The sequence below is a fragment of the Lepidochelys olivacea genome (assembly GCF_965140295.1).
Source record: "Lepidochelys olivacea isolate rLepOli2 genome assembly, chromosome: 2".
Taxonomy (NCBI): domain Eukaryota; kingdom Metazoa; phylum Chordata; order Testudines; family Cheloniidae; genus Lepidochelys; species Lepidochelys olivacea.
Window position 1 is genome coordinate 58,702,990 of NC_140412.1, and position 144,179 is coordinate 58,847,168.

The 144,179-nt window shown below is 41.5% G+C and overlaps 1 protein-coding gene across 1 annotated transcript; it reads left to right on the forward strand.

Moving 5' to 3' along the window:
- Positions 1–1,895: 1,895 nt before the first annotated feature.
- Positions 1,896–64,150, forward strand: TRPA1 (transient receptor potential cation channel subfamily A member 1; the record flags this gene model as incomplete). Its single annotated transcript, XM_084621736.1, has 27 exons — positions 1,896–2,012; positions 3,783–3,945; positions 4,428–4,603; positions 9,445–9,552; positions 10,829–10,937; positions 12,459–12,604; positions 14,025–14,161; positions 16,358–16,406; positions 26,010–26,109; positions 27,233–27,333; positions 29,283–29,452; positions 29,540–29,704; positions 33,705–33,819; positions 35,267–35,433; positions 39,922–40,015; positions 40,394–40,453; positions 46,254–46,352; positions 47,444–47,514; positions 48,113–48,260; positions 50,481–50,570; positions 50,791–50,960; positions 54,223–54,352; positions 55,501–55,683; positions 56,992–57,060; positions 60,752–60,862; positions 61,471–61,568; positions 63,013–64,150. The coding sequence occupies 27 exons, from the start codon at positions 1,896–1,898 to the stop codon at positions 63,209–63,211; spliced, it is 3,345 nt and encodes a 1,114-aa protein (XP_084477862.1). The 3' UTR covers positions 63,212–64,150.
- Positions 64,151–144,179: the final 80,029 nt, after the last annotated feature.

Genomic DNA, 144,179 nt, shown 5'->3' on the forward strand with positions numbered 1-144,179 from the left:
GTATTTTAAAATGCTTTGTAGTGCTTTTTTAATTCCCTCCCTCTCCTGAACTCTCTCCAACTCCCTGGTTAAATAAATTGCAAAAAAATAATATTAATGCAATGTAAATGTTGAGAAATCAAGCATACAAAACTCAGAAAATTAATAAATTAAAGTTAAAGCAACATTAAGTCAGCCACATTCAACAAATTAATAATTTCTATTTTTTATTTTTCAGAAATGTATACCATAATATATAGGATTATAGTTCATGATATTAAGTGTATATAGAATTATAACTATTTATACAGTGCTGCAGATATGCATGTATAGCATAAAAATGCAAGACTAAATTCTGACCCCAGCTAACAATTTTGAAGTCAGTTTAATCAGCTGCCTATCATGGGGCTAGTTGACCCTATCATACCCTCCTTCACAGCCTTCAGTATAGGCAGCATGTTGAGGTGTGGACAGGGATGAGCCACAACCTCTGGCCAATCCCCAGCTTCTGGAATGACCCAGGGGGATCAGAGGAAGCAAAATGTAAAACAGACCAGCCCAAAGGCTACCTTCTATTTCTGGGAGCCTAGTAGAGCCAGGATTGCCCCCCTTCCCACAGAGTGCCCAGGGCTCAGCATTGCCAGCAGTGCACTATGGCAAAGACAACATTGTTGTAGAATTTTTCTGATTTGAGGATTTGATTCTTCAGCAGTTAGGTTGCAACAATGCATTAAGTTTTTGCATTTTTTTTCATTTCAGTTAACTGCACTGGAGTTTTTTCATTTAATATTATACTTAGTGCATGACCCAAAGCTCTATAAATACCTCATACTTGTTGACATGCTGGAAATCCTAAAGCACTCAAGAAATGAATTTATTAGTTAACACCCTAATTAATTTACAACTGTGTAACCATACTGACATCACTATGGTTATATTTTTGTAACGGGCGCCCCACAAAACACTTAAAGATTTGATTTGATTTGATTTAAAGATTATGAACATTTTCATAATTTCATTCTGAGTGATCATAATAATACACAATTTTACTGGGGCTAAAATTGGGATTTCAAGATGGGGCTGTTCAGGTCCCTCAGTGTCAGTAGGGAAATCTTGCTTGACCTGAAGGAAATATCAGAATTTGACATTTCAAACGTTTTCAAAGCTTTTGCTGGCGATCTGAGTAAATATGGGTTTTCCTTGTTCTTTTGACTCAGAGCTTGTCCAGTTATTTGATCAACAAGAACACCAGGGCAATTTTCAAGGTTTCATGCTAAAATAAGCTGTTCCACCTTACATGAGGCTGGGAGAGCCTTTATCCAGACCTGAAGGAGAGCCCTGTGTGGCTCAAAAGCTTGCCTCTCTCACCAACAGAAGTTGGTCCCATGTACCTCACCCACCTGGCCCCTCTAGGACTGGCAGCTGTGAATCTCCCTCTCACAGGCCCCTGGGAGGGCGCAAAATTCACCCCCTTCCCTCCCTCCCTCACCGAACGCTCTCCTCGCCCCCTCAGCACAGTGCTTCGCTCCTGGCCGGCAGGGGAAAGACCCCGGGCTCAGCCTCCCTGGCGCAGCTCGGGAAAGGGTTCCCTGAGTCGTGCCGGCCGGGGTTGCCGGCTGGTGGAAAGGCGGCGGGCAAGGGTTGGTCTCCTTGGCCAGGCGGGGAGACGTTTCCTGAGTGCCCCCAGCGCTTCGCGTCCCTAGAGCCTCTTCCCGCTGCGGGTCCCCCAGCCTCGTCGGGCTCCCGGCGGGGGCCGCCCGTGGGGGAGCTGAGGTGCGCGGCATGAGGCGTGTCCCTAGCCGGCCGCGCTCCGCGCCCTGCCGCCGGCGCCTCCCCCCCCCCCCCCCCGCCGGCGCGGGACTCACTCGCTGCTCTCGCTCCCTTCCAGGTGGCCGGGGCGGGCGGCGGACAGAGCCATGAAGCGCGCCCTGCTGAGGATGTTCCCGCCGCGGGACAAGGCGGCGTGCGGCTCCTACGAGGGGGTCGTGTGCGAGGCCGATGCCGCCTCCCTCGCCTCGCAGGACGTCTTTAAGGTCGGTGCGGCGAGAAGCGGGGCAGACGGGCTGGCGAACGGGGCAAGGACGGGGCTGGGCAGGCGCTGAGGGCGCGGGGAAGGTTCTGCCGGGGGGGGGGAGGGAGAGGTGTCTAAGGGGGGAAGATGGGGGGCTGAGTTGTCTAAGGTGTGGGGGAGGGGATGGGAGAGGCTGGAGGCAGCAGAGGGCGTGGGGCGGGAGGAGGCTTGGAAGGGTCAATGTCAGCAACCCTCTGTTTCCCCCTACACCCACTAACGCCCCGCGCCCCCACACACTGTATTTCCACGGATAACAGTCCAAATGCACAGCCCGGGGGGGGGGGGGAGGAAAGGAAAATGCCGCTTGAGAACTTGCCTGCAGTGATGGTGAGCCCTGTTGGTCCTCAGATGTTCGCTACTGTGATATTGGGTATCCCTAGATTATTATTAGCTAGTATGACATGAAGAAGAGCTGTGTGTGGCTTGAAGGCTTGTCTCTCTCACCCACAGAGTTTGGCCCGATACAAGACGTTGCCTCACCCACCTTGTGTCCCTTGAGAACTTACCAGAGTTTGATCTAAGGTTACTTGGTATATTTGGGGGTGGGATATTGACAATTTAGATGTTAATGGTGCGAAAGCTTTAACGTTTTGAATCTCAGTGTTTATTCTCATTAAGTAATGATTGTCTGACCCCTTCTATTGTCTGACATGCATCTGCATAATTTCCTGCAGCTGTGAACATTTTAATGGATTTTTTTTCTCCAAAGCAGTCCAGAATCCTGAGGGCACAAGCCCCCTCTCCTTGAACTGTGACTTGGAGGTGCAGCCCCGAATCATTCTCAATCTCAGTGTAAAGTTCTGTTCAGGGAAAGGGTCAAGATTGTTTATTTTCCTTCATCGTTAACCTCTTCCCCTCCTGGACACAGGGGAACAGAATAGAGGCTGGTGGGTGGGAAGATCTTTGACTTTATGCAGAAGGGAAAACAGTTGAGTCTAGATTACTTACATTTTTGTTAATTTCTTTTTGCTGCTTGTCTTGAGTTTGATTTTGCACTCATTGAAGTCAATGGGAGTTTTGCCATTGACTTCAGTGGAGCAGGATTTGATTCCTTCAGCATGGAGTTGTGCAGTTGGTGAGCTATGGAGGTTTCTGGTTATACCAACTGCAAAGAGCACATACTCATTTCAGTATTTGAATACAGCTATTTACATGCATTATCAGGCTGTAAGACAGGAGCAATAATATGAAAAATATACGCAATTCATGTGGTACTTTCTGATTCTTATTCTTTGCCATTCTTTTTAGCAAAAGGGAAAATTAGAAGAAGTTGGAGTAAGGATGTTGAATTACACTTATACTTTTAAATATTGTATTTCATGTTTGGATTGGTGTGAAAGTGTCTGTTTTTTAATTTTCTGTTGCCAGCTGGTTTATATATTTGGTTGATCCATTTAGTTTGTCTTTGATATATTGAAAGCTCAAATCAATTATAAGATTTTATATGATAAATCAATGAAAAAGTTGAACATTTTCAGAAATAACTGCTTTTACTTTTAGAAACTAATTGAATGGTAAGGCCAGGAACAAATCACACATTTATATGTCACATAATGAAAAATGTGTGCAAGGTCCTAAGTAAAAGTAATGTAGTCCAACTGCTTTTGAAACTGATAGGCAAACAAGACAGAGAGAAATTTTATTCTGATCTACTTTTTAGCATATGGTGTTACTAAAGTCTTGTTTAGTGGAAAAAAATAAAGCAATTTACAATATTTGCACCCAAAATTAGGTGATTTCAGATGGAAGTGCTTGCAGATTGCGGAGTTTAATTAAGAAAAATCGTTCTGGGCTTAGCAAATTGGATGAACTGAAGGCCACTCCATTGCATCATGCTGCAGGAGGAGGTCACATAGAATTAATGGAGATGATTTTAGATGATTCTTCCAATGAAGGTAATACTTGATTAAATTATCTTCTGTATCATTAAATAAAAATAGTTTAAATAAAAGCATCCATTACTTCAATGGTGTAGATTGGTGTTCGGACTTATTACTGCCATCTTCACAGAGGAATCACGATTTTCTTAACATTGTTTTGGTATCTTTGTTACATGTTCATCCTTGCTCTCCTCTGTTGTTGTATGATGACATTTTTAATGTAATATTACCTCTCAATCATAACATTGTGGATTCAGCATAGGACATAATTAATTAATTGTAATTCATTTATAATGTAACTGGCACCTTAGTAATAGCAGCAAGAGTCTTTCACAGTTGATGATTTATTTAAACAAACCTACAAACAAACCCAGTGACAGAGAACCTCTACTGAAAATATATTTCACAGGAAAATCAGTTGTCTATTAACTGCATCAGAACATTTGCCAGCTACATGTTTATTGTAGTATACTTTGTTTTTTTACCTTTTGACCTAGCGCTAAATGTGATGGACTCCTCTGGAAACACCCCATTGCACTGGGCCACAAAAAAAAACCAGGTTGAAAGTGTTAAATTACTTCTCAGCAGAGGCGCTAACCCAAACATTCTAAACTCCAGTATGATGGCACCTCTTCATCTAGCTGTGCAGTGCCTTCACAATGAAATAGTTAAGGTAAGATTATAGTCCAAGTAAATATACATGCATAAAGGGCTCAAGAGCCCCCTGGGCACACAATTTCACTAGTTGTATGCAAAATTCCAAGTGTACAAATTCACACACAAGAAGCTTATACCCACTGAAAATATAGCCCTGTAAGTTCTTCAGATGGCAGGTACTCACAAAAGAGATAAACTACTCAAAAGTTGCTAAGCAAAAGTGACTTACCAACAAAGTTATCCATTAAGATTTGTTCTGACCATGGCTTTTAGTAAGAAAACTTGGTTTTTAGTAAAACATTTTATAACCACGTTGAAAACAATTTCAATACAAATATTGATAAAGCTGAAATTAAGCAAATTAAGCAAATGGGACTGTTCCAAATCCTGAGAAACAGAAACAACTTTCAGAGTAGTAGCCGTGTTAGTCTGTATCCGCAAAAAGAAAAGGGGTGCCACAAGTACTCCTTAGAGACTAACAAATTTATTTGCGCGTAAGCTTTCGTAGCTTATGCTCAGATAAATTTGTTAGTCTCTAAGGTGCCACAAGTACTCCTTTTCTTTTTGCGGATACAGGCTAACACGGCTGCTATTCTGAAACCTGTCATTATGCAAGGCACTGAATTTAGCCGTATGGAGTGGAAATCTATCAACTTCATGAAAAAACTCGTACAGATACAGATAGACATCATCTTCCTTTCTAAATGCAAACAGATGGACATCATACCAAAAGGGCTGAAGGTAAAAAATCCATTACAATCTACATACCACACAGACTATGCTGACAGATTGTGCCACACACTCCCAAAGAAACTGCAGAACCACCTGATCAGCATCCAATATAGCAAACAGGGAAAGATTAAGAATGAGCTCTCAAAACTGGATACTCTCATAAAAAACCAACCCTCCACACAAACTTCCTTGTGGCTGGACTTTACAAAAACTAGACAAGCCATTTACAACACACACTTTGCTTCTCTACAAAAGAAAAAGGACACTAAACTATCTAAACTACTACATGCCACAAGGGGCCACAACAGTGGTTCCTTTAACCCACCCAGCAATATTGTTAATCTATCCAGCTATACTCTTAGGAAAGATTCTTCTGCTGGGCTATCTTGGGGTCTCTCGTTCTGCCCCTCCACTCCCACGAACATGATACAGTTCTGTGGTGACCTAGAATCCTATTTTCGATGTCTCTGACTCAAGGAATATTTCCAACACACCTCTGAACAGCATACTAACCCACAGAGATCTTCCTACCAACACTACAAAAAGAAGGATTCTGGGTGGACTCCTCTTGAAGGTCGAAACAACAGACTGGACTTGTACATAGAGTGCTTCTGCCGACGTGCATGGGCTGAAATTGTGGAAAACAACATCGCTTGCCTCATAACCTCAGCCGTGCAGAACACAATGCCATCCATAGCCTCAGAAACAATTCTGACATCATAATCAAAAAGGCTGACAAAGGAGGTGCTGTTGTCATCATGAATAGGTCGGAATATGAACAAGAGGCTGCTAGGTAGCTCTCCAACACCACATTCTACAAGCCATTTCCCTCTGATCCCACTGAGGGTTACCAAAAGAAACTACACCATCTGCTCAAGAAACTCCCTGAAAAAGCACAAGAACAAATCTGCACAGACACACCCCTAGAACCCTGAGCAGGGGTATTCTATCTGCTACCCAAAATCCATAAACCTGGAAATCCTGGACGCCCCATCATCTCAGGCATTTGCACCCTGACAGCAGGATTGTCTGGCTATGTAGACTCCCTTCTCAGGCCCTACTCTACCAGCACTCCTAGCTATCTTTGAGACACCACTGACTTCCTGAGGAAACTACACCATCCTGATCTTCCTGAAAACACCTTCCTGGCCACTATGGATGTAGAAGCCCTCTACACCAACATTCCACACAAAGATGGACTACAAGCCGTCAGGAACAGTATCCCCAATAATGTCACGGCAAACCTGGTGGCTGAACTTTGTGACTTTGTCCTCACCCATAACTATTGCACATTTGGGGACAATGTATACCTTCAAATCAGTGGCACTGCTATGGGTACCTGCATGGCCCCACGGTATGCCAACATTTTTATGGCTGACTTAGAACAACGCTTCCTCAGCTCTCGTCCCCTAATGCCCCTACTCTCCTTGTGCTACATTGATGATATCATCATCATCTGGACCCATGGAAAAGAAGCCCTTGAGGAATTCCACCATGATTTCAACAATTTCCATCCCACCATCAACCTCAGCTTGGACCAGTCCACACAAGAGATCCACTTCCTGGACACTACAGTGCTAATAAGCGATGGTCACATAAACACCACCCTATACTGGAAACCTACTGACCGCTATACTTACCTACATGCCTCCAGCTTTCATCCGGACCACATCAAACGATCCATTGTCTACAGCCAAGCTCTACGATACAACCGCATTTGCTCCAACCCCTCAGACAGAGACAAACGCCTACAAGATCTCTATCAAGCGTTCTTACAACTTACAACAACAGTACCCACCTGCTGAAGTGAAGAAACATATTGACAGAGCCAGAAGAGTTCCCAGAAGTCACCTACTACAGGACAGGCCCAACAAAGAAAATAACAGAACGCCACTAGCCATCACTTTCAGCCCCCAACTAAAACCACTCCAGCGCATCATCAAGGCTCTACAACCTATCCTTAAGGATGACCCATCATTCTCACAGATCTTGGGAGAAGGCCAGTCCTTGCTTACAGAAAGCCCCCCAACCTGAAGCAATTACCAGCAATCACACACCACACAACAAAACCACTAACCCAGGAACCTGTCCTTGCAACAAAGCCCATTGCCAACTGTTTCCACATATCTATTCAGGGGACACCATCATAGGGCCTAATCACATCAGCCACACTATCAGAGGTTTCAGAGTAACAGCCGTGTTAGTCTGTATTTGCAAAAAGAAAAGGAGTACTTGTGGCACCTTAGAGACTAACCAATTTATTAGAGGCTCATTCACCTGCACATCTACCAATGTGATATGTGCCAGCAATGCCCCTCTGCCATGTACATTGGTCAAACTGGACAGTCTCTACGTAAAAGAATAAATGGACACAAATCAGACGTCAAGAATTAGAACATTCAAAAACCAGTTGGAGAACACTTCAGTCTCTCTGGTCACTCGATTACAGACCTAAAAGTCGCAATTCTTCAACAAAAAAACTTCAAAAACAGACTCCAATGAGAGACTGCTGATTTGGAATTAATTTGCAAACTGGACACCATTACATTAGGCTTGAATAAAGACTGGGAGTGGATGTGTCATTACACAAAGTAAAGCTATTCCCCCCCCTACTGTTCCTCACAAGTTCTTGTCAACTGCTGGAAATGGCCCACCTTGATTATCACTACTAAAGGGTTTTTTTATTCTCTCCTGCTGGTAATAGCTCACCATTCCTGATCACTCTTGTTACAGTGTGTATGGAAACACCCATTGTTTCATGTTCTCGGTGTATATAAAATCTCTCCACTGTATTTTCCACTGCATGCATCCAATGAAGTGAGCTGTAGCTCATGAAAGCTTACACTCAAATAAATTTGTTAGTCTCTAAGAAGCCACAAGTACTCCTTTTCTTTTTGCAGAAACAACTTTGAAATTTTTAGCAAAACTATTTCCCCATTTGTTGACGAGGCATATGTTGTGTAAGTAGAATTCTGGAAGTTACTAGCTCATGCATTTGTTATAACATCACCAGAAAAGAACTTTTCTAAATTGCATCCAAACTCTTCTGATAGTTTTCTCAAACACAAAAAGGAAGAAAACACCACTGTGGTCCATAATGTAACTAAAGTTCTGTAAGATGTCAGAGATTCCCCTAAACAGCTGCCAAAACCTCCAGCTTCCTCCTCACAATTTTGCACATATGCATTGTCTGTTAAAAATAAATGTGGAACACGGAATTTGAAAATTAAATTCTGGATATGGGCCTAAATTCACCTTCAAGACTCTGCACAAGTCTGCTCATGCTTACATATATGCTCTCATGTCTTCCCCCGCACTTTCCTCTATTTAACCTAACTCTCCCTTTGTTTCCCTTTCCAAAAGCTAGTTAATATGCCAAATTCTCCAGTGCCGACAAGGCATATGGGAGCTATTTGAAAGGGAAATAAAGTAAAGTTTATTTAGCAAGAGAAAACACAGAGAAATATAGATAATATCTAGAGACATTTAATTTTTCTCAGATCTCCCAGAATCCATTGCTTCTTAGACCTGTTCTGGTAACTTTGTTAGATATCCAGACAGCAGTAGAAATTCAGTGGTATATAGTTCAGTGCCAGTGTAAACACAGGGCAAAACTGAATCAGAACTTGGCCCAAAATAGTATCGCTAGTGTGTAGTCACTTTACTGTTGGTGCTTACAGCAGTATTGTCCCACTAGTTCAATTACTAGTGACTCTCTACTGTAAACATAAGCTTTCTTTCCCTGGCCTACTCTCACCTGTATCTTCTTGCACTGTGGTACATATATCTGGAACTCCTTTCCTCTCCTTCTATTACTCTGCATGCTGTTGGTGCGCCTCAAACAGAACACTAATAATAAGAAATGATGCATGATAAGCAATTAAATTAGTTCAAAATTTTAAAGGTTCTCTTTTGTGATTATTCGCCACGATGGGCAAGAATGGTGTCCCTATCCTCTGTTTGCCAGAAGCTGGGAATGGGTGATGGGGTGGATCATTTGATGATTACCTATTCTGTTCATTCCCTCTGAAGCACCTGGTTTTGGCCACTGTTGGAAGACAGGATAATGGGCTAGATGGACCATTGGTCTGACCCAGTATGGCCGTTCTTATGTTTACTTTCTAGGTGTTGGTCCAACACAGCAGTACAGATGTTAATCTGGAAGGAGAAACTGGCAACACACCTATAATAGTAGCATGTTACAAAGAAAATCCTGAGGCACTGACGCTTCTGGTACGTAGAATGATTTGATTTCCCCTAATGTTCTTCTGCTTATCTTAATACAATGTGTTGTCTGTTTTTCTACTTTGTATAGCTCTGCTTAACCAAAGAAGTGTAAGCATAAATTAAAGCCCCAGTACGGCAAGTTGCATGAGCCTGAGTGGAGCCCTGTTCACTTCAATGGCCTCTTATAATACTGCAAATAAGTGTGTCACATCCTAGTGCTCTCATATAGTTCCATTAGATGTAAGGGTGCATCTATTTGCAAAATTGGTGTCTTAAGCTAGAAAAAAGACATTTTAACATCTTGCATGAGGTATATTTTTTTTTATTTTTTCTGAAATGCAGTGTGTTTTATCTGCCAGCATATGCCTGTCTTTCCTTGGGAATCTTTTAAATCTCTTTGTACCTACAGCAGCACTATGAAAAAATGTGTTAACAAGATTCTTGAGTGCATTATGTTAAAACAATGCCCATTCCTGAGAAAAATAGCTTGTCCTGGCCAAGCTGGAAGAAAGAGAAGAGGCAATGGATGTAGTTTAATTAGGCTGCAACTTTATTCACTTAAAATATCTGGGAATACCCACCAATAAATCATACAGTGTGGGTCATCATTATTTCCTTAATTGTTTTCTCCTATTTGGGAGAACTTCTGTGTGCCCTCCCCCTTCCCAACTTGGTCCCAGTCTGTCGCTGGGACCCCAGCAACATTGAATGATGGTTATGGGGGACTGGAAAAAGGGGATTAGGGGTTGTCTCCCCACTGTACCAGACGTTAGGAGTCCCAGCCCCATTTTCCCAGCTTCCTTGGGGGTGTCTTCCTCTAAATCCCTTTCCAAATCGAGTTTATCAGGGAACTGTATTCCCTCTGTACCTTGTGCCTACACTGGACAGCTGCTACACCTACTATCTACTAAGTTTCCCCACTGGGTCTCCAGTCTGCTGTGAGAAAGGTGAAAAAACTCACTCCACTTTGGTCCAGTATATTTAAAAAACCCCAGGAAACCCCAAATGAAATGTGATTTTGGAAATGTGAATTTTAGAAAACCATTGGGTAAACTTCAAGCATGCTCCTTGAGGAATTATACTTCACTGTTTATTGGATTTATATATATATAAGTCTAGCCTGCTATTCTATTTTTTTTTCAAATGAATCATGTATTTTAAAGATCATCAAAACATAGAATAGACACAGACATTACAAGTGAGAAAGTACATCTATGATAACGTGTTATTTGGTCATAATTTGCAGCATGCCATTTAACTATATGTGAACGCTATTTTTCAGCTTGAAAATGGAGGAAAGTTATGTAAATCAAACAAAACTGGATGTATGCCTGTCCATGCAGCTGCCTTTTCAGGTGCAAAAGCATGCATGGAAATTATTTTAAAAAAAGGTAAATAAATGTTCCAAATCTCTTTTGTTTCATCCTTATTAGTTATAGGTACTGTAAATGAGTAGCCTCCTCCCAGCTGCGCTCTCGTGGCCTCAAGGCAGCCCTTCAGTTGGCCCCTCGCCTCATTTTCCCTTCTGAGTCCCCAGTATCTCCATGGAGGCTTATCTTCTAATCCACACACAGTTCATTAGTAAAACGTAGTGCAAATAGTCCACAGTAAAAGTTCCAAAACATAGTCCATATCATGCCAGTACAAGTAGTCCTTAAAAAGCACATTATCCTTTTGGCCACTGACATAACACCAACCACATTCTGGCATCTTCCGCTGTACCTGGACTCTTTGTCAGTCCTCTGTTCCTCAGCTATGACAGCTACTCCAGGCCTTCCTTTTGGGGGGCAACCCCGCTCTCCTCATGGGAACTCCCAAAGCCTCTCTTCTGGGAGTATCCTCCTTTTGTTCTTTCTCTGGATCCAGCTCTCCAGCAAGGAGACATCAGCTGGTAAGCCCCTCTGCTGCTCCCCCTTCCTTCAGCCTTTTCTGGCTGTTGGCTCTGGCTTAGAGCCAGGAGGAATCCCTCTCTCTGCTGCTGCTGCTCCTCCTCCTCCTATTATTACTACCTTTAGCCCTCTCCATCCTTGGCTTTCTGACTTGAGGATGCCAGCCAGCCAGCAAACCCTTCTTGCTGCTCTCCTGCCTTCAGACTTCTCCCAGGGACTGTCTTCTCTCTATGGCAGCTTTCTCTCTCCCTTCTCCTGTCTGACTCACCCTGCTCTGACATTTAACTGACCTTTTATAGGCCCCCAGGTGCTGCCCCATCCTCTTAATTGGCCCAACTGGGAGCACCTAGACTGGGACAGGAGAACTGAACCCAGTTTCATTTAATGGGCCACCTATCCTGTTACAGGTATGTCTATAGTTGAGCTGGGAGGCTTGTGTAGATGTACATCCATGAGTTCTGCTTGTGCTAGTGCCTAAAAAAGAATGTGTCCATGGTGGCACAGGCGGTGGCTCAGGCTAGCCACCTGAGTACGTACCCAGGGGTCAGGTGGGATTATACTTGCGGCAGCTAGCCCAAGTGGCCGCCTGTCCTGCTGAGACACACTGCCATTTTTAGACACTAGCTTGAGCAGAGCTAATGCGGGTAAGTCTTAAGTGGGCTGGGAATCACATCTCCCAATTCAAATATAGACATACCTGTAGTGACACTTAGTGCGTATTTAGTACTTTGCTTCTCAAAGGGCTATGCAAAGGTTTTGATCCTGCAAACATTTACACACTATAACTCTCTACAAGTTCAATGAGCATGCTCCAATGAGTAAAGTTACAGATATGGCTAAGTGCGTGTACAACGAGGGCCATAACTCATATGCTCAGTGCATTCACAGAACTCCATGAGTGTTAACAGGAGTTACATGTTGGTATTAAGGGGGAAAATATATCCCTATATTTGTTTGTTTTTTAAATCTTGATTTCTTGTGTTATCTTTATTTAATATGTTTGCATTTTATTTTCTTTCTCAGGTGAAGAATTAGGTCATTCTACTGAAAGTCACATCAATTTTACCAATAATGGAAAGTGCAGTCCTCTCCATCTGGCAGTTCAGAGTGGAGACTTGGAAATGATTAAAATGTGCATCGAATTTGGAGCACAGATTGATCTGAAGCAGGTAATATAATATAATACAATGCATAATCCCCTTCGTTTTCAGTTTTAACTAATTTTGTCGAAAAAATCACAGGTTTTACAGAAAGTAATGTTCATTTTTTTCCGATTTTACCCTATTTTTGTATTATTCAAATATATAAAGATAACTTGTTTTATTAGGAAAATACAATGTCTTGCATGAGATATATGTATTACAATAAAACATCAGTCTGTGTGTATATGAAAAGCTGCCTGTTGAAGTCAGGCTATGTTTTAGTCTAGAAGATACGCACAATAAACAAACAGGCAAGCATGCAAGCTCTGAAGTGCGTGCGCATCTGAACCTACTGATGAATCTCACACCCATTGCGTGCAGGTTTCAAGCTGTTAGCAGATAACAGTTTAAAGATTTGACATCCTAAAATGGGAAGATAATGAAAATCTGTATCAGAATAAGTTTCAGAACATAAGGAAGTATTTGAAAGTTTTAAAAAAACAAAAACAGGAGAAAAGGATTAAATTGAGTGTATGCACTGCAAATGATGTGGCCCAATTATTTAATGTAAACATTTATAGGCTAATAGTTCTAAGTCTACAAGAGTAAACTGTTTATTCAAATGAAAAGTTTTATTTGGGGCTTAGAGATATATTGTTTTCTTAAACTCAGAGGTGGCATTGTGTTTTGAGTTCTGTTTTTAGTTCTGCAGCAAACCACATTGAATTCCATTAATCAAAGCATTAATCTACTGAATACTTTTTTCCCATCCTTTAGTCCACTGAAATAAACCTCAATATTTACCCATGTAATCTACGTTTCTTCCACCGATATGGCATCATGAAAAAGACTATTTCAATTCAATGAGACTTTCTGATCATTAAAAGTTATACATGTGTAGCCAAAAGGAAAAACACAGGACCACTCAGACATCTATCAAGGGTGGATATGATTCACCCAGTCAAACAGATCACATATAAATAAGGGCTAACAAGCAAACAATTACTGTTTATAAAATGAAGAAATTGGAAAATGTACCTCAGGAAATAAATCAAATATAATAATTAACATGACAAAAATGACTACCTATAGATGATTTCCTCTGCTTTAGCATCCAACCTTCAAAGCTACTCACTGTGGCCATTATTATTCTAGCTACAAAGGACAGCTTGGACTTTTTCACAGTCCATCTATGTCATTCAGTTCAAGGGGCTGCTGTTCAATGACTAAGAGTATCTGGTAGACCTTAAAAATTATCTAATTAACACTGCATTATTCCTAGACTTCTGTGGCCTAATATGTAAGAGTCCAAGTGTACGAACTGAAGTGTGGTCTCCTGCATGGCAATTCATATCACTGAAGTCAGGCTACGACTCATCTTTTAAGCAGATAGAATTGATTGAAAAATCATTTGATTTTAAATTGTGCCGTATAATCCTGTTTGCAGAATGAAAAATGCACAGCTCTTCATTTTGCTGCCACCCAAGGAGCAACTGAGATTGTTAAATTAATGATGTCATCCTATTCTGGTGATGAATCTATTATTGATGCAGTAGATGGGAATAAGGAAACACTGCTTCACAGGTAAGAGAATCCTCTAACATTATATTCATAATCCCTGTTTCAGTTCCAACAATATCCAACAGTATAACTTCAACTGATGAGAGAAAACAGGGGATGAGCATCCACATCTGGAGGGGTTTCTCACTGATATGGGGATTCAGTAGGTAGGTGATCTCACAAGGATACACTGTAATTGGTTGATTGGTCAAGCTACTGGATGCCTGGTGTCCTGTGCCTAGGGTCAAGACCAGAGAGAGATCGAGATTCTGGCATCTCAAATGGTACATTCAGCAATGTACACTGCCTCTTTGAACTGGAAAACTACTCTAGTGTAGGGTCAGTGGGCAGACAAGCTGAAAGAAATTGCAGTACTGGAAAAGGGATACTCATGGGAAGATAGAAGACGACATTTTGGAACTATCAAAAGCCTTTTGAGGCACCAGGCCAAATAAATGCTAAACTTGGTTTACCAGGATTCAGTGGACCTTCCCAAACAAATGAATGAACAAGGAATGTTAAAAACGCACTGGAGTCTATTTCACTGTTCTGTAACAAAGCCATTTAGTGCCTGATTTTCAGAAAAATCACGGTGCAACTGCACATCCATGCACAGTTTCTATGCCTGCTTATGCAAATCACGCATTTGTAAATGGCCATTTTTACATGTAATGGCATCTCAGCCCGGAGTAAATTAAAGCAGCAGCAGTAGCAAGATCAGGATTTTGCTGTTGAAGAAAGGCAGGAAAATAGAAAAGCAGGCATTCTGCACAACAGCAGATGATTTTTGTCACCACCCAATGAATTTTGGCTGAGGAATGTGCCACCAGGCATCACAAGAAGAGTTCATTGTTAACAGGATTCCTCAGAAGACTCCATAAGGTAGGTAGGAGCTCTAATCTGTTAAGGGCAGCAAGCGTGTGTGGGATGAGACCCAGTTAGAGTCCTGGGTTAAGGCTTCAGTTTGAATATTTTACAAAGCCTATGTCCTGTCATCTTGGAGTTTCTTTTGTCCATATGCTAAATATTTGATCTTCCTGGCAGGAGATATCTCCTGTATATAGAGTAGCAGCCGTGTTAGTCTGTATCCGCAAAAAGAACAGGAGTACTTTTGGCACCTTAAAGACTAACAAATTTTTTAGAGCATAAGCTTTCGTGGGCTACAGCCCACTTTATCGGATGCATAGAATGGAACATATAGTAAGAAGATATATACACACACATACATAGAAGGTGGAAGTTGCCATACAAACTGTAAGAGGCTAATTAATTAAGATGAACTATTATCAGCAGGAGAAAAAAACGTTTGTAGTAATAATCAAGATGGCCCATTTAGACATCAGGAATCATAACATTCAAAAACTGGTAGGAGAACACTTCAACCTCTCTGGCCACTCAGTAAAAGACTTAAGGGTGGCAATTTTGCAACAGAAAAGCTTCAAAAACAGACTCCAATGAGAAACTGCTGAGCTTGAATTAATATGCAATACCATTAACTTGGGTTTGAATAGAGACTGGGAGTGGCTGGGTCATTACACATATTGAATTTATTTCCCCATGTTAAGTATCCTCACACCTTGTCAACTGTCTAAATGGACCATCTTGATTATCACTACAAAAGTTCACCCTGAGGTATGTTTTAATTCATTCTCTAGTTTTGGTATGGAATTGATTACCATGGTCAGAATATTCCCTGAGCAGGGTCAATGCAATTGCAGGGCCTGATCTGGCATTCTGTACACATCCAAAGCTTCCAGTAGGGTCAGTGGGAGTTCTGGGTGCCATATCCCATTGAAATCATTTGGAGTTTCAGGTGTACACAGAATAAGTTGAGCTCCTGGTGCATAATACTTTGTATCAACATTTTGTGGTATTATAAAAAGTACTAATTTCTGGCTGTATTGCAGTCAATAGGAGTTTTACCATTGACTTTACGGGGGAGGCCAGGATTTCACTCAATGAGTTTTTAGCATATCTGTATAATTGAACATGGTTAAAAATCCAAGGCCCACAATACAGGGAGTCCACAAGGTCCACAATAATTTATTCTATGAGCTTATTATAGAGGAAGCATTTTTGGTCTCTCTCTTTCTCTCTTGTTTATATAAAGAAAATCATTTGAAAGCACTGAAAGAAGGCAGCAGATGTAGAAAAGCATTGGGCTTTACTTTTAAAGTTCATTGATCTTTCTAAAATAACTATATGTTTTTCCCCCCACAGGACTGCATTATTTGATCACTATGAACTGGCAGAGTATTTAATTTCAATGGTAAATATTTAATCAAGGAATATATTAACAAAGATTGTTGCTAGCTACTAATGCAGGTTGTGTAGAAACATCTATTAAAGACTTTTACTTAAAAAATAATTTCCTGTTTAGCAAGTACAGGAAATTACAAAGAGGGATGTTTCTTCAGGAACAGGTTTTTTTGTTTAAATATATTTCATAATACACAGCTGCAAATTACAGTACTGCTGTAGTTATGATTCCACTGTAGCGTTCTGTAGGGGTTCATAATGATGCTGCAAAACTGATTCTGTATTTGTATTTGAGTTATTCAGACAGAGTTTTAACATGCAGAAGTGTTTGTAGAATATGCCAGAATGATTCAGTTGGCCTCACTTTTAAAGTAATTAACAAGGAAAGGAAATAAAACTTAAATATACATTTAATTTAATTCATTTGCTTTTTTCAGAAGTGAAATCTCACACCCACCGTGTGTGTGTGTGTGTGTGTGTGTGTGTGTGTATGTGACAGGCATCACACAGATATTTCTAGGTGGGGAAAAGGGTTCATGTGTGGTCCAGCAATATCTTGTACACACACACACACGAGATTTATTGGGTTTGTTCATGGAATAATTGGGAAAGAAAAAGGGGAAACATAGTTGAGGCTGCTGCTGGCTAGAATGTGGGTGCACATTGACACCGATGTAGATTATAAGATTTTTATATTCACTGTATGCTCTACTATATTACTATATCCTCTGTGTTAGTACAGTGCTGAGCAAATTGTCAGGAGTCAGTAGAGCTATGCCAATTTATACTAGCTGAAGATTTTGCCCTTAATGTTGTGTCAATAGACAGTAAATGTTAGAAATGTTTTAGTCCATACAAGTAGTTGTCCTTGTCTTAGGAACTTTAGTAAAAGTGAGCTATGGAACCAGTTCTTTTTTTTTTTTTTTTAAATATCAGCAAATGCTGACACTTGGCATTAGAATATTTAAACTTATCCTTGAGTAGTAACAGGCACATATATGTTTTCACCTGTGAAGGGTAGGTACTAGTTTGTGAATGTGGAAGTCCATGTGCACAAACAATTAGAGCCTAAAGGATGAAAATCCAGTATTTAACACTGTATTTGTTAAGAATGAACTTGCATTCCTTTCTGATGTTCTCTAGAATGTTTTTGTTGCATTCCTGAGGTCTGGCTGAGCTATGCTCAACGTAGGATCCATGCTGGAAAGTGAAGGTGACTATCATGTTCCTGTACCCAATATGGACTGGTCTCAAAACTGGCTTATACACACCAGATGTGTTCATCATTAGATCTGTTAATGCTCTGCCAGTCTGGCTGAGGTTCATTGAAATAAGATATTTTACATAAAGTGCCACCTATGTCTGAACAGTATAATACAGTTTAGCTTTTGCATTCCATTACATCTCCCCCTTTAAGTTCTACATTCTTACCATTTACAGTATTTATACCAGGGGTTCTCAAACTGGGGCTTGGGACCCCTCAGGGGGTCACGAGGTTATTACATAGGGGATCGCGAGCTGTCAGCCTCCAGACCAAAATCATATTTCATTTGGAATGACTTAAATTCTGCTGCAATGAATTGCAATCCATTGTACATCACTAATTGTTCTGGAATACCAAAGTAAGCAAAAGTGCTCTTCAGTTTCTCGATAATACTGCAACGTGTTAGGTCTTTCAAGTACATTATTTCTATATGCCTGAAAAAATAGTCCACAATGACCAGGTAATGATATCCTCTGAATTTGCATAAATCTGCCATAGCCTCTTCCAAGGTCTTTCTGGTACAGGGTGTTTGTATACTGTGGTTCAGCATTATCTCTTTTGTGCTCAATCTCTGCCCCAAAGTCTGATATCATCAGCTTCCTCCATATTTTTCACTAGGCCCATCATGGGTGCTGAGAAGGTTGTTGGTCTTAGATCCCCTAATCACATACACTCTGAATGCAAAGCTTTTGCGTTTGTAAGTTGTTTCTTGATGAATTGGCCTGTGCATTTCAGAGTATCTCCAGGGCTAGTCAGAGCTGTGTCAGGTGTCTTCAGCTCTGGGAGGGGTTGAAGGTGATTGTAAGTGCTGTCTGAGGTGACTGAGACATCAGCTTCTGAGTCAATTTTAAAGTCAATAGTCATGCCATGAATATTCAGTTTCACTGTCCAGGTATGTTCTATGTCATTGTAAGTGATAGGTCCCCAAAACAAAGGCTCTTGATTGTTTGTAATCTGAGTTAACTCCCAGCTGTAAAATGTCCATATTTCATGCTTATTACAACCTGTGCCTCTAACTGGACATTCATCATCTCTTGGGATATGACTTTTTCCACACCTCGTGCATGTAGGCTGGAATGTGTCCCTCTCTTCTTGCATCGGGGTTTTATGATCGTGATTTTTAAGACTCAAGTGTCTGCAGTTGCTAAGCTAGTTTCAGGTTTTTAAGTTTGTCAAGTTTCTCTAGGTTTTCCTGTTTCACCACTATTTTGCTATTTGAATAGCTATGGCTAGAATGAAATCTATCTTCAGTTATAGCTGCTGTGAAAGGTTTTTAACTGTTAGCCCAATAACCAATGTGTCTCTGATATATTTATGTTTTGCATTCCCCAAATCAGTTTTCAGCCAAATATGTAGAGCTCTATATGTAGAGCTCTTATAAAACATTCAACCTTTTTCCTTGGTTCGGAGTTCTCTGGTAAAAACATGCTCTTTCATAAACAACGTTTCTCTGAGGTATGAAGTATTCATCAAACATAGCCAAAACCCTTTCATAGTCATATTTGTGACTGTCTTCAGTAATTTTAAAGGATTGAAAGATATGATCTGCTTGCTTCCCCATAGCATAAATTAAAGATGATACCTGTATATCTTCAGTTTCTTTGTGCAGCTTGGTAGCAATGCAAAATTTTTCACAATATTTTTCCAGTCTGTCCATTCTGAAGGTTTATCCAAACTGAAGTTCTCTGGAGCATTGACAACTGGCATGTTGATGAGATCCTGCAACCTTTGTTGCTGTGTTCCATCTGTCTGCAACCTTTATAGCTGTTTTCTTTCTGTTTCTGTTCTTATCTTACTCCTGACACCATGTAATGTTTCTGTATCTGGTATCGACAGGGCTCAGAGTTTGCTTATACACACCAGATATGTTCATCATAAGATCCTTCAGTGGTCTTCCAGGTATGGCTGAGGGTCATTTACATAAGGTATTTATACACTCATCGCTGGTTAGTGGATGAACAGTATAATACAGTTTAGCATTCTATTACAGTGACTATGTGCTGTCTTTGCGCTTCTTGCTCCCTGATGCAGTTTGGAGCTTAATTAAGACCATCTCAGGATGCCTGTAATTTGCAGTGTCTTCTAATAACCCCCAAAGTACCACCTAAGATCAACAAAACACTGCACATTTCAGCTGTTACCTCTGTTTCCTCTCTCTTTGCATACTTCTGTGGCATCTTCTACACTGGATATGAGCAGGGTTAAATGGGAAAGGGTGGTATAGAGCTGATTGTGTCAGTCAGAGATTTCACTGCTCTATGGGACTCATGAGCTCCCAGTTTAGTGCAGCTTTCCTGCCACAACATGGCTAAGGATCCTGCCCATTGTCTCCATAGTAAAAAGAGAGAAATATTGACTTTGGGTTTGATTATCACTTGTATCCTTTAATAATCCGCATCTCATTTAAGGCATGTTAGCTTGTATAAACGTTTATCTTATTGTAAGTGCTTTTTCTACTTGGAAATAAAAATGGCAGCTGTCAAAACATTCTTAACAGGTATAAAGTTATACGTTGTGTTTTAGACAATGAGAGCCTGTTCATCCCCACAAAAGCAGAATTCGCCTGTAGCATTATACACCCACTTTGTACTCGTGCCCAATGTGAATGACTGCACAAGATGCAAAGCAGTGGAGAATCAAGCCCTGCAGCTAAAAATTGAACTAATGGTTTGTTTTGTCATCCTCATGTAGGCCCTGATTCAGCATAACACTTATGCATATGCTTAAGTCCCACTCAAGTTAAAGCATCTGCTTAAGTTATTTCTTGAACAGAAATTGATATGCCTTAGGGTTTTGCTAAATCAGGGCCTTAAGAAGCAAAACAAATTAAGCTTGAAAAAGAAAATCTAGGTCATTATTTTAAATGTTTTGAACTTTATGTATCTAACTTTAAAAAGGGTATTTGCAAATTGTGGTCAATTGTGTATCCAATACTTGTGCAATTATATTCACAACTATGGTATTTGCATATGCACATAGACAGTTCTTTGTCTCTACTGTATTGGAAAGCATCTGATTTGTGCACACAAATGATGTAATTGCATACACATATTAGGCATTCAGTTGTGTGTGAGTAATTTAAAAAAATCAGAACAGCAAAGTCAAAATGTTCACAAATGTGCTTTAGAATTGGTTGTATCATTTTCCATTAGGACTTCAGGCTATCATGATTTAGAATTCTGTTTGTATACTGGACAAGTTAGCTTTGAGATCTCTTTACATGCTCAAGACCTCCTGAGTTAAGGATGTCTCTCTTAAGGACTGCCTCAGTTAAGGCATCTTGAGTTAAGAACATTTTAATTAAAGTTTCTCTCCCTGAAGTGATTTTATATCACTAAGGGGCTTCTTTATTAGCCCTTTATTCTTTTTTTCATCTTCTTTTCTTTCATATTTTCGTTGTCACCCTTTTCAATTAAAAAAAACTATATTAAATGCAGGAATAACATTAAAGTAATGTTAAGGAGAACTAAATTACACAAAAGTCAGAAAATTCAAGGTTTGTAGAGCACTGATAACTTGAGCATGTTATAAATATACATTATCTTCTATTCCTGATGTCCTTGTTAAATATATATTTTAATATACTGCTCTTAATCTTGTTAAATACATTAAAACATATATGATGTACAATATTGTTGAATTCATGTTCCTGAGAGGTCAACAATAGTAATGTCTGGAGTAAAGGTAACCACTCAGAATGTTTATGTAAATGGCTACTCATGACTCGCTGCAGCTGTGTCATGTGAAACTATATTTAATCTCTGATTGACAATCGGATAGGAAAATCTCTGTTTGATTGGCTTATCAGAAATGAACACTTTTTTTCAGTTGCCCTCTTAAGTTATTGAATGAATAGTAACTGAAAGGCAGGGGGCAGGGAATTATTTGTTATCCTTAAGAAATTCATGGCCTTGCTGGATAACTTCCTGGTGTTTCTGGTCGTTATGTATATAACAATCAACTTACCACTTTTCTATGAACAACAAGATTTATTATTCCTCAAGTTAAATATTGATTCAGGCTTTGGTTAATAATTCTCTTGTGATTTAGGGCCTGATCCAAAGATAGTTGAAATTAATGGAAAGACTCCCATTCACTTCAATTGACTTTAGATCAGACTTGCATTAGATGTTAGATTAGTTCATCTCTCAACTCTAGAAACATCCACATCACAAAATCCACCATCGAAGCTGCCATGTATTGGCCCTTTACTTGCACTCCCTGGCAGTCTGAGCAGAGAAGACAATGATTTAATGGGCATAGAGATCAAACTACATTAATTTCTGGATGTGATTCCTCCAGGACAGGTGTAAAATGCAGTGGTATGGTGGTTCGGAAGAGGCTTGCACAGTTGCTGCCTATTATGTGGATAGGTAGGGAACCTTATTAATCAGGGCTGTAATTTTGGTACTTCTCCAGACCACTAAGTCTATTATTTTCAAACTTGGGTCCATTAAAATAGGCACCTAACTCCAGGGCTGACCCTAGACCAAATGGCGCCCCAGGTGAAGAGTCTCTTTGGTGCCCCCCCATTTGTTAAACTTTTGAATACCTTATTTTTATGGCATTTCTAGCCCATTTCATAACTTTGATGCACAATTTGCATGTATGATTTATCCATGTCATATAAGTTGATAAATTTGCACACTAGGATCTGTAAATCTGTATGCCACATGTACACAAATCAAAAAGATTTTCTCTAAGCTTATAGAAACTTTTTAATTTTAAGAATAACTGAAATGTACTAACATCAAGATATTGAACTGTGTACCAACATTGGGTGGACCAGTATTCAATAGTATTACAGTAGGTGACAGTCTTAGAACGTTAATCCTACTCCTTGAGTTCAAAAGGTTACTTTTCTCACCTTTGCCCTCATGGACTGAAGCACAGCATCAGAGAGATCCAAATACTAGCCAATGCCACTTTCAAATGATAAAATAGCAAGTGATGTCAGTTTCACATCAGCTGTCATCAATCGAAGATATGTTTTAATGAGCCCAAACATCAAAAAACTGCGCTCACTGCTCGCAGCTATGACCAGCAGCATGAGCAGAATCCACACATTAGAAAAAGTGTCCTTCAGCTCTGCTTCAGAAATGAATTGGAGAACTTGGAGTGGAGAGTGTGTCTCATGTCGCAAAATGTGACAAATATTGTCCAATTCACCATAGAGGGTTTTATCATTGACTTCCGAATATTCCCCACATGTCAGTGTCTGGTGAAGGTCTGTACAGTTGTTCAAGAGTGGTTTCCTGTCCACTGATAGCTTACTAAGGTCATACAAAAAAACCCAGGTCTTTTCATGGTGTTTCATTTATCCACACTTTTCTTTGATGGACAATGTCAATGACTGAGCAAAAAAAAACACTCTTGAATTTTTATTCCGAGCTTCCCATCACCTCATCTCTGCCCTCAGAACCAAACTGTCTCTTCTTCGGATGAATACAAGTTTCCGTGAAGACAGGCTCAAATCCTAAGTTTTCTGCCATTTCTTTGACAGCAGTGATGGCATCCTCAAATTCATTGTCTCTGTAGGCCACAATGAAATCAAGGCAGCTTCTCATCAAAGTAGTCGCGGTCACGATGTCCATCAAGTGAGTTTGTAACGCCTTGCTTACAACGTTTACTTGGAACAGGATATCTTGCCAAACCACAACTGAGACCAGAACTTTGAAGTTAGTGATCTGGTTTGCCAGGGCTTTGAGCCTCGTATTGCATTCCAGCCTTGGCTTTACTTGACTGTGCCACTGCCATCAGCGCATCAGTCATTTGGTACTTCACTGGCCTCACGCTGTCAATGTGGCTCTCCCAGCAAGTGTCCCTTAGTGGCTTTGGGGTCTGATTTGTAACACTGTCCATGAGGATCTTCCACCTGATAGTTCATGCTGAAAATAGGACGTGTATTATTTGCAGTACTCCGAAGAGAGATACTGAATCTGAAGAAGATGATGCTACATCTGACACCACCAGGTTGAGGAAATGGTAGCCACAAGTCATGAAGAAAGCTCTTGGATTCAGTGCAAAGATCCTTGCCTCAGCACCACTGTTTCTTCCCTTCATGTTCATGCTGTTGTCCTAGCCTTGGCCATGGCAGTCCTAAAGCTTTATTTTATTCTCCTTCAAAACTTTCATAAATAGTTCTGTTAGGCCTTTTCAAGTAGAGTCGTCCACAGACTGGAAAATAGATAGTGTTCCTTTACTTGGATACAGCCATCCTTGTCATCAACAAATTTTACTGTAAATGACATCTTTTCACTGTGACTAATATCAGGAGTGCAGTCTATTATTACGGCATAGTACTTTGCTTTGCTGAGTCGCATAAATATGTTGTCAAACACCTTCCTTGCCATAAGGTCAATCGATTCATTTTGAATTGTTTTACTACAGGAATGGGTCATAGCTTCTTTACGAACTACTCAATGTAGGTATTCATGCGTGACAGTGTCATATTTCCCAAGGAGCTCTACCAAACCGAGGAAATTACAGTTATGTTTAGTGAACAATTTATCCAACGAGCCCGGGAGAGACAAATTATTCTTTGCAAGGAAGAGGGCAGTTGAGATCAGACACTTGAACACATTCCTCCAATAATGAGTTTCTACATTATTAACATACTGGTTTTCTGCATCTACTCATTTATTCAGCTTGAGCCTGGACTTAACCTCCATCCATTTGGAGTAGGCTGTAAAATGGCTGGGTGACTTTTCATGTTGCTTCAGAGCATCAGCTGAGTTATGTCAGTAATTTTAGCTGGAAAGTGCAAGCAATGATTTGACATTCTTGTCAAATATTTTGCAACAAAACTGGAGCACTTTCTCAGTTGATTTTGAATAAGCTAGCCATTGTCAATTCAGTTTCTCACCATTCTCGAGCACTCTTTCGCAAGGTGACTTTGAGAAATGTCACTTCCGCTCATTTACTAGAAGCGTCATATCTTCAGTTTTGCCTGGCCCGTTCAAAATTTTACGATCAATATCAGCAGAGTTTAGGATCGCTGGCCATAAAGCAGGATCTGATGTATCGATTTGCAGTGTGCAATTTTTCTCACTACTGTTTCTGTAGTCATGTGAGGTTGATTCTTCTTTATATTTTCTCTTCTTTTCATGTAAACCAGATTTTTCTTTGTTATTACTCTCCTTTTCATGTGAGCCACATTCTTCTTTATCATCACTCTCCTTTAGCTTGTCAGGAAAACTGGACGATTCTCCATAACTTTCCTCACATTTCCATTACTTATCTTCATGTAAATCTGCTAATTCCTTATTAATATGACTTCCATCATTTATACTTCACTCTTCAATTTCTTCTGCACTGGGACGATTGCTTCTACCTAAAAACCAGTCTATATTGTTCTGTTTCAGATATTTTCCTATCAAATTTGCCCCTTGCTGCAAACTAGATTGCAATTGAGCTTTTTGCTTCCTATACTGAGCTCCTGAAGGCTTCTTCAGGGGCATCTTTTATTTTCTACGGGGGGAAAAGAGACAGTATTAGGGAGAGCAAAATTCTATGTTCCACAGTCTTAGAAAGTCATCAAACATTACGTGTTAAGCATGTCAGAAGAGGTAACAGTATTTCTTTTATGTTATTGCGTAGGGGTTTGGTAGATATCTATCATCATTAAATATGTCCTTTATTAATTGCTACTTACACTCTTCAAATCTTAAAACACAAGTACACTTTCACAGTTACACAATAAAGCAAGGTTCACATTATTGCGGCTGGACATTCACTTCACTTCACGCTTATATCTCACTAACTGACTGATTGGCGACGCCCTGCCCCTTATGTACCACGAGGGCATGGCTGACAACATTCTAGGAGGTTCAAGGAAAATATAGTTCTCAGAAAGTCTGGAAGGTTCCACAAGATTCTACAACGGTCCAGAACTTTCTAGGATGTTAATGAAAAATGAATCCAGATACAGAATACCTGAAACATTTTACTTCAAACATTCTATTTTCCCTTTTGTCACTAACAACAAAAACAGCACTCCAAGCTTGGCATCCCCCAAGCCCAGCAACCTAGCTGGTCACCTGCCCCTAAATCCGGCCTTGCCTAACTCCACACAAAGGACCTGATATTCCCCAGCTCAGCGCCTCTTAAAATCAAGATGCTGTTATTTAGATGACTAAATATGGATTTAGATACCTAACCTTAGCCACTCGAGTTTGAAAACTTTGACCTAAATTCATTTAAATTAAGAAGGAATTTGTTTATTGAACTTACATAATTTAAAGCATGTGAAAGTGTCTAACCATGCCTGTAATTCTGCTCAGTTTACAATTTATTGCTAAACAGAATTTGTTCATGAATCCATGATAAACCTGGGTTTTTTCATTGCAGGGAGCAAATATTGATAGTGTTGACATTGAGGGTCGGTCACCACTTCTGCTGGCTACTTCCTGTGCATCATGGAAAATTGTGAATTTACTACTCTCAAAAGGTACAAAGGAACAAACAAGTATTACATGGGGGTTGGGGGGGCGGGTTCTGAGAAGGGTCCATACAAGTTAAGATTCTTTCCCAAGGGACTCCTCTTCAAGCCCCCTACCTAGATAGCAGGCACAAGTGAACACATGAACTGCTCCATGCTAGCACCCTCTACAGTGCTAAATCCTCAGAAAGGGAAAGGAGGAGGCAGGGCCATGTCCCTGCCCCTCCACATCAACCTACAGAGTGTGTGGGCTGTGGAAGGAAAGCACATGCTGCACCCTCCTAAGGGTTGGTGTGCACTCCCCCTGCACTCTCCACAAGCTCAAGGCAGCTCTGCACTACTGACTACACAGAGAGGGAACAGAATTATTGAACATGAAGATACCACTTTGACATGGTCAAGTTTCTGACCATTAATGGATTTTAAGTATTAAACCTAAACTGCAGTAAGTGGTCACAGTGTAGTGTCACCTGAAACTTTACTAACTACTGCACCGTTAATGAAGGTTCATCTTTAATTGTCAGTTGCCACATTTTTAAGAGTAAGCTACTGTAAATATTCTTATGAGTATTTCTCTCATTAGTATTTATAACATTAATTTTTATTAACAACAATTCTTTTTTTTTAAATAGAAAGCTTATAGTAAAACTATTATGGACTTTAGAAAGACACTCTCTTGCTTCCAATAAGCAAGACACTCCATTTCCGTGTTGCCCAGCTATTATTATGTTATAATAGATTATTCATATAACAGCACGGAAGTAAACTGATATTAAAACATAGATTTCCAGTTGAAACAATATGACTATGGCAGCAGTACACTATGAACCTGATATATTTAGAGGTGTTGATCATGCAGCCTCCATTCACACCAGCAGTTGTGGAGGCTCAACGTTTCCAAATATTAGACTCCTATAAATCTGAGTGCTGCAGTGGAACAAATGAAATTCATACGTTACTGGAAATTGAAAGCTTAGAGTCAGTCGAAGTCTTGGTGTGATATTTGTTGTTGTATTGGCTGAAATAATTGTATTTTTAATTTCATTTTAGCGTGTGTATTTTAATCAAACATGGCTAGTTATCAGAGGCCAGTAGTTTTGAATTGCTAGTATTTATCTCCATATTTATTTAGGAGCAAATATCTCTCTAAAAGATCAGCTTGGTCGGAATTTCTTGCACTTGACAGTACTGCAGCCTGGAGGATTACAACATCTGGATGAGAAATTTCTGCAGGTACAGTGAGGATCTATTTGTATCTTTGGTGAATTCAATATCTTTGTCCAACAGTTTAAGGATTCTCTTTTCTTCCAGAACATTTATGGAAATTCATTTTATTTGTAAACTCACCTCACTGTCCCCACAGGTTAATTTAAATAGATACAAATATAAAAATAAACATGACCAAGCCAATAATACGGATCTCTCTGGCAGGCAAAGGAATAAAGTTATTTGCTGCCAGGGGATTGAATGGCTCAGGAGATTAGCAATATATTATAGAACCTTTTCTCCTACTTTGCCCATTAAGAGGCACTCAAACCTTGGGATATGCTGCAGCAAATTCTTAAGGAAGTCTCCATTGCCTGGATTTCAGTAAATCCCCAGCCATATTTTAAAACAGGAGTATCAAACATAATTCTGCATTTGGCCTGTTTGATGTATTTATATGGGCCACATGAAATATTCAGATTCTCTGGAATCTAAGCTTTCATTTAAAGAAAATATAGTAAGTTTCTAGCCCTCATAGCTGCAGAGATAACTTTTCAGATGTGAGCCGAGTATAACTGCTGCAGTTATATCTGCCTGAATGTGCAGACAGCTTGAAACCATGAGTCAGAGGTGTGAACTCCCCATATTAATCTGATTGGAGAATCAACTTTAAAGAACAATGATGATACTTGCATGTCACATTGTCAACTTTTAAAATTATTTAATCACTGATTATTTCAGTGGATGGAATGGGGTTAGGAGCTGGGAGTGAAGTACACTGGACTGGGAATTGGAAGTTGCCGCAGGAAGGGAAATGCAGAGAAAAGAGGAAACTCACAAAATTAGAGGAGGGAAAGAGAAAGGACGGGAAGGAAGAGAAACACAAAGCAGAAATCAAAGGAGGACTTGTGGCACCTTAGAGACTAACCAATTTATTTGAGCATGAGCTTTCGTGAGCTACAGCTCTGATGAAGTGAGCTGTAGCTCACGAAAGCTCATGCTCAAATAAATTGGTTAGTCTCTAAGGTGCCACAAGTACTCCTTTTCTTTTTGCGAATACAGACTAACATGGCTGTTACTCTGAAACAAAGCAGAAATTGTGATGCCTCAAGGGAAGCATATTCCCTCACTGAGTAGTGAATGTGACAATGAGGCATTGAATAAATAACTAAATGTTTCATTACTACCTAAAGGCTCTATTCTCCTATTGCTCTCTGTGCAAACCTACTGACATCAGTGGGCATTCCACTGTATACTGTGGGGAATACATACTCCTAAATTTATACCCCAGCCCATGGAACACAATTAAACAGAATTTATTCCTCTGAATAAGTTTGACACGTCTTCTGTAAAGGTCTTCACTTCCATTTGAATTCCCCGGAGGACGGTGTTGGCAAATGCTGTCTCCCACCTCCTGAGATTGAATCTCCGCTGTAGTGCAGCTGCTCCCACTTGCACAGGAGTTCAGTTTCTGCCTCTCTGTATTACTGTGGGCAAATTTAGCCTCAGGTAATTTATGACCAAATTTTTTCACCTGCTGATGGCTTTGCAGGTGTCCACACTGCAAAATTACCAACATCCTCACTGGCCTCCTTCTTAATGGCCCCACAGAGAGACCAAATATTCAGGAGGCATGTAGGCTGACATGCCTTCATTTTCCTCCCTAATGTGGTTGAGGTGCATGGTGTGGCAGTGTAAGAGAATCTTGTACTTCCTGTATGTACCTGTTCTGTGGATAAATACAGAGCTTGAGGGCCCAATACTGCAAGTTGCTGAGTTCTTCTTGTGAAGTGTGAATTCACTGAAAACCATCAATCAGCATACATATTTTTAAAACGCTCTCTTGTTTTTGTTGTTTTAATTTTACCTTTCTTAAAGTTCCATAAAGATTTTTTTTAAATGTAGCTTCAGAAAATTACTGCTAACTAACTAGTAACATTGGTAATATGTATACAACCATTTCCATTTGTCAACAGATGAAACATATTAAAGATTTTGTAGTGGAAGAAGATGACGAGGGGTGCACTCCACTACATTATGCATGCAGACAAGGAGTGCCCTTCTCTGTAAATAGCTTGCTCGACTTGAATGTTTCTGTCTATTCTAAAAGTAGAGACAAGAAGTCTCCATTGCATTTTGCAGCCAGGTAAGTGATGCAGTCTACACAATGTATCAATGCCATTTTATCCATCCAGATTTTCTCAGTATTAACTTGTACGTTAATCTTTTAAAGCTATGGGCGCATCAACACCTGTCAGCGACTTCTCAGAGACATGAATGACACAAGGCTTTTGAATGAAGGTGATAAGAAGGGAATGACTCCCCTTCACTTGGCAGCCCAAAATGGTCATGAAAAGGTTGTCCAATTTCTACTGAAGAAGGGTGCCCTCTTCCTGTGGTAAGTGTATGGGTTTTCTTTCTTTAAAATAATTAGAGTTACTGAGCTACTTTATTACTTACATTTTGTATTCATCTCTAAAGTTGTGCTGGATTGTCCACACAAGTTTGCATTAAAGCTAAGGTATGAATTATCACATGTACATTAACATGTATATTACACTTTTGTTTAAGTCATTAAGAATATTCTACAATGAACCTGATTCAGGGGGCTTTTCATATAATGCGTTATTAGTCCGGGACAATTCACTAACACATAGGATGTCACAATATTAACATGAAATAATTTTAATAGAAATAAAATTGTGTGCATTTAATGTTTGTCAGTTGCCTTAAATGTACAATTCAACAGTACTACAGTGTTGTAGGCAGCATCAGCTGTTAAGTGTTAGTACCACATGACCTTGAGCGGATCACTGCGGACTACATGGCTCTGGGAAGAAGGATAAAGGAGTTTGAGGCACAAGTGGTGTTCTCGTCCATCCTCCCCGTGGAAGGAAAAGGCCTGGGTAGGGACTGTCGAATTGTGGAAGTCAATGAATGGCTACGCAGGTGGTGTCGGAGAGAAGGCTTTAGATTCTTTGACCATGGGATGGTGTTCCATGAAGGAGGAGTGCTGGGCAGAGACGGGCTCCACCTTACGAAGAGAGGGAAGAGCATCTTTGCGAGCAGGCTGGCTAACCTAGTGAGGAGGGCTTTAAACTAGGTTCACCGGGGGAAGGAGACCAAAGCCCTGAGGTAAGTGGGAAAGTGGGATACCGGAAGGAAGCACAGGCAGGAATGTCTGTGAGGGGAGGGCTCCTGCCTCATACTGAGAATGAGGGGCGATCAGCAGGTTATCTCAAGTGCTTATATACGAATGCACAAAGCCTTGGAAACAAGCAGGGAGAACTGGAGGTCCTGGTGATGTCAAGGAATTATGACATGATTGGAATAACAGAGACTTGGTGGGATAACTCACATGACTGGAGTACTGTCATGGATGGTTATAAACTGTTCAGGAAGGACAGGCAGGGCAGAAAAGGTGGGGGAGTAGCACTGTATGTAAGGGAGCAGTATGACTGCTCAGAGCTCCGGTATGAAACTGCAGAAAAACCTGAGTGTCTCTGGATTAAGTTTAGAAGTGTGAGTAACAAGAGTGATGTAGTGGTGGGAGTCTGCTATAGACCACCGGACCAGGGGAATGAGGTGGATGAGGCTTTCTTCCAGCAGCTTGCGGAAGCTACTAGATCACATGCCCTGGTTCTCATGGGTGACTTTAATTTTCCTGATATCTGCTGGGAGAGCAATACAGGGGTGTATAGACAATCCAGGAAGTTTTTGGAAAGCGTAGGGGACAATTTCCTGGTGCAAGTGCTAGAGGAGCCAGCTAGGGGGGGAGCTTTTCTTGACCTGCTGTTCACAAACCGGGAAGAATTAGTAGGGGAAGCAAAGGTGGATGGGAATCTGGGAGGCAGTGACCATGAGTTGGTTGAGTTCAGGATCCTGACACAGAGAAGAAAGGTAAGCAGCAGGATACGGACCCTGGACTTCAGAAAAGCAGACTTCGACTCCGTCAGGGAACGGATGGGTAGGATCCCCTGGGGGGCTAACATGAAGGGGAAAGGAGTCCAGGAGAGCTGGCTGTATTTCAAGGAATCCCTGTTGAGGTTACAGGGACAAACTATCCCGATGTGTCGAAAGAATAGTAAATATGGCAGGCGACCAGCTTGGCTTAACAGTGAAATCCTAGCGGATCTTAAACATAAAAAAGAAGCTTACAAGAAGTGGAAGGTTGGACATATGACCAGGGAAGAGTATAAAAATATTGCTCGGGCATGTAGGAATGAAATCAGGAGGGCCAAATCGCACCTGGAGCTGCAGCTAGCGAGAGATGTCAAGAGTAACAAGAAGGGTTTCTTCAGGTATGTTGGCAACAAGAAGAAAGCCAAGGAAAGTGTGGGCCCCTTAATGAATGAGGGAGGCAACCTAGTGACAGAGGATGTGGGAAAAGCTAATGTACTCAATGGTTTTTTTGCCTCTGTCTTCACTAACAAGGTCAGCTCCCAGACTGCTGCGCTGGGCATCACAACATGGGGAATAGATGGCCAGCCCTCTGTGGAGAAAGAGGTGGTTAGGGACTATTTAGAAAAGCTGGACGTGCACAAGTCCATGGGGCTGGACGAGTTGCATCCGTGAGTGCTAAAGGAACTGGCGGCTGTGATTGCAGAGCCATTGGCCATTCTCTTTGAAAACTCGTGGCGAATGGGGGAAGTCCCGGATGACTGGAAAAAGGCTAATGTAGTGCCAATCTTTAAAAAAGGGAAGAAGGAGGATCCTGGGAACTACAGGCCAGTCAGCCTCACTTCAGTCCCCGGAAAAGTCATGGAGCAGGTCCTCAAAGAATCAATCCTGAAGCACTTAGAGGAGAGGAAAGTGATCAGGAACAGTCAGCATGGATTCACCAAGGGAAGGTCATGCCTGACTAATCTAATCGCCTTCTATGATGAGACTACTGGTTCTGTGGATGAAGGGAAAGCAGTGGATGTATTGTTTCTTGACTTTAGCAAAGCTTTTGACACGGTCTCCCACAGTATTCTTGTCAGCAAGTTAAGGAAGTACAGTCTGGATGAATGCACTATAAGGTGGGTAGAAAGTTGGCTAGATTGTCGGGCTCAACGGGTAGTGATCAATGGCTCCATGTCTAGCTGGCAGCCGGTGTCCAGCGGAGTGCCCCAGGGGTCGGTCCTGGGGCCGGTTTTGTTCAATATCTTCATAAATGATCTGGAGGATGGTGTGGATTGCACTCTCAGCAAATTTGCGGATGATACTAAACTGGGAGGAGTGGTAGATACGCTGGAGGGCAGGGATAGGATACAGAGGGACCTAGACAAATTAGAGGATTGGGCCAAAAGAAATCTGATGAGGTTCAATAAGGATAAGTGCAGGGTCCTGCACTTAGGACGGAAGAACCCAATGCACCGCTACAGACTAGGGACCGAAAGGCTAGGCAGCAGTTCTGTGGAAAAGGACCTAGGGGTTATAGTGGACGAGAAACTGGATATGAGTCAGCAGTGTGCCCTTGTTGCCAAGAAGGCCAATGGCATTTTGGGATGTATAAGTAGGGGCATAGCGAGCAGATCGAGGGACGTGATTGTCCCCCTCTATTCGACATTGGTGAGGCCTCATCTGGAGTACTGTGTCCAGTTTTGGGCCCCACACTACAAGAAGGATGTGGATAAATTGGAAAGAATCCAGCGAAGGGCAACAAAAATGATTAGGGGTCTGGAACACATGACTTATGAGGAGAGGCTGAGGGAACTGGGATTGTTTAGTCTGCAGAAGAGAAGAATGAGGGGGGATTTGATAGCTGCTTTCAACTACCTGAGAGGTGGTTCCAGAGAGGATGGTTCTAGACTATTCCCAGTGGTAGAAGAGGACAGGACAAGGAGTAATGGTCTCAAGTTGCAGTGGGGGAGGTTTAGGTTGGATATTAGGAAAAACTTTTTCACTAGGAGGCTGATGAAACACTGGAATGCATTGCCTAGGGAGGTGGTGGAATCTCCTTCCTTAGAAGTTTTTAAGGTCAGGCTTGACAAAGCCCTGGCTGGGATGATTTAAATGGGGATTGGTCCTGCTTTTGAGCAGGGGGTTGGACTAGATGACCTCCTGAGGTCCCTTCCAACCCTGATATTCTATGTTTCTATGATTCTATACCAGGGTCTTGTAAGTTTTTCACTCATTTCAGAGGCGAATCCCGTGAAACAGGCAGGATCCCACAAGATCACATATCTGCCTTTGAGACCCAATTACTTCTACACAGTTGAGATTATCCTTACATGGTTGAGTGTAATGCTAGTAGGAGACTATTGTACTTTACTCAGCAAAAAGACATTGACATTGATGGAGAACAACAGTGGGGAAACTATTGTGAGGGAGGGGAGAATCAGGCCCATGAGCTCAAGGTTGTAGGTTATACTTGTAAAAATATGTGAATAACATCATATCTGCTGTTTCAAAAGTGATTATAAAGGCTGGACAGCCCTGCACCATGCTGCCTTCGGAGGATACACTCGCACAATGCAGATAATTTTGGATACTAATGTAAAATCTACAGACAGAGTGGATGAAGAAGGGGTATGTATATGTATAATTTTTGTTTGTTTCCACTCTATTGTCTCATTGCAATCAAACAGGTAATCCCTATTAGCAAACTTGTTTCACTGTTGAAGGTTATGAGAGACTGTGTTTATGATAATATATTTCTTTTGCCAGTTATAAAACCCTAACTGTTTTGTTCTTGTTAACATATACTGTTTAGGTTTATTTATAATTAGTGAAATGCCCATCCAAGTTCTAGGAGCTGTACACAACAGAAAACCAACATCATTAACACAAAACATAAAGTACAAAGCACTTTAGACTCTACTAACTATGCCACATGACCCACATAACAATATAGCAGAATATAATAACATAATAAGCTCACGATATGAACAGCTCATAACAATGAAAGGAAACCCACCATAAATAATGACTCACCAACAAACCTCTTCAAACCGCTCAGTCTACTCCCCCTAGCAAAGCCTAGTAGCTACGCTTACAGCTTGCTCTGAAGTTTGTCAAAACTAAGATCTTTTGGCCAGGAGAGGAATCTAGTTCCAGAGCTGAAGACCTCTTATAGAAAATGATGCATTAACAGCCCCTTTTCAGAAACCAGGGGATGTTCAGCTCCAGCAACTGTTGTTTTACCAAAATGGGAGAGAGACAATCTTTTAGGTAGTCAGGGCTCAAAGCATTTAGGACCTGCTAGATTAAAAACAGCACTTCAGATTCCACTAGAAGCTAATCAGAAGCCATTGTGTAGTCCCTTATTTGTACATTGCTCAGAGAAGACTGGATGGTTTGATATTTGGGGAGATTCACAAAAGTGCCAAAGATATCTAGAAGCACGTCTCTTCCTGCCCACTAACTTGCAATGGGACTTGTGCTTCTAAGGCCTTTTAGTGCTTTGAAAGTCACAACTGTTTACCTTGGTTTTGTGCAAGTCACTGAGGGCAAAATCCTCCTTCCAGAGAGTTGCTTGCAAATAATTCCCTGCAGACATATGTGTAGTACCATACTGGTGGAAACTAATTTCGGATTCTTCTCTTTCTGACCCTAAATATAGATTCTGTGGATCTGTTGACACAGGACAGTTTTATTTTTAACATCTTGCTTTTATTAATTGCAAAACTATGAGATATTAATAATTAGTATCCCTTGTATACGCTTTGCCCTTTCCTATGTGCAGTTTGTTTTCTCTGTAATGGTTCAGGCATATACAAGTAAGCACTTGGAACAAAAGTCTCTTTTTTTTTTTATACCACCACTGAAGTGATTTGGATGGTCAATACTTAGTCCTGCCATTAGTGCAAGGGACTGGACTAGATGACCTCTCAAGGTCTCTTCCAGTCCTGTGGCTCTATGAATTGAGAGCAGAATCTTGCCCTTGAGGAGTGGAAGGGGAGGGGGAAAGGGTTGTACATTTCTTTTAAGCATAGTGATTCCTAATAATGTTTTGGTATGTTGTCTTTCTGAAAAGAACACAGCTCTTCATCTTGCTGCAAAAGAAGGACACGCGAAAGCAGTGAGACTGCTTCTTGATGATGGTGCCAAAATAATCTTGAACAAAGCATCAGCCTCTTTTTTCCATGAAGCGATACACAAGAGGCATAAAGATGTAGTGTCTGCTGTCATTCTGAATAAAAGGTGAGCTGCCTATACAACACTTTTTAATAGTTTCAGGTGTTTAGTGTCCATTGTCTTCTCCTTCTTCGCTGGCAGTTAAAGTACTGAGCATGTAATATACTATGGTTGATCAGATACGTATTTTCCGTATTCAAAAGATTAATATTGATATAATATGTATAATGAGAATCGGGAAGAAATGGTAAATAAATAATAACTAGCTATAGGAAGGAAATCCTCTCCATGTCAGGGCAATTCTTCAAGAACCACAAGAAACATGGCAAGAAACCAAGAGAATGAGTAGTTCTTGCCCTACAATATGATACTGTAATGGTACAAGGATGCAGGTTTTTTATCAAAGCCTGAGCACAAGTCACATAATTCCAGGGATTTAATTTAAAATTGCTGTGTAAAACTGTTGCAAATGTTTAAGTACATGAGGAAGACTCAAGGAAGAAAAGGCTGTTGCAGAGAAGCTAAATGAATTCTTTGCATTGATCTTCACTGCAGAGGATGTGAGGGAGAATCCCACACCTAAGCCATTCTTTTTTGGTGACAAATCTGAGGAACTATCCCAGACTGAGGTGTCATTAGAAAAGGATTTGGAACAAATTGATAAATTAAACAGTGACAAGTCACCAGCACCCAAGAGTTCTGAAGGAACTCAGAAATGAACTTGCAGAACTACTAATTGTGGTATGTAATTTATCACTTAAATCAGCCTCTGTATCAGATGACTGGTGGATAACTAATGTAATGTTGATTTTTAGGAAAAATACTCCAGAGACAAGCCTGGCAATTACAGGCCAATAAACCTAATCTCAGTACCAGGCAAATTGGTTGAAATTATAGTGAAGAACAGAATTATCAGACTCATAGATGAAAAAGGTTTGTTGGGAAAGAGTCAACATGGCTTTTCTAAAGGGAAATCATCTCTCACCAATCTATTAGAATTCTTTGAGAGAGTCAACAAACGTGGACAAGAGTGATTCGGTGGATATAGTGTACTTGGACTTTCAGAAAGCCTTTGGCAAGGTCCCTCACCAAAGGCTCTTACACAAAAAAGACAACTAAGGGGGGATATGATAGATGTCTAGAAAATCATGAATGGTGTGGAGAAAGAGAATAAGGAAGTGTAATTTTCCCCCTTCACATAACATGCAAACTATTGGTCACCCAATGAAATTAATAGGCAATAGGTTTAAAACAAACATAAGGACGTACTTCTTCACAAAATGCACAGTCAACCTGTGGAACAATTTGCCAGGGGATGTTGTGAAGGCCAAAGGTATAACTGGGTTCAAAACAGAATTAGATAAGTTCATGGAGGACAGAACCATCAGTGGCTATTGTCCAAGATGGGCAGGGACACAACCCCATGCTCTGGGTATCCCTAAACCTCTGACTGCCAGAAGCTGGGACTGGACAACAAGGGATGGATCAATAGATAAGTTCCTTGTTCTTTTCATTCTGTCCGTATTTGGCATTGGCCACTGTCAGACAACAGGATACTGGGCTAGATGGACTATTGGTTTGACCCAGTATGGCCATTCAAGAATTGCCTCATGTGGGTTCCAGGACTAGCTGCTCCAAGAAGCAGTCATTTAAGGTGTCAGAAAACTTTATTTCTGCATCCCGTCCTGAGGTGACAGGTACCCAGTCAATATGGGGATAGTTGAAATCCCCCATTATTATTGAGTTTTTTATTTTTAGAGCCTCTCTAACCTCCCTGAACATTTCACAGTCACTATCACCATCCTGGTTAGATGGTCTGTAATATATCCCTACTGCTATAGTCTTATTATTAGAGCATGGAATTACTATCTATAGAGATTCTATGGTACAGTTTGGTTCATTTTAAGATTTTTACTTCATTTGATTCTATGCTTTTTTCACATATAGTGCCACTCCTCCACCAGCACAACCTGTTCTGTCCTTGATATATTTTGTGTCCTGGTATTACTGAGTGCCATTGATTATCCTCATGCCACCAAGTCTCTGTGATGCCTGTTATATCAATGTCATCATTTAATACGAGGCACTCTAGTTCACCCGTCTTATTATTTAGACTTCTAGCATTTGTGTATAAGCACTTTTCACTTTTTAGCTGTCTGACATTACATGATATAGTTGAATAGCACTTGTGGCACCTTAGAGACTAACCAATTTATTTGAGCATAAGCTTTCGTGAGCTACAGCTCACTTCATTGGTTGCATCACGAAAGCTTATGCTCAAATAAATTGGTTAGTCTCTAAGGTGCCACAAGTGCTCCTTTTCTTTTTGCGAATACAGACTAACATGGCTGCTACTCTGAAACTTGAATAGCACTTTTTCATTTGACTGTTTCTCATCAGATTCTACCTGTATTTTATCATCTTCCATCCTCTCCTCCTTACTAGAACATAGAGAATCTCCATTAATAGATTGCACCAGGAAAGCAAATCACCATGCGGTTCTCCCAGTCATTGCAAACCTAGCTATCTATGTTTCTAATGATCGAATGCCCCATAACTATTACCTGTCTCTTCCTAATAACTGGAGTTCCTACCCCTGGAGAGGTATCGTCATTATGAGAGGATACCACGACATCATCTGGAAGGAGGGTCCCAGCTATGGGATCATTTCCCTCTGCTCCATTTGGATGTTCTCCTTCCCTGAGACTTTCATTCTCCTCAACAGCTCAGAGGCTGTCAGACCAGGGGTGGGACTGTTCTGCTGTGTCCTGGAAAGTCTCATCTATGTACCTCTTTGTCTCCCTTAGCTCCTACAGTTCAGCCATTCTGGTCTACACAGTCTCTGAGGGCCAGGAGCTCCTTGCACCGAATGCACACATATGCCACCTGCCCATAGAGCAGGTAATCATACATGCTGCACTGGATACAATACACTGCATAGCCCCCACTCTGTTGCTGGACTTGTGCCTGCATTCTTTTTTTACTCCTGCAGCTCGTTCCTTTATTGATGTTTTGTTTTTATCAGGCGGTTGTTTTGGCTTTAAGTTTAAAGAATGTTAAGTGTATCTAGTCCCCCCTCCCACTCCCTCTCTAAACTCCCTTGCAAAACTCCCATTAGCCACTAGCTCCTCTGGTTGTTTAGGAGCAGGCTTTTTAAAGCCCTAGTCTTCCTGAGTAGCTCCGCCCCTTCGTTAAGGGTTGATGGGCTAGGCTCAGCAAACGGTCCCCAAAATAAACAGACCACATAGTAAATTTCAGTAAAGCAGCAAGCATACCACAAACACAAACACACACAATACAGACAATAGTCTTACCCCAAGGGTCATGTAAACGCTCCTCCTTTATCCAGAGAACTCCCTCACAAAAGTCCCCTGTTAACTTGCTCCAATACTGCATGCAGATGCGGTTGTCCCATCTCAGAAAAGATATATTGGAATTGGAAAAGGTTCAGAAAAGGTTCAAAAATGATTAGGGGTTTGGAATGGCTTCCATATGAGGAGAGATTAATAAGTCTGCGACTTTTCAGCTTGGAAAAGAGACAACTAAGGGGGGGGGATCTGATTGAGGTCTATAAAATCATGACTGGTGTGGAGAAAGTAAATAAGGAAGTGTTATTTACTCCTTCTCATAACACAAGAACTAGGGGGCACCAAATAAAATTAATAGGCAGCAGGTTTAAAACAAACAAAAGGAAGTATTTTTCAGACAACGCACAGTCAACCTGTGCAACTCCTTGTCAGAGAATGTTGAGAAGGACAAGATTATAACAGGGTTCAAAAGACAACTAGGTAAGTTCATGGAGGATAGGTCCATCAGTGGCTATTAGCCAGGATGGGCAGGAATGGTGTCCCTAGCCTCTGTTTGCCAGAAGCTGGGAATGGGCAACAGGGAATAGATCACTTGATGATTACCTGCTCTGTTCATTCCCTCTGGGGCACCTGGCATTGGCCACTGTCGGAAGACAGAATCCTGGGCTAGAAGGACCTTTGGTCTCACGCAGTGTGTCTGTTGTTATCTTCTTCTGTTCATTCTTATGCTCTTATGAGAGTTTTGTTGAAGTTTAGATGGGCTGTGTTCTATATGCCATCAGTTTGCTGAGTCTGATGGGCCCATTTCAGGACCGATGGAAATGTAACCATGAGTGACCACCAATCATGCTAAGAGGAGCAGGATGACACCCAGTATTTTTTTATTACCTTCAGAATTTTGTGAGCCCAAGATACAGACTTCAGTATCAGTGTAGGGCTCATAATGAGTCCAAGCTTTTAAGAAGAGCTCAGTATATCCTGTGATTTGCAAAACATCACTGCTTATCTGAAAACCAGATTAAACATTGGCCTCAACTGCTGATTTTCACTTCGTGGCATATAAATTTGTTATACATTGCAATCTGTAGAATAATTTCTGAAATAATAGCTCATCCGGTCTAAAAATGATTAGATTTCAAAATAACATAATCCATTTTTTCTTTCATTATAAAGTTGATGTTTAACTTCATATCCTTTGCTGAGAAGCATAGAATTCATTCTCCACTATTTCAACTTATTGTTGCAGATGGGAAGAAGCTGTGACAACATTTTCTCACTCTTCTACTGCCAATAAGTGTCCTTTGTTGGAAATGGTTGAATATGTACCTGAATCGTTAAAGGTAAGATTGTTTAGACTACACATTAAGAATTTACTTCATTCTAAAAATTCTGTGAAATTTTCAAGTAAATCTGCAAGTGTGAGTATTTATAAAGACTTGGCACATGCAAGTGCAAATTGTCATACATCCATGTAAACAAGGTAAAATTTCTCGTTTGTTAACATATATGCACAAGTATAAGTTGTGCCCATCTCTGTGTATGCTGTAAATGTGGATTGAATCATTATTTTTGTTAGAAGGGCTGCTGTATTGTTGAAGACCATGGAAACTTTTTTTTCTAAAGTATGGAAGTCTTCCTTTTTTCTGAAGAGTCCTAATTTTCAGCAATCATCATAATTAATTTATGCAAATTAATTGTTTTTCTTTCTACCCTGAAAGTTGGTTTTGGACAACTGTATGATTGAGTCTTCAGAGGAAAAGACAAGTCAAGACTTCTGTGTAAGTGGAAGAAAAAAAGTAATTAAAACTAGTACCTTTTAATTATTAAAACTCTTATTACAGTAAGATATGTCATAATGTACCTGCAATATATTAGTAGTGATAAATCATTTGTTAGAAATTTGGATCGTAGTAAATTGAGTGAACTTGGCACTTTTTGAACTTTGGCAAATCATCAATGTAGTTTATATCTGCTTAAACTTGCTTACTCTGTAAAGTTTAATCCCTTTTTAACATGTTTTAGATAGTTTATATCTGGATCATTGTCCAACTGAAATTCACCAAAGGTAAGCTGAGTAAACTCGTGGGTCTGTGCTCCCAGTGTGTGATTAGCAATAATCCCTTTAGTTTAGAATAAATCATTTAAATCACCTCATCAGTTGGTAGCATGAATTTACCTGGTCATGCAGTTCAGCAGTACCAACTGCCTCTAATTGTCCAGCTATACCAGATGAAGGACAGGAGACACTGGATATGGTTTAATTAGACTGCAACTGTCTGGGAGTACCTGGCAGATAACAGTGTACAGTGCAGGTAAATCCATGATCATTTCACTATCTACCCAGGGGGCTTCCATTAGCCCTACCCCTTTTCCATCCTGGTTCCCAGCCAGTCCACTGCTGGGTCCTTACCATCCCCCCACCCTCGAATTAGGGTTAAGGTCCTGGCCTTGGTCCAGGTGAGAGAGGGTTTTCCTCACCTGACTTACTCTATATACTTTCCCCTTCCTTCTGGGTCTGGTCACCTGGAGGGATGATTCAGTGTCCCCACATTGAGCTGCTCTTCGGCTGCACCAGCATTAGTGCTTCTCTGCCTCTTAAAGAGGTATACTCCTTCCCCCAGCAAGCCAGACAACAGCCCCCCCATCTTAAGATGCAGTGCAGTCATTATCAGTCCCTTTTTCATTGCAGTCTGTAATGGTGTTCCTTTTACTACCTGCTTTTGCATAGGTCAGCTGAGACAGACTTTACAGAAACACTACCACACCATAAATTGTTCCTTCATCTATTGTAAATACAAGATGGGAGGACCCACTTTGGCTTCAAAGGAGTAGGTGTTAAAAAATCCTTTCCCAGGAGAACTCAACTGAAAATGAGTGTCCTACAAAGCTCAAGTTAAGGCTACACTGTGGTGATCTTTTGCTACCACAGATACCTTGGGTGCTTTTGATGTCTTTTTCAAACTCCTTGAGAACTCTGATCTTTCAAGTCCTCAGTGTCTTTCTTAGTACTCCAGTATCTAAGCTACAGCCAGACATGTTGACTAGCCTGGTGAATACTTGTTATCACTTGACTTCACCTCTGTCAATCTGTGTACATGTATCAACTGGTGAAAACAGTTTCCCAGTACTTTGCCCTACCAAACTGATTCAGTGTCCTCCAATTAAACTTAATGGAAAATTTTCCATTGACTTCAAGAATTGCAGGGTTAGACCTTAGATTGTTTTGGTGCTAAAATCATGAAGTGTGTATTTAACATCCCTGTTCTCTAACCTTTGAACCTGTCATCACACAATTTCATAATATTCAGTACAGTCAGCATCCTTGACTCCAGCAACTTCAGCGCAAGTTGTGTTGATGTCATACTTAAAGTGTTGATGCATGTTCCTCCCCAGATGGTTCAGTAACATGAGCCAAACTGGGATAAGAAGAAAAAGAAAGAGGATTAATGAAATCAGAATTGCCATTTAAAGGCAATAGAAGAATATCCTTAAAATCTACACATCTGTCTGGAGACAAGGGGAGGAGACAGCTCCACACTTCGCTTGTGGAGGAGAGCACTGCTAAAGCCATTCTACTTAATCAGGAACCCACAAAAGGCTACAGTATTGATATTATGTAGTTCCTTGAACTGAAGGCCCTTTCAAATCTGATACTATAGTCATCTATTGAGTATATGGGCCAGTTGGTGAAATATGTATACAAAAGATGCTGTCAACTTTGTATATTGACAAGGGAAGAAATATCTTGTACCAAGAGATGTCCCTGATATGCCCTTTTCACCTTCTGCATGAGATTAGAACATAAGAATATAATAGCTGCCATACCGAGACAGACTGTGATCCATTTGCTTAGTAGTTGTCAAAGCTTCACTGGGAGTGGACAGAATAGAGTGATTATGGAGTGATTCACCCAGTCTTCTTTCAGAGGTTTAGAGTTGCCCCAAGCATGGGGTTGCATTCCTAACCATCTTGACTAATAGCCATTGATGGACCTATCCTCCATGAACTCATCCAGTTCTTTTTTGAATATAGTATACTTTTGGCCATCACAGCATCCCATGGAAACGAGTTCCACAGGTTAGTTGTGCACTGTGTGAAAAAAATACTTCCTCTTGTTTGTATTAAGCCTGAGGTTTATTAAATTCATTTGGTGACTCCTCATTTTTATATTGGATAATGGGTGAATAACACTTCTCTATTCACTTTTTCCACACCATTCATGATTTTATAGACCTCTATCAGATCCCCCTTAGTCATCTCTCTCCTTTTTTTAAGCTGAATAGCCCTAATTTTTTTAGTCTCTCCTTGTATGGAATGTGTTCCATACCCTTGATCATTTTTTTTATAGTAGTTGAGATTGAAATGGACACATTCACAATTGGCTTAGCAGTTCAGTGGATGTATATAATTGTGTCTGTGTATATATAATCGTGTATATAATTTTGTGTGTGTGTGTGTGTGTGTACACCCACCCACACACACACACACACAAAATGATATATACACGTACAGATACATCACATACACATAACGTAAATATATGCTTCCAGGTATGTTGTCTTATTTTCCTCTTTGTCCTGCAAACTGTTTTGAAGGTCAGTTGCTGTGATTTTCATGTTTAGAAATTGTTATAACTATAATTTAAACTTTAGCAATTTATAGGTCTTCAACTTTGCTAAGATACCTCTTAAAATTAATCTGGAATCAAAGGTTATAAATTTTCCAGAATATATGCTAATTTCTTAACCAGGAGAACAGGCGAAATGTTCATTTTTTGAGTCAAACACAGACCTGGTTTAAGTGGTGCAGCTGTCTTCAGTGTTCATAGAGTTGCATATAGATTCCAAGGCCTGAAGGGATCATTTTGATCTTTGGGGGGGAGGGATAGCTCAGTGGTTTGAGCATTGGCCTGCTAAACCCAGGGTTGTGAGTTCAATCCTTGAGGGGGCCATTTAAGGATTTGGGGCAAAAATTGGGGATTGGCCCTGCTTTGAGCAGGGGGTTGGACTAGATGACCTCCTGAGGTCCCTTCCAACCCTGATATTCTATGATTCTATGATCTAGTATGATGTCCTGTATAACACAGGCCACAGAACTTCCCCAAAAGAATTCCTAGAGCAGATCTTTTAAAAGAATATTCTGTCTTGATTTTAAAATTGTCAGTGATGGAAAATCCATCATGACCCTTGGTAAATTGTTCCCATGGTTAATTACTCTCACTGTTAAAAATTACACCATATTTCCAATCTGAATTTGTCTAGCTGCTACTTCCAGTCATTGGATCATGTTAAACCTTTCTCTGCTAGATTGATGAGTCCATTATCAAATATTTGTTCCCCATGACTTATAGACTAAGCAAGTCACCCCCTTAAACTTCTCTTTTGAGGTCAATAGATTGAGCTTTTTGAGTCTTGCTATAAGGCATGTTTTCTAATCGTCTAATTATTCTGTGACTCTTCCTGAAACCTCTCCAATTTTTTAACATCTTTCTTGAATTGTGGGCACCACAACTGGACACAGTATTCCAGCAGCAGTCACACCAGTGCCAAATACAAAGATAAAATAACCTCTCGACTATTACTTGAGATCCCCCTGTTTATGCATCCTAGGATTACATTAGTTCTTTTGGCCACAGAAAGCTTATGTTCAGCTGATTATCCACCATGACCCCCAAATCTTTTTCAGAATCACTGTTTCCTAAGATAGACCCCTCCATCCTATAAGCATGGCTTCCATTCTTTGTTCTGATACATATACATTTCCATTTAGCCATATTAAAACGTATAGTGTTTGCTTGCACTCCTTTTACCAAGGTACCCAGATCACTCTGAATCAGTGACCTCTCCTCTTCATTATGTACCACTCCCTCAATTTTTGTTTCATCGACATACTGTCTCAGTGATGATTTTATGTTTTCTTCCACATCATTGATAAAAAAATGGTTAATAGCATAGGGCCAAGAACTGATCCCTCCAGAACACCACTAGAAAAACACCCGCTCTGTGATGATTCCCCATTTACAATTACATTTTGAGATATAGCAGTTAGTCAGTTTTTAATCCATTCAATGTGTGCCATATTAATTTTATATCATTCTAGTTTTTAATCAGCATGCCATATGATACCAAGTGCAACGCCTTAGAGAAGGCTAAGGTAAATAGATTACGTCAACAATATTACCTTTATCAACCAAACCTGTAATCTCATCAAAAAATATATCAAGTTAGTTTGATAGGATCTATTTTCCATAAACTCATGTTGATATACATTAATTACTATACCGTCCTTTAATTCTTTATTACTTGAGTCCCTTATCAACCACTCAGTTATCTTGCTTGGGATTGATGTAAGGCCTATAATTAACAGAGTAATCCTGTTTATCCTTTCTAAATATTGGCACAACAACATTAGCTTTCTTCCAGTCTTCAGGAACTTTTCCAGAGCTCCAAGACTGTTTGAAAATCAGTATTGATGGTCCAGCGAGCTCCTCAGCAAACTCTTTTAAAAGTCTTGGATGCAAGTTATCTGGACCCGCTGATTTTAAAATTTATAACCTTAATAGCTGCTGTTTAACATCCTTCAGAGATACTAATGGAATGGAAGGAGTGTTATCACCATATTATGAGACTATATCATCTGTTTTTTTCCCCAAAGACAGAACAGAAATGTTTATTGAACACTTCTGCCTTTTCTCTGTTGTTGATAATTCTACCATTTCCATCTTGTAATGGACCAATGCAATTGTCAGGATTCTTTTTGTTCCTACTATATTTTAAAAAACTCTGCAGGCCATAGCTTTCTTCTTACGTCCTTGGCTTCCCATATCAATTTTCTACATTAATAACTTCTGATTTATATTAATAACTATCAACTTCCCCTTTCTTCCATTTGTTAGACATTAATTTTTATAAATGCCTTCACATCCCCTGTAAACGAGGTTGTTTTTTTAACCAGGATGTGCTTATTCCAAACCTGAAAATGGCTTCTGAATATAAATTGGCACATCTTATTATCACTTCCAAAATCTAAAAGAACAGACAGTCACCTTACAGATATCCAAGGAAGCAGGACATATTTTTAAGTCTTTGTTGCTTTTACAATTGTGCTAATTTTGGATTTATATTAAAACATCTCATGTAGATTTTCATTGGATTGTGTCCACAACATTAAGAGATCATTTGGAAAATTAATATAATACTATCAGGTTTCTTTCTTATATTACCTATATAACGTTTACCTTGTAGTCAATGCTAAAATAAAATAAAAATCTAGAACAATTATTTAAAATTATAATATTTTAGGGGAAATACTCTTTAAGAGTATTTTAAGATCCCATTTATTTTACTGATAGTGATGAAAATCCATAATAATCATAGCTGGTCGTATAGATTGCATAGTTTTACTGAGTGATTGATAAGTACAAAGTGTCCATGTTGATAGATATTCTGCCACAACCGTCATATTTTTTCTGAAGAAAATTTAATTTATTTTTTGTTTTGTTTGCTTTGATGTACCAAGACTGAACTGCTACATCAATATTGTCATAAACACACACTAATATGTGTATTTACTGTACAGATCGAATATAACTTCAGGTATCTCCAGTGTCCACTAATACTTAACAAAAAAGTAAAGGCAGATGAAGAAATTGTCTATGAACCACTTACCACTCTAAATGTAAGTTCTGTTTTTTAACTATCAAAATATTGTACATTGGTATTGTTGGAGCTAAAGGTACGGTTTTTTTCATTGTAAACCCTCTTTTCCAGGGGTTGTAACTCAGCAGTTTTAAAGCACATTGGGCTGAAACTTGAGCATTAATTTGCCAGTGGAAGTTCTTATAGTTTATATAATAAATATTTTAATCAGTTATTAGGTATAGATAGACGTTATGAACTTAAAAAGAAAAGGAGGACTTGTGGCACCTTAGAGACTAACAAATTTATCTGAGCATAAGCTTTTGTGAGCTACAGTTCACTTCATCTGATGCATTCAGTGGAAAATACAGTGGGGAGATTTATATACACAGAGAACTTGAAACAATGGTTGTTACCATACACACTGTAACAAGAGTGATCAGGTAAGGTGAGCTATTACCAGCAAGAGAGCGGGGGGGAAAATACCTTTTGTAGTGATAATCAAGGTGGGCCTGCACTTCAGATACTTTGAAAGGGTACAGTGTGTGTGGATGTACATGTATCTAAGCAAACTCATCCTTCATCACTTGTGACCACATCCTGAAATGTAAACAGAATTGCAGAAAAAGCATTTTTAAGGGAGGGATTTGGCCAGGGTACAAGTGGCCATGATGTATTCACCATTTCCTTTCTTCACATGCAGATTGCAAAATGTTTTATTGATCTAAAACAAATACCAATGTTCTCACACAACATTAGCCTCAAAGAATATTCTGTTCTTTCCAATTCAGTCATAATAAAATTAGATAAATAAGATCACTTCAAATGTACTGTACCTTTCAGTAGGCTAGAATTCATGTAAAGTACAGTGGGATCCTGATCTAACTGGGACCTGGGCCAAATGGGATAATAAAACATCTGGATAAACCGGAGAATGGACAGTGGGACTCCCCACTGTCAGCCCCGGGCAGTCGGTGGTTTGGCTGATATGGAGAGCCAGATAATTGAGGCTCAGATAAAGGGGGTTCTAGTGTACTGAAATAGGTAATCTAAACAATTGGTTTGTAACTGGATCACTCAACTGAATTGGATATACTGTATGTTTGATACATTTGCTTACACATTTTGTAGGCTATGGTACGTCATAATCGCATGGAGCTTCTCAATCATCCTGTATGTAAAGAATATTTGCTCATGAAGTGGTATGTATCTGTTAATTGGACCGCCAAAACAGATATTAGAGTAAACTGTATTTTTTAATCTCTTAATCAGATTTTCAATAAAATGGAATATACAAAGAAACCCATTGCTATAAAAACGTTTATATGTCCTATGGAAAAGATTTGTTACAAAGAAAGATAATTTTAACTGTAGAATTTAAGTCAGTTTCACTCCCATCCAGTCACCCTGATAAGAATATTTAAATATCTCAACCATTAGCAGATAAAATAAAAAGGTTGCTTGAATGTTAGCAAAGATTCTTGCAGATTCTTTTGAACTTACAAGAGGCAGAAACTCACCCCCATCTATATTGGCACAAGTTTTATTTTCTGTTCCATTACAGAAAATCTGGTGTAACTTCATTAACTTCAAAGGAAACAAGAGCAGAGTTGGGCCCAGAGACCCTAAAGTCAGCCATTAAGCCTTTGTTCACCTTGAACTCCTGGGGCAAGGCCAGTCACTAAGAGTATTTATACACTTGTAATTGCATGGTTGCAACCTTAAAGTGCATTTCCCCATGATCACAAAAGGACAATTGGAAATACAATCTCACAAATATAACTTTTTTTCATCTTCCAGGATGGCCTATGGGTTCCGAGCACATATTATGAACCTCAGTGTGTATTCTCTTGGTCTCATTCCTCTGACTCTTCTGATCACCCGCATACGACCAGGAATATCTTCCAATGCAACAGAATCCCATCAAACAGGACCATTAGAGTATGAGGTACTATTTTTAATTAGTTACAATTTATAATTTTAAAACAGGGATGAACAAAAGGGATTAAGCTGCTTTTTAGTATGAAGTGTCTGAAAAAAATACACTTTCTGTCTTTTTCTTAAAAATAAAAAGCAGCAAAATGGGTAATGTCCAAAGTTGCAAGTTTGAAATCTGGCATGGATAGTGCTTTTGAATATTCCAGTGAACATTGGGTTTTACTTGGCCATGTTTTGTGTCTTTGACGTTCAGAGGCCACACAAGCACAGTACATTTTGCACTAAGCTCAAAAAAGTATGCAGCTAAGAAGGGTTGTACTGTGCATGACTAACTCTGCTGTAGCTATAGTGAAAAATGTAGCGTAGGAATACTGCTAAGCCATTGCCTCAGCCTGTGTTCATCTTGTAAGGGGTTAAAGAAAGGCTCCTGCACATATTTCAAGGATTTTCAAGATTCTTTTTCAGGATTCTTCCCACAACCCCCAGGCACTTTTAAATTGTAAAAGTGTTGAAGAAGGGCTGCTGTGCGACAATATTTATGATATCCTACTTGGGAAATAGAATACTATTACATATAAAAGACTTAATCAAAATACATACACACAAGTAAAGGTTGTGTACGCAGCCGTAACTTTGTCATCTGCTTAACCCGGTATCCTCAATATTCTGTTGATATAGATAGGAATTCATTATTTATACAGCACCATGAGTCAGCATTGTACTTTACACACAAATAAAAAGAAATAAGCTAATGGGCAGAGGAAATTAGAGAGAAAGATAGATGTTGATATCCTGTGGTGAGATAAGAACCTGAAAACTAAAAAATAGTGTTGAAGTTTACAATAGCAATATCACACATATGCAACTTTAATGTTTGGTGTGGTGGTGGTGGTATTGATTCTTTTTCCTTTCAGGTTTCCAAGAACACTCAAACAATGATTTTAAAATACTGCATGTTTGTTGTCTTTTGTGATATCATGATGTTCAAAATGAATATTAAGGTGAATATAAATCAACGAATGGAACAGAGAAAAGGGGAAAGGAAATCTAAATGATATTGCAATATCTCCTCCCCACAAAAACCCCAAAATATTGAAAATAATGTTAATTTCAGTGTGTCAGTTATATACACATGGTTAATATAATTATAAATGATTAAATGTGCCTCGGGCCTAGGAGGAAAATCCACAACACACGGTGTACTGGCGAGATCAGTGACAAAAACATCCAGAAACAAGACATACAGTAACTCTGCGTGTGACTTTGCAGTCAAGGCTTATGCATCTTGTGGAAATTGCTGGAATATGTGGCCAAGTTTTGCCCTCGCCTTGCCTTGCTTAAAACCATGCAGTAACTCTGAAGTCAAGATATGACCAGGTGTGAGCCAAGTACTTGAGGGAGCACAGTGTATGTGAGGCAGAGCTTGACCTATGGTGTAGATTTAAAACTAATTTGTTCATTTCAGATAATGGTTGACACCATTGATGGTTGACAGATAATGGTTGACAGATAATGGTTAATGGCAAGGAGGTGAGAGCAGCTCTGCTGCTGGCATGTGAATGTGTCTGAGAAAAGATATGACTAAGACATAGTCTGAATTTATTTAGTGAGTATGAAATTCACCAGTGGTGTGGGGGTCAGTATGAGGAATTCCATGTCACTAATGTCTTCCATAGTGGCTGCATTGGGAGACATCAAGGGAGAGTAGCCAGTTAAGGGTGCCTGCACACCCTTTAAGTACCATGGAAAGGATCCCTTTGCTAGGCATGAATACTGTAGGCCAGCATGGAAGATCATAATGGTGCAGAGATGATGGGCCACAGGTTCAGTGATTACACACATCCAGTGCAACACCCTGTGCAAGTGGTATAGATGGGAAGTGGTTACCATTTCAGCTCATAGGCTTGAATAGCCACTCTAGGGAGGCTGCACAGCAGTCCTGGTCGAAGACTCTGAGTTGTAAGGCTGAATTTCACCTCTGCAACCCCTCCAGTATAGAGCCTCATTATCAGTATAGAGCCTCATTGTCTGAACTCAATGCAGGTGGAGTGGATTTCACCATAAATGTTAATAGAACATTTTTATTACTATTTTTAATGATATTCTCCTGGAAAATTTTGTCCTGTGAATTGTCAGACTTGTCAATGCAACATGAGTGTCCTAATTAGAATTTCAGCCAAAGTTTCTATTATATTTACCATTTTGTTGTCCTTTCTGGTTTCTGTTACAGGATTCATACTTCATAAGAGTATGTATGTGTTTAGTTTTTACCATGAGTTTATTTGGAATCTGCAAAGAGATATTTCAGCTCTTTCAACAGGTATATGTATATAATTTATCATACTCTATTTGTCTTAATAATTTTGTTTGATATTAAAAACACTGCTAGATTTTTCTTTTATTATAAGTGAAATGCTAACTTAGGGTTGTCCTCAAGATACACTAAAACTTAAGAGGACAGAAAAATATTATATAATTTATTATTTTTAATGGTTTCATACTTGTCAGTATGCTAATTTTTTCTCTCTTTCAAATCCTAGAAATTGAAGTACCTGTTGGATTACTCTAATCTATTAGACTGGATAATTTATACCTCAAGCATCATTTTTGTGTCTTCCTTATTTATTAATATCCCAGCTCACCTGCAGTGGGAATGTGGAGCAATTTCTGTATATTTATCTTGGATGAACTTCTTGCTTTATCTTCAAAGGTAAAATTTAGGTCCTGATTCTCCAAACACTTAGAATACAAACATTTAATTCATTAGGAATAATTTCATGGGTAAAATTATAACACATGCATGGATTAGGCCTTTGCTCTGTTTCTGTTTTCCCTAAGGAATTTTGAATTGTGATTCATTGTTTTTCATAATGAAAACTTCAAAGCACATAACACCAATTGAAGAAATAATAGATAATGTGACTAGCACTCTCCATGTCACTTTGTAAGAAAACAAAGGATCTTTAGTTTTTTTAGTGGCCTAAATACAAAATAGTTAAAATGTTATCTTGTATATCCTTTCAGCTTCAGAAAACAGGATTTTTTTTTTGCTATCATTTGAAAAATCTTAAAAAGAAAAAAGGTCTGAAGAGAAAGATTAGTTACGCCTAATAAAAGGAAATGTTTCTTGTTTTGCGTTATATCCAGAAGAAAGCAGCCTCCACTAGCCTAAGAAAGCCTGCCCTTTAGTTTTTACCTATGGAGACTGCCCCGCAACTGAGGAAAAGGTGGTTTTTTTTCTTTGTTTTTTACTCCAGAGCAGCTTTGTAGTATCATTTCATCGATTAAATAAAAAAACAAAAAATTTTCCACCCTCGTATTTGAACAAGGAGCTGGGATGGGAAAGATTTTTCCATGGCTGACTGATAGTCCTATCAGGTACTAATATGGTCCTCATTACCATAGTCAGGGCCAGCTCTACAGTTTTTGCCGCCCCAAGCAGTGAAAAAAACTGCCGCCGCGGATGGCAAAAGGAAGAAGCTGCTACCGATTTGCCGCCGCGGCCGGCAAAGGGGAGAGGCTGCTGCGGGTGGAACAGAGAGGCTGCCGCCGAATTGCTGCCGTGGATGAAGGAACTGCCGCCCCTTTCTAACTGCCGCCCCAAGCACCTGCTTGGAACGCTGGTGCCTGGAGCCGGCCCTGACCGTAGCGTCAGGACACCTCATAATTGGTAGTGTACTTACCCTCACAACATCCCTGTGAGCTATGGAAGTAGTTACATCTATTTAACTAATTGGGAACCCAAGACACGGAGCTATTAAGGGTATGTCTACTCTGCTTTATAAACCCGGGTCTGTGGGACATTGGCTTGTGGACTTGGTGTTTCCAAGCCTGTGTTTGAACAGTCACACTGCATTGTAAACCTGGGTTTACAATTGCTCAACCTGGGTCTCTCAGCTGTGCTAACATGGCCATACTGATCCGCGCAAATCTTCTGACTCAGGTCTACAGCTTGAGCTCTGTCCACACTGCAAAATGACAGGGCTTGGGGACCTGCGTCACAGGGGCACTTGTGCTCTGACCCATGTCCCCCCAGCAAGATCTCAGCGCCAGGCTCCTAGGTGCTTGCTGACCCAAGTCAGATTGATTTGTTGATGGATGGAAGGGGAGCTTGGGCTCAAATCTCAGTCAGAGCCTGGGTTTGGTGTGCAGTGTATCCCCTTAGGGTACCTCTAGACTTTGAGCTGATGGTATAAATTTGAGCTTGAGAAGATGTACCTGCGTTAGCACTGATCAAGTTAGCATGTTAAAAATACAATATGACTGCAGTGGTGGAAAGGAGTAGCAGCCCTAAGCACATAACCCATGTACTCAGGGTAGCTAGCCCTCCCATTGCTGCAGCTACACTCTATTTTTAGCATGGTAGCCCAATAAGAGCTAATGTAGCTACATTGCCTCCAACTGGAACTGATACCTTTAGTTTGCAGTGTAGACATACTCTAAGGGTCTTTTACACTACAGCTGCTGCAGCAACACAACTATGGCACTGCAGCACCATAGTGTAGATGCTTCCTACATTAATAGAAGATTTTTTTCCCCATTCATGTAGTTTAGTCCATCTCTTTGAGAGGCAGTAGCTAGGTAGACAGAAGAATTCTTCTGTCAACTTACCCGCAGCTACACAGGGATTAACTCTATCTAACTATCTTGCACAGCTTACAAATTTTTTCACAGCACTGAGCAACATGGTAAAGCAGGGACTTGAACCAGGGTCTCCTAAGTCTAAGGCTGATACCCTAACTACTCGACCATCCTTCTTTGTCCTGGTGAAATGTTTCCTCTTCCCAAAGCACTTTTAGTTCTGTATGCCAGCAGAAACTTTTAGGTACCATATACATTGGTTTTCTAACCTAGTAGGCCTGACTCTTTTCTCAATTACATCATTTTACGCTGGTATGACTCCTTTGCCTTCAGTGGAGTTACTCCTGATATACACAATGTAAAACTCCTGATATACACAATGTAAAACAGAAAAAGATTAGCTCCTCTATTCCTAAAACTGCTCCTCTGAACTAACGCATAATATATCATTGGAGAAATGCTAAAGTTGGGATTTTTCCATCTGCTATGGCCCTTTTATGCTGCTGCGGCATGTCAAAGAGCTGTGAAAGCCCTAAATGTGGCTGGGGGAGGGAATGTGGGAATTCACCCAGTACAAGCTTTCTATAAGGCATCTCTAGTGCCCTGTGAGAACCCCACTGTAATCCCTGGTGTTGGGGCAGCTTTGGGGGTGAGTAGAGAGTGGGAGGGGAATATCACAGGCAGGAGGCGGTGGTGACTTGAGACATAGTGCTGCAGGGATTGTGGGTAGCACTTCTGTGCATAGGCCAGCTTGAAACAACTGTTACATAGGCAGCCCTCTGTAGCACAAAATCAGGAGGCTACAAAGGTGTCTTAAAGCTGTGGTAGCTTGCCTCTTGACCTCAACTGTGAGCTTTTTGCTGCAGCTTTTAGAGGTATAGCACATTTTATCCCTCGTTGCGAAAGAAGGAAGATCTTATAAATTGGAGAGTTGGCTTATCTCATGGTACCAGCTCTCTTTGTTTCTAGTGGCTAAGTCACATTAAAAGACTGCTATAATAGATGGACTGGTTTTCTAATATTACTTTTACATGTAATCAGTTGCTGTACATGGTACAGGGGGGTTAGGCATTTTTAGGTGGAAGAGGAGGTGGGATCATGAATGGGAGAGAAGCCAGCCATGAGACAATCATCTTTCAATTAAAATGTGATGCACCATATTAAAAAATCTGAGAACCCCTATTCTAAACTTGTAACAAACTGGACTTTTTCCACTTTTGTGTGCATGAAATTAGAAAAATGTACTGACCATTTAAAAATCTTTCCTAGAAGCAAAATGACAACCAGGCAGCTTGCATTAGGGTTGTGCTCTGCTTTACAGATATGGCAGGAAAAGTAACCTGTTATAGTATTTGATGGTGGTTAATTTTTACCTACAAACATTTTCTTAGATTTGAAAACTATGGAATCTACATTGTAATGTTCTGGGAAATTCTGAGGACTTTGATTCGGATTGCTGTTGTGTTCTTTTTCCTGATATTGGCCTTTGGACTCAGCTTCTTTGTCCTTCTGTGTTCACAGGTTAGATTAATGGCATAGTTATTTGTTGTCATTGTTAATAATCCTGTTTGTATGTTTCCTATATTCAGATATTTGATAGATACAATTGATGAGGTACTTTAATAGTCTAAAATTAGGACAATTTATAATGTAGTGAAAAATAATTTCTATCTTTGAAAAAATAACATATCTATAATAATTCAGAAACCAATCCAAAAGGTGCTACTGTTGTTTTTCCCTATAAAAGAAAATATAGAAGGATAGATTGCCCCATAAGAACCCCAGAGTTGTTGGAGCTCTTCTTGCATAGATCTTCCCCAAGATTTAAAAAAAAAATTGGACAAGAAGTTCTCTGGACCATTGGTGTTAATTTTTAATAAATGTTGGAATGCTGGGGAAGTTCCAGAGGACTGGAAGGGTACTAACAGGGTGTCAGTATTTAAAAAAGGAAAAAACCTAGATAACCTAGGTTACTGTATCTAGATAATTGTACCTTGACATTGATCTTAGGTAAAATAATGGAAAGGCTGACACTTGACTCTGTCAATTAAGAATTGAAGAATGGCAACATGATCAATACCAGTCAACAAGGTTGTATGGAAAATACTATAGGTCTTGTTAAATGAACTTGGAATCATTTTTGTATGAGATTATGTTTGGTTGATAAAGGGGTATGTGTTGATATAATATACTTAGACTTCTGTAAAGTATTTGACTTAGTGCCCTGTGCATCAGAGAAATTGTCAAATTCAACTGTCAGAAGCCCTTTTACAGTAGCGCAGATGGGAACCCAATTTGTCCCTACATGAACATTGTAAATAAAAATAGAATAGGAGAGAATATCCTGATTCTGTGTCCCCTCATTTCTCTCCAGTCAGAAGTTAATCCACTTCAGAAATGCATCACTCCAGTTTGAATCACTCGGTATGGTATTTAGGACAATAGTTTTTGCAAGGCTGAACAGTCAATGGGGTTGCACCAGTTTACACCAGCAGAAGATCTGGTCCACTCTATCTTGTATTTGTAAATTTTATGGATCTATGTGCAAGTTTTAAATACACCACAACCAATATTCATGAATTGAGAATCTGGAAGAAAAAAAAAAGAGGGGACATTACAGATTTTAAAAATGTACCTGTTTACATTGCCTGCCTTATTTCTTTTTTCAGCAACATTACAAGACTCCGCTCCTTTCTGTAATGCAGACATTTGCTATGATGCTGGGAGATATTAATTATCATGAAGCTTTCCTTGATCCGCTGCTAAGTGATAATTTGCCCTATCCATTCCTGAGTTATACAGTTCTCATTGTCTTCACCTTGCTTATTCCAATTCTTCTTATGAACTTGCTGGTAAGTATTTCACATAGTAAAATATGGAGATTTGGGAACATAACTGTTTATACACATCATTATTGGATAGGATAATTTGTGTATATGCACGCTGATTTGCAGAAACCTTTGTTCATTAGTTAGCAACGTGACTTTTTTTTTTAAATAAGACATTGAGGTGTTCCCTTTTGCCTTTTTCTGGTTCTCTTTTCTCCATTCTTCCTTCATTTTACTACCTAAAACAAGTGTTTTTCTGTCATTGTTGCAGAACAAGTTTAAGTATTTATGTATTTAGAGCCAGATTGTGATGGCCCTTGTGCAACTGCAAAGTATAAGGTGGGCATGCAAGAATCCAGACCCTTATGTTGCCCTCCCTCAATATTAACCCCTATGCTCCATGGAGTCCAGAGATTACTGGTTCCTCCCCCTCCCTTAGGAAGCAATGAACCCAAAAAGGGACAGGGAAGGAAGCAAGATCATGGCCCCACACCAGCTGACAGAGCAAGGGTGGCACATCATGGAGAGCAACCTTGTACCAGCCTAATGGCTGGAGCAGTTTGTGTCCCCTACCCATGTCCATGGAGAAGCCATAGCAGAGACTGTGACTGTCTGAGGCATAATTTCTCCAGTGCTTCTCCTGAACTGATGTGGCTTAACAGTGCCGCCATCCAGGACATAAAAGCCAATATCTAGACCTAACTGTCGTAATTTACAGGTTGATGTTCTTGGAGCCATATTTAAACAAATTGCTTAAGTAAATCTCAGTGGGTTGTATTAAATAAATGAACCACTTATCCCCTTGGAAGTATTGTTGAACACTAAATGGTAGGACTGATGTAAATAAAAAGGATCAGCAAACTGGAACTGTAGCAAAGAGAGCGAGAGAGAGAAAATATTTTATGCATCATCTTTGCCTATGCCCCGTTAAACAACATGTTTGAGAAGAAATGATACAAAGATTTTTATTTTACAGGATGTTGGCCTGATCCTGCTTCAGTTGAAGTCAATGAAAGCAATAAAGGGCCTTAAAGAAGCTGTATTAGTTTTTGAACAGTTCTTAGAAGTAGTTAAAAAGAGCATCAGGTCTGCCAAATATAATTTGCTAAGAAAATGAAAATATAATTAAACAAACAATTAACTTTCTTGATTATGGATTTTAGGCATGCACAAATCTTCTGTGTTTAGTGGGTAATGTTCTGCTGATACAATATGATTTAGCAAAAGGCTTTTCAGATCATAATACCAGTGAGGAATATAATTTAAACCACGCAATGTAAAAAATCAGGTAATTAAAAATACTTGTTTGATTCTATGTTGTTGTATTTTTAGATTGGTTTGGCTGTTGGAGACATTGCTGAGGTGCAAAAATATGCTGCACTGAAAAGGATTGCAATGCAGGTTCGTAGTGTATGTTAGGTTTTAGGGTGTAAGTAGAAGATATAATTGCTTAAACATCACTTTGAAAGAACTGGTTTATTTAGCATTAATATTATTGGTCTCTAGTGTCGTTTTAAATATAATTTTTATCACTATGGTAAACTTGTATTCAAATATCTTTGTAAGCTAGGTAGGTTGACAAGTGCATTCCATCCTAAATCCCAGCTTTTGGTCATTTGTATAACTATACAAAAATTCCTTATAGTATGAAATTTTTCATGCTTTTAGCTAAAAATAAATTGTTAAAGTAAGTTTGAACAGTCAATTCAGCCAATTTTAGTTATGTGAGCATAAAAGCCAAAAATAGTATGTGTAATTTTGGGGATTTATTGCTTTCCCTTTGAAGGGAGAATCTATTTAGCCTAAAAATGATGAAGATTCATGAAAATGTGAAGGATACCAGATCCACTGCAACATATTAGAGGCTCACTCAGTTGGGCAGAGGCTATGTATTGAAACGTGTTATATGGTAGCCAATGACAGTAATTAAGGAACTTAATTCAAAGGTATTTAGGTGCCTAAAGATGCAGATGGTGGGGTTTTCAAAAGTATATGAGCACCCAACTCATTTATGCACTTCTGGAAACCTGATTAGGAACCTATCTGCATTTATGGTGCCCCAAATCCTTTAAAAATCTAGGCCTTGGGGCTTGCTTACTGGAGTAAGGCAGCTTAGGTGACATGACTTTGTAATGTTTTCACTTAAGAAATCTGCAGGTGTGCTGCTTGGAGTTCTATACACACATTTATTTAGAACTCAGCCCACCTACCTGTAGGTTGTATGACCACTAGACTTCCATGAGTGGAAACGTGAAGAATATGCAATTGTCAAATAAGAAATAAAGGTTACTTATCATTAATTATAGTTCTTAGAATGTATTGCTTCTGCATCCTCACACTACCTTGGAGTTCTACTTCTCTGGGGCTCCAAAGTTTGGTGGAAGGAACCGAGGTGATTGGGAGAATACAGCTGTTTTGTAGTTCCAGCTTTGAACGTTCAGGAACTCAATGTCAAGAGGGGGTGCGTATGTGGCCCTGGTTTGCACTGCTTTCTAGAACGTTCCCAGAGCTTCACAATGCTGCAGCATATATCCCAGAAGTGTGCAGAGGCAATACACTCAAAGAACTACACTTACTGGTGAGTAACCTTTCTCTTTTGATGCTCACAAAACTCACAATTAGCTGAACTGACTATGTTCAAACTTCTTTTAAAAATTTGCTTTTAGCTTACAGAATGAGAAATTTCATCTCAAAAGGAATTTCTTTTGCTAGAGATACAAATGACTGAAAGCAGGGGTTTGAGATGGACTACAGAGGCAATTCTTGAAGAAGAAATGCATGTTTTGCACTTATTTAGTTATTGGTTGGTGTGATGGAGTGTGCACCCCACACCAGCTCTGATAGGGATAATGAAGGTCTAAAAGGCCAATTAGTTCACTTTGCATCACCTGAAAAAAGGAGGGCTGAGGTTAATTGAGAGTGAAGCCCAGATGGGGAACGGCAGGGCCAGCACTATAAAACCACGAGGCTGAAAGCAGAAGAGGGCTGCAGGGGAAGGAGTCTGCAGTTGCTTCCTGGGAGGAAATCGGCCTCCAGGAACAAAGAGGAAGTCCAGTGGGAGAGCAAGCCCTGGGATCCTGTACTGGATTAAGGAGTCTGGTAAAAGGCCAGGAGGGGTGAAGTAGCCACAGGAGTTGAGTAGGCTCCAGTGGTAAACCCAGAACCAGGAAAGAGAAGATAAGGAGTAACCTGACTCCAGAGAGAGCGAGACCACAGATGAGAAACTGAAGGATGGGGCATCAGACTGGTTGAATGCTATTCCCCAGGCATGGTCACTAGGAGTCATCCAGTGATGTAGAGCACAGGTGGCTATCAGAAAACTCAAATATCTGTGTTTTGAAACTTCAAATGACCTATGTGATCTTTTCCATGTTTGACAAATACATGAAATACTAATGCTATGAATAATGGAAATGAGCTGATCTAGTATTTCATGTTTAAAGAAATAAGTATACATGTTCAGTATTTCCTTAACAGTTTCAATGGATGGAGGGTGTAGTAGAGTCCTCAAAGGGCCAGAACCCAGTTTGCAATCTCTCACCTCCCAGCAGCAAGGACTTTCCATCCAGTTCTTAACTCTTGTATGTGGCTTATCCTTGCCTCAGCATTTTCAACATCCTTAGTCTCTCATTACTTGGGGGAGTGGGGGAATGAGATTTATGCCCCTCCTGCAACAAGAGCAGTTGGCAGCGGATCCTTGGCCCTACCACTCCACCAGGCTCAGACCTCTGGCCCTATAAAATGTGGGACAATTTGGAGTGCCTAGAGCTTGCCTCCCTAAGTCACTTCCTACCATCCGTCTCCCCCAAAGTCTCCAAGTTAAATATAAGATAGCAAAAGAAAAGACAACTTCAGCCCCAGCTCAGCAGGTAGTCCTCTTCCTCACAGTGAGGCTTCTTTAGTGCCCTTGTTCAGGAGCCCTCAGGGTAGGTCTGTCTTCTCGCCAGCCTCTTCCCTTCTGAGCCGAGTGGCTCCCATTTAAGCTTCCTCTCAAGCTGGAGCATGTGCTGCAGGCAGGCTACCTGGGTCCAGTATTGTCCGTTAACCCCTGTGGGCACAAGATGGAGTTTGTACACCCCATCACAGAAGGATTCATCACTCAGCAGCAGCAGTGTAAAAAGGCCAGTGGAGCCCTAAATCAAGCCAGGGGAGAATTCCTACTGGAACCGGTTTTACACAAGGCAGCTTAGGCTACCCTACAGCGGCCCTACCGTAGACCCATGCCCCCTGCATGTCAGGGCATCATAATACCCACTCCGACTGCTGAATTGTCTCAGATCCTACCACGCTGACAAGAATCCAACCATCACCCTATTGCAGAATCTCTCCTAATTTCTCCTATTATTACTAATCCTATTAATAGTCCTGCAAACCCAACCTCTTCAAGTGATGGAAATCCTCTCTGATCTAACCTTCTGACAACTGCACAATCCTCCCCAAGTCCCACTGAAACCCTCAATACCAGTCTCTCTATCTCAGCTGCTTACATAGCCCTCATCAGCAGAGTATCTGAGAGCCTCATAATTATTGATGTATTTACTCTTACAATACTGCTGAAAAGCAAGGAATTACTAGTATTCCTATTCTGCTGATGGAGAGCGGAGGCACAGAGACAGTAAGTGACTGGCCAAGGTGACACATTATATCTATGGTAGAGCAGGACATTCAAGTCTCTGAAGTCTGCATCCAGAGCCTTAAGCAAAAAGCCACCCATCCTGAGCTCTGAGGCTGAGCTTTACAAACCATGCTGGACTCCAGATGTTTCCCAGCCCACCCAGCATCCACTAAACAAGTGTCTCCAGTGACTTTTTGTGTTCTTTCTCTATAAATATTTTACATTTGCATTATCTTGCTATGACTAACACATGACTTTTCCTCTTTTTGGCCATAACAACCAGACTTACATATTATACATTGGATGAAGGTCTACATTTCAAAACAATGAAGCAAATGGTTTTTTTTAACCTATTACCAGAATGTAGGACATTGGTGAGATGAAGGGCATTTACATCATCTGAATCATGTATTTTGATCTAAAGAGAATTGTGTTATGCTATGTTAATTACTACTCTAAATGCAAAAATATGTTTAGGTCAATCTTCACACAAATTTAGAGAAGAAGCTGCCATATTGGTTCCTAAGTCGGGTGGACCAGGAATCAATCACTGTGTATCCTAATAGGCCAAGATACTGTGGATTTATGGTAAGTTGATGTATCCTAGAGTAAAATGCTGACACACACTTGGGGTTCTGTTTTTCACGGACTGAAGTCAATAGGAATGTTGTCATTAATTTTTCAGTGTGCAGGAGTGGGACCAGAAGATACAATGTTGCCCTCATTAAAGTTAATGGCAAAATCTTCCATTGACATCACTGGGCACAGGATTAGGCCTCAAACTATCCACAACAAAAATAACATAACTTTGAAGAAACAAGTTGTGATTAAGCATCTATAGTTGGTCATGAGTTTTCAAGGAAGTATAACCATGTGAGAAGCTTGGCAGAGAAAGTCAAAGAAATATGAGATAAACTAATATAGTACAAACAAGGGTAATAGTTTAATGACCTGCAGCACAGAATATTTTTTTCCAGACTTTGAGGGAACATGTTATTGTGCTGACAAAGTGAATCTAGCTGTTTTCAAGCCAAATACATTTTCTAAACCAAAGTTATAAGGGTGCTAAAATATAGCTTTATGATAGAAGCTGCAACCTTCACTCTAGGGAGGAGAAATTGCTGCATTTATCTCCCTAGGGTTTTGTGCGTCACTGTTATGTCTGAATTGTAATGTCTAAACAATTTCTTGTTTAGAGCGTGTTCAATTATTGCTTTGGTTTTGAAGACTCTGTCACAGATGCTCAGAGTGCTGACACAACTTTAGAACTGGAAATTTTGAAGCAGAAATACAGGTATTTAATTTTTTTGTTTTATTTCTGCACTAATAAGCAGAATCAGCATTGCGAATATATTTTCAGTTAATGCCAGTGTCATAGCACTTAGTGTTGTACTCATAAAGTGAAATTAAATCTATCTAAGGTACTCAGATGGCCCTCATCACATAATATCTGAATATTTCACAATATTTAATGTATTAGATGCACAACAGCCTTGTGAGGTAGTGAAGTCTTATTGTCCTCATTTAACAGATGAAGAACTATGGCACAGAGACACTAAGCTCCAGATTTTTAAATATATTTAGGTGTTGCTGCATTCAGCGTTGTAACCCATAACTGATTTAGGAGCCTAAATCTTATTAAAAAAATTTGGGCCTAAATGACTTGCCAAAGGTCACACCGCACATCTGTGACAGGGCAGGGACTTGAACACAGGTCTTCCATGTTCTAGGCCAGTGATAGATCTCAGTGGTTCAGGAGCCAAATTAGCGATCAACATTGCCCAAAAGAGCCACAGAAGTGTGAATTTATTGTTTCATTTACCATATACTTGGTCAGTCATTTTGCTGTATGTATGTGTGAGTTTGTATGTTTATGTATGTGTGTGTGTGTGTATATATATATAATTCTCACAGCAGAATGACTAACCAAGTATTCTACAATTGATTAATAACGTAGTAAAAGGATCCTGATTGGTTAATAATTAAATCTGAGTGTTTTAATATCATGTGCTGCAAAGAGCCAGAGGCAACGCCTTAAGGAGCCCCTTGCAATTCCCGAGCCTCAGTCTGAGTATCATTGTTCTACCACTGGACCACCACTGGAGTTTTCAAAACACTCATTCAATAACTCATGGTAGACAGTTTCTGGGGATGGTTTCCATTTTTGTAATTAATTTCTTTTGTAAAAGATAACAAAAAGATGTACATGTCAAATTGCATTCTATAGGACTAATACTAAATCCTCAGAAATGTCAGTAGTCCCTTTGGGCCAGATTTAGTTAGGCAGGTGCCAAAGCACTTTTGAAAATCCTCTGGACACCAATCTGCCTCTTTAGGCACCTAAATACTTTTAAAAATCTGGCCCTTTTTACATCATTGGGACTATACAAATGAGTAACTATTGTGGATAGAAAGGGTTTTGCAGGATCATGCCCTGCAAGTGATAATTCTACTTCAGGATGGGACAGACCCCTGCTCTTATATTTAAAATGTATAGTTATATATCACTTTTCTTAAGGACCATGCAGCTCATTTTCCAACCCAGTATTCCTGAAATGGGGGAAGCACCATGGCATGAGATATTAAATATACTCTAGGGAACTTTTTTTTTTCTTGGCAGAGGTGTGAACTTGATGATCTAATAGGTTTTTTGCATCTTTAATGTTCATGATTCTATGAAATCTGCTGTAAAACTAGATTTTAAAATTTTCTCTATGTATATACTTATTTTGTTTTAGGCTTAAGGATATGTCAACGCTCTTGGAAAAACAGCATGAGCTCATTAAATTGATCATACAAAAAATGGAGATAGTATCAGAGGCTGAGGATGAAGACAGTAATGATTTATTTCAGCATAAGTTTAGGAAACAGCAGTTAGAACGCATGAACAGTAAATGGGATACTGTGTTAAAAGCTGTAAAATCAAAATGTCCCTAGCTCTAGCACAGCTGAAAATGACAACTCTTTCTGAACATGACTGTCACATCATATATTATCTGTAAAATTGCTTTACTTTAGGGTCTCCTCTCCTCTAGTGCCCATGTGTAATGTTAATGGTACTCACATCATGTACACAAGTATAGAACAGGTTCCTAATTAGGGTTTACAAGAAATACAGTAAACCTCTTAGCTCTGTATTTACTGACCTGTTCTGCTGTTATGAACATCTTTTTTTCATGGATTCAAAGTATATTAATTCCTATAATAACCTGACTTTGGGGGGAAAATGAGGAAGGGAATCACTTTATGTCAAAAATCATTTAATATAAAACAAGAAGCTGAGCCAGACTGATTTCATTGGGAGTTTTGACTGAGTAAGGACTGCAGGATCAGGCCCTGAAAGGTACAAAATAAATGTAAGATTGTGAAGCTGTTGTGCAACTGAAAGGCCAGATTCTGCCATCAGATAAGTACATCCTAAAATACAAATAGCACAATGCAGAATTTAGTTCTGTCAGTCACTTTGAACTATTGTCCTTTATACGTAGTATGTTTAAGTTTCAGTGTAGACAAACCTGGCATGGTGCTTTCCAGCACAGGTGAACAGACACACACTACTGCTGCTCCAGCTAGTGTGCTAGAAATAGCAGTGTGGCCGTGGCACCATGAGTGGTGGTTCAGGATAGCCAACCGAGTCCAAACCTGCCCAACCCACTGGGTACATATCCAAAGCCTCTCAGAGCTACCATGTATGTGTTTACCTGTGCTGGGAAGCATGGTCCCAGCTGCATTGTAGACATACCTTTACTCTGGGTTCTACCATAAGAACTCATCTTTTAGCTTAATCTGCACTTTGGGTCTTGTTATTTACTTACAGAATATAAAATGCATATGTGCAATAAAATAATATACATGTATGTATGCCATAAACATTAATTAAACTGCACTGTTGAAATGCTGCAATGTATTTTCGGTTTCAGAAATGGTAACAATAAACTGCTTATGTCTGTATTTGGTTGTCACCATTAGTGCTCTGCCTTTGTGTTCAGACATATTTTACTTTTAGCTTTTGCACATCATTTTACTCATTCTCTAAAGAATACCTTATTATTCAGGTAATGGTAAATTAAGTACTGAGAATGATGTCATACTATGTAGAACCTCACTAATCTACACAAAAGGCGGGGACCCTCAGTGCAAGTTAATGGCATTTGTGCTTTAAAACTGCCTAGAGTGAGGTAGCATATATAACACCGCACTATGATTTCAGTGAGGATATCACCTCACTCAACATCTCTAACCCAAAACTGGCTATAGTCCAGAGCTGGAGCTAGTTAGTATCTGCTCATCTTCATACTCCCTGACACTGCTGCTGAATGAGAGCAGGGAAAGAAACAGGCTCTCTCTGTTCTCACAGCTATTCTGCTGGGACTACCAAAGGTGAAGTGCAGTCAGCTGCTGGAGCTGGGACTACCAAAGGTGAAGTGCAGTCAGCTGCTGGATTGCTGAAGATTCCTGGATTCCTATGGGAGAACAGGAAGGCTCAGGAAGGCCACTGTGCCTCTGCCCTTCAATGCAACTCTTACTGAGCCATTGCTGCCTCTTGGGTTCTGTGGCCTGAATGCAGCCACAGGTGCAAGTAGATACAGCTTCTATTGATCGCTTTTTTTGAAGATGAAGGACATTTCCCAGCTTTGCCCCTCCCCTTTTCCTCCCGCTTTCAAGTTCAAGTGGTGACCATTCTCCTAAGAGCTGCTTCTGTAAAGATGTCCAGGAATCTCTTCTGAGATTGCTCATCAGGTGGCTCTTCACTCCCAGAGTGACACCTCACAGACAAACTGTGGCAGCAGTGGGTCAGATTTTGAAACTAGGGTAAAGTCAGGCACCTTAGTTCATATTTAGGCATCAAAATAAGGGCTTTCAAAGGTTCCAAATGCATGCAGCTTCCACTGACTAAACAGAGCTATTACTTTAAAATAGAGCTAGTCCGAGCCAGGAGCCTGTAAGTCCTGGAAGCTCTGGGAGATCCAGCTCTAATCAAGTCTCTGCTCCCTGCTATGAAGCCAAGAAGTCCTCAGATGGGCATCCAGGGTCTGGGGCTCCAGGGAAGTCCTGCCATATGGCCTGACTGAGTTGCTGAGCATCTGCAGTTCCTACTGTCAGTGAAATATGGGGGTGCTCGGTACCTCTGGAAATCAGGCCACTTTTTTAAAACTATGAAGTTAAGTATCTAACTTCAGCCCCACATGTATGAAAATGTTGGCCTAAGCCAGTGGTTTTCAACCTGTGGCCTGCAGACCCCTCTGGGTCCACAGTCTGTCTAAGGGGCGCGCAAAAGGTGATCGTGAAAATAAAGTTTCAGATCCCAGAAAAGGCATTCCATTTTCTGATCCATCAAAAGTGTGCAAATACCCCCACCTACAGGTCAAAAGTCAGAAGTGGTGTCAGTACTATAGAAGCCCACAGTTTAATGCCCTTTCTCATGCTGTGTCAAGTGCCAGGCTGAGCACATGCTACCTTTATAGTTGAATTCTGTTCAGTCAGTTTTCAGTCTAAAACTTCTATGGTAGGGATCCTCAGGCCACAGGTTGAATTTCCAAAGGGGTCCACACCTCCATTCGAAATATTTTAGGGGTCTGTAAATGAAAAACCACTACATCTATAAAAATCAGAGGACAGTCATTTGCTGTTTTTGGCAGTCTCTCAGATTAACACTAGATGGCAGTGAATGACAATATTTCCGAATGCAGTGTAGTTATAGTTGTTTTGATCCCAGGATATTAGAGAGACAAGGTGTGTGCGGTAATATCTTTTATTGGACCAACTTCTGTTGGTGAGTGAGACAAGCTTTCGAGCCACATGAAGCTATGAAGAAGAGCTCTGCATGGCTCAAAAGTGTGTCTCTCTCACCAATAGAAGTTGGTCCAACAAAAGGTATTCCCTCACCCACCTTGTCTCTCTAATATTTCTTAAGTTTTGATCTTTAGAATATTCTTTTAAGGGAAGCAACACAGTTACTTCAGAACAGAAGCAATCACCATCTGGAGTTTTACAGCCTGATTCTGTAAACCTTTCGTGTGCAGAATTCAGAGGAGTTGGCACATGGGGCTTTCAGCGGGGGGCTCTTAAGGTTTTAACTTTTAATTTGAAATGTTTCGTTTTCATTCTTTTATGTTCTTGCCTCTTGTACTCACTTAGCAGCTGTCATTATGGTTGAAAGTATAGATAACCTTATCCCTCCCTCCCATACACACATCCAAGGCTAACCCCAAAGCCACTCTGAGGATTGGCTGGCAGAGAAGACCATTTGACTGCTGTTGTTAGCAACTTCCCCGATCTCCAAGTGGTTTAATTTTATTTTATTTACTGTGACCTAGACATAGCAGGTTCACAGCCAGATGAAATTTATAGCCACAGCTCTTCCACAAATGAGGGTGACAACACAGCTTGGAAATCCAGGGCGGTCCTAAATCCCACCATTCGCTCCAGAATCCCAAGCCAATGTGCATCAGGGTGCCGAGAAAAGTAGTAATTTGGGGAGGAGATAAACACTTTTATGACATTTAAAAACAGTTTGAGAAGGCAAACATGATATATAATGAATACACTCATTTTACACATATACATGCTTACTTGTAAATCATTATTTAAATTGTTTCGTACTATTTTTGGAAGCCTGACTAGTGAAAATTATCAAATGTATGTTGTTTACCTGGGCACCTTACACACAGATCTGTATTTAAACAAGTATTAAGATCCAGTGATGCCAATGAGCCAATAATCCTTGGAGGATGTTTTTTTTTGCTGGTGGTAACTGCCAGGGCCTCAGCATGTGGTGGCAAAAAAAAAAAAAAGCAATTTCAGTTCTAAGGAAAAAAGAGCCAATACTGATTGGAGGTGTCAGGAAAAGTTGTGTGGCCAGGGCATCTGGGGAGCCTGCTGATTCAGTAGTGCACCAGTCAACCTCCTGCCAGGGGAGCTCCTTTGGACCCCTGATAGGAGTAAGAGCTGGCCACATCTGGTAGAAAACCTGTGGAGGTCAATGGCAGAAACCCTAATCGCCGTCCACCTGAGTTGTACGCAGTTCTGCTGGCAGAGACTGGTGTAATTCCTGGTGAATTTGGGAGATGGTAGGGCTGTGACACTCCCTTCCTCCACAGAGACTGGAGCCCTTATTTAGCAGTGGAATAGATTGAGACTATTTTAGGCCCAGAGAGCCCAGTAAACAAAGAATTTCCTGCTTCAGCTCACCTACTTGGTGATTCCATTATAAAGTGCCATCTTACACTAATGGCACTAATTACAAGTTTCAGAGTAACAGCCGTGTTAGTCTGTATTCGCAAAAAGAAAAGGAGTACTTGTGGCACCTTAGAGACTAACCAATTTATTAGAGCATAAGCTTTCGTGAGCTACAGCTCACTTCATAACATGCATATCGTGGAAACTGCAGCAGACTTTATATATACAGAGAGAATATGAACCAATACCTCCTCCCACCCCACTGTCCTGCTGGTAATAGCTTATCTAAAGTGATCATCAGGTGGGCCATTTCCAGCACAAATCCAGGTTTTCTCACCCTCCACCCCCCCACACAAATTCACTCTCCTGCTGGTGATAGCCCATCCAAAGTGACAACTCTTTACACAATGTGCATGACAATCAAGTTGGGCTATTTCCTGCACGAATCCAGGTTTTCTCACATCCCCCCCACCCCCATACACACACAAACTCACTCTCCTGCTGGTAATAGCTCATCCAAACTGACCACTCTTCAAGTTTAAATCCAAGTTAAACCAGAACGTCTGGGGGGGGGGGGGGGGGAGGTAGGAAAAAACAAGAGGAAACAGGCTACCCTGCATAATGACTTAGCCACTCCAAGTCTCTGTTTAAGCCTAAATTAATAGTATCCAATTTGCAAATGAATTCCAATTCAGCAGTTGCTGGCACCATACAATGCCCCTCTGCCATGTACATTGGTCAAACTGGACAGTCTCTACGTAAAAGAATAAATGGACACAAATCAGATGTCAAGAATTATAACATTCATAAACCAGTCAGAGAACACTTCAATCTCTCTGGTCACGCAATCACAGACATGAAGGTCGCTATCTTAAAACAAAAAAACTTCAAATCCAGACTCCAGCGAGAAACCTGGATTTGTGCAGGAAATAGCCCAACTTGATTGTCATGCACATTGTGTAAAGAGTTGTCACTTTGGATGGGCTATCACCAGCAGGAGAGTGAATTTGTGTGGGGGGTGGAGGGTGAGAAAACCTGGATTTGTGCTGGAAATGGCCCACCTGATGATCACTTTAGATAAGCTATTACCAGCAGGACAGTGGGGTGGGAGGAGGTATTGGTTCATATTCTCTCTGTATATATAAAGTCTGCTGCAGTTTCCACGATATGCATGTGATGAAGTGAGCTGTAGCTCACGAAAGCTTATGCTCTAATAAATTGGTTAGTCTCTAAGGTGCCACAAGTACTCCTTTTCTTTTTACTAATTACAAGCTGTACTGTAAGCAAATCACAGAGATTTTGCCTTCCTGTTTGAAAAGAAACATTCTGCATCATGCTCTCCCTAATCTCATGTATAATGCCATTTATTTTAATACATCCTTCATATACAGCATCACAAAACACTTCCCAGCAACACATAGAATGGAGAGGAAGAGTGCGTCTTACAGCACTGGGTCCAGTGCCCAGCAGAGTGCAGCAAGGGAAAAATAGATACAGCAGGGAGAAAGGTCAGAGAAGAGGCAGCTGAATGGTATAAGCAGGTAAGGATTGAAGAACCTCTTCTTTCAGGCTACTTATCTTGAAAGGAGGATGGAAAGATGCTTTCATGAAGAAATGCCAGTCATACCATACAGGGTTTTAACATGCAAATGAGAATCAGGGACCAAGTTCAAACTAATGGAGTGAGCTGTTAAGCAGGTAGCTGAATGTAGCCTCAAAGAGGCATGGCAAAGCAAGTTCATAGAGAGTTTCCAAAAGCAGGAGAGTAATTTTGATCTGCATTCTGAAATGGATAAGAAGCCAGTCATGGTGATGAAGGATGAGGGGAGAATCTTGACTTCTAAGTCAGAGAGTTGCCTGGTTGTAGCATTTGGGATCCCCTGTAGTGTAGAGAATAGGGATTCAGGAAGTCCAAAGAAGAAGTTGTTATACTAACTGAATCAGGAAATGATTAAGGTGTGTACTAAGGAGTTCAGTAGAGGTAGATTCAAGACAAGGTTTCAGAGTAACAGCCGTGTTAGTCTGTATTCGCAAAAAGAAAAGGAGTACTTGTGTCACCTTAGAGACTAACCAATTTATTTGAGCATAAGCTTTTGTGAGCTACAGCTCACTTGACAAGGGTGAATTCTGGTCATGTAAACAAGGGGGCACAGAGAAGATATGAGAAGGAGGTATTAGAGATAAGGAGATATGGGAAGTGAAATAGATTCATGGTCAAGTTTGAGCTGTAGCTCACGAAAGCTTATGCTCAAATAAATTGGTTAGTCTCCAAGGTGCCACAAGTACTCCTTTTCTTTTTGCGAATACAGACTAACATGACTGTTACTCTGAAGTCTGATCCCAGGAGTTTGGGAAGCAAAGTTGAAATCTGGGATAGGGAGCATGATTTGGGGAGATGAAATTGTATTGATGTACCCAAAAGGAGGATTGCATTCTCTAAAGCAGTCAGCAGTAGGAAGTTATGGTTTAGACAAGTTCTGAAACTCAAAGCAGGTAGGTATGTGGGCAGAAATGGGATGGAGAGTGAAGGAGGAGAGAGAGACAAAACAGCATTAAAGTTGTGCAGCGTTGTCCATGCCATTCCAGAACAATGAATTCAGCAACTCTCAAAATTCTGAAAACCAGGAAACACAGAGCAGAAGTACATGCCACCATTGCAACAGAACCTTAACTCTGTCCCTCAGATCTGGCAATAGCCACTGGGAACGGTTCAATAAGAGATGTGTGTGCCGCAACACGTAGACGTGAGGAAATTCTAAGAGAATGTGCCATTATTTGTGCTGTGTTCCACAGATTTGAATTCCAGCATTTTATCAGCATGCATTCCAGCTACACTCCCTGTGTTAGTTGTATTGAGTGGTGGGGGATTAGTTGGCGTGGGGTGGCATAATTCTTCCTGTGATATGAGGAGAGGTTCATTTGTACTTCAAAGGATCATGTGAGCCTCATTTTAATGCTGGGTTCTATAGACCAGTGGTTCTCAAAGCCAGTCCGCTGCTTGTTCAGGGAAAGCCCCTGGCGGGCCGGACCGGTTTGTTTACCTGTCGCGTCCACAGGTTCAGCCGATCGCGGCTCCCACTGGTTGCGGTTCGCTGCTCCAGGCCAATGGGGGCTGCGGGAAGGGCAGCCAGCATGTCCCTTGGCCCACGCTGCTTCCCGCAGCCCCCATTGGTCTGGAGCGGCGAACCACGGCCAGTGGGAGCTGCGATAGGCCGAATCTGCGGACATGGCAGGAAAACAAACCGGTCTGGCCCGCCAGGGGCTTTACCTGAATAAGCAGTGGACCGGCTTTAAGAACCACCGCTATAAACTGTGTCAGTAGTGGTGCACCCAGGTGGTCTTGTCCTATGGGTTGTGAGCAGTATTTGGATACTCTGGGGCATTGTGAGTCGTGGAAATGTCTTGGAATCTTTAGGGCCAGGGTGAAAGGTTGTGTGATATCCGCTCAAGGCACCTAGAACTGTGCGCCATCCTCCAGTCATTTGTAAGAGAGGCTGATTTAAGTGATAGGCTACATACCATAGTTAGTAGTTCTGCAATTTCATATTTTAGTTCTTTCGGAACTCTTGGGTGAATACCATCTGGTCCTGGGGATTTATTACTGTTTAATGTATTAGTTTGTTCCAAAACTTCTTCTATCAACATCTCACTCTGGGATAGTTTCTCAGATTTGTCAGCTGAAAAGAATGTCTCAGATGTGGGAATCTCCCTCATGATCCTCTGCAGTGAAGACTAATGTAAAGAATTCATGTAGCTTCTTTGAAACTGCCCCCCAACTTGAGCTCTAAACTATCTTCTCTACAGCTCATTAGCTTAATGGCTTTGTTTACCTTCTATATAAATGTCCTTTCATCGTCCTCTGCCAGTAATCAGGCTGGTCAGACATGTAGATACACATTCTTTTGTCTAGGGCAGGCTGGGTGTATGCCCTGCCTCCTCAACCCATTTTAAGAACATATTTCCAGCACACATCTATAATCCTTTGTACTCAACTCGAACATATGTCACACAATGATTTTTGGGACCAGCATGTCACCAATTTACCTATGATACCTCACATGACACCTTCTTGATACATATTATGATGACAGCATGTTGGGGGTAATGAGTGCATCAGGCCTGATATGCATTACAGTACAATGAGGGCCCTCTGCCAGGTGGCACTGAGGGGCACCCAGGTGACAGGGTGGTAACATTTAGCAAGTCTGGGTGGATTGTGCGGAATGGGCTCAATGTTTGAACATAAGTAGGTGTAAGTAGCTCCCATTTGCTACACCCAGGTTTTGCCTTAGCAAAGAGAATATGTTAGACTGTGTCCAACAGTGCTCGTGGGCTCCGTTCTCACAGTGTTCACTAGTAGCTGTGAGGGTGGAGTGCTACTTTGTACATTATTAGTGTGTCGGGGCATCTCCCAAAGAGGGCAGAGTTAAGGTTACATTGCAGGGGTAATGTGTACTTTAATTCTTTACTTCCTGGTTTTGAGAAGATTAAGTTTATGTTACCTTAACTCTTCATCTCATGGTTTTTAGAGGTTTGAGTGTAGCTAATTCAATGTTCTGAAAGGGCATGAGGTACTGCTGGGAAACTAACTGTGTTAATGAAGCTTTGGGGCATTTAATTTCTAGCTCTCCCCATCCACTGCTTCTGCCTCCTTGGTGATGATTTCCCCGGCTGCATGTTAGTCCCTTCACTTCCCCTTCATCTTCTCCTCACGTCCCCTCTATCTGCCTGTCCAACCTGGTTCTCCTTCTTCAGCCCCCTTCCCCATGGAGCAGCACAGGCCTCGGAGGTTGAAGAGCTGGGGAGAGGATGCAAGAGCAGCACAGGGGCTAGCATGGAAACAGTGGAGACATTTACTGAAGAGAGAGACAGACTTCTGGGTGGGGGGACATGGGTGTGCGGTGTCTGGGGGAAAGAGATTACCCACAACATACCCCACTGCATAATTCTGATGCTCTCTCTCTCTCTCACACACACACACACAGAGTTCCTACTTGCCACTCCATCCTCCACACTCTTGCCAGCTTGGGGAAGAGGGAAAGTGGTGGACTGTGAGGAGTGCAAGTACCAGCTGGAGGCAGGAAGAGGCAGGAGACTGGAGATGCGGAGTCCCTGCCCCAATCTATATGGGAAGGGGCTCTGCACATCCATCTGTAGCACTGGAGGCTCAGAGACATCTGAAATAGCCCATTCATCTCAATGAGAAGTTGGCAGCTGAATGAAGCCTGAAACAATAGCTCTGAGAAGTGTCAACTGCTTCATTCATTTTAGTGGGTACCTCCTCCCCCTCTCATGGTGTCAGGGCTTGTGGGTCTGTGCCGTGTATCAAGTATGCCTGATCTCTGCTTCTTACCCCAACCTCAGCACTATGTTCTTGGTGCATGCTCCAAGCGTGCCTGTTCTCAGCTCCCAGCTGAGATTTCAATGCTGTGTACTGTGCCATGCAGCAAACATGTCCATTTCTTGCTTCTCACCCTGGTCTCTGCATTATAGCTCTGTGCCATGAACCGAGCAAGCCTGTTCTCAACTCCCCACCTCCTCTCAGCACTGTGTGCCTGTGCTGTCCACTGAACAAGACTTTTCCAGTTCCCCATCACTGTGGGGGCATGTTTTAGACAAAAATGGGGAGGATCTGGGGAGATCTGAAGTCCCCCCTGACATCTCCCATTCAATAGTTCTGACCCACCTCCTTTCCTTTCCACACTCCCCTGCACTTCTCTGACTTTCCTCTTCCTCCTAGAAGGAACTACATCAGGGGGAAGGGTGAGTCTTGAGCCCCTTCTCACTGTTGGACGCTATGTAGGGAAGACGAGGGGCTCTGATACCCCCCCAGATCTTGGTTCACACTGTGGAATACGGAGAGGGTCTTATTGACCCTCTGACCTCCACCCCTCACAAGGCAGAGCCTTCCAGATCCTTGCTCACATGGGAGGACAGAGAGCAGGAATCAGAGCCTTGAAGCTGGAAAGCGAGCAAACAATGAGCAATTGGATGATGAGCAGCAAGAGAAAATGAATGAAGGAGAGAAGGCCAAGAAAACCCTTGAAGCATTGTAAACTGGAAAGCAGGAAGAAATGGTGTGATGACTCGATAAGCAATTTCAAATGAATGGTTAGAAAGGAAAGGATTCAAAGTTGGAGAAGAAACTACTTCATATTCAACCAGGATAGAATAAATAATAAATATAATAATAATTAATTAATAAAGCAGCACTGGCCCTGTATGTTGTCCTAGAAGCAAGATATCATAGGCTCATGGACTTTAAGGGAAGAAGGGACTATCATGATAATCTAGTCTGACCTCCTGCACATTGCAGGCCACAGAACCTCACCCACCCCTTCCTGTAATAGGCCCATAACCTCTGACTGAGTTACTAAAGTCCTCAAATTATTATTTAAAAACTTCACATTACAGAGAATCCACCATTTACTCAAGTTCAAGCCAGCCAATGATCCATGCCCCATGCTGCAGAAGAAGACAACCCCCTCCCACAGCTATATATATATCTACAGCTATATGATTAGATATATTAATAATACCTTGGACAAATGCTTGGATGCAGTGAGATCTAATCAGTTTAAAATCTCCATATTTGCTATAGTAACCCAGTTTCATCCACAGATCCAGATGATCACATGAGAGTAATATTTCAGAGATGGAAAAGGGATACATACAGGGAGGGGACAGGGACATATAAAAGGATAAAAACTTATGTTTGAGAAAGCTGCCTCTTCAGTTCACCTCCTTCTGACCTATTTCACTACCAGTTTAAATATGTAACACACACCAGAAGATTACACAAATAACTGACCAAAGTACTTACTTGGAAGCTTCCTCTTCTAAAAAAATAGTTTAATGAGAAAGCTATTCCATATTTGTATAAAGCACTATGTAAGATGGATCTGGCAAGGAAAAATAAGATGAAGACACAATGGACTGATTATCTGGCAGTAGAATGGGATGATTCCACCAGAGAAAACTTTTGTCATAGTCAAAAACATTGTTGCTAATCCTCCACATGGGCTCATATCTTATTCTTCACGACTCTTACGTTATCATTATATGTGTAAGGTTCATGAGGGCATCTTATTGCACATGATCTGAGTTTGCTTGCTTAATTTTGTTTTTGGCAAGCATCTCTCTACTTGTCTAGTATGAATATGAGAAATCCTGGTCCCTTTAAACTCAATTGCAACACTTCCATTGACTTGAATAGAGCCAGGATTTCACCCCATGATTCCAGGTTTTCTATTCTAATTTTTCACTTGTTTCATGATATTACAATGAACACAATACAAACATTTCACCATACTTTTTGTTCCGTGGTTAACACAACCATGAACATGTGAAAACAATCTTGTTATTTTATGGAGTTCTTTATTAATATGGTCAAGTAGCTAATAGCACTTTGCACTGCTATCTTCATTCTTTCATCAGAGACACATGAACTGTATCTTGTCTTTAAAGGTTTTCTGTTACCCTATAGTATTATTGAATAAACATTTTGGAGGAGGAATAAAGGTCACAGTGAAATGGTGTCAGATAAAAGGAGTCAAAAGAATCATGATCGGAAGCATAGGTGATTAAGCAAGCAGGGAGAAGCAAGGCTGGTACTGGGGAAGGACTGAAAGCCGGCGTGAAAGTAGTCAAGGAGTTTGTGCTGCAGCAAACTAGCGATAGTGGTGAGAGAGGCAAGAGAAAGCACTTTCTCCAGAACTTTGTTATAAAAAGGGAAAATGACCATGTAGATAGTTAGAAAGTGAAAAGAAATCACGCAAGGAATTTTTCCAAAGATGGGGGTGTCAGCAAGAGACCAGGAAAAGTCTATTTGGGATGAGGAAAGTGGTATAAGGATAAAGAAGGGGAAGGCAAGAGATGACAACTGAGGGTGAAAATGCATGATCCAGGAAGCAGGTTTTTGAATCAGATAGGCCCCAGTTTAGCAAAGCACTTAAGCACATGCTTAACTCTAATCTGAACTGGAACCATAGAGAATGGGAGAGCGGATAGGATGGAAGAGGGGATGAAATACAGGTAGATCAGAGGAGAATGCAGGTACCTGGCTTTGGGGCTGCCATGGAGCTATGTGTCTCTGTGTTCTTCAAAAAGAAACAAAGGGCAGACTTCTCATAATGTTCATTGAAGAAAGATAAAAGGAGGGAGGTGCTGAGGGAGTTAAGAATGGAGTCAACAGTCCAGAACAAGCGCTGTGAGTCACCCGTTAGCTCTGTTTGTTCTCCAGCAGAGTCATAAAAGCATCATCCAGTTTTCTGAATAAATTCAATAATATACAAATTAGTCCTAAGCAACTCATAAACCATGTATTAATGACTCCATATATAAACAATGAAATTCTAACTGCGGCACTGAGCATTTTCTGTTTTAAAAGACTGCTTTTTAATTCTTTATCTGCAAATCTATTTTACATCAGCGACAGGACAATGGCCTCTAGGTAAAGCCAAACTGATTGGTAATGGGCTGAATCTTGGATTACTACACTGAGTAACAATACATGTGTAATCATGGGAAAATCTTCCCTCCCATATTTCCTGCATAGTCATAAATATATATGTTAATCTGACCAGTCAGGGAGAGAGATGAGAGACCGAAGAAAATAAAAATAAAACATCATTTAAGTGTTTATCAATCCTTGGCTGTTTGTTTTTGTTTTCTAATATATCTGACTAGCTAAGGTCATGGAAGGCAAAATACTTTGGTAAAAGCAAAGTAGCATTTTGTAATCTTATATTCAGCAAAAATAAATTTTCTCTTCCATCTCATATACCTGACATGTCTTAATGTTGCGTATATTTGAATGATGCATCATCAGAATCTCTCTCTTTTAGGGTACGTCTCCACTTCGAGCTGGCGTGTTTGATTCCAAGCTGGAGGGGGCATACCTGCTCTAGCGCTCATTGACATAGCGTTGTTTTCAATGTACTATCTGTCCCAAGTATGTGCCTAGCATCTTTATTGTGTGTATCCTCACAACACCCCGGAGAGGTAGGGCAGCGCTATTATCCTCATTTTACATATGGGGAGCTGAGAGAAACGGAGACTAATTGACTAGCCCAAGGTCACACAGGAAGTCTGTGGTGGAGCAGGGAATTCCAGGTCTCTGAAGTCCTAAGATCATGCCCTGACCACAGGACTATCCATCCTCTCCCACAGAGTGATCCTCCCAGAAAGCTGTAAACAAGGTGAACATCTTCGTAGCAATAGCACAGATTGGATCAATACTGAGGTGAAATTCTGGCCCCAATGAAGTTAGTGGTAAAACTTATTTTGACTTCCATGGGGCCAAGATTTCCCCCTAGAATAATGTATGTATTGCCAGACTGTTACCTGTGACAGAGCAATTAGTTTGCTAGATGCTAATTCTTCTAAGCTCTTTGCTACTACCTTATTTCAGTTGCTATCTTTCCAGCCTGAGACATTCTTTGCAAACCCTGAGAGATTCATGTAACCTCTGGCATATTAAACCAATTTTCAGATTCAGAAATGTATTCAGCATCAATGTTGCTGAACTCATGCCTAGTTGAATCATCAATGACATCCTGCCCTATGTTACACTACTCCTCATTACCAAAATTTCCATCTAGAATAGTAGCAAACCATTTGCCCTACCAAAGCATGAGAGAATACAGTATCTCACATTCCTAGGGTGTTTGCTACAGTAGAAGCTGGTGCAAGGGCTTCTTCACCATCACAGTAATTGTTTCTTGTTTTCTAACAGTAAGATCACTAGATTTTGTTTTCCTAAAATACCCATGTCCCTGCAGCACGTGCCGCTTCCCGCAGCTCCCATTGGCCGGGAATGGCGAACCACACCCATTGGGAGCTGCGGGCTGCCGTGCCCGCAGACAGTCAGTGTAAACAAACTGTCTAGCAGCCTGCCGGTGGATTACCCTGATGGGCCGTGTGCAGCCTGCAGGCCACAGGTTGCCCACCACTGCTCTAGAGAGACAATACCCATGGTGACCCAGGGAGTCCTTCAATGCCAACTGACAGAGGGCACACCATATCATAACTCACATCTGGCCTGACACACTCATTGCCCAAATACACTGTCGTCATAATTTGTATCTAAAAGTTGTCATGAGAGTATTGTATGTGAACTGGTAACACGCTGGCCTTGGCGGTGTGTAAAGCATTATATATGCTTGGAAATATGTTGTTAAAAGGTGTTTCGCAAGTCATTTATAATCCCAGCCTGTCCTAGACAAAGGCATGTTGTTTCATCTGTTTTCCTGCATCTCCAATGTAAATTGAGGCAGGTAATTCCTTGAAGGACAATGAAAAGTACATCTACATAGAAGGCAAACAAAGCCATCAAGTTAAATGAGGAGGGTTTAAGGGTGGGGAGACTGCTTAGTGATCACCATGAGTATGGATCCTGCACCCCCAAGACAACTTCCTGGTTCTAAACAGAGACAATAGACTTTGGGAAGTATAAGCAGAGGTAGAAAACCATTTTGGCATCCATTACTGAGGGGACAATAGGGTACAGCACCCTCTGAGCCTTTGAAAACTGGATCCTATTACCCTGGAATACAAGGGTTGCTGGAGACGTTAGGTAAGTGAGAAACCTGCATAGACAAAGAATGTGACTTGCTGAAATGAAGTTCTAGTCACTGGAAAGTCTGCGTTGTTTTGTTTTACTTGTAACCATACATGAGCCTTCTCTTCTTATTTGTTATCACTTAAATCTCTGGTCTTTGTTAATAAACTTACTCTTGTTTATTAGAAAATTATCTCAGTGCTATGTAATAAAGTGTGTGTCTTCGGTTAAACCACTCGGAAGGTGTATGCTCTGTTTCTCTGGAGGCAGCCAACTGAATAACTTCTGTGAGGGGCCAGTGACAGGAACAGGACACTGCAGAGGAGACGGTTTGCGGGAGACTCGGGACTGGAGGGGTTGTTAGCGTCACCCTGCTGGTGGAAGCCAGGGTGAGGCCATCGTGCTGTGAGCAAGCGGCTGGTGTCAGGGCTGTACAGCACAGAAGGACTGAAGGTTAAAGAGCAGGCAGTGACAGGGTGAACCCCACAGCCTCACGCCCTCAAAAACGGCAGTGGCACAAAGCTTATCGAGCATCTTTGTTACAATAGCCGTAACTACGGCACTCAGCACAGCACTCGCTGCCAGGAAGCGTACAGCTGGGGAGCACAGCTAGTTCTTGGGTGCAGTCCTAGGAGCTGTGTTACTCGCCTCAGGGGAGGTTGACTCAACCGAGCAATAAGTGGGAGGACAAAACAACAGGTGCTGTAACACGTGTTGTTTGTCTTAAAGAGGGTCAAAGAAAGACAACCCCCCAAAACAGTGTTGAGCCACGGGTGTGCCCTTATTAAACAAGCAAATATTTAGCTTGCTGGAGAGGTCACCTTGACCAACTGTTTTTGCTTTTGCTAAATAATAGCATACTCTGTGTCTGTGGTATGCCTTAGGTATAAGCGCACAGCAAAATATCAGGACTACTGCAGTACTGCTGTCTAATCCTCACCATGGGAATCTTTTTAAGGGCATCCAGTGTCCAAGCAGCACCATAACAGAACAGTGCGGTCACTGGCAAGAAATGCACAACAGGGAGCACCGCTACTGGAATGCGTGTGGTCTTCCACAAACTGAAGCCAGACGACCCTTCCAAAGGCTTTCCGAGTCACAGACACTTGTGGATGCCCTGGCTATACCAAGTTTTATAGTATAGTTTTATATACCAAGTCTATAGTTTTAAAGGGAGCAGCTTTTTCTTCTGTCCCTTTCTTTTATTAGTAGAGAATGCTGAATGGAAGCTAGATGTCTAGAATAGCAGGGTTAAGTAACTAGTTATTTGGCTGATTATGCATATTCTATTGCTTTATGACTCACAAGATACACTGGTATGGGTACATTGACCCACTATCTTATTAGGGCCAAAATCTACTACTTTTACTCATGCTGAGTACCACCTTAACTCTCAAGTAGCATTGCAAATTTTAGACTCTGGGCCTTGGTTAGTGCATACTGCTTTATGGATTTAATTTGCAATTTTATTACCTAGGTAATTTGTTTATTAGATGAGGAGGTTTACGGCACAAAATCTAGGATATTCATAGAACCTAACTCTGCGCTGTAATAAATGGTGATACCTAAAGTTACCTGAAATATTGTTACTTGATAGTAGCTCAAGAGCCATCCAATCTAAGGAAAAGCAAACCCACAAAGGAAATTCCTTAATGGCTGATTTGCTTCCTTAGAAGAAATGATTTTCATAAGTATTTTTCTGAAAACCTTCTTTCAAAATATGAACATGCATCATTTACAACAATTCCACTAAACATAATACAAATAGGTGCAGGTGACAGAGTGCTAGCTGTAGAAGATTACAGGCCTAATTGGAATCAGTTAACCTGCTGTGGTGGGGACTGTTGACACTTTGGAGCAATGACTGGGCTAATGAGGTAACTAGCTCCCTAGGGAAGATATAGAATTGGCAGGAAGAGGAAGTAAGGGGGAGGCCTGGGAGAGTGAGCTGGTTGTGGTAGAGAAAGCTGGGTGAAAGGCTCCTCCGATACATGTCTGTGCTATATTCTGCAGTGCTTGGAATCTAATGATTAAAGGTACAATTGGAGAAAAGAAATAGAGTGTGTGAGTGATGTGAATAAGAGACCATGCAAACTGGCTAGGCCATGCAGCACCCTTGGTAGCTGAGGAAGTACCTTGGGACAGCACATAACGAATAGTATGACAACACAAATGACCCTAGAATGCTCTTCTTTGTATTCACACTCCCAAAAGAGACTTTAAGTTAGACATCTATAAAATTAGCATCTTCCCTCTTTTCAATGAAGGAACTAAACTCCTCACTACTATGTATTACGTAGCCACTTTGCATTATAGTAATTATCCCGTTAGCAGCTTGCAGAAAATTTTAGATAGAAACATGAAGTGGAGCTGTAAAAACATTTCCCAGAAAAAAAAGTGCTTTCCACTCATCTTTCATCCAAGCATCTTAAAAAAGTGCTTTCCAAATACTACTGAATAACTGTACATCTCAGAGCTCCACGGGGAGGTATCTGACTTTACTCTCATTTTACAGATAGGGAAGCAGAGTAAATTAAGAAGGCTGAAATCAAGCTGAAACCCTTGATGTTTATAAAAACAATGTTTTCATTGACCTGGTCTGGATTTTTTTTTTCGTTGTTGTTGCATTTTTAGTTTGCAAAGATTTTTGCAATTTTGACTTTTTGTCCTGGGATAGGACAGGAAAGACTATTGAAATCTCAAAAATTCTTGAAGGAGGGGAAAACCATTCCCCACCCAGTTCTAATTGCATGTGTACCATGACACCCCTGGGCAGCTAGTTGGCAGAGGGAATCAAACCCAGAACCTCTGGATTTAAAGAATGAGCCTCCACTGTCTGAACTAAAAGACCCAGCTCTGTTAGCTGAGGCTGTAGTAGGTTCCTCAACCTCTGTGTGTGGCTCAGCCACTACTAAAGGGGGACAGAGCGCTATGCTGAGTGGGTGTGGCTTACACATGTCTTGTCCAAGGTCACCCAAGTCAGGGACATTGCTGGGACCAAAACCCAGATCAATGCTCTGTAGTTCTGTACTTTCGCCAATATTCAGTGTTCCTCCTTGGGAGAGCAAAAGTTTTGGGAGGGTGTTATAGAAATCAGAGATAAGAAAAACGTTTCTGTTCTTATTGGTAGTTCTCCACCCAAAGGGTTTAGAATCTTAATTTTTGTATCAGGTACATCATTTGCTGACCTTCAGGTTATGCTGTAAAGCTTCTTTCTGGGAATGTGGACAGAGCGCATTGCACTGGATAGTGGAGGAATCCTAATTTGGTGGGTGTGGGACGATTTTATGTTCATGATAACGTTCCATTTTTCTTTTGATTACTTTTTTGTACATGCTCCCAGAGCTTCGGATGGGGCCATTTAAAAATAAATAATAATAAATAACAAACTGTGTACAACTGTTCTTTGGGGCTGACTAACCCATTCTCTTGTGCATTCATTGCAATAAATAAAACATGCAGAATTGTTCATTATTCAGGAATTGTTTTTGTAAAGAAGACAGTGGATTTGAGATGGAATGTTCTTGCCTTTTGTCAGCTTTATGTCGTGACCTAAACATTAGTTTTAGATTTAGGGGAAAATGCCATTATCTGCGAATCCTTCATTAGGACTTGATCAACTTCCCTCCCTTTCACATGTTTCTCTAGCTTCTTTGTGTCTTCATCAACAGTGCTCTGAGTGATGCTTATTAGCAGCTGCAGGTCTGCCAGCACCCTTAACAATGTCAGACATTAGATATCTCACTGGTGCAAGATTACTGTCCCACTTCACCTTAATGTCTCCCTTCCTTCCAGTCTCCCTTAGGGGAGGCAATCATCCTGAGGTGTGACACCCTACCGCTTACCCATTCCTGCCTTACTTAGAAAGCCCAGAGATCTATTAAAACCCTGTTATAAATCATAGTTATTAGCCAACTGACTCATCTTACAGCACTGAGAAAGAATCTGTGATTTTCTGAGTGCTCCACATCTCACTCAGAAAGCACTAGGGTGTTGATGAATCTTTATGGAATCCTTATCTTGTATTTCTAACAGCAAAACTCAAACTATGTTTTACTCCTTCTGTTTATATATCTAATCAAAGTAGGTCAGGAAATGTGGAAGACAGCACCAGGGCTGCTTGGGAAACATAATATTTGTCAGAGAGCATTAACTCAGCCTCTCTCTTTCAAGGAATGATAGATGAAGTGTGCCTGAAACTCTGTTTAGATTATGTGAAGTAATGCACTGGTGGTTACATTCATCCTAGGCAAATCATTTTCACTCCCTTGAGCTGCCCTACAAAGTTTTCCAATAACACTTTAGGCAGCATAACAAAAAATGTAGTCTTCACAGCTCTCTCATGTGGGAGTTCTTTTCAGAGCACATTCACAGAGAGAGAGATTGGGATGGTTCTGTATAAAAAATAGAGGTGGGCCTATGTCACAAAGTTTGGATTTGGATCGGGATATAAGTTTGGAAGGGGTTAGGTTCCAAGGTTTTGTTTAAGTCTATCTAATATATACCATTTAAGCTAGTGAAAATCTTATTGGTCCAATATCAAAGAAATTAGGATAACACTTTATTAAAGAGTAGACTAGGTTAACCTTTGCTGGTGTGCCAGGAAGGGCTTCTTTGCCAGGGAATACCCCAGGGAAAGGAAAGGGAGCCAGTGTTTCAACTGCCACCCTCCCTCTGGGGGATGCATCAAGGGAGGAGCATGTTAATATCAGGTGAGAACTCCAGAAGAGCCCTGCTGTTGCAGGCTTCAATGTGGATGTGATTAATTGGTGCATCCCCCTGGCCACTCACTTTTGGAGATATGCTGGTTGGCTACACGTCTCCCAGTAGAAGGGAGGTTATGAGTGTCTTGGGACACCTCATACCCCATCCAAGCATACTTACTATTGCAGGGAGACCTGTGCAAGGCTATGCACTAACAAAAGCCTACAGACCCTCAGTGAATCAAGCCCAACATGTGGTCTTCAGAGAGAGAGAGAGATCTATTTTGTTCTGTGTTATGAAGTATAAATGCAAACATCTAATCTGATTGGGTTTGATTCAGCCTAGATCTAATTCTACTGAAATTAAGGATGTTCTATCCGAGATGAATCTGGTCTAGTGTATTTAATAATTATACATGCATATGCTGCATACACATCCGTGATCGATATCAATTCCAGGCCAATTGTTAATTTATGTTTGCTTGAGTTTTACAATCTGCAAGAGCGGCTATAGTTAGATTAAGTACCTTACTTCGCTGCTGGCCCACATGTTTTAAAGAGCTTTGCCTTTATCTTTTTTAAAAGAAGTCTTTGTTGACATCAGCTCATGCTTTTTCAGCAACTTTTTAACCTAATGTGGCTGCAGCAATTAGGAATGCTGGGGATTAAGGGAAAAGTCCCATTTAAAACTTTTCATGAAATGCTTCGAACAAAAAGGGGGAACCACTTAGTCAGTTGCTTCCGTGAATGGCTTTTTCTATGGTATGAAATATGACTTCAAAAAAAACCCCTCTGTTTCCATTTCAAGGCCTTTTTGTAAGGAAAGAAAGATAGGCAACCTGTAGTGGAATGCTACCTTTCGAAGATTTATTGGGAGCCGTGAAGGGCTCACTAAACTAGGAAGGTAACTTTTGTATCCTACTGCACTCAAGACTGATTTAATTTCATGTCATTTCTGGAACTGCAACCACAATATGAGCTGTGAGTTTATAAATTGCTCCTCAGAGTGGCTGACCTTGGTGGGGAGAGGAGACTAGAAGGAGTTAGAAGATAAAGATATCTTGCACTGTTGATCAGATATATTTCATTGGGTTGGGGCCTCTCATTTGTTCATAATTTCACCTCTAATACCCTCTCTTTTACAGTATGTCAGTCCTATAAAACGATTCTCTCTGTGAATATCAAAGGCAGAGAGATGGCCCGGTGTGTATTGTCTATTATGTTATTTCTGAAATTTGGATCATATTGTGATGTGTTTGAATTAAAATGGAAGACAAACTGACTAGGACCTACTCTAAAAAAGTGGACTTTTTACTGGAAAAAAATATTTAAAAATATTATTGTATTGGTACACATAACGATTACAGAAAAATTATTTTCTGTTTTGATGATAATATATGCTTTTAAAAAAATGAACTGGAAGGAAAGAACAAAGGAAATGTAAATGGAAGGCAAACTTAGTCTGAATACCATGAAAAATATCCTAACAGATTTATTAGATGGGAAAATTGTCTTAAGGGAAATGACAGAAGTCCATCACCTGAGTCATTTAAAAGTAGATTGGACAAAAATCTTGGGAATTTATTGTCGAGAACAATCCTGTTTTGGTTAGAATTATAGATTAGATGAGCTAATGGTACTGAAGAATTTGTCAGTGTTCAGTTCCAGATCTAATTTCTATGACTCTACTACTGCAATGTACTCATTGTATTAAATCCCAATAGAAACAAAACTTCTTTTCTGAACAAAACTTGATAAAACAATTTGTACTTCCTATTCTTCGGCTATTAGGTCATTCATAAATGTAAGATATACAATACAGAGCGATCACCTTTTTAAAAGGCTTTTTATTCAGTTACCTGAGATTACTATAAATATTACTTCAGACATGTATTCCCTATGGTAGTTATTCTTTATACTGACTACAGGGAAGTTTAGGCAATATCATGAATACCAAAATGATATTGTTTAATTACAAAGGCAAATCTGGAAAGGGTCTCAGGGGAAACATTGTATCAGATTCTTCATATGGTAGTGATATAATGTATGCCAGTGGCTATCAGATTGTGGCCCATGGTCTGCGGCATACTGGCTGGTCATATGCTGCTGGTTCCTGTCCTTGTTTTCAGCTGATATTTGCATTTAAAGACAGCTAAAATATATCCCTAATATCAATCTTTCATGTAAGCAAATGCTGTAGGTGCCACTGAAACATTATATGATCAAAAATGGAAAGGGCCGTGATCCATGAGACAATATTAAGATGTGGTCCACACCAGGGAAAAAATGGAGAAGCCTTGTTACATGTCATATCAACACAGTAATATAGTGTTATAGCGTACATAGTGTACTATAGTGTACATTTATAAAGGCATAGTATTTAGAGAGCATACATATTATATCATAGTTATTATATAGGTATAATATATAAATAGTATGTATGATTATTGTAGATAAAGTTCGTAAAGTCATACAAAGACTTCTGTCTTTAGGACACACCAGTTATATTCGTCCAGTTCAGCTGTGGCCCCAGACAGTATCATGCTTTCCAGGCATTCTCTGGAGGGCCAGAGTGGAGGGGAACAATGTGTATCCCCCCACACACCTTCAGCTTTCTCAGTCACCTCTCCCAGTGCAAACCCCAGACCTGCAGAGCGGCCTCCATGGGGATGGGACAGTGCCATAAAGCAGTAAGATCTGCAGAGAGCATGTCCCTGCTATGCACTGATCTTGTCGAGGGAACAGTTCAAATCAAGATCAGAAGTTGCACAGTGAATCGAAGTCTTATTCAGATCCGGGGGATGGGGAAGGAAGCTCAGCCAGACATTTCAAAGACTTGCCCCACAGCATTTTCTCTCATATACAGATGTTGGAGAGAGAGATTTTATGAGGCTCCATTACATTCATTGTATTGCATAACTTTCCCAGAACTTTCTTGGCAATTCTGTTCTTAACAATGCCCAATTGATTTGAGGATTTTAGATGTGGAATGACTCTTTTGAAATACAAACACATGATTTTTGCTGCAATAGTAGCTTTTATTTTAACAGTGAGTAAAATTGTCACATCTACAATAAAGCTTTTAAATCTGAGATTATGCAGCTCCATGACTCTCCTTTCTTAGAGATAGATTTTTCACAGGACCAGGTGTTAAGAACGTAACTGTAGACCTTAAGCAATATCAAGGTGGCAGGTCATCTCAAATTAGCTAGCTACCTTGTTTTAGCTAGCGAATTCCAGCTCTGCCATTCGTTCTTTTTATCTGATTTACTGAAGGTCTCATTGTTCAGTATATTAACTACAATTATTTCACCGGATGGAAATTCTTCTTCTCACTATGAGAAACAATGGAGAATAAAAATAACACATTTTTAAAAGAGTTTTTACAGGATCCTCAAGCTTTGTACATTCTTTACTGTGTTACCCTGGGGACATGTCATCCTCAGCTTCATTTCCCCACTCTTCTTTCTGGTTTGCTTTTGACTACCATTTGTTATCTGAGATTGTATGCACGTCAGGGCAAGGATAGAATCTATTAGTCATTTTTATGAGGTGCTTAGCTCATTGTTGGGAATTATTAGTTGTAGTAATGTGTTACGGTAACTGTCACATCAATTCCTGTATTCCACAATCCACAGTCTAGATTTCAAAACATTGCGAAGTCCACTACAGATCTTATTTATGCAAGTTGAATCTAACTGTGCAGCAAAACTCCCACTGAGGCCAGAATTTCATTTTATACGGTGAAACATTCTATGAAAAGCTCTAAAATAGATGGAGAGGAGAAATGAAGTGACTTTGGTCCCATAGCTGCAGTTCTTTCCTTATGCAGGCAAATGTTGTTAAACCAGAGTCAACCCTGGTGTAAGTGAGAACAAGGGGTGCCCCCAGAAATTTTTCACATGGTATGAACAACTGAACCACTCTCACTTTAACTTAGCATAGTGTCTACACATACACTTAGTGGCAAAAGAGGCAGATAAAAAATTAAAACGTTGATGATTATATTACAACTTCTAATGTAATGTCAGCCATCAGGCAAATGTATTATACATTTTTATCTTGGATATTTATAAAATTAAAATACCAATGAAACTTTAAATGTGCACTTACTTCAATCCTGGGACTGTAGTGGTGGCTCATTTCTTCTGGGGCTGGCCCTGGCTCCCCACTGTGGGCGCTGCGACCTGCCACGTAAGGTTGCAGCACCGCTCAGGTTTGGCCCGGCAGCCCCCACCTGAGTGGTGATGCAACACTGCCTTCCAGGTCACAATACCACTTGGTTTGGTCCCCTCTCAAACGGGGGCGCAAGGCAAACTATCCCTTCTCTGCCCCTGGTGGCCCTGTCTCCCAATAGTATGCATTGTGCATAGCAGGTGCACGGATGTGGGCCCCAGTGAACTGCACTGAAGTCACTGAAGTTCCATCTGCTCTGTTTGGACTTGTCTATCCATACAGACAGATTTTCAAAGGCACAAATGTCACTTAGGAGCCCAACTCCCACTGAAAGCCGGTGGGGAGTTGTGATCCTAACTGCTAATTGTGCCTTTGAACATCTCCCTCATAGTGAGTAATCTACTTTGTAGGAGGAAAGTGTAAAGGCAGACTAAATGATATCAAAACTGAAACAAAACAAGTGGCATTGATGGAATGTGTAATGAAGTGGCATGACAGAGACTTTATTGCTATCTGTCTGGGAACTCAGTCTTAGCCCCATCCTTATTTTATGGAATGTGTTTTTAAAAAGGGCTTTAGACTGATCTGAAGTTATGGTAAGACATTTTGATTTGAATAATGGTTCTGTCTAATGTGTTAGTTACTGCAAGCTCTTTCCATTAAAATCTCACCCATTCAATTATTAATTTATAACAGTTGAACTGATTTTCATTTTCTCTCCAGCTTTGCTTTAAGTTGATGTTGTCACTGACTACAAAGCAAGCGAAAATGGTCTTTTAAAATATATGTAGCTAACAGAAAAGCTTAATTGAAAAAAAGATGAAGGCAAGACCCTTAAAAACATGTGCCATCAGGAATGTATTTACCATAACTATCATCCTGAGCACTGTAAAACTGAAGTACACAAGAATTCATTGTAGCCTGCAATCAAGATGTCTGAACAGTAACTCCCTCCCCTTTCCTCCAGCTATAAATTTTGAGTTTATACTGTAGGCTTTGACCATCTTTACTTCTAATTCATGAAACCTGCATTATTAACATCTATATAGCTACACAATGCCTCTCCTAGTAAAGCACAGGAAACTCTATTCAGACAACATTAAAGTTCTAAAGTAAGCCTACAAAAGCTAGGAAATGTCAAAGTCTGAAACACCATGCTTAACTCTGTGTATTGCACCTATGAGTTGCAATACAACTAAAAGGATATTTGTAGGGAGCCAGGGTGGCTCCCCTCTGAACCAGAGGGTAAAGAGCCACCCTCTCAGCCTGAGTGGGCGGGGCCAGACCAAGCTTATGCCAATCCCCGGAAGGGGAGGGGCGGGACAGGAAGTACAAAGGGCGGGGCCATTTGCCCAGTGGGGAGAGCGCCAGGGAGGGAGACAGACACAGGCTGCTCCCTCGCGGTCCTGCTCTGACCTAGGGGAGGCCCTGGGCCAGGAGGAACCTGACCGGGAGGAAGGCCTGTGGTGACCAGGACTGCCAGCCGCTGAGTACCCGGAGGACCTGGAGGGGCCCGGCTGTAGCCCAGGCCAGCGTGAGTCCGACACAGAGGGGGAGCTGGAACTGCCAGCAGTGGAATACCCGGACGAGCTGGAGGGACCGGAGAGACTCGCTTGAGAGACCGGGTAGGTGATAGCCCAGGGGCAGAACTGCACCATGGGGTGGGTGTGTTTGGTCAGCGGGCGCGGGTGGCTCCCTGCTGACCGAGCGGCGGGACCTTCGACTCCTGCCACTGTCAGGGCCCTGGGCTGGAACGCAATGGAGTTGGGTGGGCCGGCGTTCCCCTACCCCGGCCAACCTGCCGGCGCTCCCCTGCCTGAGGGGCGCGCTGCAGACTCCGGCCAGCACACCTTTCCCGCTAATTCCCCAGTGCCCGAAAGGTGTGACTAAGGCCTGCCAGTGGGACCATAGCTCTTCATTGCCCCCTCAGGGCTCGGAGGACCGATTGAAACCTGTCACAAGTGGTGGAGAATGTGGGCAGGCGATCCCTATCCCTGCAGAAAGGGGTTAGCGTGAGGGGGCCTCTGAAGCTCCCCTACTGGAAAGATGAAGATGGAAAGGCTTATCAAGTTCCTGGCTGAGAGCCAGCAAGAGCAGCAGCACCAACTCGTACAGCAGCTGGGGGCCCACCAGCAGCAGTTGCTTCAAACCCTGGGGGCCCAGCACCATGAACAACAAACCCAATGCTTCCAGCAGCTTGCAAATCTGTGGCCAGGCCATGATGGGGCTCAACCGGAGAGGGCAGCCTCCCCAACCCGTCCCGCCCCACTGATCTGTCTGGCCAAGATGGGGCCGGAGGATAACCCAGAGGCCTATCTGGTGACCTTCGAGCGGGTTGCCTCAGTGGCCGGTTGGCACCTGACCAATGGGCAACCCTCCTCGCCCCATATCTGATGGGGCTGGCCCAGAAAGCTTACCGTGGGCTCCCAGATGATGAGGCCCGCATTTATGCTTGAGTGAAAACGGCTATCTTGGATGCCTTCGACATTACCCCGGAGACTTTTCGATGACGGTTTCAGGAAAAGGTCTACCCACCAGGTGCCAGACCCTGGGCCATGGCCCAGGAACTGAAGGGCACAGGTACCCGATGGCTCCAACCCGAGCGTCAAACCGCAGCTGAGGTGACTGAACAGGTCATTCTCGAACAATTCGTGCACATCCTCCCGCCCCAGGGGAGGGCTTGGGTGTTGTGGCACCGGCCACAAAGCCTGAGCATGGCCGTTGCACTTATGGAGGACTTTCTTGAGGCAGAGGCCTTGATAGGACCGGCCCAAAACCTGGACCCAATGTACCAAAACTTGAAAGGAGGGGGCCCACTTCCCAAAGCAACGCACCCCACCATACCCGATGACCAGATGGCGGCAGGACCGAGTTTTCCCGATGCCCCGAGCCCACACCACTCTCCAGCCCTGGATGCTTAACCTGACCACCGGGCCCCAGCCAACTCTGCAGCCCCACTGGTGCCCCCATGCAGCCAGCGCGCCCAGAGGTAGGACCTTGTTTCCAATGTGGCGAGTACGGTCATCTGCAACGGGGCTGTCCTGCGATGGACTGTAACTTTGGCCTGGTGTGCACTGGGGAGCGACGGGCCCGTCCGCCCTCTGTGGCCAAACTGACAGCTCCCATGGAAGTCACCAGGGTCCCCGTGGTGGGTTTAGTTGATTCGGGCTGTGGACAGACCCTTGTCCGCCAGGCACTCTCCTTGGACACCAAGCGGACCATTGGGGAAGTACGGATACAGTGCGTCCACGGAGACGTAAAATCGTACCCCACGATTCGGATCCTCATCACAGTGAATGGAGCAACTCAGTTAATGAATGTGGCGGTGGCGTCATCCCTCGCCTATCCAGTGATCCTGGGCCGTGACTGGCCAGACTTCGTCGAGGTGCCCCAATCCCTACCCACCAAAGAGGCATTCGAGGGAACCCTGCCTGAGATGAAGACAGGACCTGACTCGAGGTCCAACCCTGGAGCTGACCCAGGTCTCACCCCCGGGCAGGATGGCCTGGAAATGGCTGGTCCTCCTCCTGACCTGGTGGACTTTAGCTGGGATCAAAGGGAGGACCCTACGCTCCGGTTTGCCTATGAGCAGCTAGCCTGGGTGGATGGTGAGGTCATGGAGACGCGGTGCACCACCCAATGGCCCAGGTTTGAACTCAACCACGAGCGGCTCTACCGACTGGACCGAGACCCCCAGACCCAAGAGATCCGGACCCAACTCATGGTCCCCCGCATTCATCGTCGGGCGGTCCTGAAGCTGGCACATGACATCCCGGCTGCCGGCCATTTAGGGCAGGAAAAAACTGTGGCCAAGGTCCTGGCCATGTTCTTCTGGCCCGGCGTCCACCGTGAGGTGAAGGATTACTGCGCGTTGTGCCTGGACTGCCAACATGCAGGCCCGGCAGGGGTACGGAAGGCCCCCCTGGTCCCATTACCAGTCATAGGTGTACCATTTGAGCGGGTAGCAATGGACCTGGTCGGGCCTTTTCCAAAAAGTAAGGCAGGCCATCAATACATCCTCATCCTCATGGACAATGCCACCGCTTCCCGAGGCTGTCCCCTTAAGAAGTATCACCGCCCGCACTATCACTGCGGAGCTCATGAAGATCTTCGCAAGGGTGGGCCTCCCACGGGAGATACTCACTGATCAAGGGACCAACTTCACATCTAAGCTGTTCTGTCAGGTATGTGCCCTATTGGGGATTAAGAAATTGCAGACCTCGGTCTACCATCCCCAGACTGATGGATTGGTTGAACGGTTTAACCAGACCCTGAAGGGAATGTTGCGGCTTTTCCCCACCCAGGATCTCTGCCAGTGGGACCAGCTGCTCCCTCCTTTACTACTGGCAATTCAAGAAGTCCCACAGGCATCCACGAAGTTCTCCCCATTCGAGCTCCTCTATGGGCGATGACCCCGCGGGGTGTTGGACCTCTTGAGGGAGACTTGGGAACACAACCCGTCCACAACACAGGGTCTCTTGCAATACGTCTTACAACTGCAGGGGCGGCTGGCGTGGGTGAGCTCACGAGGGAGAACTTAAACACAGCCCAAAGAGCCCAGGAGCAGCACTACAATCGGGGCGCCCAGGCTCGATCATTTGGGCCAGGGGACCGAGTACTCCTCCTGCTCCCCTCGGAGGAATCAAAGCTTTTTGCCCACTGGCAGGGTCCGTATGAGGTCCTCCGCCAGGTAGGGCCTGTCACCTACGAGATTCGGCAACCTGGTCTCCGTAAGGAAAAACAGATTTATCATGTAAACCTCTTAAAACCCTGGCAGGACCAGGAAGGGCTCCTGGTTGCCCCGTATCCCCCCGAACCGGACCTGGGGCCCCAACCGCCCGAGGAGTCGGATAATGGTGACTAGCTAGCAGAGACTCTCACAGTCGAGCAGCAAGAACAGGCACTCTGCTTAGTAATGGCATTCCCCAAGACGTTCACCATGAAACCCGGGCAGACTACGCTCACCTACTATGTGATCCAGATGGAACCCGGAGTGGTGGTCCGAGAGACAACCCGGCCATTGCCTAGGTGAATGCGGGAGGCCGTGGAAGAGGAAGTCCAGGTGATGTTGGATCTGGGTGTTATTGAGCGCTCCCAGAGCGAGTGGCGGAGCCCCGTCATCCTTGTACCAAAGCCAGATGGGAGCTGGCGGTTTTGCATTGACTTCCGGAGGGTAAATGCCATTTCAAAATTTGATGCCTATCCGATGCCCCGCATCGATGAGCTCCTCGACCGCCTCAGGGAGGCCTGTTATATCACCACTTTAGATCTCACCAAAGGGTACTGGCAGATCCCCTTGGATTCCAGGTCCAAGGAGAAGACCGCGTTTGCCACCCTTTCAGGGTTATACCATTTCACCCGGATGCCTTTTGGCCTACATGGGGCCCCGGCAACCTTCCAGCGTTTGATGGACCGGGTGTTGCAACCACACACGAGGAACGCTGCAGCCTACCTGGACAATGTGGTCATCTATGGCAATAACTGGGAGGAACATCTTAACCAAGTAGTGGCGGTCCTCCGGGACCTCCGCACAGCCGGGCTTACGGCCAATCCAAAAAAATGCCGAATCGGGCGGGAGGAAACCACTTACCTAGGGTACACTTTGGGCCGGGGACAGGTCCGCCCCCTCATCGGGAAAGTCCAAGCACTCCAGGAATGTCCGGTGCCGACCACGAAGAGGCAGGTGCGTCAATTCTTGGGCTTAGCTGGTTATTACCGGCAGTTTGTACCCCACTTCACAAGCATTACGGCCCCGCTAACAGAGCTCTTGACCAAGGACAGTCCCCGCCGGGTGCATTGGTCCAACGAGTGAGAGACGGCCTTTCAAACTATCAAAGAATGGCTGTGTAGTGGTCCAATACTCTTCAGTCCTGACTTTCATCGTGACTTTATCGTTCAGACTGATGCCTCAGGCATAGGGCTTGGGGCGGTCCTCTCACAGGAGGTGGACGGGGAGGAACACCCGATTGTTTACCTCAGTCGGAAGCTGTTCTCCAGAGAACGGAACTACTCCGTCGTAGAGAAAGAGGCCCTAGCAGTTAAGTGGGCAGTCGATGCTCTCCGCTACTACATCCTCGGGGCCCCCTTTATACTGGTTACGGACCACGCACCCCTGAAGTGGCTTAATAAGATGAAAGACAAGAATGCCAGGCTGATGCGGTGCTATCTCGCTCTGCAGCCCTATGCCTTCACGATTCACCATCGGGCGGGACGAGACAATGCCAATGTGGATTTCCTATCCCGCCTTGGAGAGGGTGAGGACGCCAGCTCCAAAGCTCGGGAGCTGGATTTGAGGGGTGGGGTATGTAGGGAGCCAGGGTGGCTCCTCTCCGAACCAGAGGGTAAAGCGCCACCCTCTCAGCCTGAGTGGGCGGGGCCAGACCAAGCTTATGCCAATCCCCGGAAGGGGAGGGGCGGGACAGGAAGTACAAAGGGCGGGGCCGTTTGCCCAGTGGGGAGAGCGCCAGGGAGGGAGACAGACACAGGCTGCTGGCTGCTCCCTCGCGGTTCTGCTGCCGACCTAGGGGAGGCCCTGGGCCAGGAGGAACCTGACTGGGAGGAAGGCCTGTGGCGACCAGGACTGCCAGCCGCTGAGTACCCGGAGGACCTGGAGGGGCCCGGCTGTAGCCCAGGCCAGCGTGAGTCCGACACAGAGAGGGAGCTGGAGCTGCCAGCAGTGGAATACCCGGACGAGCTGGAGGGACCGGAGAGACCCGCTTGAGAGACCGGGTAGGTGATAGCCCAGGGGCAGAACTGCACCATGGGGTGGGTGTGTTTGGTCAGCGGGCGCGGGTGGCTCCCTGCTGACCGAGCGGCGGGACCTTCGGCTCCTGCCACTGTCAGGGCCCTGGGCTGGAACGCAGTGGAGTTGGGTGGGCCGGCGTTCCCCTACCCCGGCCAACCTGCCGGCGCTCCCCTGCCTGAGGGGCGCGCTGCAGACTCCGGCCAGCACACCTTTCCCGCTAATTCCCCAGTGCCCGAAAGGTGTGACTAAGGCCTGCCAGTGGGACCATAGCTCTCCTTCACCCCCTTGGGGCTCGGAGGACTGATTGAAACCTGTCACAGTATTCTAGAGTCATTCTGCATGTGCCCTATGATCCCTGCTTTCAGGAGCCCCAGCAATGAATGAGCACAATGAATTGAGAATGGAATTTCATCCTTTGTGTTTACTTACAAGGGCCCCCATCACAGTAGTATGTGAGCGTCTCCCACACATTTACTCTCATTACAGCCCTCTGAGGCCGGTAGGATTATCCCCATTTTACATATGAGGAACTGAGGCACAGGGAGATTAAGCAATTTGCCCAAGGTAACCCAGTTACAGCTTTCCCCTTTTTAAGACCCCCCCTTACATTACCAGAGCTGTGTAAAGGGGCCCTGTATAAATTAGAATCAGGCCCAAAATATGTTTAGATATTTTAAAGAATATTCATAGTTGATCTGATTAATCATTCACTGAAGTATGTATTGAAACAGTATTTGGGCTATGCAGTATAATACTAAACATTTTATTTTAAAACACCAGACAAACAATGCAACCAATTTGTGGACGGGGGGGGGGGCACAACTTGTAATTTCTAGTTGGTTGGCTTCTCATCATAGTTGGCAATGGGAATATTTCATGAAAATCATACATCAATTTTGCATTGAGGAAAAATTGAACTGATATTTGTATTCATTCAACTGCAATACTGTGTGTGATGGTTGTAACCCGTATGCTTGATACTGCACCATTTTGTTTTTAAGTGCAGAAAAGGGGGGAGCAGCAGTGGTGAATAAAGCTGGATATTTGAAATCATCTGTGCTTCTGCTTATTCCCCATACACCTTGCATTTGTATATAGACTTCTCATATGTAGAGCAGAATCCCCCAGATTTCATTCTTGTTGCTCCTCTGCCCCTACTGCAATTTTCCATCCCTTCTCTTCCCCCCAACATCTAGCCCTCTTTTAAGGTCTCCTTTTGATGCTTACTGGTGGGCTTTTGTCATCTGCCCCCTTTTGAAATTATTGTAAAACCCTCCTGACCAGATTGGTAAGTCAGAGCTAGAAAAGTACCCAGAAGTCACCTACTACAGGACAGGCCCAACAAAGAAAATAACAGAACACCACTAGCCATCACCTTCAGCCCCCAACTAAAACCTCTCCAGCACATCATCAAGGATCTACAACCTATCCTGAAGGATGACCCATCACTCTCACAGATCTTGGGAGACAGGCCAGTCCTTGCTTATAGACAGACCCCAACCTGAAGCAAATACTCACCAGCAATCACACACCACATAGCAAAAACACTAACCCAGGAACCTATCCTTGCAACAAAGCCTGATGCCAATTGTGTCCACATATCTATTCAGGGGACACCATCATAGGGCCTAATCACATCAGCCACAATATCAGAGGCTCATTCACCTGCACATCTACCAATGTGATATATGCCATCATGTGCCAGCAATGCCCCTCTGCCATGTACAATCTCTACATAAAAGAATAAATGGACACAAATCAGACGTCAGGAATTATAACATTCAAAAACCAGTCGGAGAACACTTCAGTCTCTCTGGTCACTCGATTACAGACCTAAAAGTTGCAATTCTTCAACAAAAAAACTTCAAAAACAGACTCCAGCGAGAAACTGCTGAATTGGAATTAATTTGCAAACTGGACACCATTACATTAGGCTTGAATAAAGACTGGGAGTGGATGTGTCATTACACAAAGTAAAACTATTTCCCTATGTTTATCCCCCCCTCCCCCACTCTTCCTCAGATGTTCTTGTCAACTGCTGGAAATGGCCCACCTTGATTATCACTATAAAAGGTGTTTTTTTCTCTCCTGCTGGTAATAGCTCACCTTACCTGATCACTCTCATTACAATGTGTATGGTAATACCCATTGTTTCATGTTCTCTGTGTATATAAAATCACCCAATGTATTTTCCACTGCATGCATCGATGGAGTGAGCTGTAGCTAATGAAAGCTTATACTCAAATGAATTTGTTAGTCTCTTAGGTGCCAAAGTACTCCTTTTCTTTTTTCAAAGATGCTCTTCATGTTCTTGATCAGGTGGATCCCATCTCTTCCCAGCAGACCTTCATTCTGGAACAGCTTCCCGTCGTTAAGGAATCTGACATGGAAATGTATATCATAATATTAACTCCAGACCAGATAATATAATATCATGGGGTGGCTTCAATGGACTCGATCAAAAGGCCCAATACTGCAAGCATTATCATGGCTATTCCTATTGAGGTCAGTGGTAGTAAGCAATATACCTGGCGGAAATTGTTTGCAGGACTGACTTCACAAGTATCAACGTTATAATAGTCCATCTGTAGACTGAATAAATATATATAATGCAAGAATGTAAAAGTGCATTTAGTGGAATGAGTGGGGAGTTGTGTCAGAGAAACACTCAATAGTTTGTTTGGCTGCTGAACTGAGAGGCTGTGTCTGTAATGTTTAAGATTCTGGGTACCTAACAAAGAAGAAAGTTAGAATTATGTCTGGTGCTTTAATTAATGGTAAGTTAACAGATGACCAGATAAAAAAGCATCACAAAGATCAATATAATGGTTCCAAAGCAGCTAGTCTAATACAATGGATCAGATCCAAAATCCAGTTGGTACTTTTATTATGGATTCATGCAAAAATCATGTTGGGTGGGACGGGTTAAATTATGTACAGTTATTATTACACTCCCCTTTCCTGCACTTCAGCTGGACTCATTGCTAAAGCCCAGGACAGTGTTATGTTCTTTCAGTACTTTTCAGGAAGCATTACAGAGACAAAACCCAGGGCTATTGTTTTCAAAACTCTGATTTTAGATATTAGTAACAACTCCCACTCACTCTCGGAAAGACAGAATTACACAATTTGCTTAGCAAACAAATATTTACATTTAATACAATATTAAACGGTATTTGAAATACTACTGAATAACTGTTAAACAAAAGCTATTAGGCAGTAAGTTTACCAGTGTGCTCTGCCTATATGGACTTTCACAAACTCTTTCTGCTGCTATTAAATGTGTGCAGCGGTGTTGTAGCTATGTCGGGCCCAGGATATTAGAGAGACAAGGTGGGTGAGGTAATGTCTTTTATTGGACCAACTTCTGTTGGGGAGAGAGACAAGCTTTCAAGCTTCAACAGAGCTCATCTTTGGGTGAGTGCTGAAGAAGAGCTCTGTGTAACCATTAAAAATGTAGGCTTTTAGAGTAACATCTATGCTGTAGCCCACATGCATAAACACAGGATGCTATTCTGCACTTTGCCTCTAGGAGGCTCAGCACAGAACACGCAGCCCTGGGGACTTAAGTTGCAGCACTATTGCCAGATTGCCCTATGGGCCACACCACTGCCCAGAATTTCCACCGCTCTGTGTGCTTTGACCCAGGGCTGGCCTTACCATGAGGCGAACTGAGGCGGCCGCCTCAGGTGCCAGACTGTGGGGGGGCACCACTAGGACCCAGAGTTTCAAAGTTTTGGCCCAAGCGAGGGGGTATGGGGGTGTCATTTGAGCTCCCTGTCTCAGGTGCCAAAATGTTGTGGGCCGGCCCTGCCGACAGCAACTCCGGCGGCTGTACCGCCCCAAGCCCCGCTCCCCCAGCCCTGTCCTCCGGCGGGGCTGCTGCTGTTCAGATGGAGCAGGAGGAGACACAGCTCTGTGGAAGGGCAGGGGCGGGGCTGGAGTTCTGCTCCCTTCCCCGCTGCAGTTCCTGGGAGAGCCCTGAACTGCAGGGCTCTCCCGGGAACTGCAGCAGGGAAAGGAGCAGAACATAGGGCTACTGGGTGGCCCCACGTGCACAGCTCCTCTGGTGCAGCTGTACCTCCCCCAGCCCTGCCCCCAGCCCCATCCTCTAGCGAGGTTGCTATACAGATGGAGGAGACCCTGCGTGGAAGGGCTGGGGCGGTAAAGCCACACTGGAGGAGCTGCAGGCGTGGGGCCCACGTTTGGCTCCTTTCGCTGTTGCGGTTCTGAAGTCTCCAGTGCAGCGGGAGGAGGACAGAGGGCCTCCCCCACCAGGTAAGGGGGGTGGATCATGGGGAAGGGACAGGGAGAGCGTAGGGGCCCTGGCTGCGGGTGCAGTGGGGAGGAGTCACATGGAGGGTCATGTGAGGCTGTCACATGCCCCCCACATTTCCCTGTAAAGGTAAGAAATGGATTCCACTTGCATCACTGGCAAAGAGGACCTGGGGAGTTATAGACCAGTCAGCCTGACTTTGATACATGGAAAGATACTCAAACAAATTATTAAACAATCAATATGTAAACACCTAGATGATAATAGGTTATAAGAAATAGCATGGATTTGTCAAGAACAAATCATGCCAAATAAACCTATTTCCTTCTTTGACAAGGTTACTGGCATAGTGGATGGGGGGAAACAGTAAACGTGATATATCTTGATTTTAGTGAGGCATTGACACAGTAGCACATGATATTATCATAAGCAAATGAAGAAAATGTGGTCTAAATGAAATGACTGTGATGTAATGACCGGGATGAGTGTAGTCAGACCTAGTGGTCAGAGCAGGAATTGGGAGTCAGGCCAAGTCAGGTACCAAGAGGTTAGAGTCCAGGATAGGCCGGAGGGCAGACTGAAGCTCAGACAGTGGCAGGCAGCCAGGGTCAGATTATCAGAAGATCAGGGTCAGACACCAGGTTGCAGACAGCAATCAAAGAAGAAAACCAAGAAAAAACCAGGGTCAGAAGCCAGATTCTAGCATCATCACAAGCAGGGTCCAGAGTGAAGACAAGTAGACAGTCTGCATTGTTGCTCAGGCAGCTTCCCATCCTGGCTTCCTGGTTTAAGTACTGGTACCAGCCAATCAGTGGGCCTGAGGGGACTTCACTTAGGTCCTGCTGGGCAGTACTTCCTGCCAAGCCCAGCCTCACATGGACCTCCCATAGGAGCCCAGCCTAAGCCTCCTGTGGTGATGCAGCAGCAGCAGTAAAGAACTCTCATAGTCCCAGATTCCAGCCCGGTAGGTTCTTACATATAAGGTGGGTGCACAACTGATTGGAAGACTGTACTTAAAGAGTAGTTATCAATAGCTTGCTGTCAGACTGAGAGGGTGTATCCAGTGGGGTCCTGCAGGGGTCACTCCTGTGTCTGGTACTATTCAATATTAATGACTTGGATAATGGAGTGCTTATAAACCTTGCCGATGACACCAACCTAGGAGGGGTTGTAAGTGCTTTGGAGGACAGGATTAGAATTCAAAATACCTTTTACAGATTAGAGAATTGGTCTGAAATCAACAAGATGAAATTCAAATACGAGAAGTGCAAAGTACTACATGTAGGAAGGAAAAATCAAATGTATAACTACAAAGAGAGGATAGGTGGTAGTACTGCCAAAAAAAGATCTGGGGATTATAGTGGATCACAAATTGAATATGAATCAACAACGTGAAGCAGTTGCAAAAAAGGCTAATGATCATTCCGGGGGGTATTCACAGGAGTGCTGTATGTCAGATATGGGAGGTAATTGTCCCTCTCTACTTGGCACTGATGTGGCCTCAGCTGGAGTACTCTGTCCAATTCTGGGTGCCACATTTTAGGAAAGATGTGGAAAAATTGGAGAGAGTCCAGAGGAGAGCAACAAAATAATAAAAAGTTTAGAAAACCTGACCTCAGAGGAAAGGTTAAAAAAACGGGTCCTGCTTAGGCTTGAGAAAAGAAGACAGTGGGGAACCTGATAACAGTCTTCAAATATGTTAAGGGCTGTTATAAACAGGATGGTGATTAATTGTTCTCCATGTCCACCCAAAGTAGGACCAAGAGGTAACGCAATTAACCTGCAGCAAGGGAGAGTTAGGTTAGATATTAGGAAAAACTTTTTACCTGTAAGACTAGTTAAATTCTGGAACAGGCTTTCAAGAGAGGTTGTGGAATCCACATCATTTCATACGTTCAAGAAAAAGGTTAAACAAACACCTGTCAAGGATGCTCTATGTTTATTTGGTCCTGTCTCAGTGCAGGGGGCTGGACCTGATGACCTCTTGAGGTCCCTTCCAGCCCCACATTTCTATGATTCTGTGCTTTAAAATGTCTCTGTGTAAACTCAAAAGCTTGTCTCTGTCACTAACAGAAGTTAGTTCAGTAAAATATATTACTTCATCCACCTTCTCTCACTAACCAATCATAGCAACTGAGTTGAAAGTGTTAATATTTCCAACGTTTTCAATTTTATGTTCTTAATACCTACTGTCTTATCCACACTAATATTTAAGCCCACTATACTCTAGAGAATACTATTTCTGACTTAACATATGCACATTTGGTGTCAGTAGGAAAAATTTACGCACAAACTGACATATAGTTAGAAGTTAGCAAAGTATTGGCTCATATCAAATGTTTATGGCAGATTATAAACTCAGTAAACAGACTACAATGAAAATGATCCTGTAAAAAGATGCTGTACAGACTCAAAGGCTCTGGTGGCTTCTAAGTTCACTGGCAAACTGATTTCAATTATCTCCTTTATAAGTGCACATGTGCTGTTTATTTTCAGATTGAATGTTTGAAGGCAACCCCTTTGAGCAAGAGCAGTTGTGGGCTTGCATTGGGAACTGTGCCTGGACAATCTGCTGCATTTTGCAAGCTCACTGAGATTCACTGAATAGGTTAATAATAAAGAATAAACCTTCAAATATTTTTGAAATCACAAGTTGAAGAATTTCCTACTTTCCGCCCCACAGAAATTACAGTGTTACGTCTTTTGTGTGAGTAGCTTGCAGTGAGTGCTCTTGTAGCTCAGGGCTTTGTGCACAAACAAATCTGCACTGAGCATTTTACAGTAGAACCTCAGAGTTACGAACAATAGAGTTACAAACTGACCAGTCAACCACACACCTCATTTGGAACCGTAAGCACGCAATCAGACAGCAGCAGAGAGAGAGAGACATAAAGCAAATACAATACAGTACTGTGTTAAGTGTAAACTACTAGAAAAATAAAGGGAAAGCAGCATTTTTCTTCTGCTTAGTAAAGTTTCAAAGCTGTATTAAGTCAACGTTCAGTTGTAAACTTTTGAAAGAACAACCATAATGTTTTGTTCAGAATTACGAACATTTCAGAGTTATGAACAATGTCCATTCTCGGGGTGTTCATAACTCTGAGGTTCTACTGTATAGAAGAACTGCCCAAAATGATATATTCTTGTCATTTTCGTCAAATTCATCAGGTACTTGGAAAGAGTTTCCCCTTGCATCTGGTTTCTCAGGCATAACTTGTAACATTCTGCAATAAAAGTAGGTTTTTTTGGCAAAATGAGAGCTTTTAAAAGCCCTCTATTATGTCCTTAAACAAAATTTGGCTTCTGGGATATCATTAAGTCGGTCAATATTCATGTGTATGTTTTTCTTCCCACAGTGGGCAAAAATACAGCATTACATTATGTACCTTTTTTCCCCTTTGGCACTATTATTAGCTATAAAGAACTTTTCCAAATGGTTAAGATAAGCATCAAAGCTCTTAATATTTTCATCAAAAGAAATGAAAATTTGAAGGTTTTTTTTCTAGAAATGTACTGTTCTCTTGGGATCAGATCCAAAAATGATTTGTCTGGGAGCAAACTGGAAAACCTTTAGCTAATCTTAACAAGATCCCATCCTTCTTGCCAAATATTCCCTGCAGTACATTCAAAATTTATAAAATTATCCTTGGATTTCTTTAACCAAAGCTGTACTGTTATTGAATCAGAGAACAAAAATGCCTAGGCATGCTAAGGATGACTATAACAATACAACCAGCTTCCAGACACTTCTCTCCCACATTGCTTTCAAATGCTGTCCTATAGATCTCAGTCATCAACCTAATTAATTAAACACAGCTACTGGCTAGAACAACCATTGCAATAATATATCACCATTTTGCATTTTCCATGCATTTCTAGCTAATAGGCAAATGAGAACTCACATAGGACTCAATCATCCCACTGACCGCTATCTGTTTGGAGCCAGGAGCCCTCAATTCCTGTTGATTTAAATTAAATGGAGGGCATGCAGCACCTCATCAGAGCATCTGAGTGGAGCAGCATCCCTTCAGGTCAGTGGATACTGATCCTTGCCATGTCACCAGGGCGTAACCTTTAGAAACCATGACCAATGTTATGTGACTGGTGCCAGAGAATACAGACTGGTCTCTTTCAAAGACTCCTGTGTGTCGTGTCTTGATTACATGGTATTAGAAACTAGGTCTTTTGTCAAAAATGGAACAAATGAAAGTGTCTGTATCCTTCAGTATAGAAGGGAAACTGTGAGAGAACTGAAGCAGGTGATTTTGGTGCTGCCAGTTGTTCCTGGAAGCAAGTGGTATTGAAGAAAAAGTTGGAAATAATGGGGATCTACAATAAATTCCAATGTTAAAATAAAGGAGAATGCAAACTGCTAGACAAAGTCATTTAAAACTTTCAGGAATACTATGATCCATGCAAAAATGTCACTTGGGAAATTCATGGTATAAGAACCTATATAGAATAAATAGACATTTTCTTTACGAGAAGCCAGGTGAGACAATTGAGCACTATATTACAGATCTATGTAATAAAGTAATCATGTAGATTTGAACAGTTAGCAGGTAGACAAGCTGAGTAATATTGGACAGTCATGTTCTTCTTTATAATGACATGCACCAGCCCAAGAAAACGCAGGCCCCACAAGGAAAGCAGATTGGCTCTTCACAGTCAATTTTGGTTTGGGCTTAAAAAACAATAGGTAAATAAATGGGTTCAGACCCAAAGAGGGAGTCATGCTGCATTCTGTTATCACTTGGCAGAGCAGCTAACCCCAGTCTCTAGAAATTGTCCCAGATCACAGAAAGTAATGGTGAATCAAAAAGATCTTTCCAGGGCGATAACTGCAGAAGTCTGAGTTGTCACAGCTTTCAGTGTCTCCGAATTTTACCCAGTTTACTGCAGCATTCAAATATCATGTGGACTGTATGATTGGTTTTCCTTAAGCTGCCAGCAACATCAAAGAGAATCTATTTTTTGCAGACATGCATCAGAGATTCCACTTCGTAATGAACAAGAAGCCATTTCAAGATGCAGTTTGTAGTGCATGGAAAGTCATCACTCATGTCCCATCCTGTTTTCCTGGTTCTTCTCATGACAAAAAAGCAAACAGAATGTTGGGAATCATTAAGAAAGGGATAGATAATAAGAAAGAAATGATCATATTGCCTCTATATAAATCCATGGTATGCCCACATCTTGAATACTGCCTGCAGATGTGGTCGCTCCATCTCAAAAAAATATATTGGAATTGGAAAAGGTTCAGAAAAGGACAACAAAAATGTTTAGGGGTATGGAACAGCTTTGGTATGAGTCAAGTTTAACAAGATTGTAACTTTTCAGCTTGGATATGGGGGGATATGACAGAGGTCTATAAAATCATGACTGGAGTGGAGAAAGTAAATAGCACAAGAACTAGGGGTCACCAAATAAAATTAATAGGCAGCAGGTTTAAGACAAACAAAAGGAAGTAATTCTTCACACAATGCACAGTCAGCCTGTGGAACTCCTTGCCAGAGGATGTTGTGAAGGCCAAGATTATAACAGGGTTCAAAAAAGAACTAGATAATTTCATGGAGGATAGGTCCATCAATGGCTATTAGTCATTATCCCTAGCCTGTTTGCCAGAAGCTGGGAATGGACGACGGGGGTGGATTACTTGATGATTACCTCTTCTGTTCATTCCCTCTGGGGCACCTGGCATTGGCCACTGTTGGAAGACAGGATACTGGGCTAGATGGACCTTTGATCTGACCCAATATTGCTGTTCTTATGTTCTTAATTGAGGATCATGTCTGCTAATTCTGGGTGGCTCTCAGGTAAATCAGGGACCATGACCAGGATTACATTCATATGGCTGTGCACCTTTTATAGTGCTGCTAATTCCAGCACATACAGACATGTTCTAGATGCAACTTGGGCATACCTCTGTCTTGAACATCCAGGTGGATATGAGGCTCCAAGATGTGAGTTTTAAGCTCCCATTTCTTGTGGGATATGGGATGCAGCATGAATGGCTAGACAGGACAAATAGGCCTGAAAGGACTCTGATTGGCTCCCTTTTGGTTGTAGACGTGCCTCTTATCTGCTAACCCCATCTGGCCATTCCAGAAGAGGGCCATGAGAAAACACAATGTCGCCTTTGGATGAACAAAGAACGCTATGGAGGAGACATTTTGAATGCTGAAAAGGCAATTTCACTGTCTGAATGGAGCAACTGTGGCCTTGGAACTGGCTGCATTGTTCAGGGGTGCAATACATTATACTGTGCTATTGCATGCAGTACTGGGATACATTCACTTACATGCTGGCTATTGGCTCAGAGGACATGGCATTGCCTGTGTGTAAGGACAATGAGCAGAAATGGGACAAAATAGGCAGGGAAACAAAGAGATGACTCATAGAGAGCTTACCCACTTAGGTGGGGATTTCTGAGCTTGCTTGGTAGAATACATGTAGCTCATGAGCATGCTGCATGACTTGGGGTTCTGCTGGAAGCAGTAATACAGGAATGACCCTGTAAGTTCCCCAGCACATAGGGATGGGGAGTGTGCCTGCTACTACACTTCTGTAGCTTGCTCCTCTCCTGAGTTCCAGTCCCAGTCCCTGGACTGGTGCAGGTGGGAGCATGTCATCCACCTCCTTCCCATTCCTCCCACATCCCTTGGGATGCCATGAGCTCCATAAAGAGTAGGGATAGAGCAGTCTCTGCACCCTCCAGAGTGGAGGGACTGCAGTTTTGCCTGGCCTTTATGCAGGCTACATTGCTTGTGTCCTTTCCTTCCTCTCCTACTGTGCATCCAGTTAAGAGCCAGGCTGAATCTGGCCTATGATGATTTATACTGTCATGCTGTCATTTATGGGCTGTCTAGTCTTGTTAGTGTGCACAGTATCACAGGAGGAGGTAAGATAGTTAGTGCCCGAGCTACGTTCTTACAGTCTCTCTACAGGCTAGTTACTGACATCACACACTACAAACTTGGAACTGTAAACCCACTTCCCTTTGTTCAGCATCCACCTTGGCATTGGCTTCACTTGTATTAAACTGAACCATGAATTAAATGAGTGAACCTATTTGTTCCCCATTGCAGGTTGCCCTGCTCTGGAGAGGTCATTTTAAAACACTCTGTAAACGTACCCTCTTCTTGCTCCTTGTCCAGTATCACTGGGTTCTGTTTTGTCTCAGTTCGAAGACTGAGGATCATGAGGGTGATTGACATACGCCTTTTACACTTCTTGGGGAAAATCAAACATTTGGTGAGCTATAGTGGAAGCCTATGGTCAGGACACACTGTCATCCTTCCTTGTATAAGTCGCTCATCTCCACAAAAGCTGCTTCCAAACAGCTTGCAAATTGAAGATCAATTATTAGTGTGCAAGGCATACACAACAATAGTGTACAATGTTTGTGTCACTGCTGGCCTCTTTGCAGTACCTACTCCAGAAACTTTTATTTAGAGTAAATTGGGAGGAGGGTTTAGAGAGAAGTTCCACTGATCATTTTAAAAGATCCATTCTTCTCATAGTCCTCCTCTTGTCTCCTCTCCAAAACCAAGCACTTTTCACAAAATCATACCAATTTTGATGAATTTGACAAAATGCTTTCAAAATTTTATCTTGCAAAAAATTTTCAAAATGTTGGCTTTTCATCCTGATTCAAGATGATTTTTTTTTCATATCTTGAAGTTTTTCACAGGATGAAAAATTTGTATTCGGAGCAGCTCTAGAGGCTGTCAGTGCCAGATTTCAATTCTGAGGGGGCTAGTTGTAGGGCATTCTCAGTGTGGGACCTGGACTCTGTGTGGAATTCACTAGCCTTGTTGCTCTGAGAGAGCCCAAGTTGCAATTCGTGACTTCTATCTACTAATCCAGGCTTTTGTCAGAGGGACTGGCTTGAGAGAGTTGAATTTCTAGTTCAGAAGATTTGCTGGATGTTTTGAGCTGTGACATTGACAGTTTTGTTTTATAATGTTTTAATTTACATTGTTTTAAATTTATACATGTGTATCTACAAAGTGTGGTGGGGCAATTAGCAAATGGAAAAAATCTAATGAAATTCTTTCTAGACTCAGAGGTTTGGTGTGCTTTGTATTGTTAAGTAAGCTTACTGGCCAGATAATTTTTTCCAGACTCCGAGTGCTTCAGTTCTTATCATGCACACATGCTCTTAGGGATATTTGCTGTGACGCAAAACTATAATTCTTCTCAAAGTGTTTGTGTAAAGGGCTTAATTTAACCCTGGGCACTGAAGTCCTATGTCTACTCAGCAGGTAAGGTATGGCAGCAGCAGTACCAGATTTCCCACACTGCCTTGCTGGTGTTTCCCAGAATAGACATTCAGGGACCTCTGCATGATGCAAGACTGAACATGAGTCTATGTGCTCATTTGAACTTGGACCTGTCTGCTGAGACGACCATATGTAATATGTGGTATTCAGGTCTGTGCATTTAAGGGCTGAGTTTCCCAGGCAGAGATCCTGGAGGGGCACTGAGAAGCTCTTGTTATGTACTGCCAGTTGGAATGGGACACTAAATATATCAGTCCTCTTGCAAGCACCTTAAACACTCCGTGAGCACTGACCACCACTGTGACTCAGGGATCTCTTGGTGCCAACTGGCAGAAGGCACAGGGTAGGCATATGGTTTTACAGGGATTCCCTAGGTCAGATAAATGCATAATCATTCACCAGAGGGTGGCATGTGAGGTCTCTCCTGAGAGCCAAGAGCCCACTCCTCACCATTGCAAAATGTACATACAGATAATATTTATGGAATTATGTACCTATAATAAAAATTATATTCTTATGGTCTTGGAGTTAAGGCAGGTCATCAAGAGGTGACATACCCCTTTCAGGCAGGAAGTAATAGGTACTTATCTCACTGTATGGCCATTTGTGTATTGTGTGTCTAATAATTGATGCCTACTTGCATACTAAGCCAGATACCAGTTGAAAGATTGCGAAATCTACAAGAGAGAAAACCTACAAGAAAAAACAATCAGAGGAAGAGTGTCCTGTTTATGACTGAGATCCAAGAACTAATCCGGTGTGTCAGGGAATGCAAAGAAACGCACAGGATCCTTCACCAAAGAGACAAGCTGATAGAATCATAGAATATCAGGGTTGGAAGGGACTTCAGGAGATCATCTAGTCCAACCCCCTGCTCAAAGCAGGACCAATCCCCAACTAAATCATCCCAGCCAGGGCTCTGTCAAGCCTGACCTTACAAACCTCTAAGGAAGGAAATTCCACCACCTCTCTACGTAACCCATTCCAGTACTACACCACCCTACTAGTGAAAAAGATTTTCGTAATAACCAACCTAAATCTCCCCCACCGCAACTTGAGACCATTACTCCTTGTTCTGTCATCTGGTACCACTTAGAACAGTCTAGATCCATCCTCTTTGGAACCACATTTCAGGTAGTTGAAAGCAGCTATCAAATCCCCCCTCGTTCTTCTCTTCTGCAGACTAAATAATCCCAGTTCCCTCAGTCTCTCCTCATAAGTCATGTGCTCCAGCCCCCTAATCATTTTGTTGCTCTCCACTGGACTCTCTCCAATTTTTCCACATCCTTCTTGTAGTGTGGGGCCCAAAACTGGACACACTACTCCAGATGAGGCCTCACCAATGCCAAATAGAGGGGAATGATCACATCCCTTGATCTGCTGGCAATGCTCCTACTTATACATCCCAAAATGCCATTGGCCTTCTTGGCAACAATGGCACACTGTTGACGCATATCCAGCTTCTTGTCCACTGAAACCCCTAGGTCCTTTTCTGCAGAGCTGCAGCCTAGCCACTCGGTCCCTAGTCTGTAGCTGTGCATAGGATTCTTCTGGACAAGTGCAGAGTCCTGCACTTAGGACTTGTTGAACCTCATCAGACTTCTTTTGGCCCAATCCTCTAATTTGTCCAGGTCCCTCTGTATCCTATCCCTACCCTCCAGCGTATCTACCACTCCTCCCAGTTTAGTGTCATCTGCAAACTTGCTGAGGGTGTAATCCATGCCATCCTCTAGATCATTAATGAAGATATTGAACAAAACTGGTCCCAGGACCGACCTTTGGGGCACCCTGCTTGATACTGACTGCCAACTAGACATGGAGCCATTGATCACTACCCATTGAGCCTGACTATCTAGCCAGCTTTCTATCCACCTTATAGTCCATTCATCCAGCCCATACTTCTTTAACTTGCTGGCAAGAGTACTGTGAGATACCATATCAAAAGCTTTGCTAAAGTCAAGGAATAACTCGTCCACTGCTTTCCCCTCATCCACAGAGCCAGTTATCTCGTCATAGAAGGCAATTAGGTTAGTCAGGCATGACTTGCCTTGCGGAATCCATGCTGACTGTTCCTGATCACTTTCCTCTCCTCTAAGTGCTTTAAAATTGATTCCTTGAAGACCTGCTCCATGATTTTTCCAGGGACTGAGGTGAGGCCGACTGGCCTGTAGTTTGCCGGATCCTCCTTCTTCCCTTTTTTAAAGATGGGCACTACATTAGCCTTTTTCCAGTCATCCGGGATCTCCCCCGATCACCATGAGTTTTCAAAGATAATGGCCAATGGCTCAGCATTCACATCTGCCAATTCCTTTAGCTCCCTCGGATGCAGCACATCTAGTCCCATGGACTTGTGCTCGTCCAGCTTTTCTGGATTGTTTGATAGCCTGGGTTGTTTCATGAAAAGCAGATCACAATCAGCCTTGCAGTAAAGTGCTGGTGAGCAATATTTTGTTAGACATGAAAGTATCTTGTTAATTAGAACTAGGCTCTAGAATTCATGTTGTAATTTTATTTTTCATGTAACCATTTGTTTCCAGTACTTTTGCTTGCTATTATTTTGAATCTCTGTGCTTTGTTCAGTAAACTTACACTTAATTTCACTATAGACATATCCAAGTGCTGTGTGTTAAGCTGATCAGTGATCTGGGGAGGAAGTGGCAAGCTGGGGGTACTGGTTCTTTGGAAACAGCAGAGCTGTGACTACTGTTAGTGTGCAGTGGAATAGGTGCTGGACACTCCAGGGAGACACTCGGGAGTTGGAGTGTGCATATTGCTAGCCCTCTACACAGACAGTGGGGCCTGCATAGATCTAGAGGGGAGTGCTTGTGTTGCCCATGGCCAGTGGAGTTGGGATGGCCCATACAAGGTTTCCCCATGCTAAGAGCATGTGGTAGCAAGGTGCCTCACAACTCTGAGTACCACTGGGAAGCGTCACAACCACATGACGGTTGTACTAGGTTTTGTAACAAGGACCTGGTCTGAGACCATTTCATTCCACATAGGCGAAACAACAGCCATTAGATGGTTCTAGCTTTTGGTCACTACTGACCAGGACTGGATTGGAACTAGTGGTCTAGAGAGGAGAGGGTCTGTATCCTATTATCAACACCCAAAGCCCCAATTCAGAAACCAGAACAGTGTAGAAACTGTTGAAAAACATTAGTGAAGGACTATCCTCCAGAGGTTAGGAGGTTCAGCTCAGATATGCCTATCAGAAGCTTATTTTAATTTATCCAAATCACCTGACTGTAGATACCAGGATGAAGATTTCATGAGAATTGGCTTTGTATTGAGATTTGGGGAATTTCCTGTTTGCAGTCAAGCTGGAAATACCACAAGATGATCCTGCGGCAGATCCTCATTGGGTGTAAGTTGTCAGAGCTGCATTATCAATGGATCTATGACAATTTACACCTCTCCCCCCGCTATCCCCACCTCAGATATTTTGGTGCATCCACTTCTTGTCGCAGCAAAACGACGATGTGTTAGAGACCTGTGGAAATGAGTATAGCAGGGTAACCAAATTTTGACAGCACTCCTGAGGGCACATTGTAGTCCTCTTTTTATCCATATCTGTTGACCCAGGATGAATTCTCTAAAGTATTTTTAAAATAGTTGCTCTGTATGTCAAACACAAAGTATTTATTAGGTTATTTATCATTTGATTTTTTGTTATGATTTTTATTATAGTTGTGCCCTGAGGCCCCAACCAAGACTTGGGGGTCCATTGTGCTAGGGTAAGAGAAAGAGATAATCCCTGACCCAGAAATCTTATAGGCTAACTAGACAAGACAGACAAAGGCTCGGGGGGGGGGAAGGGAAACAACATAAAAGTGGACAACTGTGAACTGCGGCACAGAACATCACCAGAAAGTCCGTGGCATAGCCAGGAACTAATCCTAGATCTTCTAAATCCCAGTCTGGTGCCTTATCTACAGGACCTTTCCTATTACTGTAGGCCACACTACCTGCCTTGGCATGTGATGATATAACATGGGCAGGTTTTTTGGAATGACTTTTGCCAGCCTTGAGTATTGTATGTGCCCTAGGCCATGTGTTGCGCATGGCTATGTCCTTTTCTGTAATATTTGTGCTCACAGGAAAATGATTGTCTGTAAAAAAAAATCAATTAAAACAGGCTGTATTTCAATCAAGGGGTTGCTGCTGTTCACAAAACAGCTTAAGCTGTCTTCTCATAGTTTATGATGTCAGCAGGACCCCTTGATTGAAATACAGCCTTGAAATCCACCTCTCTCTTTCAGACTGCAGTATATATTATTCTTGTAGTTTTTAAAGACAGCTGTGTGAATTAATGAACTGATGTGAGAATCGGCGTTGGCCAAGAGCCCCATTTAAAAGTCATGTCGATGACCTCATAAAAACAGCAAAGAATGCTTACAGCTTGCTTGTAAAACAAACCTATTCCTTAATAACTCAAAATGCCCACATAATTCAGTGCACATTTTAACCCAAAATGATTGCTTCATAAGAGAGGAGAAAAATTTCCCATGACAAAGACATTTAACCGGCACAGGCAACTATAAACTTTAATTGATATTTCACAGTATGTACAAGTTTGCTCTCCAGGGAGTGTAGAATATCATTTTTGCACCTGCACTCTAACTGCAGTCTTATAGTATTTCATCCATTAAACATTTTTCATTAAAGCACCTCATATAGAATTAGTATAATCTGATTTTAACAAAAGTATTCTATATATAGGTTTTTCACACCATATTAATGCAGAGCTGTTAGAAGTGGAGAAGGAGCATGGTGCTATCGAATCCCAGGATTCTAGCCTCTGGCAATAATAAGGGGTGATCTGTGTCTAGAATTTGTAAAACATATTTATGGTAATGTTCTCTACTGTATCCCTAAAAATGATATTGCTAATAAATTAAGTTTCCTGCACAAAAATTGCTTTTTGAGCTAGATTTCCCAAAAGAAGTTGAGGGAAAAGCAGTTTATGCTATAGCACAAAAGTATCACATAATTTACAACTTCCATCCTGAGCAGTCATAAAACCTAGCAGTAGAACGGGTGTTTGCATGCTGGGCAGTGGAAAGAATATTTTTGGCTGGCTAAAATGTAGCAAATCTGCAGAAATATTTATCTTATGGCTTGTCTTTTGTAACTTCTATCTTGCTGAAAAATCTTAGGTGAACTGCAATTAGATGTGGGTAGTAGCAAACATCACAGGGCTTCTTGCCTTGCAGTTGAGAGAGAAAGATTGCGCAGTAGTTAAAAAAGATCTGTAAATTCTACTAAGGCAGCATCTCCTTAGTGACATTCACCAAAGACTGCCCTCCTTGAAAATATTTCCTGGGGTTCTTTTAAGATTTGGTTTTTCCCTCAATGTCACTTTCAGCCTGTCAACCCAATAGCACCTTTTTCCCTTGAAAAGAGCAGTATATAGATCTCCTTTTGGTATTGCTGCCCATAGAATTTGATAATCATTTCATTGGTTGACAAACTAGACACATGCTCTAATTAAAAGTTGGATAATGTCAAAACAGCTGCTGGTTTTTGTTGTTCAGAATTGGGTATCAAACCCTGCACAGAAAAACAAATTAAATCTTCAAGGTACTTTAAAGACTAACAGATTATTTGAGCATAAGCTTTCGTGGGTAAAAACCTCACTTCTTCAGATGCAATTAAATCTTATTATCTATAGCTACTTGTATTCTAAAAGAATGCCCAGGTCCTTTGGTATGCCTCATATTAGACTAAATGATCTAGCTGTGGAATTTAAAAATGACATGAAACTCAATTTCACAAAATTATGGAAAAATAAGAGCAGGTTATGCATGCAAAGGGTAGATGAGACTTACCCTGCACCATACAGGCCTGCAACTGCAAGGGTGTATGTAGGCCTGACTCTTTTCCCATTAAAACAACCCATCCTGTGCTATACAAGCTCACACTGAAGGTGTCTGAACGTATGTTTGTTTCGCTTTGTGATGACTAACTTTGGACCACACATGAGCTTGGTTTATGCAGGGTTGGCTGATTGTTAAACAAATATAAAAGGATAATATCTAATTCAGTGCAGCTAGTCGTACAATACAAAGGCAATGCAAAACCAGTGCAAAAAAATCAGTGACTGGGATTACACTAACACACCTCTTAAAATCTAACTGGACATTTCCAGAAGTACCACACTGTGAGTCACATTTTTGGACACACTCCCTTGCTACTGAAAGATTAGTAAGGTCCAATCTTTCCAAACATGCACTGAAAATAGCAAAGTAGTTGAGGTGCTTTTGTGTCACAGACCTGCAGAAGTATGTTTTTAACTTATCAAGATAGGAAAATGGATAATTTTGCTGAGTGAATGCTGAATTTGCTCATATCATTACCTGCTTCATCAATTACAGTTGGAGCTTCCTTTGCCTTGTAAACTACAGGCTTCCCATAGTTCATTAAACAGTGCACAAATAGTGCAAGGGGCTGCTTCCTGAGAAAAATTGGTTATGCCCCATTGTTCAAAGCTTTTCTCCCAAGCCCAGCCTGCTTTACGTTTAAAGTAAGACGGGATTCATTCATTAGTTTACTGGGCAGCCAAAAACCTACAGAAAGCTCCTCCTTCCTTGTGGACATGAGATGTGGCATTTTAAATAAAAAGTGGACCCTAGCAAAAGTTTGACGGACAAATGGTGATGCATGTCCCTCGCATCCCCTTTTCTTTCCACACTGCAGTTGCACCTATGTTTGCCTGTCCTCCAAGCTAATTGTTTACATCAGGCCTTGTATTGCCTAAGCTCATGTGATCATTATAGTTTGATACCCAACCTGAAAGCGAAAAAACCTGTTCGCACTAAAATTAGTTCCATGACCTTGTTGCAAATTAAAAAGTTAGGCCCTGATCCTATGAGTAACTCCATGTGGGTAGATCCCTGCATTGAAGTCAGTGGGGCTCTGCAGGGCCCACCTTGCACAGACAGACTTGCAGGATGGGGGAGTTAATTTGTATTATATTTTTTGTATGATGCTCTAGCCTAGCACACTTGTGGCACTATCCAAGTAATCATCATCATCATAAGAAGTAAATGACTGGACCAGAGAAGGTGGAAAGTCTTTGCCTCACACCTCTCCCCACTCAGGATCCAATACAGTGTGTTCAAAGGAAAACTTTGTTAAACTAGCAATTGTGTTTACTTTCTGGTGTGATGCACAGTGCAATAGTTTTGGGATTGCCACTCTACGTTCCTGACCAGAACAACCTAACAAAAGACTTCCCCCAGAAAATCCATCCCACATTTTACACTGTGCCAAGTGGATGCTGGAATAGGAGGATCTTGGAAATTTAGTGAGTGTTGTGTGAATATTCATACATTGCAGGTCAGAAAGAGCTCATAGATACAGCTGAATGTCATTGCTAGGATTTAAGGAGTTCCCAGTATCAGGGAGAACCACACACAATCCCTTTGTGGATGCTACTGATAGTGAAAGGAGAATGATATTGGTGGCTGATATTCCAAGACAGAACTTTGGAACAATATAAAATACAGATATTGTCTTTACTTTGTGCCCAAGACATGTGGATTCTTTACTATCAATGCAACTTGTGATTTGGTATAAATTTCAGTGAGGAATTTGGTTTTAATTTCTTTTCCAATACATCACTGCAGAGGAAAACTTGTCTCCCTGAATGTCGGAGACACACTGAAATGGCTACTGTGCAAACTGCAGAGCCCATGAGAGAGAGAATGACCTTTGAGGCTTGCTGAGATTTTTAAAGCTTTTTGTCCCCTCCACTATCGATTTACTCCAGCAACAGTTTGCATAGGTAATTCGGAACTACCCAGCCCATTGGGGTAATACTTTGTGGTTAAATACAGAGGAGAAGCAGTGTGACCCAGTAGATAGAGCACTGACTTGGGGTTCAAGCACTGGACTGGGAGCCAGGAGACGTGGGTTTTATCTGTAGCTCTGTTACTAACCTGCTGTTTGCCCTTGGCCTGTCACTCTACTGCTCGGTATCTGTGCTTCCTCTCCCACCCTTTATCTGTTTGCTCTATTTAGGTTTTTGGGGCAGGGATGGTCTCTCACTAGGTGTTTGTACAGTGCCTAGCACAATGGGGCCTTGATCTCTGTTAAAACCTCTAGACACTATTGTAATATAAATACTACTATTACTAAGCAGGGATTGCATATGTAGAGGCTGCTGGGGTGAAATTCTAGTTCATGGAAGCCAGGAGCAATATTTTCACTGACTTCAGTGGGGCCAGGATTTCATTCCTGAATTTTTAGAAAGATGGTTCAAAGGGAACATATTTTTTAATACAAGGTATATTTTGGGGTACTGTCAAAATCAGATGTTACTGTAAACAATCCTATTGCTGGCATTGGTATTATAGACAACTACATTATTATTTATATCTTTCATGAAGACACAAAAAAGCAGACTTTCAGCTTACTGTGTGTCAGTCATACACTCCGTTCGATATAGCCTATATTTTGTTTGGTGGTGATAACATAGCCTTGCAAGACTTGACTATAAATGTTATTTAAGAAGGAAAACAAACAGCAAACAAAAACTGGACTAAGTAATGATTCTGTTAATGAAATCTGACTAGCATTAAATATTAGATATCAAGGTTTTTCTAAATCATTTTAGTTTCCATTTAACAAACTAATTTTAATTGCACTATTCTGCTTGGAACTGAATTGATTCTTTACTTGTTCCCATATTTCAAATGTTAATTTTTCTTGATGATGTGTGAAATGAGTTTATCTATGGAGTAATCAATCAGTTCTGTCTGTTTGGGCAGTTCACATCTGGGATGGTAGCCTCTTATATAAATAAGACACAGTAAATTCCATAATCTGTGAAATAATTTTAGCCCAAATGAGCCTTTTGTGTCCTTCTTTCATGGAGATTGTTTAAAACAAGGCACATATGTTTCAATAGTAACTGTACACTTACTGAAAAAGGGAAGTTTTGCATAGTGTCTTAAATCAATCATTCTTGCATATTTGGAAAGGGCTGGGTACAGTGGCTTCAGTAGATAATATATTATAGTTCTTGCCTTTCTCAGGACTGGGAACTTACACTTTCCCTTTTACCTGAATGGCCATTTTTTGCCTCTGCCACCACCTACTGTAACAGTCTGCGCAGAAATGTAGCTGCAGTCCAGTCAATTGAAAAACAGACAGTTGTTTAAGGACAACATTTATAACCCAACCCATCAATAGCTGCATAATTGTCATTGTCATGTTATGAAAACAATTAAAAATATTTCATTGCAAATAGGTACGTTCATATATCTCATTGAGCTTGGGATAGAAGATCTAAGTTGTATATTTAAGGCCACAAAAATTACATTCTTTCATACAGTGTCCGAATTTGACCCATAGTACTGTGACAATATAGAGAATTCTAAGTGTGCTTGTTTTACATGCATCTAGTTTTGTTAACCTCTTTTTTTTAACACAGCTGTTTTTGTAAACATCAGCTGGTGGAAAGTGGTTAGTTCCATTGACTTCAATGGAGATATATTGATCCTGAAGCACTTGCATGAGAGGAAAGTGATCAGGAACAGCCAGCATGGATTCACCAAGGGAAGGTCATGCCTGACTAATCTAATCACCTTTTATGATGAGATTACTGGTTCTGTGGATGAAGGGAAAGCAGTGGATGTATTGTTTCTTGACTTTAGCAAAGCTTTTGACACGGTCTCCCACAGTATTCTTGTCAGCAAGTTAAGGAAGTATGGGCTGGATGAATGCACTATAAGGTGGGTAGAAAGCTGGCTAGATCGTTGGGCTCAACGGGTAGTGATCAATGGCTCCATGTCTAGTTGGCAGCCGGTATCAAGTGGAGTGCCCCAAGGGTCGGTCCTGGGGCCGGTTTTGTTCAATATCTTCATAAATGATCTGGAGGATGGTGTGGATTGCACTCTCAGCAAATTTGCGGATGATACTAAACTGGGAGGAGTGGTAGATACGCTGGAGGGGAGGGATAGGATACAGAAGGACCTAGACAAATTGGAGGATTGGGCCAAAAGAAATCTGATGAGGTTCAATAAGGATAAGTGCAGGGTCCTGCACTTAGGACGGAAGAACCCAATGCACAGCTACAGACTAGGGACCGAATGGCTAGGCAGCAGTTCTGCAGAAAAGGACCTAGGGGTGACAGTGGACGAGAAGCTGGATATGAGTCAGCAGTGTGCCCTTGTTGCCAAGAAGGCCAATGGCATTTTGGGATGTATAAGTAGGGGCATAGCGAGCAGATCGAGGGACGTGATCGTTCCCCTCTATTCGACATTGGTGAGGCCTCATCTGGAGTACTATGTCCAGTTTTGGGCCCCACACTTCAAGAAGGATGTGGATAAATTGGAGAGAGTCCAGCGAAGGGCAACAAAAATGATTAGGGGACTGGAACACATGAGTTATGAGGAGAGGCTGAGGGAGCTGGGATTGTTTAGTCTGCAGAAGAGAAGAATGAGGGGGGATTTGATAGCTGCTTTCAACTACCTGAAAGGGGGTTCCAAAGAGGATGGCTCTAGACTGTTCTCAATGGTAGCAGATGACAGAACGAGGAGTAATGGTCTCAAGTTGCAGTGGGGGAGGTTTAGATTGGATATTAGGAAAAACTTTTTCACTAAGAGGGTGGTGAAACACTGGAATGCGTTACCTAGGGAGGTGGTAGAATCTCCTTCCTTAGAGGTTTTTAAGGTCAGGCTTGACAAAGCCCTGGCTGGGATGATTTAACTGGGAATTGGTCCTGCTTTGAGCAGGGAGTTGGACTAGATGACCTACTGGGGTCCCTTCCAACCCTGATATTCTATGATTCTATGATCTGGCCCCAATTTTTTTCGAATGTTACTTCAAACTATATTTGCAAGGGAAAGTAAAACATTCTTCTTAAAAATTAGGATGCTTCTTGTTGCCTAATTTTTGTTCTAGGCTACCTCAAAAGTCCTTCTGCTAACCATTGTTTTGCTCTTGTTTTGGAAAGCTGTGGCAGCCATGTTATATACAACTTTAAAGTTTGTTGTAGCTTTAACAGATCTTGTGACCAGACTCTGATCTCGTTTGCCTCTGGAGTTTCCCAACTGTATAGTGGATGTTTTCATTTTTGTCTCCATAAATGTAACATTCCTCCCCCCTCAAAACAAATACTTCAGCATGATCTCTTTTTCCAAAAGGTATGGAACTGATGATCAAAAAGCCTGAAGTTCCCCTCAAATCCACTAGAGAACTGTTTTGGAATCAGTAGCTAAGCAAACCAGGCAGGTGCAAGGTAATACCTGTAGTATGGATGAACAAAAGGTTCAACCCTTTGAAACTATTTTATATGACATAAGCATGTATTACATGTAGGCTGTGAGGAGGCAGTGTGGCCTCGTGAATGGAACAGCAGACTAGGAGTCAGGAGAACTGAGATCTGTTCCTGATTCTGTTGCTGGATGACCATAACCAAATCACTTCCCATCTCTGTGTTTCAGTTTTCCCATATGTAAAATGGAAATAATTATACTGACCTCCTTTGTAATGATAAATAATAACACTGAGGAAAAGGTCTAGAAACTGCCTGTGATGCTGGAGATCTTTCTAAGAAACATACAACATGGTTCCCACAGTCCAGGTCCTCAAAGGTATTTAGGGCCCTAAGTCCCATTGAAATCAATGGAAATTAGGCACCTAAATACCTTTGAGGATCTGGGGTTAAGGGCTTTATTCTGTCACTCTTTTTTACACTGTACCTGATCCAGCTCCCATTAAATGTAGGGGGAATAATTCTACTGACATTGATAGGAGCTGGAGCTGGCCCCTAGATTAGTGCTTTATTATGTCTCTGTCTTGGTTTCAATGGGATTACTCATGATGAAGTGAGCTGTAGCTCACAAAAGCTTATGCTCAAATAAATGTGTTAGTCTATAAGGTGCCACTAGTACTCCTTTTCTTTTTGCGGATACAGACTAACACGGCTGCTACTTCTGAAACCTGTCATGTAGTGATGTGAGTAAAGGTAGGAGAATTGGAACCCTTGTTCTTTCAGCTGGTTTGAAAGCAAATACTCTGAAATAGTATTTTCAATGTTTTTTCCCTCAGTCTGCTGTGAATCACTTCAGTCTTTTAAGCAGAATTTATACACATTTATACCAGAAAGCAACTCTCCTATGGTAAATCAGAGTGGGTCATGACTTTTCTTTTTAATTAACCTTCTGTGCTTATTCTGCTCATCCATGTTTGTGTTTCAGACCAGTAATATACCATGTTGCTACCTACCCAAAGTATATGAGAACAGCTCTTTGTGGAGCCCATGTTTTATGTTGTTCCAGAACCAATCTAGAGGGGATTGCCAGAGACGCTGTCAGAGTCCCCAGGATGATCTAGGTTTAAATCCTATTGGATCTTATCCTGCAAAGTGCTACATGCCTTAGTACTGAAGCCAATGGGAGGTGAGGGCTGTCAACATCTATCAAGACTGGGCTTTTAATCTGTTCCAGTGTTGGGATTGCTTATAGGTTATGGTATGAATGGTTCATTTCAGACTTGTAGTTAGTTGAGGACAAATCTATTTTCTGTTTTCCTAGACAGAAGGGAATCTGAGTGGTCTGCAGATTAGCTGTGGTCCTCAAATTAGCCATCCACAGTCTAACTGAGAAGCAATATCTGTAAGGAAGGAAATATTTCCTACTGACAACATTCAGGTAAATTAACTGACCTAGGATGCTCTTGTATGCATTGTGAGTACACACTTCCCTTTATGAGTATTGACAGTGTGGGTAAGGGTGAGAGATCAGATCCTAAGTAATTATTGTGTATGTTCTTAAGCACGCTCCCCAACATCAGAGGGAGTTCCTACTGCATATTATCCCTTGGACAAATGTATATACTGTCGTGTTGGAACAGGGTCTCAATCTATACTCTTCTTATTACCAGGATAAAAACAACCTCTGAACCCTCTAAACTTTATAGAGAAAAATGTCTCCATGGTTTACTTTGGAAAAGCTAGAGGCACATTCAGTAAAGCCGAAAAATCACTAATTGTATCTACGTCAAGGTTTCTATCCATGGAAGATGAAACAGAACTAAGTGCATGAAAAAAACATGTTTTCAGTGTTAAAAGGCACCTTAAAAATAAAAAATAAAATAAAATGGAATCACCATTTTCATCAGAAATGTTCTCACCCTTGTATAGTTTTTGTGACAAATAACTGCATGTGCACCTGCAGAAGCACAGTAAGTTTGTAAAACTGGCTTCCCAAGCTAATGACGTAGCTTTTCATTTTTTTCCCAAAGACCAACATCTGTCAGAGATCAGTTAAGGCATCAGTGGATTACAGATCTCACTGTTCTAAAGCACAGCACTTAATTTTCCCTTGGGTAAACAGAGCCAATAATGGATAAATACTATAGGATCAAATATCTTTAAACTATCAGCAAGAGTTGTGACTGCAGACTTTAATCCACATCAGAAGTGAGAAAGACAGAAAGCTAAAAATTATGACAGCAGATCTCTAATTGTTAGCGAGTCTGCAACGATAGATTTAACGCCACTGCTGGTGTAATATCTTGGAAAGACTGTCTGAATATGAATATTGAAACTGCAGAGTATGTCATTATTTAATGAGTGTTTGCTTTATTTTATAATTAAATTGAAAGTATTTGGTTAGCCTCATCCAGAACCATGAGCTAAATACTCCCTTACTCTATATGTAAGAATACACTGAGAATACATACAATAGCTTCCTGCTAACGTCGCAGTTTAAAATCCAAGCCCAAGATAAAAATGAACTTGTGAAACTGCTGGCATTTCAGCATGTGGTTGGCGCTGTAACTGAGGAAGGGATTCCTCAGGGAAACAAACAGTCTTAGTTTATCTTTAACGTTAGGGTCTTAGAACCTCTGAGGATAAATATTCTAATTTAAGACTGAGAAGACAGCAGCAGTGTTTGCATAACAGTAAATAACTTTTAAAAGACAGTACTTCCAAAGGATAACCAGCAAACTTTTCCTTAAAAAGGAGAAGTTTTTAAGTCTAAATGTTTGGAAATCTATTTTAAATTACTATGTGCACCCTTTAAGCAGCGTTGTTGTTGTTGTTAGATTTTGAGGCAGTGGGGGGTAGGGAAAAATAGGAGGACTCTGGATCTATCGCACAGCTTGTTCCATGCACTTAATAGTCAGCCTCTTTCAGAAAGACAGCAACAAAAGGACTTTCAGAGATGAAACTTTCCGTCCTTGTTCTCAGTCCGAGAGTGAGTGTTTTTAAAAGCTGAAGGAAATCTGTTCACCTCTTTTTAAGCGTGAAAAATGTGGCATTTTAAAGCAAATAACATTTTTTCAGAAATTGCTTTAGACTCCTATGACTTTAAATGGTCGTAATGTTTAAAGTAAAGCCTTAGGTTATTGGTAGTTCCCAATGAGCTCCATGTGCTTTTGTCACATTCAGGAAAACAGGGGTGGGAAATAACAATGGGCTAGAGGCAGCACATCAGTGGCACCCTCCCAGGGGTGTTCCAAAGAAGAAATTCTTACTTCTGTTGAGTAGTACAATACTCCTCAAATGGCCCAACTGAAGTCAATGGAAGGCTTTATGGGGAAAGGTCCATATGGCAGGAGTGAGAGTAACTGAATCCAGCCCAGTGAACCATGGGGAACATGTGTTGCTGAACAGCTACCCGGCATCCCCTTAAAGCAACACATGCAGCGTAGTACCACACCTTCTTTAATGCAATGTTTAAAGCAGTAACAAGGTGTCACATCCAGACAGCTCTTTGAAAGGTCCTTCATCTGAGGTGTTGGCAAGGCACAATGGAAAGAAAGTGCAAGTTTATTGCAGACTAGTCTTCTCCTCATCTTGAAATTTTTATGACACTTTCCTAAGTGGCTTTTTGATCCTTTTTTATGACCTCTTAACCAAATCCCTGAATTACTTCAGCCCTTTGACTTCCTACACTGCCTGCTTCAAACCACAACCAGAAGCATTCTTTGACTGGGCATATACATTTGCTAAAATAGCAGCAACTAAAACTAAAGTTCTTCTTGTAAAAGCTTTCTTTCCTGCAGACCAATGCCCACAGTGCACACTGAGTGACCTACACCCCTTTGCAAGAGCTCTGAGGACAAATTCCAATAAAGTACAATTTAAGCCCTATGGCAAAGGCAGAATAAGTGCTATAGTTGCCAGAAGGATATCAATGGTTCAGAGGCCTAGTGTTGGTCCTATGAATGGGGGTGAATTTCTGAGGCAACTGATTTTCCAAACTACCCTCTTTTGCAGCAGCGTGAGGAAATCCTGGGACGACAACAGCACAATTAGGATGCAATTTTCAAAAACACTCAACACTGGCCTAACTTCTGCTCCCATTGGAGTCAATGACCATTTTATCGTTGACTTCAATGGGAGTGGATGCAAACCAGCACTGAGTGCTTTTGAAAACCCCATTCCTAATGGCATATTTCTCATTTGCTCCATCTCAACGGTGAAAAAGATGGTTTTTTGTGAAGTCTCGTGTACTAAATAACCTTTCCCCCAGGCCTATTTAAAGAATAAAGATGTTTTCCTTGGCTGAGAGATTCTTGTTTTTACTTCTGTGTTTTCATTTACTCTCAGGGTCAGTTCGGGTTGGATTGTTGAGCCTGTAAGAAGTTTTTGATTAATTAGCAGAGCTTCATTTCAAGAGATTAGTAATAACTGGCAAAGGAAGGATGATTTCTTTTCTTTTAAGGAAAATTCACTGGTCTGCTAAAAATAGAGAAACATTTACCTTAATTAACTGCAAGATAAATGCTAAACATAAACAGAGCAAAGCAAGGAGGTATGTAATTTATTTTAGTTTATGGGTCTAAAAGATCAAAGAATTTTTAAGCTATTTAAAAAATCTCCACAGGGTTTCTTTGGTTTTATCTGATGTCTTTATTATGCCAGTATTTTAGCCTCTGTGAAATATTACAGTAACAATAATTAAGATGTCAGTTCTGTCTTAAAGGGACTCTGATAAGAGAGAGGTCAACAGCTGAACTCTTTGCATTCTGCAGTGGTTTTGATTAGAATCACGAGATCCAAATCCATTAACAGATGAGATCCATATTTCAATGCAGCTGTAATCTCTCAAAATCAGCTGTTCTTGCTAGACTTCAATCCAAGGTTTAACTGGATCTCAGAATTTGGTTAGGATTTTCAAACGAATCTGTGATTTAGGAGCACAAGCCCCTGTGAAATTCAATAGGACTTGTGTTCCTAACTCACTTAGGGGCTTTTGAAAATCCCAACTTAAATGTTTTCATTCATCAGGGTCATAACAATGCAGTAAAATTTAATAACAACTTTGTAAACTTGGGGTTTATAAGTTTGGGGTTGATATTGCTAAGACCAATAGTGTTGACTTTACCATCTGAAAGTAATCAGTTGAGCCAATGTCCCACCTACTTAATTTATCAGCATTTACTAGCACTGTATGTTAAATAGGAATATGAATAATTGTTGATAGGAATAAAATGAAAATGGCCCCAAAATAGATCAATTTTCGGCAGTGAAATCTGGAGACAGTCTGAAGTCAAAATATCTGTGAATCCTTGGGGTAATGAAATATTGCACAGGGATAATATTCTTAGAAGTATTTACATCTAGACATGGTGCTTCTGGCACTTTCACATAAACTTAGAAGATGATGATTAGAAGGAATGAGATCCAAAACCATCTGTCCCTGAAGTTTTAGGAAACTGATCTTGTGTGGTATATGCACCTGATCCTAAATGAGAGTTACTGCTCAGTGCTACACAGAAAAAAATGTGCAAACTCCTGACTTTTCCTCCATCTTGCCTGGAGAAAGGTGGGGATTTCTTCCTGGCCTTAGATGTTGCAGTCACTCAGTTGCAGATTCTGCCATGCTAATTCATGTTGAGTAGAACTGTACTCCATGCGTTGTTTCATTGGTCTCAGGAAGACTTTTCATGGAGTAAGATACTATTCAGTATGATGAAGGGTTTCTGAACTCTGGTTCCCTGTGAGAAATGTGACCTTATAGCACCAATGAATCAGTACTCCCAGTACTACACTGTTATTCCCAGATGCACTTCTGGGAATGAAATGGAACACCCAGCTAGCTAAGATAAGGAGCTAACAGCAAAATGTATTCACTGTCTTGTTACCTAAAAATATCTCTGTATACCAAGGCAAGTGAGATTTCTGCAAACTAGTTTAGCCTAACCATAGTGAGATACCTTATATGAAAGGTATATTTGAACTAAATACATGCATTTTCTTAAAGACCTAAGGGATAGACCCACAAAAGGCATTGTAATGCCTAACTCCTAGCCACCCTACCACCCTGTGGAATTCACTGTTCCAAGTTTGTCTCCCACGCTCTCCATACAGTGCCTGGGGAGAGTTAGATGCCTAAGAAAGGGATACAAAGAAGCCAGCAAGCCAAAAGGGGAGTTACCTGAGCTAGCCAATGGGAAATGGCCAGGAGAGGACTGGGTCTTAAGCCACAAAGTAGTTAGGTGCCTAAATCCAGGCCAGAGGGACGTGCCTCCTGTCATTTGGGTTTCACAGCTGTGAATCCTCTCTTGAAGTTAGGCACCTAAGTCACCTCAGCCCTTTCTTGTGAATAACAAGAGATGACACCCCCCCCATTATAGCCAATGGCCCAGCTGGGACGTGGGAGACCTGATTACAAAGCACTTCTCTGCTTGATTTGTGCTAGGGGATACACCAGTGAATGCCCTCACCATTGAGCTATTGGCACGGAGATACACCTGGGCATGGCAGCCAGCCATAGTCCCAGTCTGCTCATCTCTGGCTAGCTGTGTGTGGGGCCCAATCCAGCAGGTCTGCTCTGAGCAAGTTTACCAGATCAGGCCCCACAGGTGGTCCAGGAGGAAGAATGCTTGGTCTGAGAATCCTGATGGGGCAGGCATGACCTAGAGTGCCAATCATAGAATCATAGAATATGAGGGTTGGAAGGGACTTCAGGAGGTCATCTAGTCCAGCCCCCTGCTCAAAGCAGGACAATCCCCAATTTTTGCCCCAGATTCCTAAATGGCCCCCTCAAGGATTGAATTCACAACCCTGGGTTTAGCAGGCCAATGCTCAAACCACTGAGCTATCCCTCCCACCCAACTTGTCAGCACCAGGACTTAGGCAGTTCTGCACATGCCCACCTGCAATGACTTAGGCTGCTTGGGGCCTTTACCAGCAGAAACTTAGGTGCCTACATGGTTAAGTGGCAGCTAAGCAGTGAGTTTTGAGGCTCTCAGTGACACTTAAATGTTGGACATAGGCACCTGAAGTGGCAGCACGAAGCTTAAGTGACAATTAGGTGCCTAAATCCCTTTTCTATCTACCCCTAAGCCCACATTCTCTGTTGGTGTAAACTAGCACTACATCACTGAAATCAAAGAACCAATTGACACCAGCAAAGAATCAGAGTTCCATATAATAATGTAATGTAACTGAAGCTACTTGAAGATAATGCTCTGAACCAAATTCCATTGTACATGGTAGACAGATCACTATTAGAAAAGTCAACAGTTGTCAGCAGATTGCACTTGAGCTGAAAACCCTTCCACCCTCACAGAAGCATATGGTGGAACCTCTTGGAAATATTTGAGTCTCCTTTCCCCCTCCCGGCTGGTTTCTCCATGAGAGGATGCAACCTGGCTCATCGACTTCAGGCCAAATGTAGACGGGATGAACAGAATTATCTGCCTGATAATCAGTCTGTTTTGTGCTAATATCACATGTATTTTGGGTACAGAATGAAGTTTTTATTCTACAGTAAGAACCAACAGTATGCTGAGCACTGTATAAGACCCAGGGGAGACAGTCCCTGCCTCAAAGATCTTATAATTAAAGACAAACACAGGGAAGACATGATATGCTGAGTAACACTGAGAAGGGAATAATTTTGCAAGGATAGCAGCTTACCAATCTTTCCAGTGGGGAAAGGTCACTCTCTTTACTTAGCTGCCAGACCAAGATTTTATTTCTGCTTGGGGAGATTTTATTTCTTACAGTTCACAAACAATATCATAAGCATTTCATGAATGAATAAAATAGGTTCAGCTCTGACAGACCTTGGCCTGACATTTTACCGTAAGAATGCAATTGTTATGAAAACTCTTGCACTACACTTCTGCCCACTTCCTGCTGTGGACCAATGAGGCTTCCTAGTAACTACCAGTTTCAGTTACTTATATATGGGGGACTGAGTCACTATCGAAATAGGTTTCAGAGTAACAGCCGTGTTAGTCTGTATTCGCAAAAAGAAAAGGAGTACTTGTGGCACCTTAGAGACTAACCAATTTATTTGAGCATAAGCTTTCGTGAGCTTATGCTCAAATAAATTGGTTAGTCTCTAAGGTGCCACAAGTACTCCTTTTCTTTTTACTATCGAAATACTTTGCTGTTCAGGTTATGGTCTGCTTCTGTTAACTTGGGGCCAGATTTCATTCTCATATACAATAGTGTAAGTCCAAAGAAAGGTCACTGATTTCAGTGGGGACACTCTGGATTTACACTACTGTAGCTATCGCCATTGAATTCAGTGGTGATATGCCAGATTTACACTGGTGTAATTGAGCAATATTTGGCCCTTTATGTTTGCGTGGTATGATACATTCCCTGCCAAGTTCAGCTCTGGTATAATTCCATTAATATCAGCTGAGTTACACAAGGGGTGTATTTGGCCCATATGAAATATGGCAAAACCATTTTAATTTAGGGGCAGACTATGCCTTGATGTTGCATGGGGGTGCTTGAGGATAGTAAAAAGAAAACTTTCTTCCTTTCCCACTGTCCAGTGCTTCCCCATGTGCAGGGCCAGATACAACTGTTACCCCTGTAATGTACTGAGCTCATAGACTGCTCCCTGCGAGCACTCCCTCTAGCCACACCAGAAGGCATAGGAAGGGAAGAAATGGAGCCATGACCTTATCACCACTCCCTTCTTGGTCAGCAGAGCAGGACATCTGTGAAGGGGACAGCATGCACAACTGTTACACTCCCAGAAACTCTTGTGCCTCCCAGAGCTCACTCTTCACCCCCAGTTCGGACCAGTTGTCTTGGAGCAACAACTAAGCCCCTCTAAGGAGCTATACTACCCTTAGCTCCCTTCAAAGGGTTTGCTGGGAAGATGTGCTCCACAGAGAGCCTCTCCTCCAGCTAACCACTTCTCACAAACTCCAAAAGCTTGCAAACACACACTGTTTCTGTTTCATGGGATCTGCAGCCATGGGTATCCTTGCTGTTGATCACTTATGCAACTAATTAATCCTATTGATTGCAATCGGGCTGTGAGCATTAGTTCTACAGCCAAAGACAGCAGATCTGGCCCTTTGCAATAATGTCTTTTCATGCTGTCAAGGTTCCTCCCCCACTCTGAACTCTAGGGTACAGATGTGGGGACCTGCATGAAAAACCTCCTAAGCTTATCTTTACCAGCTTAGGTCAAAACTTCCCCAAGGTAACAAATATTACCCCCGTTATCCTTGGAATGGCCGCTACCACCACCAAACTGATACTGGTTACTGGGGAAGAGCTGTTTGGACGCGTCCTTCCCCCCAAAATACTTCCCAAAACCTTGCACCCCACTTCCTGGACAAGGTTTGGTAAAAAGCCTCACCAATTTGTCTAGGTGACTACAGACCCAGACCCTTGGATCTTAAGAACAATGAACAATCCTCCCAACACTTGCACCCCCCCTTTCCTGGGAAATGTTGGATAAAAAGCCTCACCAATTTGCATAGGTGACCACAAACCCAAACCCTTGGATCTGAGAACAATGAAAAAGCATTCAGTGTTTTACAAGAAGACTTTTAATAAAAAATAGAAGTAAATAGAAATAAAGAAATCCCCCCTGTAAAATCAGGATGGTATATATCTTACAGGGTAATTAGATTCAAAAACATAGAGAACCCCTCTAGGCAAAACCTTAAGTTACAAAAAAGATACACAGACAGAAATAGTTATTCTATTCAGCACAATTCCTTTCTCAGCCATTTAAAGAAATCATAATCTAACACATACCTAGCTAGATTACTTACTAAAAGTTCTAAGACTCCATTCCTGTTCTGTCCCCGGCCAAGACGACTACAGACAGACACACAAACCCTTTGTTTCTCTCCCTCCTCCCAGCTTTTGAAAGTATCTTGTCTCCTCATTGGTCATTTTGGTCAGGTGCCAGCGAGGTTACCTTTAGCTTCTTAACCCTTTACAGGTGAGAGGAGCTTCCCCTGGCCAGGAGGGATTTCAAAGGGGTTTACCCTTCCCTTTATATTTATGACACGCCCCCCAAATCTCAGCTAGGGTGAAACACTGGCTGGGATTTCTTCCTGGAGCTCTAGGAAAACAGAGTTAATAAGACACATGCATCTCTAAATATACTACCAAGTACATAAAGACTAACAATATTTTCCACATCTCAAGGACAATTTTAACCAGTTGATTCTGGGAAACTTTCACGGGAGAGTGCATCAGCCACTTTGTTAGAAGCTCCTGAGATGTGTTGGATGTCAAAATCAAAATCTTGGAGAGCTAAACTCCACCGAAGAAGTTTTCTGTTAGTTTCTTTGACGGTGTGAAGCCACTTTAGTGCAGCATGGTCGGTTTGCAGGTGGAAACGCCGTCCCCAAACATATGGGCGTAGCTTTTCCAGAGCGTAGACAATGGCATAACATTCTTTTTCAGTGACTGACCAGTTGCTTTCCCTCTCAGACAGTTTTTTGCTGAGAAACACTACAGGGTGGAATTCTTGATCAGGTCCTTTCTGCATTAAAACTGCTCCCACACCACGCTCGGATGCATCTGTGGTTACTAGGAACGGTTTGTCAAAGTCTGGGGCCCTTAGTACAGGGTCAGACATGAGTGTCGCTTTAAGCTTGTTAAAGGCCTTCTGACACTTTCCGGTCCACTGAACAGCATTTGGCTGTTTCTTTTTGGTTAGGTCTGTCAGTGGGGCAGCGATTTGGCTGTAGTGCGGTACAAATCGTCTGTAATAACCGGCCAAGCCTAAGAAGGATTGAACCTGTTTCTTTGACTTTGGGACAGGCCACTTTTGGATAGCATCCACTTTGGCCTGTAGGGGGCTGATAGTTCCTTGACCCACCTGGTGTCCAAGGTAAGTCACTCTGTTTAGGCCTATTTGACACTTCTTAGCCTTAACAGTTAGTCCTGCCTCCCTTATGCGCTCAAGGACTTTTTGTAGATGTTCCAGGTGGTCTGCCCAGGAATCCGAAAATATGGCCACATCGTCAAGGTAGGCGACTGCATATTCTCCTAATCCCGCTAGGAGACCATCTACAAGTCTTTGGAAAGTGGCGGGTGCATTTCGCAGCCCGAAAGGGAGTACATTAAATTCATACAGCCCGAGATGTGTGATGAAGGCTGACCTTTCCTTGGCAGATTCATCTAGCGGTACCTGCCAGTACCCCTTGGTTAAGTCCAAGGTAGAGATGAACTGGGCCCAAATTAAAGCAAAAAACCTCCAACTACTTGGAAACCTGCTTACCCAGCCCAAAGAAGAAAAAAAATTTCTTTTCAAACCTGTGCTCCTTGTAAAACAAAAAAAAAATCAAAATCCTAAAAAAAACCCCTGCCACTTTTGTCTCCAGGCAAATGGGTAGAGCACACACCCCCTATTTACTTTTAGGAAGAAAAGAAAAAAAAAAACACCTCTGGGTTGGAAGACTGTGAATTTCCCTGCAGGAGTTAAGTACCCTGCCTCTAGGCAAAGAAAACCTGCAATTCACAAGATAATCCCCTTTTGTCTCTGCTTGGCCACAAAGCAGAGAGAAACCAAGCTGCTTTCAGTTTCAAAGCTGCTTTCTGGACTTCCTAAAAATTCCTTTTTAAAATCTGTATTTCTAGTTCAAAAAATCTCAACTGGATCTCAAAATGATTTCAGGTTAATCCCACCACTGTGCCACCATGTCAAGGTTCCTCCCCCACTCTGAACTCTAGGGTACAGATGTGGGGACCTGCATGAAAAACCTCCTAAGCTTATCTTTACCAGCTTAGGTCAAAACTTCCCCAAGGTACAAAATATTACCCCTTGGACAGGCCGCTACCACCACCAAACTAATACTGGTTACTGGGGAAGAGCTGTTTGGACGCGTCCTTCCCCCCAAAATACTTCCCAAAACCTTGCACCCCACTTCCTGGACAAGGTTTGGTAAAAAGCCTCACCAATTTGTCTAGGTGACTACAGACCCAGACCCTTGGATCTTAAGAACAATGAACAATCCTCCCAACACTTGCACCCCCCCTTTCCTGGGAAATGTTGGATAAAAAGCCTCACCAATTTGCATAGGTGACCACAAACCCAAACCCTTGGATCTGAGAACAATGAAAAAGCATTCAGTGTTTTACAAGAAGACTTTTAATAAAAAAATAGAAGTAAATAGAAATAAAGAAATTCCCCCTGTAAAATCAGGATGGTATATATCTTACAGGGTAATTAGATTCAAAAACATAGAGAACCCCTCTAGGCAAACCCTTAAGTTACAAAAAAGATACACAGACAGAAATAGTTATTCTATTCAGCACAATTCTTTTCTCAGCCATTTAAAGAAATCATAATCTAACACATACCTAGCTAGATTACTTACTAAAAGTTCTAAGACTCCATTCCTGTTCTGTCCCCGGCCAAGACGACTACAGACAGACACACAAACCCTTTGTTTCTCTCCCTCCTCCCAGCTTTTGAAAGTATCTTGTCTCCTCATTGGTCATTTTGGTCAGGTGCCAGCGAGGTTACCTTTAGCTTCTTAACCCTTTACAGGTGAGAGGAGCTTCCCCTGGCCAGGAGGGATTTCAAAGGGGTTTACCCTTCCCTTTATATTTATGACACATGCTTTCTCAGTACTTTCCTTCCACATTAAACTTTAATAAACTCAGTATGGCAGGAATTCAAGTCTGCTCACTTTTGGCATGCTTCTGAGTAGTAATGTCCATTTCTAGCCTTCTGCACAGGAAAAGGTCTGGTTAAAAACGTTGAAAATTTGCTTTTGTGTTAGTTAGATTTATTATAAATCACTGAATAAGTCATTGTTTCCTCAATAACTTTGCTCATTCTTACCATTTTCATATGACATTTTCCAATATATTGAGTGATATTTTTTATTATGGTCACCTGAGCTAAGTTTCACACATGTACAAACCTTAAAGCCAAAAGGTGCCCAGAAGTTTCATTCACTTGCATGTATAAAAAGAAGGAAATGATTGGAGTTGCACATGTGTCATTTATTGGGAGGCAACAGGTAGGCAAGCCAAAAGAGGGCCACATACAGGCATGAAATATTTTCCCTGCTGTGATTTCCCCCTTAAATAAAATACACGCTGAGTTCCATAAATCACTTGCAGGAACTTTGTAATAACAAGTGGTGTATGTTACTGCTAAAGTCTGCTAGGCAAGTTGAGGAAAAGACAAGCAACAGCATGTTGAAATGAACAATTAAATCGAGAACTAAGCTTTTCAAAGTGTTTCTGCTTAGTCCCAGTCAGATTAACCAGTAAGGAAACTCATTACTACAAACACTTTGGTAAAAGAATTATTAAATGTGTGATTTAATTTAACCCCACAAAAGTTAGGGCAGCTAAGACATGAGTACCAATGAATCTCAGCTGCAAATTTGGAATCTGGATCTGAGCTTCCTCAAATTTGAGAGATTTTGCCTCTCAGCAGGTTTTGATTTGACCCATTACAGAGAGAAGACTAACAGCAAAGTTCAGATGTATATTTGAATCAAAATGTCCTCCAAATCCAGACTGTCAAAATGTTGGACTTTTTGTTCAGGCTCATCTCTAGATATACATCTAATAATCTTTGATGACCTTTCATGTGTAAATCATACCCATAATAACGTTCTGTTGCATCTTCTGGCTCATTCTTTGGGCTTTGCATGGTTTTTGTGGCAGAAAACTCTATTTGTTATGATGGAAGAAACAGCTTCCATTGGCATCCAGCTTCCATATCTACTGCCATCCCCAGTAAAGGAGAACTCTGAAGCAAATACTCTTCCTCTTTGGGATCCACTATAATCATTTTGTTTCTACTTCTGAACCCTTGGCAACGTGGTGGTTTCCAAATCGTTGGAATGATAGTGCTCTGCTGTTCTGGTCACGCAGGTGCAAAAAAAACAAAAAAAAACAAAAAAAAAACTGCATCAGTGTATGGTAAGGGCACAGCGCAATTTCAAAACTGGACGCCAAAATTTTGTGTGGTAATTATTGGACCTGTAACTTTCCATTTTCACACAAAAATGGGAAATTTGTGCATGCAATTTAGGTGGTCAGTTATGAACATTTGGCTCATAGAATCAAGCCCAATTTTTAACATCAGCTCTGATTTGCTTTCTTCTATGGGTTTTAGTGAAAGCCTTCACATTATCTCCATAAAATGTTTCCTTATTGTTTAACTTGGGTTTTATTAGGAAATTTCAGAGGGAAAAAGTTTAAAATGAAACCTAGAAAGAGAAGGTAATTTGTTCTCTGAATGTATAAGAGCTGCTGTTCCAACAATTGTGATTTGAAAATGCAGATTGATCCTGATCTTACATTCCTAACTCAGGCAAAACTCCCATCTCAAATTAATGGTAACATTCCCATTGGCTTCAATGACAACATGATCATGTTTCCTGTGTATAGTGTATTTCAGTTCAGAAATTCATAGGCAAGTTATACTTCTCACTTTCTTAGTGTTTTTGTTTTCATTTCAACAGTTTTCACTATTGGCCAAGCTAACTTCTTTGTGACGGTAGATCCATTCTGATGGTTAATTAAACTACTTAGGTTTAAATTTTTAAATGTCCATTAATTTTGAGTAACTCCATTTTTTGGATGTCCAGCTTGAGATGTCTCATATTGGGCACCAAGAAGCTCAGGCATCCTGCGTGGACACTACGGATTATGTGGGTATTCTACTAACCCTTAGCTCAAATCTGCAGGTCAAAGATGAAGCAGCTGCAAGTAATGAAGGAAGCAGGAAAGCCCTAACATGCCCAGGCTCTGAGAAAAGCTTTAAATGTTATAGAAACACACACACACACACACACACACACACACACACACACACACACACACACATCAATATGAGATTAACAAATTCATAATTTTAATTTAATTAAATTGCAGTGCACAAGAATGTGAACCCTCTTCCAAGGAGTTGTACTGGAACAGAGAAAATGCAAATGAATTTTTAACTAAATATTAATGGTAAAGGTCAAGAATCATATGATTATGTCATACTCTGAGCTGTTATGTCATACTCTGGCACAAGGGGAAAGGGCATATTGGGGGCCGAGGGTTGGCCATACATTTATTACATATATTTGCTGACATGCACAAATGTAATTAAACTTGGTCACTAAAAAAAATTGATTCAATTGTAAATAAAACCAACAGCTTGGAAAATGATTACATGCTACTTAATATAATCTGTATGTACTACAAAATGGGCCAAATTATAGACCCAGAATAATGCAATTGAATTCATTGCTCGTGAACAGTTAGAAGTAGAATTGAAAAAGCCTTGTATTATCTGGCTTGTGTAGGTTAAACAAATTTGAACTCATGTAGTCCATTTGCAGGTTCATTCAAATGGCATTACTCTAGATTTACCCCAGTTTTACTGAGAGCAGAAATTAGGTCAGTTTTATTTCTAAATCAAGCCATTTCTTCTTTTAGGATAACACCCCATCATTAGAAAAAAGAAAACCATTATACATTTTTAAATGTTTCCTTAAGAAATCTTTAACATGTTGATGGGGCTGATTCCCTTAGAGACAGAACACCAATCAAACGCCATATTTCAGGCACCCAAGTGGTGTTGTCTTAAGCTATGCATTAATATTTCCATTTGCTAATATGGAATTGGAGGGTGCTCTAATTTAATAGAACCAGGGCAGAAGGTTCCATTAGTGTGGTCTGACTAGAGATGGAGTTCTCAGATAGAGTTGCTGGGAGCAGACAGCACTGAAACGAACACCTGCTTGGACTCCCAGCAGTGCATTAGTTAGAAGCAGGAGAGAGAAACAATCCCAGCACTAATGAGCCCCAGGTGAAAAGACTGTTAAACTAGATGGGGGTCTTTTTTGAACATTTGAATGTTCTGATTGATGAACCAAATTGTTTTAAATTCCTAATTGTTCATTACATTAAAACATAGCCTTTGTTTTCTCCCTGTTAAAACATGTGGGTTACTCACTACCAAAACCACACGTAATTAGTTAGGAAAAAATGTCCAACCACATACAGGGAGGTCAGCTGGTGAGATAAAACTGTATCATATCCCGTGTTTGCTGAGCGTTTATGAGTTAGAGCAGTGTAATGGGAATCACTTTTACCTAAAAATGGCTTATTAAGCATATACAAAGTATATTGTCATGTAATCACTTTCTTAGAGAATTTGGACTGGTCTGTCCCTTTAGGCCAAGTTAATTTTTAATATATCATTAAAAAGTGTTTCAGATATATTAAGAATGAGCTGATGTGGGCCACGGTTTCCCATATGGAATAATCAGCATATCATACATGTATTTATGGAATGAGTAGCAATTTAAAGCACGTATTACCATCCTTTTGCCATTATCAGTGTTATTTCAATGCTGGTTAAATTTGTATATGGTTTTAGTAGTGCAAGTGTTGAAGAATAGTAGAATAACTGTTATTAGACTAAAATAGATTATAAATAATAGTGGATTTCTACATCAGCAAATAAGGAAGGCTGGCTGATCTGTATATCTTGTATACTTTCTTACTGGGTCATGTACCATTTGCCTATAAGCGATAATTGGCAAGATATGTATCTGTTTAAACAGATTTTGATCTCTGTCAGGGTGGTGTAAATCTGAAGTATCTCCATTGAAGTCCATGCAGTTACCCCAGATTCAGTGATGCTGGAACAATTTTTATAGCAGGGGTGCTGAAGGCAGAAACCAGGTATTTGGGTTGTTATTACTACTTCAAGACAGAGAGTGCGGCAGCAGCCCCTGCTCCCCTAGTTCCAGCACGTCTGCCCAGATTTACATTTGAGGGTGGTGCAGGTGTTCACTTCCCTAGCTGAACCCAGTGTGGATGAGTTCAGGATTTGGCCACTGGTGTCTTCCCAAAGTAACAGATTAAGCAAGGCTAATGGTGAGCATTTGCACCCTGCTCCTTCACAGCAGTATGTGATTGGCTAAAGCATTGAAATATTTGCCTGACACTCAGTCTCCTGATTGTTGATAGCTGGCTATTCAAATCCAGTTGAGAGCTATCAAGAAAATCCCTTTTATGTAGAATGGAGGGATTAGGAGTGAGAATAGGCATATTTTGATAAACATTAACTTTGGTTAGAGCAAAATTGTACTGACTTATTCTAAATAATACCAGAACTGTTGTAAGTACATTTTACCAAACAACGTTTAGGCTTGTTTACATATGACAGTATGTGGTTAGCACTGCAGCATGCCAACAAGGTGGAGGTTAGTCACCATGTGCCCTAGAGATGGTTATTCTGTGTAGCGTTTATAGGAACTTCTTTAAAGGTGGCAAGCAGCCAGCTTCAAACCCCAGTCCTGTCATTCTGAACAAGGTGTGAGTGGAGGTGAAATGGAGGAAATTAGGAATGACAGAATTCACACTTGCGATCTTCTAATTTTCCAGACTTGTGGCCAATTTGTGAGAAAGAGAAAGAAATCAGCGTCTGCTAGCCTGAGATACTGCAGTGGTAGAGTTATTACTGGAATTTATCACTACTGTTTTGGATGAGAGAAGAGAAGGGGGCAATTAAAACATTTGAAAACAGAAATGCAACCTGCATGGGAGTATAAAGGGAGACAGGTCTGCCTAGGACAAGGGAATGTATATTTGATTCTCTGACCAGCCCAGTCTTATGGCAGAGACAGTGAAGGTCCATTTCTACAAATTAGGAAAACAAAGCTATGAAGCTAACAAGTGGGAGAAGAAAAAGCATGGAGCTTCCTTCTCCACCAGACTCCATGTCATCTTCCTCCCATTTTGAATAAACTTCACTTTGAGGGGTAACCCTCAGAAGAATCCATTTCAAGTTTATTGGTCTATAAAGACAGGGGGCTGGATCTCAAGTGATAAACAATTGGATCAATGGATTGTATACTGTATTAGAAAAGTGTATAGAGTGAGGTCTTTGCTGAAAGCCAATGACTCACTGGTGATTAATATCCTTCTGAAATGTATGTATTAATATTATGAGGAAATATGAATACTTAATAATATTATGGTTTAAAGACTGTGGCCAAACAGGGAGAAACAGGTTTGCTCCCAGACAGGAGGGAAGGCAGCTATTTATCTAGCTCCTATGTAAATGAAGCATGGTGGAATCAAAACAAGGAAACCCCATTTACATAAGGGGGATAGGAAGCCCACAGGAAGGGAGAAACAGCATGAGGTCATCTTGCCTCTTGAAACAAGTTAATTGAACTTTGGAAAATATGGGCAAGGACAGAAGCCATCTTTGGCATCGTCACAAGACAGACAAAAGGGAATAGAGCGCTTGCAAGCTGAGAAAGATGGGTCCTTCAACCATGGTGGCGTTCAAGTCTCTGGAAACTGAATATAGGTGAGAAACCATCTTGAACAAGCCTGTACCTTGCTAGAGTAAGTTTTAAACTTTTAGATGCGTGTTTTCACTTTTATTTGCTTGTAACCATCTCTACCTTTATCTCTTAAACCTGAATTCACTGAAAATCCTATCTTCTTTTGTTAATAAAGTTGTTTTACTATTAATCTAAAATACCAGTGCTGTGTTTGAATTAGAATGAATGTTAACTCCAGTTAATGTGGCAAGCTGGTGGGTTTTGTGTCCTTAGAGGAACAAACGAACCTTATTATTTCTCTGAACTATCCAGGGGAGGGCTGGAGATTACAGAGCTCACGGTTTGGGGAAAATTCAGGAGTGGGAGCATGTTGGGGTCACCTGGCTAGTGGTAACCAAAGCTGATAAAGCCAGAGACGGGCTGTGAGGTTGTAGACAGGCTGCTGGGGTCAGAGCTGCTGAACCAGGGCTGTCTAGCACACAGACACTCAGGAAACTACATGCTGGTAGGCTGGTTGTGAGCATCCCAGTCTGGGAGCTACAGTAGGAAATCATTGTAAAACACCTAGGGCTTCAGGGCAAGTGGTGACACAATCCCTCACTGGTCTGGATTGCACCCCAAGCCGCATCAAATACACGTGCCAAATACAAACTATTTGCACAGGAAATTCTCTGTATTTCAAAAGAAATTGCCAAATATTCCAGTCGTGGTGTTTGCAAATAGATTTGAAGAATTATTAATGTCATCAACAACAGGCTATGTAATTGTCCTTTTAGATAGAACTGCAACTGCTGATGGTTCTAAACATCAATTTTCATATGCTAGGAGGTTCTGGTGGGTATAATCAGAGTTACAGACTATCTATCTAACACTCAACAACTTAGTGCCTCCTCACATGTAGGTAACTGACCATTCTGAGCTTCAATGGCTTATCTAAGCAGCAGATGTGCTAGTCTAAAAATTCAGTTGCTAAGCAGCTGTACTAAGATCCAGCTCAATTTTTAATTGAGGTTGAATTTGTAGGCAAATCCAAAGTCCTAGCAGACTGGTTGAGTTGCCAAGATCTTTTGCCAATTGATGTAAGTATATGTTGGGCCTTCCGAAATTGCTCATTGCATCATGTGAGTCAGCCAAAACATAATCTATTCAGCAGAAGAACTGTCACATAAACACTCTTTCTGTACCAGATGGATGCATTCACAACTACTATTGGTTTTTGATCCTGGGAATGGAAATCTCACATATGAATTCACTTTTTAAAGCTTTGATTTTACAAAGTTCTTCCTACTGCGGACTTTCATTTTCTCACCGAGCTGGGAAAGAACTGTATGCACTCATGTCACATTCTTCCCCTGTACCCCCCTCATCCATTAATTTTATTCCAATTAAAAGTATCAATTAAAAAACCCACATTTTGCTGGCTGTGTACATTCATCAGGCCATTTGAAGTATGTCTCACTTTTCACCAAGAAGGCATTTCTATACTGATAGGGGGGCTTGTGTCCAACTTTTGATGTTCTTGTTTGAACCTTTACCTTTACCCACATTTCAGCTGATGCCTTTATCTTTCCTATAACCATTTTTAATGCACAATGAATCACCTCAGCAATATGTGTACCTTTTTTGTATTCATTTGCTGTGAACATTTGGCTGACAAAATTTTACTGGCACAAAAGTTGACGCAATGTGAATTTCAAAGTGAAATTTGTGAAAACAGAGTTTTGAATTCACACACCAGAAAAGTATTTGCACTTCAAGAATCAAATTCTCAGCTAGTACACCACTCGTAGTACCTCCTAAGGTAGGATCAATCAACCTCCACAGCTGGACTGAAACATGAATTTCTGTCTTTTTTTTTCTCCCAGTGGATGGGCACTGATCTTTTGGGATCCTCCAAGAAATAAGATGTAGGAAATTCTCATGTTCAGTTCAAAGTTGAGCTCCAGTTACTACAAAGCACCAGCAGCTAAAACAGCAAATAGGATGCCTGATTGTTAAAAAGGCGGGAAAAATGATATAGGAACTCTCATTATAATGTCATATATTAATTACCTGATCTGAAGCACTGAGAGTTCTCAGCATCTCTGAAAATGAGGCTGTATACCCATGTAAAATAATGATGTGCCTTCAGCTGGTAGAATATATTCAGATTTGGTTACCTAACCTCAAGAAGGATATAACTGATATTGAAAAGATCCACTGAAGGGAGATAAAATGGCTAGTGATTGTGATGGATTAATTGAAAGCAAGGCAGTTTCAATAATTGATTTATTGATTTACACAGCTGAGGCTGTGTAAAACTAATTGGAAGATTTATGCTAGTGCAAGTTTAGATTAAAATTTGTAATAAACTGTTATAAATGCTGGTTTTCTTTTGAATGCCATTACTAATAAGGTAATTAATTTGAATTTTACAAAACTGCTCTAAAGAATAAACAAAATATAGAAAATTAAGGCCCTGATCCTAGGCATCATTAAGCAGCCATATAACTAAAATTGTATTTTTCTTAAAACCTTTTCTCTTAGTGGAATCAAATCTTTGCCACTTCAAAACAAAAGTACTTCAGTATTAGCAATGACACATTATTTAAACTTTTAATACATTAACAAAATTATTGTGAATGTTTTTGTACACACAAACCAACATTTTTCAAAAATAGGAGCCTAGAGTTCTCCTAAACCCATTTTTAGGCACTAAAGGGTGGGATTTTGCAGAACATCTAAGTGACTTCAGAGCACTGGTCCCATTGACGTCAAACTACAAACCCTCATGGAAAAGTAGAGGCTAGTCAAAACATATTTGCTTTTTTGATGTGTGGAAGTTCACTATATTGGAAAGGGGTGCTGGTTGCGAAGGCATCCTGGGTCATTTGCTTATGAACTTTGTGTCCGAGTTCTTGTTGTTTTCACTGCGGTTATGTTAATGACACCTTAGGCTTGTCTTTTTCAGTTTAGACGAGCATTTTAACTGTAAAAACAAAAGGAGTACTTGTGGCACCTTAGAGACTAACAAATTTATTGGAGCATAAGCTTATGCTCAAATAAATGTGTTAGTCTCTAAGGTGCCACAAGTACTCCTTTTCTTTTTGTGAATACAGACTAACACGGCTGCTACTCTGAAACCTGTCATTTAACTGTGAAACTTCTTAGTAGAAAAGATCGCTATGGAAAATCTAAAATTCTACTAACAATTACAAAAACAATTTAAAAACAAGTGCAAAACATCCACTTGCAAGTTAAGACTATAAAACTGGAAGAAAGTAGAGAACTAGCAACATGTAAATAAAAGATTGTATTTAAATGTAAAAATCAATTTGAATTTTAAAAAATCACTACTTAAAACAAAAAAATCATAATTGTTATCCACTAAATTAGTGACAGTGAACTGATAGCACAGCCTACAATTCTTTATCCAAGAAAGAAAAAGGATAGTGTTCTTCATAGTGTCATTGGAATGCCTCTCTATCCTGGAGATATCTGAATGTCACACCCTTGAGCCATAGCTCTTTGTCACGAAGCTGTACACCAGTGCCGTTATATTTCTTAGCTGCTAATCAAGTTTTTAAGTTGCCACAAGTGGATGGGTAAGAGAACGGGGCACCATAGCATCTTTTTAAACCTTGCCCCAGGTTTTAGAAAAACGTACAGGAGCTCTGATTCTCCTCATGTTAACTCGACACAGGGAGTTGGGTTTTCTTAGTGGGCATCCCACTGTTATCTGGACTGGATTGCACTGCAGCCATGTGGTTCATACTGGGGGGAGATAAAGTAAGAAATAACTGAAACTACAACAGCTGCAGTCTCGACTAGGGGCACTCAAATTTCTAGTAATTGAGTACTAGGGAAGACATTTTTCAGTCATTTGGAGATAACTGCTACAAATGTGATCCCTCTCCTCCCCCTGCCCCCAATCCATTTAAAGGTCAAGTTTTAACATTTTACAATAAGTAGCTGATTGAAATTTGGATATATTTACAGTTCCTGAACATAATTTCTTATGTTTTTTAATTAGACTTTTGATAGTATTTTCCTAAACTACTTTCGTATTTTCATTCAACTGTAGAAATAAGAGCAAGGTTTTCAGACCATCAAAGTGTGCCTTTGACTAATGTGTGTGTGCCCTTTTTGAGTCAGTCTCTGTCACACAACAGACCTTTGAGTCAGTCTCTGTCACACAACAAGTGATTTCACAGAAAACAACTGTCCTAACAAAGGTGAGAACACAAGATCTTTTTTTTCTAGAAGGCAGGATTCACTGAAGCCTCTACTCAGCTTGTCTTTAGCTTCCGTAGAGTTATCTGCTGCTCAGCAGACATCGGCACAACCTGCAATGAAAAGCCAAAGATAACAAAATAAATCTACTAGCCCAGACTGTAAAAGCTCTGAAGCAAATATATGTTTCTTAGTACAAAGGACCATATTCCTGCTAAACCAGTGCGCTGGGATAGGAGAGTGGGTTTGGAAATTGAACTTTGGACAAAAGGTGTCATAAAAAAGGGAAATCTGAACATTTTTACTAGCTCCATTCATTCCGTTTATTCAGAATGAGTGAAAGAACAGTCAGACATAGCTTTGATGGTGAAAATAACTGTAAATTGGTAACAATTTGAGGAAAAATACATGGAAATTTGGTGACCCTTGGAGGCATTAATGAAACTGTTATATATGATGTTATATCTAAAACACTGTTAGGATGCATTTCTAATTTGTGTAAACTGATCTTATGAAAAAGTAGTGTTCCTTTGCTTTGCCTTTTTTTTAAAGAGAGAGGGGAAAAAAGAATCTAAAAACATGGTCTGTTTACATTCCTCTATGCTGATGTCTATTATTCAGTGTTGTTAATTTAAATGTCTGCTTATCATATTACTTTTTACTTTTGGGGGGTTTATTACTTCTGAAAAATTAAAAAAGAAAATGTTAAAAGACAGGGTTGGGTTTGACTTAGTTTGAATTCTGAATCTAGGCAAAGGTCTTAGCTGGTTCTTTTTACAATAGTTTATTGATATCATCATGCACTAAAAAGATTCTTACTAAATTTGGGACTTTTGAGAATGAACAGTCAAAAGTGGATGTAATCACAGCAAAAACATCAGTTTGGGTGTGGCTGCCTTGTCCCTGCAGGATTTGTGTAGGCAGGAATATGTGTTTATATTCTATTTTATTGACTGCCAAGAGCTGTTTTTACAATTGTATAAATAACTTTATTGATTGTTGAGTATAGCCTATATATTATTTGAAGAATAAATGAACTACATGGTTTTGTTCTTGATGATTGTTTAAAAGCTTGGTCCTGTGAGGTGCTGAGCACTCTCAATTCCCAACAAAGCCAGTAAGATTCAGCACCACTCAACATCATCCATGACCAGGCTCTTATTGAGAATCAGAGCTGTAATAAAACTGAAACTTGTCAGACTTTTAAAGGCCAATCATTCCAGAAGTGTAGACCCAAGACCACTCATTGTTTCTTGGCCTAAGTTTTGCAACCGCATGCCAACTGCCTGGCTGTATATCTGCACTCCTGTTTCTAGGAAATCTTGAATGTTACACTGTATGGGAAGGTTGGGCAGCGTATGGGAAACAAACATATTTTTAAGGGTTATATTTTTTACAGGAAGATAAATCAATGTATTAGAAATATGCAACATAAAAAGAAACCTCTTATCCTGATGGGCAACACAGACTATGGAATCTTCCAAAGCACATTAAGGCAAGGCTATAGGTCATCTGGTCTTGGCTACAAATCAACTCATTTTTGCAAAATTACTTACAGCCTTTGTCACCTTGTTAGGCATTCCTCCTCAGAAACTACACCATTTAATCTTTCTTCTTTTAACTGCACCTGAGTCAGGGACTGGTTGGTTGTGGGTTGCAGAACAATAATTCACATTTAGTAGACAAATACTGATTACTATAAGACATTTCAAGGTGATCTAAAATCTTGCATTTGCGCTTTAAAGTCTTAGCTTAAAAACATCAGGATAGCCACAAAGTGCTTAAAACATAAATAATGTACGTTTTATGAATATAGGACCCAATCCTGAAACTCGTACCTCATGGATGGACACTTACTCCCTTGTACACCCCCAGACCCAAGACTCTGCCCATGTGGAATGAGTTACAGCAATGGGACCAAACTGTGCCTGAGATTTTAGAAACAAGGATACATTCACAATGTTTATTACTTATTTTTTATTAATCATCAAGTGCAAGCCATGTGATTAATCCTGTACAAGTCACTGAAGAAGGAATGAATCCTGTGTGATGAGTTCGGTCACCAAGATACCCTCGGTTACTGCCACCTGATGTGCTGGAATTACCTCTGAGCCCGTTTTCCTGCCAGCTTGGGACTCCAGAACCTGCCTTGTTGAGCCAGACACGCTAGCCTGCTACAAACAGAGACCCAGGGTCTGGGCCACACCCCCAAAGCTGCAGACTTTAACTAAAAACAGCTCAGCAGGTTACCTGTCACCAGCATCCAGACACCCAGCTCCCAGTGGGATCCAACCCCCAAATAAATCCGTTTTACTCTGTATAAAGCTTATACAGGGTAAATTAATAAATTGCTCACCCTCTATATCACTGATAGAGAGAGATGCACAGCTGTTTGCTCCTCCAGGTATTAATCACTTACTCTGGGTTTATTAATAAACAAAAGTGATTTTATTAAGTATACCAAGTAGGATGTAAGTGGTTTCAAGTAATAACAGTCAGAACAAAGTAAGTCACCAAGCAAAATAAAACAAAACACACAAGTCTAAGCCTAATATACTAAGAAACTGATTATAGGTAATACAACACCCACAAAGATGTTCCAATAAGCTTCTCTCAAAGACTAGACTCCTTCCTAGTCCTGGCCCACTCCTTTTCCCGGTACAACCTTTGTTAGATCCAGCAGATATCTCAGGTGGTAAGCAGGGGTTTTCTCATGACTGGCTGCCCTGTTTGTCCTGCTCCAACCCCTTTTATAGCTTTGGCAAAGGCCGGAATCTCTTGTCTGAGCTTGTCCCCACCCCGCCTCATCAATGGAAAAGTACAAGGATTAAGATGGATTCCAGTACCATGTGACATGGTCACATGTCACTGTAAGATGCCTAGTCTTCATTCTTCCTGGGTTGGCCCGCAGGTACACAGAAAAGTTTGCAGGTAAATAAACCATTTACAACCAATTGTCCTAGTCAATGGGAGCCATCAAGATTCTAAACCACCATTAATGGCCCACACTTTGAATAATTACAATAGGACTTCAGAGTTATACTTCATATTTCTAGCTTCAGATACAAGAATGATACATACATACAAATCAGAAGAACATATTTAGTAGGTTATAACCTTTATTATGATACCTTACAAGAGACCTTTTGCATTAAGCATATTCCAGTTACATCATATTCACACTCATAAGCACATTTCCATAAAACATGTGGAGTGCAACATCACACCCAGTCCCAAGGTGCTTGCAATGTAAATAGATGGGTAGTGCAAATGCAATGGGAGACCTAAAGGAAACCTGACTCCTGGAGTATTTTTAACTCCTTTTACTTCCTTCATTAATTAATTTTGTACAAAAGGTATCACAAAAATTAAGTAGGCTAGAGGATTGGAGCATCTTAGAAGAAATATGATTTAAGGAGGAATTTGAAAGAAGAGATTTGTGGATTTTCCTTTTTATATGGTATTAAAGATTACAAAATAAAAAAAAAACTATCCGTGTATTATGTCTAGGAGTCTAGACCAAGGGCCTGGAATGGAGAACTCTTGTTCCATAATCTGTCCCTGGCTTTACCACTGACTCACTATAAGGAATCTCTGTGCCACAGTTTTCCCAGCAATAAAATGGGGATAAGAATAAGTGGAGCCGGTGCTTAGGACACCGAGCAGCTCAAGGGGCCCCAATTCACTTTTTATTATGTGTTGGTGGGGGGGCGGGGAGGGGAATATTTCTGCTTATGGCCCCCAATGGGCTAGCACAGCCTCTGAGAATAAGGCATGGCTAAGTGTAATTCATCTGTGTTTGCAAAGCCCTTTGACATTATATACAATGAAGATGGTCTATAAAAACGTTATTGGGTCAGATCTACTAGTCCGGCAAATCTTACAGCTCCCAGATCTTTGGGCCAGTCTGTACTAACCTGGGCCCACAGCGCAAGTTGGAGCAGCTTGGGAATTTCTGCTGGTGCAACCAGCAATAACTACTATGCACATTTCCAGTGGGTATCCACACTGAACAGAGAGAGGGACAGGGACACTCCAGCTCTTTCTACTCCTCTAGGCATATTCCTCATATGCCTTCCCTAACCATGCCCTTCCCACAATGGGAGGCATTGGCATTCTCTGGAGCCACTCACCATTCGTGCCATTGAGGCACTCCTCCCTCTTCTATATGCTGTCCCACTTTGCACTCATCTAGAGCCACAGTGAGTACATTATATCTAACACTCTTGAAGAATTGTGTAGAGGAAAGTCCTT